The 139,116-nt window shown below is 59.4% G+C and overlaps 3 protein-coding genes across 5 annotated transcripts; 2 read left to right on the top strand and 1 right to left on the bottom strand.

Annotated features, from left to right (window-relative positions):
* The first annotated feature begins 30,256 nt into the window (after positions 1–30,256).
* On the top strand, positions 30,257–37,990 carry GGT6 (gamma-glutamyltransferase 6). Its single transcript, XM_048834692.2, has 4 exons — positions 30,257–30,588; positions 32,921–33,189; positions 34,671–34,784; positions 36,253–37,990. Exons 1-4 carry the CDS (start codon positions 30,371–30,373, stop codon positions 37,440–37,442), a joined length of 1,791 nt encoding a protein of 596 aa, XP_048690649.2. The 5' UTR covers positions 30,257–30,370; the 3' UTR covers positions 37,443–37,990.
* Positions 37,991–41,510: 3,520 nt separating this feature from the next.
* On the bottom strand, positions 41,511–87,908 carry TMEM8B (transmembrane protein 8B). Of its 2 annotated transcripts, none has more exons than XM_075128307.1 (13): positions 87,803–87,908; positions 82,647–82,836; positions 81,931–82,138; positions 75,510–75,643; positions 74,774–75,045; positions 73,863–74,209; positions 73,449–73,545; positions 72,787–72,910; positions 45,992–46,134; positions 45,220–45,398; positions 43,696–43,842; positions 42,871–42,987; positions 41,511–42,218 (listed from the first exon to the last, which is right to left on the bottom strand). In XM_075128307.1, the coding sequence occupies exons 1-13, from the start codon at positions 87,906–87,908 to the stop codon at positions 41,883–41,885; spliced, it is 2,400 nt and encodes a 799-aa protein (XP_074984408.1). In that variant the 3' UTR covers positions 41,511–41,882. The 2 variants fall into 2 exon arrangements, with proteins under 2 accessions (XP_074984408.1, XP_074984407.1); XM_075128306.1 differs by having other exon boundaries at positions 45,220–45,342.
* Positions 87,909–102,370: 14,462 nt separating this feature from the next.
* Positions 102,371–132,147, top strand: FAM221B (family with sequence similarity 221 member B). 2 transcript variants are annotated; one of them, XM_048834701.2, is made up of 6 exons: positions 102,371–102,758; positions 103,826–103,969; positions 104,184–104,294; positions 105,317–105,520; positions 106,719–106,838; positions 131,919–132,147. In XM_048834701.2, exons 1-6 carry the CDS (start codon positions 102,440–102,442, stop codon positions 132,101–132,103), a joined length of 1,083 nt encoding a protein of 360 aa, XP_048690658.2. In that variant the 5' UTR covers positions 102,371–102,439; the 3' UTR covers positions 132,104–132,147. The 2 variants fall into 2 exon arrangements, with proteins under 2 accessions (XP_048690658.2, XP_074984337.1); XM_075128236.1 differs by lacking the exon at positions 105,317–105,520.
* The last annotated feature ends 6,969 nt before the right edge of the window (positions 132,148–139,116 follow it).

The raw sequence follows: 139,116 nt of genomic DNA, 5'->3' as shown, positions 1-139,116 counted from the left end.
ACTTCCCCCGATCGCCATGAGTTTTCAAAGATAATGGCCAATGGCTCTGCAATCACATCCGCCAACTCCTTTAGCACTCTCGGATGCAGCGTATCCGGCCCCATGGACTTGTGCTCGTCCAGCTTTTCTAAATAGTCCCGAACCACTTCTTTCTCCACAGAGGGCTGGTCACCTCCTCCCCATGCTGTGCTGCCCAGTGCAGTAGTCTGGGAGCTGACCTTGTTTGTGAAGACACAAGCAAAAAAAGCATTGAGTACATTAGCTTTTTCCACATCCTCTGTCACTAGGTTGCCTCCCTCATTCAGTAAGGGGCCCACACTATCCTTGACTTTCTTCTTGTTGCTAACATACCTGAAGAAACCCTTCTTGTTACTCTTAACATCTCATTCTAGCTGTAACTCCAGATGTGATTTGGCCTTCCTGATTTCACTCCTGCATCCCCGAGCAATATTTTTATACTCCTCCCTGGTCATTTGTCCAATCCTCCACTTCTTGTAAGCTTCTTTTTTGTGATTAAGATCAGCAAGGATTTCACTGTTAAGCCAAGCTGGTCGCTTGCCATTATCTTTACTATTCTTTCTACACATCGTGATGGTTTGTCCCTGTAACCTCAATAAGGATTCTTTAAAATACAGCCAGCTCTCCTGGACTCCTTTCCCCCTCATGTTATTCTCCCAGGGGTTCTTGCCCATCAGTTCCCTGATAGGCTCCTCTGTCAAGCGGGGGGGCTGATTATTTCTTCCTGATGATGTTGCTTATATGATTCAGTCCCACTCTCCCTTTCACATTCTTCCTCAGAGCTCCCTTCAGAATCACTATTGTCATATTTCAGAGTAGCAGCCGTGTTAGTCTGTATTCACAAAAAGAAAAGGAGTACTTGTGGCACCTTAGAGACTAACAAATTTATTTGAGCATAAGCTTTTGTGAGCTACAGCTCACTTCATCGGATGCATTCAGTGGAAAATCAGAGTGGGGAGTGCTCACTTCCTCAAGCTGAGCAGAACGCTGCCCTTGAGCACCACCTACTGGCCCTTTCACGGTACATGAAATGGCACCAAACCCAGCCAGACCCCAAGCTTGTGCCCCAGAGAAACCCTTCCCTGGTTCCGTATACTCGGACTCTTATCCCTGAGGTCCCACTACAAGACAGGCCACCTTAGAGTGTTCAACTGTGAGTAGCTAATCCGCCAGTTGCCTCCCTAATCGACCCTCCCCTTCTGGGCCTGAGCCCAGCTGAGAGTATGGGACACTGACAGTTCCCTAAATGGCACCTTGCACCAGAGCTGTCCTGGAGTCGTTACAGCAACAGCCCTCGGCGGACTGCCCGTATGAGGTCTCAACAACCCAGTCTGCTTCCCTAGGCTGATCAGCTCCAAAACTCCTTCTGGTAACTGATCCCTACAAGCCTGTTTCTCTGGTTGCCAGACACCTTGGCCTGCCCTCGTGGAACAAACAATGTCTGATTGCCGGCTGCCTACCGCCTCCACTAACAGTCTGAACCCACACAGGTAGTCTGGGGTTGACACACTGCAGACACACTCCACTCATTCTAATCTGTTGGGATTTACTGTTCAGTATAACGTAACCATAAAAGGGTAACTTAAATACTAGAAGGGGAGGGAAATCTTATCATGGCTTAATTATTAACCTGAGGGTCCTGCTGCGGTTGGTCGCCAGTACTGTTAGTTTATTAGTCTTTATTATTTCAGGATTTCAGGACCCTATTTCCGCAAGACTGCGGGGAGCTAACAGAAGTCTCCCAAGATTCCCTCAGTATAGCCCATCTATCAGAGTTTATCCGAACTAATCACAGAGACCACAACTTAAACAATCGATTCTTTATTAACTAGGGAATTAGGAATAGGACAGGCAAGAAGGGAACAGGGAGGGAGGATTAATAATACTGAACAGATGTTATAACCCTGCACTCTTTCACACAGGGATTACAAAAGGGTAAATGATGGCTGCTCTATACCGTGTCCAGACACTGCTGCTGAGACCAGGATTCAATGGATGACTCTGTGACGAAGTGGGACTGTTCTTAATGTTTCCTCTAAATAGTGTGGGGGTGCCTCAGTTTCCCCTATACAGTTCTTGAGTGTCTGGGTGGTGGGGTAAGGGTGTATGATCACTGCAGAGCCCTAGAGGGCAGGTATGTGCAGGAGTCTGGACACAGAGAATGGCCGACACCCTGTTTTCTGGACCCTGATGGCCTGGGGCCTTCGCTCCTGCAAGGTGAGAGCTAAAGGGTTGGAGAACAGAGGAATCAGATGACCTCCTGGCCCGGGAAAGGAACAAAGCCCAGAGGAGGAGGAGCTGGAGGGAGTTTCAGTTTGGGGCTGGCTGGGACATGGAGTGAAGTACAGACTTGGTTGTCTGGCTCACTGCCCCCCAAAATGGACCCAGCTGAGGGGTCCTGTTCTCTGCACCTGCAAGCTCTGTGTTAGACCATGTTCCTGTTGTCTAATAAACCTCTGTTTTACTGGCTGGCTGAGAGTCACATCTGACTGCGGAGTTGGGGGGCAGGACCCTCTGGCTGCCCCAGGACCCCGCCTGAGTGGACTCGCTGTGGGAAGCGCACAGAGGGGCAGAGGAGGCTGAATGCTCTGAGGTCAGACCCAGGAAGGTGGAAGCCGGGTGAGCTGTGTGTCCTGAAGACAGGCTGCTCACAGAAAGGAGCCTTCCCCAGAGTCCTGCCTGGCTTTGTAGGGAGCAGTTCCAGAGCATTGCCCGGGGACTCCGTGACACTGAATAAAGCTGAAGAAAAGCACAGCGTCTTCCGCTGGGAAACGAAGCACGATGACATTGCATGGACACGTACCTGTGCCACATGAACCTGCTTTGCTGCAAAGGGCAGGTGGGGGAGGGACTAGCCACCATAACAAACAGGTTGAACATTAAGGCTGTACTAAGCAAGGTCTGTCGCTGTGTTTGCAGGTTTGCTGTGGAAAAATAACGGCCCTTTGAAGCTTTTCTGGCTACCTCTGCGCACCCCTGCCCTTCCGTGGCTTCTGTGCTCCCCCAACCCCCCATGGCCTCTGCGCCCCCGATGCCCCCCCATGGCCTCTGCTGCTTCCCCCCCCAGGGATTGCAGCCTACAGGCTGGAGAATGCTGGCGCTGCTTTTGTTCCAGTTCACGGGGATCCCCTTGGGAGGAGCTGGGGGATCTGCCTGGGGGGACCTCTGGCTGCAGAGGAAATCCCAGCCGAGGGGATGCTGTTTGCCTTCAGCAGAAGAGAGACTTTCATTCGTTAGTGAGGAGAAATACTTTCACACTCGTTTGAGATGTATATGGAAGCCAGCAGCAGCCGTTAGTGTCTATAGGCAGGCGTCTGGGTCCCCAAAGCGCTCCCCTGATAACAATATGGCACTGTTTCAGAGGAACAGCCGTGTTAGTCTGTATTCGCAAAAAGAAAAGGAGGACTTGTGGCACCTTAGAGACTAACCAATTTATTTGAGCATGAGCTTTCGTGAGCCACAGCTCACTTCATCAGATGTGTACCGTGATCATCACATCTGATGAAGTGAGCTGTGGCTCACGAAAGCTCATGCTCAAATAAATTGGTTAGTCTCTAAGGTGCCACAAGTACTCCTTTTCTTTTTGCGAATATCACATCTGATGAAGTGAGCTGTGGCTCACGAAAGCTCATGCTCAAATAAATTGGTTAGTCTCTAAGGTGCCACAAGTACTCCTTTTCTTTTTGCGAATATGGCACTGGTTATAATTACTTATGTAACAGGCTGCTACCTCCCTCCTTCCTTTGGTCATACGAAGCTGGTCCCTGTCCCCTCTGGTTCTCTCTGGCATTTGGCGAGTGATTTAGCATCTTATCCACCATTCTGTGCAGGGTTTGACCTGCTCTTTCTGAAATGGATCCATTTCTTGCCAATAACTTGCCAATAACCCCAGCTGTCCTAATGCCACTCTTGTGTTTTCTCTTTTATAGCCTCATGCAGGCTGACACTCCAGGGCCAAATGTGAAGATTTCCATCATGGACACTTCAGACTGAGATATGTTCGCTCTCCCCCGCTTCCTCTCTTGGAACAGCTGAGGAGTTAACATTCTTAACACAAAGGTATTGGGCAAGTGTGTTGAGATCAACCTCCTCGCCTGGAAAAAGTGGTGTATAAACTGCTAATCACCCCATGAGAGCAAGGACAACAACCGCCTGCTTCACAGTATTTTTAAAAATAGCTTCCTTATTTAATATGATTGACAAAACTAACCCGAACATTAACTAATCGGGTGTTGTCACTGTGCCGCAGTTGCTCTCAGGCCTTTGGCCATGACGTCTCTCAGGGTGGGAACCTCTCCCTCCAGACCAGAGTTGTAGGGCTGCAACCCCCTGCAAAGCACTGTGCTTATCCCAGCAGGTCTGAGGTTAGGTCAGCACTGCAATTCTGCTCTCTGTTGGGGACAGTGACCAGCCAGTTGTCACAGAGCACAATACATTTATTTAGAACCAAAGCCTTACAGAGAAAGCCGATAATACAACAGTACATCTGCACCCCTGCCAGACTGACCAGGTTCTGTCCATCCCGGGTCGGGCATCCTGGTAGGTGTGTGTATGGACTTGTCAGCTCTTTGTGCCAGGGTGAGGCTTTATACAGTTTTTGGGGCTGTTGTCTCCTAGGCCTTCTGAGCTAGGTAAAACCATGATGCCATTTCCCAGGGGGTGAAGCTTCAAGGGGCTGGGTATCTGCCTGGCCCCCTGTCATAACCATAACGGTAGCCTAAAATTCCTCCTTACCTGTAAGGGGTTAAGAAGCTCAAATAACCTGGTTGGCACCTGACCAAAGGAACCAAAGGGGACAAAAGATACTTTCAAATCTGGGGGTGGGGGGTGGGGAGAGGGTTTATTTTGGGTTCTTTGTTTCTGGGGCCGTTCTCTCTTGGGACTGAGAGGGGCCAGACAGAAATCCATCTTCTCCAAACCATCCTAATCCAAGTCTCCAATATTGCAACCAGTATAGGTAAAACAGGCAAGGCGGATTAGTTTATCTTTTGTTTTGCTTGTGAATTTTCCCTGTGCTAAGAGGGAGGTTTATTCCTGTTTTCTGTAACTTTAAGGTTTTGCCCAGAGGGGGATCCTCTGTGTTTTGAATCTGAATACCCTGTAAAGTATTTTCCATCCTGATTTTACAGAGATGATTTTTACTTTTCTTTTTTTTCTTTTTAATAAAATCTTTCTTTTAAGAACCTGACTGATTTTTCCATTGTTCCAAAACCCAGGGGTTTGGGTCTTTGATCATTTTGTAAGCAATTGGTTAGGATATTATTCTCAAGCCTCCCCAGGAAAGGCTTGGGGGGATTGCTGCGGGAAGAGGAACTCCAAGTGGTCCAAGGACAAATAGAGATTTGTGCCTTGGGGAAGTTTTTAACCTAAGCTGGCAGAAATAAGCTCAGGGGGTCTTTCATGTGGGTCCCCACGTCTGTACCCTAGAGTTCAGAGTGGGGAAAGAACCCTGACACCCCCATTGGGACTTTGCACTGATTGCCCCCAGAGGTTCCACATTTCACAGGAAGCCCCCACCAGTGAGCCGGGGACACAGATACCTACCCTGCTTACTGCTACAATAGCCTATGAATATCCTGTGTGCCCATAGTGTCTGGCACAGCTCATTGGCATAATGGTGGAAATTTCCAGGCTTCCAGATGCTTGGCCTCTGCTTAGTCCTTATGTGATCGTTGATGTATTAGTTCATTGTTGTGGCTGTTACTGCACTCGACTCAGTCTCTCCTTGTCCCTACAGTAATTCCTGTAATGGATATTGTTCTCAGTTGGCAGAAGCCTGAGGATTTTGTTTCCTGGCATTGACTTTCTCCCTGCCCCCTCCCCATGACACCCACCCCTTTATTCTAATTACGACAAAAATAAAAAGCTTTCAGAACTGAGCTGCTGTCAGTGCTTGCTAATAGGAGCACTTCTGGGAGAGAAGCAGCATGACAGAAGCCTCTGATGCCAAAGATTTTATTTAGCTAATAGCCTAGTAAGGAGGAATGACAGGCCATGGTTGTGTGGAGCCCTCGGTTCTCATTCTATTTCTAGTACTGACTCACTGCGTGACCTTGGGTGGCTCATTAGCATTCTGTGCCTCAATTTCCCCCGTCGTAGAATATGTATGTATCTCACCAAGGATTTAACCTGGGGACTGCCATAGCGGATCAGACAGCTGTTCAGCATCCTGTCTCTGACAGTGGCCTGCATGAGATGGTGTAAGAGCCCTGCAGAAGGCAGATTACAGTGTAATCTTCCCTATATAGGTCTCATCTTGTTCTCTAATGGAGATTGTTTTAAATCCTTCATTGCCATTAATTATAACAACTCTGGAATATTGATAATAGCCTTATGTCATGGCGTGAGGGGGACTCAGGGCCCTGCACCCCCACTTCCTGCGATTCACCGTGACTCTCAGCCAGCCAGTAGAACAGAAGGTTTATTGGAGACGACAGGAACACAGTTCAAACCAGAGTTTGCAGGCATAAACAGGATCCCTTAGTCAGGCCCTTCTGGGGGGCAGGGAGATTAGACCCCAGCCTTGGGCTCCCTCCTCTTCCCCAGCCAACTCCCCCAAAACTGGAAACCCCTCCAGCCATCTCCCCCAGCCTCCCCACAGCTCCTCCTCAAGCCTTTGTCCAGTTTCCCAGGCAGAAGATGTCACTTCACCCCAACCCTTCTCCTGGCTCAGGTTACAGGCTCAGGTATCTTCCCTCAAGGGAAGTCTCCCATCGCCAATGAAACTCCTCTGCAACATTCCCAGGTCAAATCTGCCCCACTCCCTGCTCCCCACACCTTATAAATGGCCAATCCCTTTTTGAATCTTGTTACTTTTTTGGCCTCAATGGCTTCCTGTGGCAATGAGTTCCACAGCTCCATTATATGTGTAAAAAAGTATTTCCTTTTATTGGTGTGTAATTTTCAACTTTTTAATTTGATTGACCGTCCCCTTGTTCTGGTGCTAGGAAACAGGGGAACACCACCTTTAACTTTTGTATCAAGATTTGTATCATGTCCCCTAGTTCCTAAGGTAATAAACCCAGTCTGTTCAATCTCTGTTCATCTGAGAGTTTTTCCAGGCTTTTGATCATTCTTGTTGCTTGTCCCTGAGCCACCTTCCAGTCCTGAAATATCCTTTTTGAGGTGGGGTTGTGCTGCACACTGTTTTCCTGGGGAGTTTGCCCCACTGATTTATATAAAAGCATTAGAATATCTTAGTTATTGTTCTTCAGCTCATTCCTTATGCATCCTAACATCATGTTAGCTTCGAGTACAGCCGTGCAGTGAGCAGAGGTCTCCATTGAACGGTCTACAGTGATGTTGAGGTCTCTTTCCTGGATCAATACAGTTCATTGAGAACCCTGTCAGGTGTAAGAGCAGTTTAAATTTTTCTCTTCATGAGCATTGAGACTCCTTAGTGCAGCAATCTAGTGAGAGTGTCTGAATAGCTTGAAGGCGACAGGGGAGATGTCCCGGCACTTTGTGGACTATAAATGACACCCCAAGAGTAGTAAAGCCTGATAGCTGTGATTCACGAGACAACACACTTGGTCAGACCTGAGACTTCCGCCTGCCATCTGAGCTAACCACCCGTCACCAACCACCCCAGGACCCGAACTGGGAACAAAAGCCTTGCAGCACAGGCTAGAGATGGAGTTTTCACACAGCCGTATGCACGTGGCGCTTGCAAACATTTAAGAAATGTGCCTAGCTGAAGCTTTTATGCTGTTAAGCCCTAAAACATTAGCATTGAAACTGCTGACATTGGCCACCTGTCTTTTAGAGGAGCAGACGCCTGCCAGCTGAGGTTAACAGCCAGAGAAGGTGATTATGTATCTCTTGGGGGACGACTGAATACCCTCAACTAAACTAAAAAGCACTTCAATATCAAAACCATGGCCAAGGCTTTTAATCATTTATAAACATGATGCTGGACTGGGAGTATATCATTCCCTGACAACCCATGTTTGGAAAAGATAAGGAAGTGTTTCTATTAAAGAGGCCAGTGAACCCCATAACTCCCCTATTCAAACAAAACCGAAAGGTTACTGACTCATTTAGGCTGGTGTACATGATACACACATACTGAACTGCGACACAGAACTAAACTGATGAAAAATTGCTGAATGATAAAAATAAGGGTTTGTTAGTTGACTAGTTTATAATTATGGACACTGCATGAATTTGGCGGGGTAATGCTTATGCCAGCGTCTTGGCCTGGCTTTTGCCTGACGTGAGCGTTGTCTCGTCAATCTCTTCCTTTTATGTAGGCTTGTTTGGATAATGCTTACAGCTTACAGGACAAAGGTGACTTTGTTGTTGCGTGGGAGGACTGAGAGAAGAGGAAGTTAATCAGTATAATAAAATACACAAAATGTTATGCTAAAAGTCCCTCTGTTGGGAAAAGGAGGGATGAAGACACAATGACATGAAAATAGTGTAGTCAGCAAAAGTTGTGCAAATTGAAGTGTGTATTGTATGGGTTACATAAGATACAAAGCTTAATGCTGATTGAAGGAAAGCTAATGAATATGGAACGTGAAAAGGTATAAGAAACCAAGGGAATAAGGGCCCAAGCTGGAGAAATTCCAGACCAGAAACTGATAAAACGAGACTGAAGGAACAAAGACTGAGACAACCATGGAGTGCAGGATTGCTCCCTGGTACCCAGAGCTTGGTAATTTGGGAACCTAATTGTTCCACCTTATCTGCTTATTCTCTATCATAAATAGATGATCAGAAGCTTGTACCATCCACCAACAGATGGTGGATATTATCTCACCTCTTTAAAAAGATAATGACACCTAATTCTTTACTCACTATAAACCATGAAGTTACGGGTGAGGATGACATGGACACACCAACTCAAAGCAGCACCAGACCCTGCCAGAACAACAGATGCAAAACCTGCAGCCATATCTCCACTGCTACAATGATCAACACCCTCCACATCACAACTTACAGGATCCATGCGTCCTACACATGCCTATCACAACACGTGGTGTACCTCATCCCATGCACCAAATGCCCCAACAACAACTATGTGGGTGAAACCATATACTCACTATGCTCTTGAATGAATTCACATGGAAAAGTGATAAAACACAAATACACTATATAACCTGTGGGTCGACAATTTTCACAACACGATTTCTCCATATCATAGAATCACTGAATATCAGCGTTGGAAGGGACCTCAGGAGGTCATCTAATCCAAACCCATGCTCAAAGCAGGACCAATCCCCAACTAAATCATCCCAGCCAGGGCTTTGTCAAGCCTGACCTTAAAAACTTCTAAGGAAGGAGATTCCACCACCTCCCTAGGTAACCCATTCCAGTGCTTCAGCACCCTCCGAATGAAAAAGTTTTTCCTAATATCCAATCTAATCCTCCCCCAATGCAACTTGAGACCATTACTCCTCGTTCTGTCATCTGCTACCACTGAGAACAGTCTAGATCCATCCTCTTTGGAACCCCCTTTCAGGTAGTTGAAAGCAGCTATCAAATCCCCCCTCATTCTTCTCTTCCGTGGACTAGATAATCCCAGTTCCCTCAGCCTCGCCTCATAAATCATGTGCTCCAGCCCGCTAATAATTTTTGTTGCCCTCCACTGGACTCTTTCTAATTTTTCCAAGTTAAACCAGAACATCTGGGGGGGGGGTAGGAAAAAACAAGAGGAAACAGGCTACCTTGCATAATGACTTAGCCACTCCCAGTCTCTTGGATTTAAACTTGGAGAGTGGTCAGTTTGGATGAGCTATTACCAGCAGGAGAGTGAGTTTGTGTGTGTATGGGGGTGGGGGGGATGTGAGAAAACCTGGATTTGTGCAGGAAATAGCCCGACTTGATTATGTAAAGAGTTGTCACTTTGGATGGGCTAGCACCAGCAGGAGAGTGAATTTGTGTGGGGGGGTGGAGGGTGAGAAAACCTGGATTTGTGCTGGAAATGGCCCACCTGATGATCACTTTAGATAAGCTATTACCAGCAGGACAGTGGGGTGGGAGGAGGTATTGTTTCATATTCTCTGTGTATATATAAAGTCTGCTGCAGTTTCCACGGTATGCATCCGATGAAGTGAGCTGTAGCTCATGAAAGCTCATGCTCAAATAAATTGGTTAGTCTCTAAGGTGCCACAAGTACTCCTTTTCTTTTTGCGAATACAGACTAACACGGCTGTTACTCTGAAACCTTTCCCCCTCATGTTATTCTCCCAGGGGATCCTGCCCATCAGTTCCCTGAGGGAGTCAAAGTCTGCTTTTCTGAAGTCCAGGGTCCGTATTCTGCTGCTCTCCTTTCTTCCTTTTGTCAGGATCCTGAACTCGAACATCTCATGGTGTGAGGATGTGATGCAGCAGGGAGGGGGGAGTGTTGACCTGGGAATGTGCCCTGGGGATGGGAGACCTGAGAGCCTGTCACCTGAGCCAGGAGGGGGAGGGGGAGGTAACACCTCTACCCGGGAATGTGGACGGAGGCTGCAGCAGGGAACCTGCTGGGTGGGTTTAGTTTCAGTTTGGGGCTGGGTGGAGGAATGCAGGGAACCCCAGGGCTGGGGTCTAAGCTCCCTGCTCCCCTAGAAGGACTTGACTGAGGGGTCCTGGGTGCACCCACAAGCTCTGTTTTGGACTGTGTTCCTGTTGTCCAATAAACCTTCTGTTTTACTGGCTGGCTGAGAGTCTCATCTTTAAAAAAGGGAAGAAGGAGGATCCTAGGAACTACAGGCCAGTCAGCCTCACCTCAGTCCCTGGAAAAATCATGGAGCAGGTCCTCAAAGAATTAATCCTGAAGCACTTGCATGAGAGGAAAGTGATCAGGAACAGCCAGCATGGATTCACCAAGGGAAGGTCATGCCTGACTAATCTAATCGCCTTTTATGATGAGATTACTGGTTCTGTGGATGAAGGGAAAGCAGTGGATGTATTGTTTCTTGACTTTAGCAAAGCTTTTGACACGGTCTCCCACAGTATTCTTGTCAGCAAGTTAAGGAAGTATGGGCTGGATGAATGCACTATAAGGTGGGTAGAAAGCTGGCTAGATTGTCGGGCTCAACGGGTAGTGATCAATGGCTCCATGTCTAGTTGGCAGCCGGTATCAAGTGGAGTGCCCCAAGGGTCGGTCCTGGGGCCGGTTTTGTTCAATATCTTCATAAATGATCTGGAGGATGGTGTGGATTGCACTCTCAGCAAATTTGCGGATGATACTAAACTGGGAGGAGTGGTAGATACGCTGGAGGGGAGGGATAGGATCCAGAAGGACCTAGACAAATTGGAGGATTGGGCCAAAAGAAATCTGATGACGTTCAATAAGGATAAGTGCAGGGTCCTGCACTTAGGACGGAAGAACCCAATGCACAGCTACAGACTAGGGACCGAATGGCTAGGCAGCAGTTCTGCGGAAAAGGACCTAGGGGTGACAGTGGACGAGAAGCTGGATATGAGTCAGCAGTGTGCCCTTGTTGCCAAGAAGGCCAATGGCATTTTGGGATGTATAAGTAGGGGCATAGCGAGCAGATCGAGGGACGTGATCGTTCCCCTCTATTCGACATTGGTGAGGCCTCATCTGGAGTACTGTGTCCAGTTTTGGGCCCCACACTTCAAGAAGGATGTGGATAAATTGGAGAGAGTCCAGCGAAGGGCAACAAAAATGATTAGGGGTCTGGAACACATGAGTTATGAGGAGAGGCTGAGGGAGCTGGGATTGTTTAGCCTGCAGAAGAGAAGAATGAGGGGGGATTTGATAGCTGCTTTCAACTACCTGAAAGGGGGTTCCAAAGAGGATGGCTCTAGACTGTTCTTAATGGTAGCAGATGACAGAACGAGGAGTAATGGTCTCAAGCTGCAGTGGGGGAGGTTTAGATTGGATATTAGGAAAAACTTTTTCACTAAGAGGGTGGTGAAACACTGGAATGCGTTACCTAGGGAGGTGGTAGAATCTCCTTCCTTGGAGGTTTTTAAGGTCAGGCTTGACAAAGCCCTGGCTGGGATGATTTAACTGGGAATTGGTCCTGCTTCGAGCAGGGGGTTGGATTAGATGACCTTCTGGGGTCCCTTCCAACCCTTATATTCTATGATTCTATGATTCAGTGAATCCCAGGAAGAGGGGTGCAGGACCTGGACTCCCCCACACTCCGTGACAACTGGTGGTAGCGGTGGGATGTATTGTACCCCGTGAACGGCGCTTCCTGCAGTAAGTGACTGGGGAGCAGTAAAACGAAGGGGGATTGACAGGGACCAGGCGTGCTGAAGATTCAGAGAGAGACAGTTCCAGGGGGCCGGGCTGACTGTAAAAGCGGAGAAGTGCAAGGTGGGGATGGCTGAAGTATCTTACCTGGGCCATCGGGTGGGGAGCGGCCGCCTAAAGCTGGAACCAGCCAAGGTGGAGGTGATCAGAGACTGGCCCGCTCCCCACACCAAAAAGCAGGTCCAAGCCTTTATTGGGATGGCAGGATACTACCGAAGATTTGTGCCCCACTTTAGCGCCATAGCCACCCCCATCACGGAGCTATGCAAGAAGGGGAAGCCAGACAAGGTGGTCTGGACCAAGCAGTGCCAGGAGGCTTTCCGGGCGCTGAAGGAGGCTCTGGTCAATGGCCCAGTTCTGGCAAACCCAGACTTTGACAAGCCCTTTGTGGTGTTCACCGACGCCTCAGACACGGGACTGGGGGCGGTGTTAATGCAGGAGGATGAAAAGGGGGAGAGACACCCCATCGTGTACCTGAGCAAGAAGTTGCTACCCCGGGAGCAACACTACGCGGCCATCAAGAAGGAGTGCCTGGCCATGGTGTGGGCCCTCAAGAAGGATGATCCTCAAGGGGGAGTGTTGACCTGGGAATGTGCCCTGGGGATGGGAGACCTGAGAGCCTGTCACCTGAGCCAGGAGGGGGAGAGGGAGGTAACACTGTCATTCTGCCCAGGAATGTGAAGACAGGCTGCAGGAGAGAGCCTGCTGGGTGGGTTTAGTTTCAGTTTGGGGCTGGGTGGAAGAACTCAGGGAACCCCAGGGCTGGGGTCTAAGCTCTCTGCTCCCCCAGAAGGAGTTGACTGAGGGGTCCTGCTTGTACCCACAAGCTCTGTCTTGGACTGTGACTAGAGCCCCATCTCTTCGGGCGACACTTCACCGTCTACACCGACCACTCTCCCCTGACCTGGCTGCACCAGATGAAAGGAGCCAACGCCAAGCTCCTGAGATGGAGCCTGCTCCTGCAGGATTACGACATGGACGTGGTCCACGTGAAGGGAAGTGCCAACCTGATAGCGGATGCGCTGTCCCGGAGAGGGGGCCCCGAACTTCCCCAGGTCACCGGTCACAGTGACCCCGCTCAGTTCAGTCTCGAAGGGGGGAGAGATGTGACGATGTGACTCAGCAGGGAGGGGGGAGTGTTGACCTGGGAATGTGCCCTGGGGATGGGAGACCTGAGAGCCTGTCACCTGAGCCGGGAGGGGGAGAGGGAGGTAACACTTCTGCCCAGGAATGTGAAGACAGGCTGCAGGAGAGAGCCTGCTGGGTGGGTTTAGTTTCAGTTTGGGGCTGGGTGGAAGAACTCAGGGAACCCCAGGGCTGGGGTCTAAGCTCTCTGCTCCCCCAGAAGGAGTTGACTGAGGGGTCCTGGGTGTACCCACAAGCTCTGTCTTGGACTGTGTTCCTGTTGTCCAATAAACCTTCTGTTTTACTGGCTGGCTGAGAGTCTCAGTGAATCCCAGGAAGAGGGGTGCAGGACTCCCCCACACTCCGTGACACATGGTCACTGCCTCCCAGGTTCCCATCCACTTTTGCTTCCCCTACTAATTCTTCCCAGTTTGTGAGCAGCAGGTCAAGAAGAGCTCTGCCCCTAGTTGGTTCCTGCAGCACTTGCACCAGGAAATTGTCCCCTACACTTTCCAAAAGTTTCCTGGATTGTCTATGCACCGCTGTATTGCTCTCCCAGGAGATATCGAGGTCATTGAAGTCTCCCATGAGAACCAGGGTCTGTGATCTAGTAACTTTTGTTAGTTGCCTGAAGAAAGCCTCATCCACCTCATCCCTCTGGTCTGGTGGTCTATAGCAGACTCCCACCACGACATCACCCGTGTTACTCACACTTCTAAACTTAATCCAGAGACTCTCAGGTTTTTCCATAGGTTCATACCGGAGCTCTGAGCAGTCCTACTGCTTTCTTACATACAGTTCAACTCCCCCACCTTTTCTGCCCTGCCTGTCCTTCCTGAACAGTTTATAACCATCCATGACAGTACTCCAGTCATGTGAGTTATCCCACCAAGTCTCTGTTATTCCAATCATGTCATAATTCCTTGACATCACCAGGACCTCCAGTTCTCCCTGCTTTTTTCCCAGGCTTCTTGCATTTGTGTATAGACACTTAAGATAACTCACTGATGTCCTGCTTTCTCACAGGAGTCCTCCCCTCTCACGCGCTCCTGCTCATGCTTCCTCCTGCTATCTCACTTTCCCACTTACCTCAGGGCTTTGGTCTCCTTCCCCCGGTGAACCTAGTTTAAAGCCCTCCTCACTAGGTTAGCCAGCCTGCTTGCGAAGATGCCCTTCCCTCTCTTCGTTAGGTGGAGCCCGTCTCTTCCTAGCAATCCTTCTTCTTGGAACACCATCCCATGGTCAAAGAATCCAAAGCCTTCTCTCCAACACCACCTGTGTAGCCATTCGTTGACTTCCACGATTCGACGGTCTATACCTGGGCCTTTTCCTTCCACAGGGAGGATCTGACCTCTCAGTCCTCATCCTCAAAGGAAACCTGCACAACTGCTTCAAAAGACGAGCTTAGGAACTTAAATTCATAACTCTGCTGGACACAACTGTGACGATGTGACTCAGCAGGGAGGGGGGAGTGTTGACCTGGGAATGTGCCCTGGGGATGGGAGACCTGAGAGCCTGTCACCTGAGCCAGGAGGGGGAGGGGGAGGTAACACCTCTGCCCAGGAATGTGAACAGAGGCTGCAGCAGGGAACCTGCTGGGTGGGTTGAGTTGGCAGTTTGGAGGCTGGGGAGAGGAACACAGGGAACCCCAGGGCTGGGGTCTAAGCTCCCTGCTCCCCCAGAAGGACGTGATTGAGGGGTCCTGGTTGTACCCACAAGCTCTGTTGTGGACTGTGTTCCTGTTGTCCAATAAACCTTCTGTTTTACTGGCTGGCTGAGAGTCTCAGTGGATCCCAGGAAGAGGGGTGCAGGGCCTGGACTCCCCCACACTCCGCGACAACTGGTGGCAGCGGTGGGATCTACTGCACCCCGTGAACGGCGCTTCCTGCAGTAAGTGACTGGGGAACAGTAAAACGAAGGGGAATTGACGGGGACCAGGCGTGCTGAAGATTCAGAGAGAGACGGTTTCGGGGGGCGGCTAACCCCTGGGAATGTGTGACCAGAGAGAAAGACTTTTGCAGTAACAGGGTCCCCCGGGGGATTGCAGCGAGTGGTCCCAGGGGCGGAGGAGTCTGCAGCTCGACCCTGGCAAAGAGGTGGTGACCTCAAGAAGGACTGGCACACTAAGGGCTTTTCCTGGAAACCGTGGGAAGCTGCCCGGCCTGCGAGTGGCCAGCAGGGAGATGTACGCTAAACGCCTTAAGAGTGACCTGGTGGAGCTGTGCAGGCAGAGGGGGCTGCGCATCGGGAGGTCCACCAAGGAACAACTGATTGCCCAGTTGGAGGAGAGGGATCGCTTGGATGACCCGATCCCTGTCCCTGAGGGGAGCCGCCCGGCAGACGCAGCGTGGGCCCCGGGGCCTGACCGGGCTGGGAGGGGTCAGACTGCTGCCGAGGACATCCCGAGACCCTTACTACCTATGCCTGGGGGAGGGGTTGGGGGAAGCCCAGCGAATACCGAGGGCACCCTGACCCCAGCACCCAGCAGGGGATCCTCCCGGCGGAGCGCCCCATCCCTGGAGCAGAGGCGGCTCGAATGGGAGAGGGAGATGAAAATGAGGGAGCTGGAGGATCATGAAAAACAACGTCAACATGAGGAGAAACAACGTCAACATGAGCAGGAGGAGAAGGAGAAACAACGTCAACATGAGCAGGAGGAGAAGGAGAGGGAGCGTCAGGAGAAGGAGAGGGAGCGTCAGGAGAAGGAGAGGGAGCGTCAGGAGAAGGAGAAACAAAGACAGCATGAACTGGAGCTGGCCAGGCTGAAGAGCAGTGGGGCCCCGGCTGTGGTGAGTGAGGGGGGACCCAAGACTGCAAGGAACTTTGATAAGTGCTTCCTGGCCCAGCGGAAGGAGGGGGAGGACATAGATAGCTTCCTGACGGCCTTTGAGAATGCCTGTGAGCTGCACAGGGTTGACCCTGCAGACAGGCTCCAGTTTCTCACCCCCTTACTGGATCCCAAAGCCGTGGAGGTGTACAGCCGGATGACAGGGTTGGAGGCAGGGGACTATGAACTGTTCAAACAGGCCCTGCTCCGTGAGTTTGGGCTGACCCCCGAGATGTACCGGAGAAGGTTCCGGAGTCAGCGTAAAACGCCTGAGGTCACCTACCTACAACTGGCCAACCGGATGCAGGGGTATGCCCGCAAGTGGACAGCTGGGGCCCGAGCTAAAGAGGACCTGCTTGACCTAATTGTACTGGAGCAACTGTATGAACAGTGCCCTTCCGACCTGAGGCTGTGGTTGGTGGACAAAAAGCTCGAGAACCCCCAGCACGCAGGGCAGCTGGCCGACGAGTTTGTGAACAGTCGGTCAGGGGGTAGCCGGGAGGAGTCCCAAAAGAACAGGCCCCCCCCGATGCAGAGAGAGAGTCACCAGGGGGCCTCCCAGCGGGGAAATAGGGAGAACCCCCTCCCAAGGGGAACGCCTGGCGTCGGGCCCCTCCGACCTGCTCGAGGGGACCAACGTGACCTGAGCTGCTATCACTGTGGCCAGAGAGGCCACATACGGTCCCAGTGCCCTGGGCTCAGGGACAAACTGAGCAGACCCAACCTACCCAGGGTTAATTGGGTAGGGACCCAGCTGGACGAGGGGCAGACGACCCAGGAAAGGGGGCCTACCAGTTTACCACCTGCTCAGGAGGGAAGAGTACCCCAGGCCAGCTCCAACAGAGGGCTGGAGGCTCTGGACTCAGGGTGCTCAGTTTACAGGGTGGGCGCGGGGCTGTCCCTCCGGAGAGAGTGCCTTGTTCCCCTGGAGGTGGATGGGAGGAAGGTCAATGGATACTGGGATACGGGCGCGGAGGTGACGCTGGCCCGGCCCGAGGTGGTGGCCCCAGATCGGGTGGTGCCCAACACCTACCTGACCCTGACAGGGGTGGGCGGGACCTCATTTAAGGTGCCCGTGGCAAGGGTACACCTGAAATGGGGGGCCAAGGAGGGCCACAAGGATGTGGGGGTACACCACCATTTGCCCACTGAAGTTTTGATGGGGGGAGACCTAGAGGACTGGCCAAGCAAGCCCCAGACCGCCCTGGTTGTGACCCGTAGCCAGAGCCGGCGAGGGCCACTGCTCCCTGACCTCGGGGAGGGTACCGCACCGGAGGCGCAGGACCCTACCCTGGTGGGAAGGGAGGGCTAAGGGGCACGGCTCAGAGAGGCTGAGGCCTCAGACCTGGCCACTGAGGGGGAACCGGTCCCCATCCCTTCCCCAGCCGCTGAGTTCCAGGCCGAGTTGAGGAAAGATCCCTCCTTGCGGAAGCTCAGGGACCTGGCCGACCTCGGTGTGGTACGGACCATGAGGAGAGGCTGCCAGGAGAGGTTCCTGTGGGAGAAAGGGTTCCTATACCGAGAATGGGCTCCCACAAGGGAAGTAGAGTCCTGTGGGATCAGGAGGCAGCTGGTGGTCCCCCAGAAGTATCGCCGCAAGCTCCTGTACCTGGCCCATGACATCCCCCTCGCAGGGCACCAGGGAATCCGGCGCACCCGGCAGAGGTTGCTACAGAACTTTTACTGGCCCGGGGTCTTTACCACGGTCCGGCAGTATTGCCGATCCTGTGACCCCTGTCAGAGGGTGGGGAAGGCCCGGGACAAGGGGAAAGCGGCTTTGAGACCTTTGCCCATCATAGAGGAGCCTTTCCAGAAGGTGGCCATGGACATCGTGGGGCCTCTCAGCAAGACGACCCGGTCGGGGAAGAAATACATTCTGGTCGTGGTAGATTTTGCCACCCGCTACCCCGAGGCAGTGCCCTTAGCTTCCATTGAAGCAGACACCGTGGCCGATGCGCTCCTGACCATTTTCAGCCGAGTGGGGTTCCCCAAGGAAGTCTTGACAGACCAAGGCTCCAACTTCATGTCGGCCCTGCTCCGGTGCTTGTGGGAGAAATGTGGGGTCCGGCACGACTGGGCCTCAGCTTATCACCCCCAGTCCAACGGGCTGGTGGAGAGGTTTAACGGGACGCTAAAGATGATGCTGAAAACCTTTATGAACCAGCACCCGCAGGATTGGGACAAGTACTTACCTCACCTGCTGTTCGCGTACAGGGAGGTGCCCCAGGAGTCGACCGGATTTTCGCCTTTCGAACTGTTATATGGCAGGAGGGTGAGGGGCCCCCTGGACCTGATGAGAGACGAGTGGGAGGGGAAGGCCACTCCCGATGGAGAGTCAGTGGTGGAGTATGTCCTGATCTTCCGAGAGAGACTGGCTGAACTCATGGGCCTGGCCAGGGAGAATCTGGCCAGAGCCCAGAAGAAGCAGAAGGTCTGGTATGACCGCACGGCAAGGGCCCGTGCCTACGCCACCGGGGATCCGGTGATGGTTCTCATCCCAGTGAGAAAGAACAAACTACAGGCCGCCTGGGAGGGCCCTTTCAAGGTCGTCAAGCAGCTCAATGAGGTAAACTATGTGGTGGAGCTGTCGAACCGGGCGCACCACCGCCGGGTGTACCATGTGAATATGATGAAGCCATATTATGCCAGGGGGAATGTGGTGTTGGCCGTGTGTGGACAGTGGCAAGAGCAGGGAGATGACCCTTTAGTAGAGCTATTCCCTGGGACCAGAGCTGGTTCCCCCCTGGAAACAATCCCCCTCTCGGATCAGCTAACCCCTGCCCAGCAAGCTGAGGTCAGGGAGGTGCTGCATCCGTACCGACAGCTGTTTTCCAACCAGCCTGGACGCACTAATCTGACTGTCCACCGGGTGCAGACAGGGTCGCACCCGCCGATAAGATGCTCCCCCTTCCGAGTCACAGGGAAAACTGCTCAGGACCTGGAAAGAGAGGTCCGGGACATGCTGGCTTTGGGGGTGATCCAGCCATCTGCCAGCCCTTGGGCCTCGCCGGTGGTGCTGGTCCCCAAAAAGGACGGGTCGGTCCGGTTCTGCGTGGACTATCGGAAGCTCAATGCCATCACTGTATCTGATGCCTACCCCATGCCCAGGCCGGACGAGCTCCTAGACAAGCTGGGAGGAGCTCGGTACCTTACCACCATGGACCTTACAAAGGGCTACTGGCAAGTGCCGCTGGATGCAGATGCCCGACTGAAATCGGCCTTTATCACCCCTCTGGGGTTCTATGAGTTCCTGACCCTGCCTTTCGGCCTCAAGGGAGCGCCGGCCACCTTCCAGCGCCTGGTGGACCAGCTCCTGAGGGGGATGGAGAGTTTTGCCGTGGCGTATATTGATGACATCTGTGTCTGTAGCCAGACCTGGGAGGACCACGTGTCCCAGGTTAGACAAGTGCTGGACCGACTCCAGGGGGCTGGGCTGACTGTAAAAGCGGAGAAGTGCAAGGTGGGGATGGCGGAAGTGTCTTACCTGGGTCATCGGGTGGGGAGCGGCCGCCTAAAGCCGGAACCAGCCAAGGTGGAGGTGATCAGAGACTGGCCCGCTCCCCACACCAAAAAGCAGGTCCAAGCCTTTATTGGGATGGCAGGATACTACCGAAGATTTGTGCCCCACTTTAGCGCCATAGCCACCCCCATCACGGAGCTATGCAAGAAGGGGAAGCCAGACAAGGTGGTCTGGACCGAGCAGTGCCAGGTGGCTTTCCGGGCGCTGAAGGAGGCTCTGGTCAGTGGCCCAGTTCTGGCGAACCCGGACTTTGACAAGGCCTTTGTGGTGTTCACCGACGCCTCCGACACGGGACTGGGGGCGGTGTTAATGCAGGAGGATGAAAAGGGGGAGAGACACCCCATCGTGTACCTGAGCAAGAAGTTGCTACCCCGGGAGCAACACTACGCGGCCATCGAGAAGGAGTGCCTGGCCATGGTGTGGGCCCTCAAGAAACTAGAGTCCTATCTCTTCGGTCTCGAAAGGGGGAGAGATGTGACGATGTGACTCAGCAGGGAGGGGGGAGTGTTGACCTGGGAATGTGCCCTGGGGATGGGAGACCTGAGAGCCTGTCACCTGAGCCAGGAGGGGGAGGGGGAGGTAACACCTCTGCCCAGGAATGTGAACAGAGGCTGCAGCAGGGAACCTGCTGGGTGGGTTGAGTTGGCAGTTTGGAGGCTGGGGAGAGGAACACAGGGAACCCCAGGGCTGGGGTCTAAGCTCCCTGCTCCCCCAGAAGGACATGATTGAGGGGTCCTGGTTGTACCCACAAGCTCTGTTGTGGACTGTGTTCCTGTTGTCCAATAAACCTTCTGTTTTACTGGCTGGCTGAGAGTCTCAGTGGATCCCAGGAAGAGGGGTGCAGGGCCTGGACTCCCCCACACTCCGCGACAACAACAAAACCAGGGACTAAACAGACACCAGTTTTATGGCTCATTAATAATTGTAACACTGCCTGCTAACTCTTAATTGTCTTCTTCTCAAATGGTCTCCTACAACCTGTGTGAACCCCTTATGCTTAACAATCTGTCCCCCCTTGTATTTACCTCAGACTCACGCATTTCACCACCTCTCAGTGGGAAAGTGGAGTAGAGACCCCAGCTTGGCAACAAAGGGCTGGAAGGTGTGAGGTGGGGGGTAAGTGTTGGTGCCTGGAGGATGCTGGAGGGCTGTCACCTGGAAACTGGCTAAGGAGGTCAGACTGGAAATGGAGTTACTGCAGCTTGGCTGGGCTCTGCCCTGACCAGAATGGGCGACACTTTAACCATCAGTTCTCTCTGCTAACCTAAGGGCTTCCTGTGCTGTGTGCCCCGTGACTAATAGACCCCACTGTTCTGGCAGCACTGCCTGAGTGTCACTGTAAATATTGGTGAGGTGCCTCTGAAGAGCGTACGAGTCTCTACCCAGAGGCTGTCTGTCGGACTTGCTGAACAGTGAAGCAGGAGAGCTGAAGCCCCAGAGGTTCTGTCTCAGGAGGCATTGAGACGGTGTGGCCTGCCCTGTAGGAAGAGAGAAACCCCTTGAGCGTCTGGCACATCAAAGCGATTTCCCCAAAGAGGCTGTTTCAAAGCTGGGGGCGTAGCGCTGATCCTCTGGATCCATGACACTGGTTCACTGGCGATACGCAGTTCTGTGAATTCTTGAGTGCAGAATGATGGACGAGCACAAGTCCATGGAGCCGGATGCGTTGCATCCGAGAGTGCTAAAGGAGTTGGCGGATGTGATTGCAGAGCCATTGGCCATTATCTTTGAAAACTCATGGCGATCGGGGGAAGTCCCGGACGACTGGAAAAAGGCTAATGTAGTGCCCATCTTTAAAAAAGGGAAGAAGGAGGATCCTGGGAACTACAGGCCAGTCAGCCTCACCTCAGTCCCTGGAAAAATCCATCCACTATGTCCTGCACATTGCTGCGAGTCACAGTCCTGAGTAGGAGGCCATGATTGATGGCCCTGACCGCTGGCATGACAACAGCCCCCACTGTGGATTGGCCAGCTCCAGAATGATTTCCCACCGATCTGAACAGCACCTGGGCCGTGAGACATGGGTACCTACCCTCACCCCTCCCTGGTGTGTCACTTTCCTTCCCCACCTTATTCCTCCTCTTTCCTCTCTCTCTCCTGTCATCCGTCTGGTAAGAGTCTGGCTGAGCCACCAAGCTGATGCCATTGTTTGTAACGCTGTGTGGAGCGCTTGGCCAGCGAGACAGCTAAAAGCTATGCCTCAAACAGCCCAGCGCTGGGCCAAGATCACCAGCCTTGGAGTGGCCGATCAGGCTGTGCTGGGCCTGTGTCTCTCCGGCAGCGAGGCTGCATGTGACAGGCAGCCCCAGCGTCACCAGCTGCATGCCCCCTTTTCTCTCCCCTTGCAGGTGCAACTCGTTTTGTGTTACAGACAACAGGGTCGGACTTTAACAGCAGCAACCAGCCCCTCTCGGCTCACTTCTCTCCCCTCAGCAGGGCAGTTCCGAACCCATTTCGTGCCAGCGAAAAGACTGTCACGTGCACTGTCCACCAAACAGCCCAGGGTACGAAGGCCATTGAACCGCACCGCAGACTTCACATTGCAAAGGCTTTCACTGCTCTTTGTCTTTTTCTGCATCCTCAATGAAAGGTGAAGGCAATGTTAGGTGTCCAGCTGCCAGTCCGGGCTGCACCCTGTCCCGTGGGCCCAGTGCCCCTGTGCGGGCCGCATCCTGTCCCGCGGGCCCAGCGCCCAGACCCAGCTTCCCGCTTTCCCTTCTGCTAGGAGGCCTGCGTACAGTTAGTCAATCCTGCAAACTGCCTCCTGTTGGCCAAGATGCTCACAACTGTCCCCCCCTCGCCAAGAAGAGAGGCTGTGGGAGTTTCCAGGCAGGGACAGGGTGTGACGAAGTGACTCAGCAGGGAGGGGGGAGTGTTGACCTGGGAATGTGCCCTGGGGATGGGAGACCTGAGAGCCTGTCACCTGAGCCAGGAGGGGGAGGGGGAGGTGACACCTCTGCCCAGGAATGTGAACAGAGGCTGCAGCAGGGAACCTGCTGGGTGGGTTTAGTTGGCAGTTTGGGAGGCTGGGGAGAGGAACACAGGGAACCCCAGGGCTGGGGTCTAAGCTCCCTGCTCCCCCAGAAGGACGTGATTGAGGGGTCCTGGTTGTACCCACAAGCTCTGTTGTGGACTGTGTTCCTGTTGTCCAATAAACCTTCTGTTTTACTGGCTGGCTGAGAGTCTCAGTGGATCCCAGGAAGAGGGGTGCAGGGCCTGGACTCCCCCACACTCCGTGACAACTGGTGGCAGCGGTGGGATCTACTGCACCCCGTGAACGGCGCTTCCTGCAGTAAGTGACTGGGGAACAGTAAAACGAAGGGGAATTGACGGGGACCAGGCGTGCTGAAGATTCAGAGAGAGACGGTTTCGGGGGGCGGCTAACCCCTGGGAATGTGTGACCAGAGAGAAAGACTTTTGCAGTAACAGGGTCCCCCGGGGGATTGCAGCGAGCGGTCCCAGGGGCGGAGGAGTCTGCAGCTCGACCCTGGCAAAGAGGTGGTGACCTCAAGAAGGACTGGCACACTAAGGGCTTTTCCTGGAAACCGTGGGAAGCTGCCCGGCCTGCGAGTGGCCAGCAGGGAGATGTACGCTAAACGCCTTAAGAGTGACCTGGTGGAGCTGTGCAGGCAGAGGGGGCTGCGCATCGGGAGGTCCACCAAGGAACAACTGATTGCCCAGTTGGAGGAGAGGGATCGCTTGGATGACCCGATCCCTGTCCCTGAGGGGAGCCGCCCGGCAGACGCAGCGTGGGCCCCGGGGCCTGACCGGGCTGGGAGGGGTCAGACTGCTGCCGAGGACATCCCGAGACCCTTCCTACCTATGCCTGGGGGAGGGGTTGGGGGAAGCCCAGCGAATACCGAGGGCACCCTGACCCCAGCACCCAGCAGGGGATCCTCCCGGCGGAGCTCCCCATCCCTGGAGCGGAGGCGGCTGGAATGGGAGAGGGAGATGAAAATGAGGGAGCTGGAGGATCATGAAAAACAACGTCAACATGAGGAGAAACAACGTCAACATGAGCAGGAGGAGAAGGAGAAACAACGTCAACATGAGCAGGAGGAGAAGGAGAAACAACGTCAACATGAGCAGGAGGAGAAGGAGAAACAACGTCAACATGAGCAGGAGGAGAAGGAGAGGGAGCGTCAGGAGAAGGAGAGGGAGCGTCAGGAGAAGGAGAGGGAACGTCAGGAGAAGGAGAAACAAAGACAGCATGAACTGGAGCTGGCCAGGCTGAAGAGCAGTGGGGCCCCGGCTGTGGTGAATGAGGGGGGACCCAAGACTGCAAGGAACTTTGATAAGTGCTTCCTGGCCCAGCGTAAGGAGGGGGAGGACATAGATAGCTTCCTGACGGCCTTTGAGAATGCCTGTGAGCTGCACAGGGTTGACCCTGCAGACAGGCTCCAGTTTCTCACCCCCTTACTGGACCCCAAAGCCGTGGAGGTGTACAGCCGGATGACAGGGCCGGAGGCAGGGGACTATGAACTGTTCAAACAGGCCCTGCTCCGTGAGTTTGGGCTGACCCCCGAGATGTACCGGAGAAGGTTCCGGAGTCAGCGTAAAACGCCTGAGGTCACCTACCTACAACTGGCCAACCGGATGCAGGGGTATGCCCGCAAGTGGACAGCTGGGGCCCGAGCTAAAGAGGACCTGCTTGACCTAATTGTACTGGAGCAACTGTATGAACAGTGCCCTTCCGACCTGAGGCTGTGGTTGGTGGACAAAAAGCTCGAGAACCCCCAGCACGCAGGGCAGTTGGCCGACGAGTTTGTGAACAGTCGGTCAGGGGGTAGCCGGGAGGAGTCCCAAAAGAACAGGCCCCCCCCGATGCAGAGAGAGAGTCACCAGGGGGCCTCCCAGCAGGGAAATAGGGAGAACCCCCTCCCAAGGGGAACGCCTGGCGTCGGGCCCCTCCGACCCGCTCGAGGGGACCAACGTGACCTGAGCTGCTATCACTGTGGCCAGAGAGGCCACATACGGTCCCAGTGCCCTGGGCTCAGGGACAAACTGAGCAGACCCAACCTACCCAGGGTTAATTGGGTAGGGACCCAGCTGGACGAGGGGCAGACGACCCAGGAAAGGGGGCCTACCAGTTTACCACCTGCTCAGGAGGGAAGAGTACCCCAGGCCAGCTCCACCAGAGGGCTGGAGGCTCTGGACTCAGGGCGCTCAGTTTACAGGGTGGGCGCGGGGCTGTCCCTCCGGAGAGAGTGCCTTGTTCCCCTGGAGGTGGATGGGAGGAAGGTCAATGGATACTGGGATACGGGCGCGGAGGTGACGCTGGCCCGGCCCGAGGTGGTGGCCCCAGATCGGGTGGTGCCCAACACCTACCTGACCCTGACAGGGGTGGGCGGGACCCCATTTAAGGTGCCCGTGGCAAGGGTACACCTGAAATGGGGGGCCAAGGAGGGCCCCAAGGATGTGGGGGTACACCACCATTTGCCCACTGAAGTTTTGATGGGGGGAGACCTAGAGGACTGGCCAAGCAAGCCCCAGACCGCCCTGGTTGTGACCCGTAGCCAGAGCCGGCGAGGGCCACTGCTCCCTGACCTCGGGGAGGGTACCGCACCGGAGGCGCAGGACCCTACCCTGGTGGGAAGGGAGGGCCGAGGGGCACGGCTCAGAGAGGCTGAGGCCTCAGACCTGGCCACTGAGGGGGAACCGGTCCCCATCCCTTCCCCAGCTGCTGAGTTCCAGGCCGAGTTGAGGAAAGATCCCTCCTTGCGGAAGCTCAGGGACCTGGCCGACCTCAGGGTGGTACGGACCATGAGGAGAGGCTGCCAGGAGAGGTTCCTGTGGGAGAAGGGGTTCCTGTACCGAGAATGGGCTCCCCCAAGGGAAGTAGAGTCCTGTGGGATCAGGAGGCAGCTGGGGGTCCCCCAGAAGTATCGCCGCAAGCTCCTGTACCTGGCCCATGACATCCCCCTCGCAGGGCACCAGGGAATCCGGCGCACCCGGCAGAGGTTGCTACAGAACTTTTACTGGCCCGGGGTCTTTACCACGGTCCGGCAGTATTGCCGATCCTGTGACCCCTGTCAGAGGGTGGGGAAGGCCCGGGACAAGGGGAAAGCGGCTTTGAGACCTTTGCCCATCATAGAGGAGCCTTTCCAGAAGGTGGCCATGGACATCGTGGGGCCTCTCAGCAAGACGACCCGGTCGGGGAAGAAATACATTCTGGTCGTGGTAGATTTTGCCACCCGCTACCCCGAGGCAGTGCCCTTAGCTTCCATTGAAGCAGACACCGTGGCCGATGCGCTCCTGACCATTTTCAGCCGAGTGGGGTTCCCCAAGGAAGTCTTGACAGACCAAGGCTCCAACTTCATGTCGGCCCTGCTCCGGTGCTTGTGGGAGAAATGTGGGGTCCGGCACGACTGGGCCTCAGCTTATCACCCCCAGTCCAACGGGCTGGTGGAGAGGTTTAACGGGACGCTAAAGATGATGCTGAAAACCTTTATGAACCAGCACCCGCAGGATTGGGACAAGTACTTACCTCACCTGCTGTTCGCGTACAGGGAGGTGCCCCAGGAGTCTACCGGATTTTCGCCTTTCGAACTGTTATATGGAAGGAGGGTGAGGGGCCCCCTGGACCTGATGAGAGACGAGTGGGAGGGGAAGGCCACTCCCGATGGAGAGTCAGTGGTGGAGTATGTCCTGATCTTCCGAGAGAGACTGGCTGAACTCATGGGCCTGGCCAGGGAGAATCTGGCCAGAGCCCAGAAGAAGCAGAAGGTCTGGTATGACCGCACGGCAAGGGCCCGTGCCTACGCCACCGGGGATCCGGTGATGGTTCTCATCCCTGTGAGAAAGAACAAACTACAGGCCGCCTGGGAGGGCCCTTTCAAGGTCGTCAAGCAGCTCAATGAGGTAAACTATGTGGTGGAGCTGTCGAACCGGGCGCACCACCGCCGGGTGTACCATGTGAATATGATGAAGCCATATTATGCCAGGGGGAATGTGGTGTTGGCCGTGTGTGGACAGTGGGAAGAGCAGGGAGATGACCCTTTAGTAGATCTATTCCCTGGGACCAGAGCTGGTTCCCCCCTGGAAACAATCCCCCTCTCGGATCAGCTAACCCCTGCCCAGCAAGCTGAGGTCAGGGGGGTGCTGCATCCGTACCGACAGCTGTTTTCCAACCAGCCTGGACGCACTAATCTGACTGTCCACCGGGTGCAGACAGGGTCGCACCCGCCGATAAGATGCTCCCCCTTCCGAGTCACAGGGAAAACTGCTCAGGACCTGGAAAGAGAGGTCCGGGACATGCTGGCTTTGGGGGTGATCCAGCCATCGGCCAGCCCTTGGGCCTCGCCGGTGGTGCTGGTCCCCAAAAAGGACGGGTCGGTCCGGTTCTGCGTGGACTATCGGAAGCTCAATGCCATCACTGTATCTGATGCCTACCCCATGCCCAGGCCGGACGAGCTCCTAGACAAACTGGGAGGAGCTCGGTACCTTACCACCATGGACCTTACAAAGGGCTACTGGCAAGTGCCGCTGGATGCAGATGCCCGGCTGAAATCGGCCTTTATCACCCCTCTGGGGCTCTATGAGTTCCTGACCCTGCCTTTCGGCCTCAAGGGAGCGCCGGCCACCTTCCAGCGCCTGGTGGACCAGCTCCTGAGGGGGATGGAGAGTTTTGCCGTGGCGTATATTGATGACATCTGTGTCTTTAGCCAGACCTGGGAGGACCACGTGTCCCAGGTTAGACAAGTGCTGGACCGACTCCAGGGGGCTGGGCTGACTGTAAAAGCGGAGAAGTGCAAGGTGGGGATGGCGGAAGTGTCTTACCTGGGCCATCGGGTGGGGAGCGGCCGCCTAAAGCCGGAACCAGCCAAGGTGGAGGTGATCAGAGACTGGCCCGCTCCCCACACCAAAAAGCAGGTCCAAGCCTTTATTGGGATGGCAGGATACTACCGAAGATTTGTGCCCCACTTTAGCGCCATAGCCACCCCCATCACTGAGCTATGCAAGAAGGGGAAGCCAGACAAGGTGGTCTGGACCGAGCAGTGCCAGGTGGCTTTCCGGGCGCTGAAGGAGGCTCTGGTCAGTGGCCCAGTTCTGGCGAACCCGGACTTTGACAAGGCCTTTGTGGTGTTCACCGACGCCTCCGACACGGGACTGGGGGCAGTGTTAATGCAGGAGGATGAAAAGGGGGAGAGACACCCCATCGTGTACCTGAGCAAGAAGTTGCTACCCCGGGAGCAACACTACGCGGCCATCGAGAAGGAGTGCCTGGCCATGGTGTGGGCCCTCAAGAAACTAGAGCCCTATCTCTTCGGGCGACACTTCACCGTCTACACCGACCACTCTTCCCTGACCTGGCTGCACCAGATGAAAGGAGCCAACGCCAAGCTCCTGAGATGGAGCCTGCTCCTGCAGGATTACGACATGGACGTGGTCCACGTGAAGGGAAGTGCCAACCTGATAGCGGATGCGCTGTCCCGGAGAGGGGGCCCCGAACTTCCCCAGGTCACTGGTCACAGTGACCCCGCTCAGTTCAGTCTCGAAGGGGGGAGAGATGTGACGAAGTGACTCAGCAGGGAGGGGGGAGTGTTGACCTGGGAATGTGCCCTGGGGATGGGAGACCTGAGAGCCTGTCACCTGAGCCAGGAGGGGGAGGGGGAGGTGACACCTCTGCCCAGGAATGTGAACAGAGGCTGCAGCAGGGAACCTGCTGGGTGGGTTTAGTTGGCAGTTTGGGAGGCTGGGGAGAGGAACACAGGGAACCCCAGGGCTGGGGTCTAAGCTCCCTGCTCCCCCAGAAGGACGTGATTGAGGGGTCCTGGTTGTACCCACAAGCTCTGTTGTGGACTGTGTTCCTGTTGTCCAATAAACCTTCTGTTTTACTGGCTGGCTGAGAGTCTCAGTGGATCCCAGGAAGAGGGGTGCAGGGCCTGGACTCCCCCACACTCCGTGACACAGGGAGATCCTCAGGGAAGCGGGGCTAGAGCGCCCTGCCCTGCCGCAGGGCCAGGGGAGCAGCCTGGTGGAAGGGCTGGCTCCAGAGGGGGGCAGATGTCTGCAGCACATGGTGGGTGCCAGCCCCAAGGACGGATGGAGGCTGGGAGCTCTGCAGCAGCCACCTCCCCTTGCTGCCCCACTGCTAAGCCGTGCCCCAGCCAAGCTGTAGGGCCAGGTGGCTAAAGAACGGCGGAGCAGGGCAGGCAGCTGCCAGGAGTGGCCAGGAGCCCATCAGAGTGGGGCTTCTGCCCCTCGCGTGGCTGCACGCCCCCGCGGCACACTGCCCCAGGCTCCTGCCCATGGCCAGGCTCAGCCCTAGGAATGACCCTGGATGCAGCCCCCTCTCTGGAGCCCAGGGATGGACGCAGGACTCAAAGCCAGGGGGAAGGGGTGACTGGCTCCCAGGCTGTAGGTACCTGCAAGGGGAACAGCTATTCCGTACTGGGCTTGCCAGCCTCGCAGAGGAAGGGCTAACGCTGTCCCCTGGCTGGGAGCTGAGGCCCGGACATGAACTGACGGTGAGCCGTGACCCTTTGTGCCATTTGCACGAGGTCACACCAAAGGGGTGGGTGTGTGTGTCTCTGTGAACCAGCCAGTCGTCCTGGTCATTGTGAGACGTTTGTGGGGGGAGTCTGTGCCCGGCAGCTGCTGTGTGCCACGCCGGTCGGAGTGGAGCCCACGGTCTGGGAGGGGGAGGCGGAGCTGACCCCCCCTCCCCCCAACGTGAGAACGGTGGGCGTCCCGCCACGGAGCCTGTCTGTGCTCACTGCCTGGACCAGCAGCAGGCTCCAGCACTTCCAGAGCCAACGAACCCCAGGAAAGTCACTGGGCAGCACCTGTCCCTGTGCGAGGGGGGGGACTCTCCGGCGGGGCCAGGCGCAGGGGGGGGAATCTCATGAAAAGTGGATCCCAGTTCCTTGGACCGGACAGGTGCTGCAAGGAGCAACCAGCGGGTGAGAAAGGCCTTGCTGGGACAGGAACCTGTTCACACGGGCCGGCTCTGCACGGTGTGGTTTGTTCTTTTGCCCGTAACCTGGTGATTCCAGATCCTCTGACTTGCTTCCGTTTGACTCGTTACCTTGAGCTCTGGTCAAGAAACATCCCCTTGGTTTTACTCTGACGGGCCTACGAGCCTGGCGCTCAGGAGAGCGGGCCAGAGGGGAGAGCGGTGACCTGGGGGGCACTGCTTCCCGGAGGCAGGGGATCTGTGCATGGCAGGTGTGCGGAAGACGAGGGGCTAGGCACTGGTGTGACAAAGGAGTGTGCAAACCGCTAGCCTGGAGAGGGCGAGAGCGGGGTTCCCAGACCCGGAGAGCAGAGCGTCTGAGCCGCCGGCAGCTGGCACCTGGGCAGCGTTTCCCTGGTGGGCACAGCCAGGGCTGCCTCCCCCCCGGAGCGACTCGCCCGGACACCCCGGTACCCCACGCTGTGTCAGCCCCCTCCAGGCCCCTGCCCCTGGGACAGCGCCCAGCACCCGCCGAGCCTGCAGGGCCAGGGCAGGAGCCAGGCAGGATTTAGGGCTAATAGCCACGGGGCCTTTAATGCCAGCCCCACCCCCCACGCTGTGGCTGAGGCCCTGATCCCTCCCCCCGGAAAATCCCCTCTCTGCCCCGGGGGGCGGCGGCTGCTCCCCCCTGCCCCGGCTCCCCAGACGCGGGCACCTCCGGCAGCCCGGCCGCTCCCGGTCACCGAGGCGTCGGGGCGGCTGATGCGGGGCGGGGTATCCCCGCTCCCCGACGGGTCGGCTCGGCCCTGGCGCTTCCCCGGGCGGGGCCGGGGCGGGGGCGGACCCGGAAGGCCGCGGCAGGTGCTGGTCCCGGCCGGCATGGAGGCAGCCCCGGCCCGGTACCAGGCCCGGTACCAGCGGCTGCGGGGCAGCGACAGCGACGGGGAGGAGGCGGTGGAGCTGCGGGGCGGGCCGGGCCGGTGAGTGCGGGGCGGGGCGGACCGGACCGGACCGGAGCAGAGACCTGCCCCGCCCGCAGATCCCTTGGCAGCCGGACCCCCCCAACCCCGTCTAGCCCCAGCGTGGCCCCATAACCAGCGCGTAGCTCCCCCGCGTGCCCCCCACGAGCTCTGCCCCCCGCGGCCCGGGCAGGGCTGTGCACATGCCAGCTGCAGCGGGGGGCTGCGCCCTACACAGGGCCGGGCACCTGGTGGGGGGCCAGGCTGGCCAGGCAGGGTGCCCCCGTTTGCAGGCTGCCCCCCACCCCCGTCAGAGATCAGCTCCGAGCCGGGTCAAGGCCATGCGTCCCGCCTGGGCAGCTGGGGCGGGGGACCGGGAGGGGCCCCCCTTGGCCAAGGAGGGTTGTGGGGAGCAGGGGGGCAGCACCAGCGTTAACAGGGGGCTGCCGCCACCCCAGCACTCAGCGACTGACCACGTGCCGAAGACGAGTCAGCGATGGGGGGCACCAGTGGGCACAGCCTGTGCCAGGCCCCTCCGCCCTGCCCCCCACGCCAGGCTCCTGGCTTGCCTGCATTGCCCCTCAGGGGCCCACAGGCTCCTGGGACCCCCTGGGGCCAGGGCTCCCCTCCAGCATGGGGACTCTGGGCCCCGGGTGGTGCGGCTCGCCAGACACGGGTGGAGCCCAGGACCCGCCGTGGTGTGTGAGGAGGAGTGAGGGCTCAGATCTGAGAAGAACGGCGAGCCCTTTGCCAGCTGGCACCAATGGGCCCACGTCCCAGACGGGCTACGAGGCTTTGCCTGAGGCCGGGCACTGCTGGGGAGGGACCAGACGGGCGGCCCAGGGAGCTGCTGGGTCTGGGCCACCGTGTCTGCCCCAGCGAGGTGCTGGCTGCTGGGAGCTCTGGGCCCCATGGCTGGGGAGGGGAACGTGTAACACACAACGACCCGGGCCCCGTTAGGATCAGGCCCTTGGCCTCAGGGGAGGGGCCTAGTCCGTGGGGGATGGGGACATTGGCTCAGCTGGCCCCTCCCCGGGCTGGCTGCCTGGCCTGCTACCCCATTGGTGCCAGGCCCCGGGGGCAGTCGCAGCCCAGCTCCCCCTTCCCAGACTGCACCAGGCGCGAGCCCAGAGCGAGGCACCTGTGTGGGTCCAGGCACGGCTGGGTGCAGATTGAGTGGCCTGCTCCAGCCCCTGCCCCACCCCTTGTCTCTTCCTCCCTGCCCCTCTTGGCACCGGGAGCCCCCTCCCGCTGAGCCCCTCTGAGCTCTGTAAGCCGCTGGCCGTGGCTGCAGCTCAGCTCCTGGTGGGGGGCCCAGACCCCAGCAGGTTGGTGAATTTGGCTGTAATCCTATTACGGGAGCTGAATGCAGCCTCACTAATCCCATCAGGCAGCAGCAAATCTCCCCCCTTCCTTCCAGCCCTCCTGGGGCCGGGGATCAGGCTGGCGGCTTTGCTGGTTACTGTCGGGAGCTGGTGCCCTGGCCGGGTGTCCTCCCGCGCTAGTCGTGTCGGGAGGGGCTGGGGTCCCTGTGCCGCACCAGGGACAGGCCCCTGGATGGGGGCAGGTGGAGCCCATGTGGAGTGTCCCAGCCGCGGTGACCTATGGCAGCGGGCACACGGCAAGGCCCCCCAGCCCAGGGTATCTAGCTGGGCCCTGGGCGCCTGGGGCATTGCGTGTGGCACTGAAGGTCTCACCAGCCTGGCCTGCCCCGGTGAAAGGGGTGCTGGGCGCCCCATCCTAGCCATGCTGGGTGGAGTTTGGGGGGCGTTTGGAGCCATAGGGAGGCTGCTCGACCTGCATGGCTCCTGCCAGGCCAAGCCGAGGCCTCTCTCTGGTCAGCTGCATGCACCTGACCGTGAGCAGAGCGTGCCTGGGCGGGGCCAGCGTTGGCCCTGGGGGGAGCGAAGCATGGCCTGGCCTGGGCTGAGTGGGGATGGCACCCTCGCCCCACAGACCCCGGAGCCTCAGAGCCAGGGCCATGTCGCTCTGGTGCCCAGAGAGAGCCCCAGGCTGAGGGGCTGGCAGTGGGTACTCTAGTGCCCCGGAAGTCTGCCAGCACCTCAGTCCCATCCCATACCTCCAGCGCTGCCAGTGCCCCTCAGTCCTGACCCCCACCCCTGCTCCCCCAGCCTGGCACCTCTAGCTCTGCTGATGCCCCTGAGTCCTGATCCACAGCCCCCCGGTTGTTCACCCCTGGACTCCTGCCCGTACACCCAGCATTCTGCTGCTGCCTCCTCCCTGCTCTCCAGCGCCCCCCGCAGGCTGTGGGGAGCGTCCCTCCCGGGCGTGCACCTGGCTGGCTGGGGCGGCAGGGAGTTGCCATGTGGGCTGATCTCTGTTCTCTCTGCAGATCCTCGCTGCAGGTCCTGCTTCACCAGCACCACTGGGAGACCTGCGCCCGCATCTCCTCGGCCCTGGTGCTGCTGGCACTGGCCTTGGCCTTGGCCTTTTCCCAGATGACCTCCGGGGGCTCCTTGCGGCTGGGCGGCACCCAGGCTCACAGGCAGGATGATGGCGCTGGGCAGATGGGGGCGCAGGAGGAGCCCGGCGACATCCCATCTGCGGCTCACATGCATGCCCCGGGCGTTTACCATCACGCCGCCCTCATCACCAGCTCAAGTGAGCATCGCGCAGCATGGGGTGCAGGCCTGGGCCCCCAGTGGGCACCGCTTCCTCCTGCCGTGTTCGGGCTGGGTACCCCTCGGGTCGCTGTGACGGGCTCCCCGGGGTGGAACTGGACTGGGGTAGTGCTGAGCCCTCTGTCTTACCAAACCTGGGCTCCCTCTCACACTGGGATGCTGTGAGAAGCTGCAGACCCCTCCAGGTCCCACACTCACACAGCTATTTACAGACAGGGACACACCCAGCTGAGTTACATTCTTACTTTCACCAGCCACTCATGAACCAACAGGAGAGACGCTCCAGCCAGCTCCCCCCAGCCTAGGACCCCAGAGCTGAACCGTCTCGCCCTGGTCAGAAGCCTGACCAGTGTAAGTTATTACCCAGTCTGCCCTCCTGCAGTGTGGAGAGGACAGCTCACTAGCCCCTGTTCCTGAGCAGATTTCCCTTTGCACTTTAAACAACACTGTTTTAGGTAAAAAATATCAAACAGATTTATGAATTACAGAAAGAGAGATTGTAAGTGATTATAAGTATTAGCGAACAGATCAACAACAACACAGTCTGGGTTCTATCCACTAAACGGGATTTGATTTCAGCAGCGTCTCGCCCTGATAGTCCAGGCACTTCACAGATCTGCCATACGCAGGCTGGAAATCCTCCTTTCCAGCCTGGGACCCCCTCCCACGTTCCAAGTCTTTTGCCTCCAGCCGTGGTTCCAGGTGTTGAGTTGTGGGGGGAGTGAGGCCAAGTGATGATGTTGCTTCCCCCTTTTATAGCTTCTCTCATGTGGAGGGAACCTCATTGTCCCAAACAAAAGCCCCCAGCCCAGTTTGTGGAAAGGTGCCGGCCCAAGATGGAGTCCAGTGTCACGTGATCTAGCCACCTGGCCTCCCGTGGTTCCGTGAGTCACAGCGGCCATTCTCCAGACACTGGCTGAAGCGTCCCCGGGAAGGCCCCCCCGGGGGGGATAAGCTTCTTCTCTTGTGTTTCTTAATGGCCCATCACCTTGTATGGTTCATCCACAACCCGGCTGGGTGTGGACCACCGGGGGGTGTTACCCCGGAGCAAAGACCTCTGAAATATCCGCACATAGTCAGTATTCACCACTTTAGATAGAAGAATGAGACCTGCGCACAACCAGGGTAATCATACTCAGCAAACCCGAACTTTTCCATTGATCCCTTCCATGACGTACTCCGTGTAAAACACACCGTGCTCATATCACCCTGGTAAATGCTGGGGTGCCAGGGCATTGCTTTGGGGTACAGAATGTCCCAGCTGCCCTGTGCTCCTGGCTGGGCTGCAGAAGGGCCTGAGGGGCAGGGGGGCTGTGCCCAGGGCAATAGGCCCATGCTGCCCCCTGCAGGAGGGCGCTGGGAGTGCAGGGCTGGGGTTGGCACAAGCTCTGCCATGCCAGACTGGCCCCACGGTGCCCGCACCACCCGCCCCTGACGCCGGGGCCTGTCGGTGCCTTGCAGAGACCTGCTCACGCCTGGGGAAGGACCTGCTGGTGGCCGGAGGGAACGTGGTGGATGCTGGGATTGCGGCTGCGCTCTGCCTGGGGCTGGTCCACCCGCACGCCGGGGGGCTGGGTGAGTGTGGGGCTCGAGCGAAGGGGTGGAACTGCCCCCAGGCCGGTGCAGCTAGGGTCACCGCTCCCTGCATGGGGAGCTGTCAGCCCCCGGGTCCCCCTCACCCCACCATAGCCAGAGCTGCGGGATGTGATGTCAGGCCAGGGAGCGCGGGGGGGATGGACATGGCCTGGGCGAGCTCTCAGAGAGGGGCCTGGGAAGGGCTGCCCCAGCCCCCCAGGCCCCCCAGCCGTAGCCAGTGGGTGCCGAACGGGACCCGCCTGTAATGCCCAGAACCCTCTGCCGTGCATGCTGGGGGGGCGGGTTGTGGGGGGGGGGGCGGTGTGGAGGGAATGGGGGAAGGGAAGGCTGTGGTACATAGGGGACCCTAATGGGGTCTGGGGGGGTAAGGTGTCCAGGAGCCCTCATGGGGACTGGGAGGCAGTGTCTGGGGGGCCCTGACAGGATCTGAGGGGCTGCAGTGGGCGGGTATCTCGGAGGTGCTGGTGGGGGTGCAGTGGTGGGGTGTCTCAGAGGCTGCTGGTGGGGGTGCAGTAGGGGGGTGTCTCAGGAGGTGCTGGTGGGGGGGCACAGGGTGGGGGGTGTCTTGGGGGTCCTGGCGGGGAGGTATGGTGTGGGGGTATCTCAGAAGCTCTGTTGGGGGGGTACAGTGGGGGGGTGTCTCGGGGGGTGCTGGCAGGGGGTACAGTGGGGGGGTGTCTCGGGGGTGCAGTGGGGAGGTGTATAGAGGGGTGCAGTGGGGAGGTGTATAGAGGGGTGCAGTGGGGGGTGCTGGTGGCGGGTATAGTGGGGGGTGTCTCAGAGGCGCTGGCGGAGGATACAGTGGGGGGTATCTTGCGGTGTTGGTGGGCAGGTGCAGTGGGGGGTGTCTCGGGGGTTTTGGTGGGGGTGCTGTGGGGGGGTGTCTCGGGGATTTTGGTGGGGGTGCAATGGGGGGTGTCTCAAGGGTGCTGACGGGGGGCTTACAGTGGGGGGTGTCTCGGGGGTGTTGGTGGGGGTGCAGTGGGGGGTGTCTCAGAGGTGCTAATGGGGTGCAGTGGGGAGGGTGTCTCGGGTGCTGGTGGGGCAGTATGGGGGGGTGTCTTGGGGGTGTTGGGGGTGCAGTGGGGGGTGTCTCGGGGGCGTCGGTGGGGGCGCAGTGGGGGGTGTCTCGGGGGCGTTGGTGGGGGTGCAGTGGGGGGCGTCGGTGGGGGTGCAGTGGGGGGTGTCTCGGGGGCGTTGGTGGGGGCGCAGTGGGGGGTGTCTCGGGGGCGTTGGTGGGGGCGCAGTGGGGGGTGTCTCGGGGGCGCAGTGGAGGGCATTGGTGGGGGCGCAGTGGGGGGGTCTCGGGTGTTGGGGATGCAGTGAGGGGCGTTGGTGGGGGCACAGTGGGGGTGTCTCGGGGGCGCGGTGGGGGTGCAGTGGGGGGCGTTGGTGGGGGCGCAGCGGGGGGTGTCTCGGGGGCGCTGACGGGGTCTGTCTCTTGCAGGCGGCGTGTTCTCAGCCCTGCTGCACAACGCCTCGTCGGGCCGCACCGTGGCGCTGAACGCCATCCCGCGCCGTGGCTTCTCCCAGCGCTACGGGCTCCCCGTGGCCCTGCCGGGCCTGCGCCTGCTGCACCGGCATTACGGGCGCCTGGCCTGGCCGCGCCTGCTGGAGGGGCCGGCGACGCTCGCGCAGCGAGGCGTCCGCGTGGGCCGGGAGCTGGCTGCGGCCCTGCGGGAGAGCGCGGGCGCCGTGAAGGCCTCAGGGCTCTGCAGCCTCTTCTGCAACGGGGCCGGCGAGCTGAAGGGCCAGGGCGCGCTGGTCACCCACCCCCGGCTGGCGGCCCTGCTCCGGGCGGTGGCATCGGGGGACGACGCCCTGCCCCGGGCCCTGGCCCCGGACCTGCCCCCGGCCGAGCGGGAGCCCTTCCTGCAGGCCATGGGGGACTTGGGCCTGGAGCTGCAGAGCCCCCTTGCCATGCGGCTGGGCAACACTTGGCTCCACGGAGCCCCGGCCCCCACCGCCGGCAGCCTGCTGGCCAGCGTCCTCGAGGAGGTGCGGGCAGCCAGGCCCGGGGACGCGCCTGATCCCTGCCTGAGGGCCCTGAGCGCAGCCCGGCGCGGCTTTTCCCGGGGGCTTGCGGGGGCGGGCCCCTCACCCCGGCCCCCTCGCCCTGGCAGGGGCCCCTCGCCCGTGGGCAGCCACCTGGCAGTGGCAGACAGCCAAGGGAACGTCCTGCTGCTCTCGGCCTCTCTCAACAGCTCCTTCGGCTCCAAATTCCTGGCGCCTGCCTCGGGCATCGTGCTGAGTGACCTGACAGCGCCCGCGGGGCCCGGCCTGCTCTCCTGGGCCTGCCCCGTGGTACTGAGCCTGGGGGAAGAGGGGACAGTGGTGGGGCTGGGGGCCACAGGGGGCAGTGCGGCCCCACTGGCCCTTGCCCAGGCCATTATAAACCAGGTGTACCTGGGGCAGCCCCTGCAGGAGGCGCTGGAGAGCCCGTGGCTGCAGCTCCGGGGCGGGGGGGATGGGGCCTCCCAGGGCTGTGGGCCGGGCACCCCGTCAAATCGGTCCAGTGGTGAGTGGGCTGGGGGGGCCCCGCAGGCAGGCCCCTGGGTGCTGCAGGTGGCATCACAGGGTGAGCACGCACGTGCCCTCGCCGCCCCGGCTGCGTGCTGCCATCACGAGGGGTATTAGCCCCAGGGGCCCGGCTCAGAGCCCAGGGCGCTGGCGTGGGCAGGGCTGGCGTGCCCGGTGAGCCGGCCCTGACCACTTAGTGCCGACGCAGGGTGAGTGGCTGGTTCCGGCAGCCCCGGTTGGACTCCCCCGCCCAGGGGCCGGTGCTGACCCCACTCCTGGCTGGCCCCCTTCCCCTCCTTGCCGGCATGGCAGGGCTATGTAGGGCCCCCCCGTCACGGAGGGGTCGGGCTACTGCCCTGTCCCTCAGGCCAGCCCAGGTTCCCTGGGGCTTGGGGCACGCCAGGGGCTGGTTCCTCCCTGCTCTCCACTGCGGGGCCCCGCTGCCGCCTGGCACCGCTCTGGAGGTTTCCGAAGGGCTGGGCGGGGGGCGGCAGGGCTCTGGGCTGGAGAGCTGGGCTGCACTGGGGGAGAAGTGGCAGGAGCTCCCCCTCCCCCCGGTCCTGGAGAGGTGGGTTGGCTGCCGGGCACAGGCTTGGAGCGGGGGGCTTGTGGGCTCTCTGTTGTGTGTGTCTGTAAAGGGAGAAATAAACCCTCTGGGTGCCGTGCGGCCTGGTTTGTCACTCGTGGCGCGTCGGCCCTGGGCCACTGGCCCCAGCCCAGGGGCCTGGTGATCCAGCCAGGGAGGGGGGCAGGAGCCCCTGGGGTGAGTCCCCCACCCGACCAGGAGCTCTCGGGCAGGTTGGAAAGGAGGCTCCTAGCCCGGGAGAGCCTGGGCCGTCTCAGGGGTCCTTGGCCGGGGGGTTAATGTGAGGACACAAGGGAAGGGGCCCGCCCCGGTTGCCTGGCCACCTGCCCCCAAGTTGCTGTAACCCAAACCCCTCCCTGGCTGGGGCGGTGCCCGCTGCTCTGGGATTTAGACATGCCCAGTGGGTACGGGGAGTGGGGCAGGGAGCCCGGACTCCTGGGTTCCATTCCCACCAACTCTCTCTGAGACCTTTGGCAGGGTCCTTCCCTCTGCCTCAGTCTCCCCCACATGATGTTGCCAAGGGGGCGCTGGGGGACAGGGCTGCACTAGGCTCTTGGGCCAGGCCCTGCTGCACCGTGGGGGTCTGCTGACGGGGCGGCTGCCCCCAGCTGCTCCTTGGCACCTCCTGCCCTGGCGCGTGGCCATCCCCATGAGCCCAGGGGGTCTGGGTGGGACGCAGGGTCTGGGCGGGAGGGCTGGGAACAGGTTGCTAGGGAAGGGGGGTTACCATGGCTGTGACTGAGGCCATGGGCCCCTCCCCACCAGTCTCTGGGCCCGCGGAGGGCGGGTGGCAGCGAGCCAGTTAGCCGTGGCTGAGTGTGGAAACCCTTGTGCTACCAGGGCACAAGCCTGGGGGGCAGCACGGTGAGGGTGGGGGCACTGGGAGCTAAGAGCATGCAGTGGTGTGGAGACAGGCCTGTGCCCAGTGCTAGGGCTCCCGGGCCCCCCTCAGGCCCTGCGGCCGAGAGCCACAGACGTACACAGGGCCTGGGTCCGCAGAACTCCCGCCCCACACACCCAGTGCCAATGGCTTCAGGGTAAACGTGTCTGGGTGCCCGGTCCTGCCTTGGCATCAGGGCACCTCACGCCCGCCTGTGCCCCAGAGCATGCCCCGAAGCAGGGGGAGATGGTGTTTGGCCCCTGACGCGTGTGCAGGGCCCAGTAGCTGCCTGCCCCAGAGCAAGTGTCGCTCCAGCCAGAGTGGGAGGCACTGGGGTGGTGCTAGCCCAGGGGTAGAGCGTGGGGCGGGGAGCCCCAGGTTCAACCCCCCCGCCTCTGTGGGGGTCATTGGGTCAGCAAGCGAGAGTGGCTCCAGTTTTTTGGGCTGGCTCGGGGTAGTGGGGCTGAGCCCCCGTCTGGGCGGCATCTCCCTTGGACTGGCTTCGTGGAGCACGTTCGTAGGCACCCGTCTCTGCCCCGTCGTACGGGGGCCCAGATGCCCAGCACAGCTCTGTGTGCATCACAGCCTGGGCCTGTGATGGTCCAGGTGTTGGGCCACTCAGGCTCACACCTACGGCCTTCACAGCGCCCACCCTGAGTTTGTGACCTTGGGCAAGGCATCAACCTTGTGATTGCAGAGCCATTGGCCATTATCTTTGAAAACTCATGGCGATCCGGGGAAGACCCGGACGACTGGAAAAAGGCAAATGTAGTGCCCATCTTTAAAAAAGGGAAGAAGGAGGATCCTGGGAACTACAGGCCAGTCAGCCTCACCTCAGTCCCCAGAAAAATCATGGAGCAGGTCCTCAAGGAATCAGTTCTGAAGCACTTAGAGGAGAGGAAAGTGATCAGGAACAGTCAGCATGGATTCACCAAGGGCAAGTCATGCCTGACTAATCTAATCGCCTTCTATGAGGAGATAACTGGTTCTGTGGATGAAGGGAAAGCAGTGGACGTGTTGTTCCTTGACTTTAGCAAAGCTTTTGACACGGTCTCCCACAGTATTCTTGTCAGCAAGTTAAAGAAGTATGGGCTGGATGAATGGACTATAAGGTGGATAGAAAGTTGGCTAGATTGTCGGGCTCAACGGGGAGTGATCAATGGCTCCATGTCTAGTTGGCAGCCGGTATCAAGTGGAGTGCCCCAAGGGTCGGTCCTCGGGCTGGTTTTGTTCAATATCTTCATTAATGATCTGGAGGATGGTGTGGATTGCACCCTCGGGAAGTTTGCGGATGACACTAAACTGGGAGGAGAGGTAGATACGCTGGAGGGTGGGGATAGGATACAGAGGGACCTAGACAAATTAGAGGATTGGGCCAAAAGAAATCTGATGAGGTTCAACAAGGACAAGTGCAGAGTCCTGCACTTAGGACGAAAGAACCCCATGCACCGCTACAGACTAGGGACCGAATGGCTAGGCAGCAGTTCTGCGGAAAAGGACCTAGGGGTGACAGTGGACGAGAAGCTGGATATGAGTCAGCAGTGTGCCCTTGTTGCCAAGAAGGCCAATGGCATTTTGGGATGTATAAGTAGGGGCACTGCCAGAAGACCGAGGAACGTGATCGTTCCCCTCTATTCGACATTGGTGAGGCCTCATCTGGAGTACTGTGTCCAGTTTTGGGCCCCACACTACAAGAAGGATGTGGAAAAACTGGATAGAGTCCAGCGAAGGGCAACAAAAATGATTAGGGGACTGGAACACATGAGTTATGAGGAGAGGCTGAGGGAGCTGGGATTGTTTAGTCTGCGGAAGAGAAGAATGAGGGGGGATTTGATAGCTGCTTTCAACTACCTGAAAGGGGGTTCCAGAGAGGATGGCTCTAGACTGTTCTCAGTGGTAGCAGATGACAGAACAAGGAGTAATGGTCTCAAGTTGCAGTGGGGGAGGTTTAGGTTGGATATTAGGAAAAACTTTTTCACTAAGAGGGTGGTGAAACACTGGAATGCGTTACCTAGGGAGGTGGTAGAATCTCCTTCCTTAGAGGTTTTTAAGGTCAGGCTTGACAAAGCCCTGGCTGGGATGATTTAGTTGGGGATTGGTCCTGCTTTGAGCAGGGGGTTAGACTAGATGACCTCCTGAGGTCCCTTCCAACCCTGATAGTCCATGATTCTATGAACCTCCCTGTGCCTCAGTTTCCCTCTGGCACGGCCCCCTCGCAGGGCTACAAACCCCCCCTTACTGCGTTGAACTTTGGGAGCACCTGCCTGGGGCCACCTGTGCCTGACACGGACACGACTGGGCCCCACTGGGGCCTGCCCAAGGCCTTTGGAAGCCCAAGGTCCCCGGGGCCCTGGCGTGCTGCCGGATCAGGGTGATGGGGTTGCCCGTGGCTCGGTGCCACCCAGAGCCCAGCCTGGCAGGATCATCGGGCTGCTCGGTCGCTGTATCTGCCGGTCTCGTTCCAGCCCCTGCCCTCGGGCTCCCAGCCCTGCCCGCGTCCAGGGGGCCCTCATGCAGCTGGGAGCCAACGCTCCACGCAGGAGCCGCACAGCTCCGGCCCCGGCCCAGGCTGGGGCCGCGCTGCCTGCCTGTGGATCCAGTTTCCCAGCCCCTCCCACCCCTCAGGCCCCGGCAGCGCCCCCCCCCCCGAGCCGCGGGCACCTCCCAGCGTCCTTGGCTGCCCTGCCCGGCGGAATGGAGCGGCACCGACACCATGGGCCCAAGTTCCAGGGGGATGTAATTGCAGTTACACAGCAGAGCCGCCCGGCCGGGGAGGCAGGGGCCGTGGCACGGGAGGGAGCCGGGCTGGGCTGGGCGTGGCGTTGCGGCCCTGTGTTGCCCCGCGGCAGCCCCATATCTGCCCCAAGCAGGGGATTCGCAGCCCCGTCACCGTGAGCGGAGGGCTGAGCCAGTCCTTGGGGCAGCAGCAGGCAGAGACCACCCGGGGGTGCCACAGGGCTCAGGCCCTCCCCGGAGGCTGGTGACTATGGCAGTGGGGGGGGACGCCCCTCGCTGTGGGTCCATCGCCCTGGGGCTGCTCTGTCCCATGCCCCCAGCGTGGTGCCCGCAAAGGCCAGGGGGCCTGGCGCTGTCAGCTGGCACAGACGCTGCTGACGGAGGCCGTGGCGGGGCCCACCAGCCCCAGCTCCTCCAGCTCGTTGACGCAGAGCCGGTAGCCGCAGCCCTTGCGGCGGGGCAGGGGGCCCAGGTGCCCGGCGGCCTTGGGGCGCGGGGGCAGCAGGAAGCCCACGCTGCCGGCGATCAGCATGTGCCAGATGCTGTGGATGTAGAAGTAGTTCTCCTCCGTCTCCACGCAGGCGTAGAGCAGCACGGCGCCCGCCGCGATCAGCGCGCCCGGGCCCAGGTAGAAGGCCCAGCGCTGCCATGTGGGGGGGTAGCAGTGACGCCGGCGGATGCTGCGCGCCGTCTGGGGGGGCAAGAGACAGGGTGAGACGCGCAGGGCATGGACCCCGGGGGGGGGCACAGGATGGATGGGGGAGGAGTGGGGGGATGCGGCAAGGCAGGGACCCGGGGGTGGGGGGGCACAGGATGGATGGGGGGAGGAGTGGGGGGGATGCGGCAGGGCACGGACCCTGGGGGTGGGGGGGGCACAGGATGGATGGGGGGAGGAGTGGGGGGGATGCGGCAGGGCACGGACCCCGGGGGGGGAGGCACAGGATGGATGGGGGAGGAGTGGGGGGATGCGGCAGGGCAGGGACCCCGGGGGTGGGGGGGGGCACAGGATGGATGGGGGAGGAGTGGGGGGATGCGGCAAGGCAGGGACCTGGGGGGGGCACAGGATGGATGGGGGAGGAGTGGGGGGATGCGGCAGGGCAGGGACCCGGGGGGGGCACAGGATGGATGGGGGGAGGAGTGGGGGGATGCGGCAGGGCAGGGACCCCGGGGGTGGGGGGGGCACAGGATGGATGGGGGGAGGAGTGGGGGGGATGCGGCAGGGCAGGGACCCGGGGGGGGGCACAGGATGGAGCTGAGGGGGGCAGGGGACACAGTCAGGGGCTGGGGGACAGCAGCCCCTGTAGCTCCCACGTGCCCCCCCCGCTCCAGCTCAGGGGCCTCACCCAGGCGATAGCCATGATCCCCACGGCGAAGAGACTGGGCCCGAGGAGGTTCCAGAGCCCGTGGCGGTCCAGCTGCAGGGCCATGGAGAGCAGCATGGCGCCCAGCAGGTACAGCACCTGGCGCGGAGAGCAGGCAGGGTTAGCGAGGGGGGCCAGCGCCATATGATCCTCCCCACCCCAACGCAGGCTCTGGGGTGGGGCAGGGTGGGACTGAGGGCGAGCGGTCTGGGTCACGCAGCCCCGGCTGGCTGGGCTGGAATGGCAGAGTCCGGGCAGCCTGGCCCGCCAGTGCCCGCAGGGCAGAGCCCGAGGCTGCCGCGCACCGGCCAGGGTGCCAGCACCGGGGTCCTAGGGCTGCGGCTGGGGACAGAGGGATGAGGGGAAAATGGGGGGCTACGGAGAGCAGGGATGGGGGGGCCCGGTTCCCACCACCTGGCCCTGTGTCTGGGGTTCACCCCCCCCCCCGAGCTGAGCTAAGCCCCGTCTGACGCTGGCCTCCAGGGGCCAGTCCCTCCTGCGTCTCCCCAGGGCTCCCCAGGAGCGAACAACCAGCCAGCCGCGGGTGTCATGAGGGTGCCCTGGAGGAGGGCAGGGGTCCGGGGGGGGCAGGGGTCCGGGGGGGGCAGCGTGCCCTGGAGGAGGGCAGGGGTCCGGGGGGGGCAGCGTGCCCTGGAGGAGGGCAGAGGTCCGGGGGGGGCAGCGTGCCCTGGAGGAGGGCAGGGGTCGGGGGGGGCAGCATGCCCTGGAGGAGGGCAGAGGTCCGGGGGGGGGGCAGCGGTCCGGGGGGGGCAGCGTGCCCTGGAGGCAGAGCCGCGCCCTGTTCACCTGCTTGGCGAGGGGCTGGAGCCGCGCCATGGCGATGACGGTGACCCAGACGGACATAAGAGAGCCCAGGAAGTCGCAGAACTGCAGCACGTCGTACTCCATGATGCAGAACACGGCGATGCCCGGCTGGTCGCAGGCGTGATAGAACTGGGGAGAGATCGCGGCTCAGCCCCCCCGGCGGGCAGCCCCCATCGCCTCCCCCGGGCCAGACCCCTGCTCAGCCCCCGAGTGCACCACCTTCACCCCCGGCGCCCCTGCCCGGCTCTGCCTGCAGCAGGTCCCCGCGCCCACATCCGGCTCTGCCTGCAGCCGGTCCCCGCGCCCACGCCCGGCTCTGCCTGCAGCCCATCCCCGCGCCCACGCCCGGCTCTGCCTGCAGCCCGTCCCCACGCCCGGCTCTGCCTGCAGCCGGTCCCCGCGCCCACGCCCGGCTCTGCCTGCAGCCCGTCCCCGCGCCCGGCTCTGCCTGCAGCCCGTCCCCGCGCCCGGCTCTGCCTGCAGCCGGTCCCTGCGCCCACGCCCGGCTCTGCCTGCAGCCGGTCCCTGCGCCCACGTCCGGCTCTGCCTGCAGCCCGTCTCCATGCCCATGCCCGGCTCTGCCTGCAGCAGGTCCCCGCGCCCACATCCGGCTCTGCCTGCAGCCCGTCTCCACGCCCATGCCCGGCTCTGCCTGCAGCCCGTCCCCGTGCCCGGCTCTGCCTGCAGCCCGTCCCCGCGCCCACACCCGGCTCTGCCTGCAGCCCGTCTCTGCGCCCATGCCCGGCTCTGCCTGCAGCCCATCCCCGCGCCCACGCCCGGCTCTGCCTGCAGCCGGTCCCCGCGCCCACGCCCGGCTCTGCCTGCAGCCGGTCCCCGCGCCCACGCCCGGCTCTGCCTGCAGCCGGTCCCCGCGCCCACGCCCGGCTCTGCCTGCAGCCGGTCCCCACGCCCGGCTCTGCCTGCAGCCCGTGCCCACGCCCACGCCCGGCTCTGCCTGCATCCGGTCCCCACGCCCACGCCCGGCTCTGCCTGCATCCGGTCCCCACGCCCACGCCCGGCTCTGCCTGCAGCAGGTCCCCGCGCCCACATCCGGCTCTGCCTGCAGCCCGTCTCCACGCCCATGCCCGGCTCTGCCTGCAGCCCGTCCCCACGCCCGGCTCTGCCTGCAGCCCGTCCCCGCGCCCACACCCGGCTCTGCCTGCAGCCCGTCTCTGCGCCCACGCCCGGCTCTGCCTGCAGCCCATCCCCGCGCCCACGCCCGGCTCTGCCTGCAGCCCGTCTCCGCGCCCACGCCCGGCTCTGCCTGCAGCCGGTCCCCGCGCCCACGCCCGGCTCTGCCTGCAGCCGGTCCCCACGCCCGGCTCTGCCTGCAGCCCGTGCCCACGCCCACGCCCGGCTCTGCCTGCATCCGGTCCCCACGCCCACGCCCGGCTCTGCCTGCAGCCGGTCCCCGCGCCCACGCCCGGCTCTGCCTGCAGCCGGTCCCCGCGCCCACGCCCGGCTCTCCCCGCGCAGGGGAGCCGCGGCGGTGCTGCCCCGACTCACGGTGGAGAAGAACATGGTGAAGACGTAGACCGAGGCCTCGAGCAGGTAGCGGCTCCGCAGGGCGATGGCCACGGGCGGCAGGAACATCAGGTTGCTGAGGCACAGAAGCAGCGTGGCCAGGAGCTGGAAGCCGTAGGAGAAGGCCTCGGCGCTGTCCGTGCAGCCCCAGCCGTTCCAGCCTGCGGCGAGGGCCCGTCAGCCGGGCAGGGCTGCCAGTGCCCAGGGAGCCCGGGGCCGGCGGGGGGGACGGGGGGGCGTGCAGCGGGGCTGGGGACCAGGCCGAACGTGGCAGCCCTGGGGCTTAGAGAAAGGGGCTGCCAGGCTGGGGGGTCCTGGGACCACATGGGGGTAGCGGGGCCGGGTGTGACGGACGCTCCAGCCACATGGCTCAGTCTAGGGGGGCAAGGAGGGGCCCCGTCCTGGCTTCCAGGAGATGGCCCGGAGCAGGCTTTGCCAGCCATAATGTGAGGGGGCAACGTGCTGCCGGGGGCCGATTCCAGACTCTGTGGAGCTCCCCCGGGAGGCTGCCCCCTCACCTGCCCCCCCTCCTCCCTCACCTGCCCCACCCCCTCACCTGCCCTCACATGCCCCCTCCTCCCTCACCTGTCCCGCCCCCTCACTCACCACCCCTCCTCCCTCACCTGTCCCGCCCCCTCACCCGCCCCCACTTCCCTCACCTGCCCCACCCCCTCACCTGCCCTCACCCGCCCCCCACCTCCCTCACCTGCCCCGCCCCCTCACCCACCCCCTCCTCCCTCACCCGCCCCCTCACCTGCTTTGCACTCGCAGGCCGCGTACAGATAGTTGTTGGTGCTCAGGAGCTTGCACTGGCCGTAGGGGCCGCAGTCCTCGATGCAGGGGGAGAGGTAGGTCCGTAAATACACCTCCGCTGTCACGTTAGCGCAGGGCTCGAACCTGCCACACACAGCCTGGCGTCAGCGCGGGGAGGGGACAGGAGCCGTACCCGCGACAGAGCCTGCCACTCGCCCGCCCCCCGTGCCCGGCCCCACAACCTGCCGCGTGGCGGGCGCCGGTGCGGCTCCAGGCCCCACACTCATAGCCAGGGCCAGGCCTCGGGCGTCACGCCAGCACCCAGCACCGGCTGGAGGTGCCGAGCCAACGAGTCGCCCACCACCAGCCGGCAGGGCCCTGACCCCACGCTGACGCCGCCTGGCTCCGGCACTGACAGACAGACGGAGACATGGACCCAGGGACCTACACGCAGAGCTCTGGTCTTTCCTGGAAGGAAAGGATTTCTCCAGCCCTGTGTGACGTTATTAATATGAACTGGGACCGTATAGATCATTGTTGCAACCAAGGTCCTGCAGTGGCACCAAATCTTGTATAAAGGGGGTCAAATGAGGTGTCTCAGACGCGGTTATGCTTTGCTGGTTAGGATGATGCTGTCTATACGCGTGTATCTTTTTTGCATTTACAGATATAAGTATTAGCTCTACACTGTCTGTAGTTCAAACTTGTGCTGTGCTTCTGGGGGACACCTGTCACGGAGTGTGGGGGAGTCCGGGCCCTGCACCCCTCTTCCTGGGATTCACTGAGACTCTCAGCCAGCCAGTAAAACGGAAGGTTTATTGGACAACAGGAACACTGGAAAAAGGCTAATGTAGTGCCCATCTTTAAAAAAGGGAAGAAGGAGGATCCTGGGAACTACAGGCCAGTCAGCCTCACCTCAGTCCCTGGAAAAATCATGGAGCAGGTCCTCAAAGAATCAATCCTGAAGCACTTGCATGAGAGGAAAGTGATCAGGAACAGCCAGCATGGATTCACCAAGGGAAGGTCATGCCTGACTAATCTAATCGCCTTCTATGATGAGATTACTGGTTCTGTGGATGAAGGGAAAGCAGTGGATGTATTGTTTCTTGACTTTAGCAAAGCTTTTGACACGGTCTCCCACAGTATTCTTGTCAGCAAGTTAAGGAAGTATGGGCTGGATGAATGCACTATAAGGTGGGTAGAAAGCTGGCTAGATTGTCGGGCTCAATGGGGAGTGATCAATGGCTCCATGTCCAGTTGGCAGTCAGTATTAAGTGGAGTGCCCCAAGGGTCGGTCCTGGGGCTGGTTTTGTTCAATATCTTCATAAATGATCTGGAGGATGGTGTGGATTGCACTCTCAACAAATTTGCGGATGATACTAAACTGGGAGGAGTGGTAGATACGCTGGAGGGGAGGGATAGGATCCAGAAGGACCTAGACAAATTGGAGGATTGGGCCAAAAGAAATCTGATGAGGTTCAATAAGGATAAGTGCAGGGTCCTGCACTTAGGACGGAAGAACCCAATGCACCGCTACAGACTAGGGACCGAATGGCTAGGCAGCAGTTCTGCGGAAAAGGACCTAGGGGTGACAGTGGACGAGAAGCTGGATATGAGTCAGCAGTGTGCCCTTGTTGCCAAGAAGGCCAATGGCATTTTGGGATGTATAAGTAGGGGCATAGCGAGCAGATCGAGGGACGTGATCGTTCCCCTCTATTCGACATTGGTGAGGCCTCATCTGGAGTACTGTGTCCAGTTTTGGGCCCCAGACGACAAGAAGGATGTGGATAAATTGGAGAGAGTCCAGCGAAGGGCAACAAAAATGATTAGGGGTCTGGAACACATGAGTTATGAGGAGAGGCTGAGGGAGCTGGGATTGTTTAGCCTGCAGAAGAGAAGAATGAGGGGGGATTTGATAGCTGCTTTCAACTACCTGAAAGGGGGTTCCAAAGAGGATGGCTCTAGACTGTTCTCAATGGTATCAGATGACAGAACGAGGAGTAATGGTCTCAAGCTGCAGTGGGGGAGGTTTAGATTGGATATTAGGAAAAACTTTTTCACTAAGAGGGTGGTGAAACACTGGAATGCGTTACCTAGGGAGGTGGTGGAATCTCCTTCCTTAGAGGTTTTTAAGGTCAGGCTTGACAAAGCCCTGGCTGGGATGATTTAACTGGGAATTGGTCCTGCTTCGAGCAGGGGGTTGGACTAGATGACCTTCTGGGGTCCCTTCCAACCCTGATATTCTGTGATTCTATGATTCTATGAACACAGCCCAAAACAGAGCTTGTGGGTACACCCAGGACCCCTTAGTCAAGTCCTTCTGGGGGAGCAGGGAGCTTAGACCCCAGCCCTGGGGTTCCCTGTGTTCCTCCACGCAGCTCCAAACTGAAAACTAAACCCCCCCAGCAGGTTCCCTGCTGCAGTCTCCATTCACATTCCCGGGCAGAGGTGTTACCTCCCCCTACCCCTCCCGGCTCAGGTGACAGGCTCTCAGGTCTCCCATCCCCAGGGCACATTCCCAGGTCAACACTCCCCCCTCCCTGCTGCGTCACATCGTCACATCTCTCCCCCCTTCGAGACTGAACTGAGCGGGGTCACTGTGACCGGTGACCTGGGGAAGTTCAGGGCCCCCTCTCCGGGACAGCGCGTCCGCTATCAGGTTGGCACTTCCCTTCACGTGGACCACGTCCATGTCGTAATCCTGCAGGAGCAGGCTCCATCTCAGGAGCTTGGCGTTGGCTCCTTTCATCTGGTGCAGCCAGGTCAGGGGAGAGTGGTCGGTGTACACGGTGAAGTGTCGCCCGAAGAGATAGGGCCCTAGTTTCTTGAGGGCCCACACCATGGCCAGGCACTCCTTCTCGACGGCCGCGTAGTGTTGCTCCCGGGGTAGGAACTTCTTGCTTAGGTACACGATGCGGTGTCTCTCCCCCTTTTCATCCTCCTGCATTAACACTGCCCCCAGTCCCATGTCTGAGGCGTCGGTGAACACCACAAAGGGCTTGTCAAAGTCTGGGTTTGCCAGAACTGGGCCACTGACCAGAGCCTCCTTCAGCGCCCGGAAAGCCTCCTGGCACTGCTCGTCCAGACCACCTTGTCTGGCTTCCCCTTCTTGCATAGCTCCGTGATGGGGGTGGCTATGGCGCTAAAGTGGGGCACAAATCTTCAGTAGTATCCTGCCATCCCAATAAAGGCTTGGACCTGCTTTTTGGTGTGGGGAGCGGGCCAGTCTCTGATCACCTCCACCTTGGCTGGCTCTGGCTTTAGGCGGCCGCTCCCCACCCGCTCGCCCAGGTAAGATACTTGAGCCATCCCCACCTTGCACTTCTCCGCTTTTACAGTCAGCCCAGCCCCCTGGAGTCGGTCCAGCACTTGTCTAACCTGGGACACGTGGTCCTCCCAGGTCTGGCTAAAGACACAGATGTCATCAATATACGCCACGGCAAAACTCTCCATCCCCCTCAGGAGCTGGTCCACTAGGCGCTGGAAGGTGGCCGGCGCTCCCTTGAGGCCGAAAGGCAGGGTCAGAAACTCATAGAGCCCCAGAAGGGTGATAACGGCCGATTTCAGCCGTTTCTGCATCCAGCGGCACTTGCCAGTAGCCCTTTGTAAGGTCCATGGTGGTAAGGTACCGAGCTCCTCCCAGCTTGTCTAGGAGTTCGTCTGGCCTGGACATGGGGTAGGCATCAGATACAGTGATGGCATTGAGCTTCCGATAGTCCACACAGAACCGGACCGACCCGTCCTTTTTGGGGACCAGCACCACCGGCGAGGCTCAAGGGCTGGCGGATGGCTGGATCACCCCCAAAGCCAGCATGTCCCGGACCTCTCTTTCCAGGTCCTGAGCAGTTTTCCCTGTGACTCGGAAGGGGGAGCATCTTATCGGCGGGTGCGACCCTGTCTGCACCCGGTGGACAGTCAGATTAGTGCGTCCAGGCTGGTTGGAAAACAGCTGTCGGTATGGATGCAGCACCTCCCTGACCTCAGCTTGCTGGGCAGGGGTTAGCTGATCCGAGAGGGGAATTGTTTCCAGGGGGGAACCAGCTCTGGTCCCAGGGAATAGATCTACTAAAGGGTCATCTCCCTGCTCCTCCCACTGTCCACACACGGCCAAAACCACATTCCCCCTGGCATAATATGGCTTCATCATATTCACATGGTACACCCGGCGGTGGTGCGCCCGGTTCGACAGCTCTACCACATAGTTTACCTCATTGAGCTGCTTGACGACCTTGAAAGGGCCCTCCCAGGCGGCCTGTAGTTTGTTCTTTCTCACTGGGATGAGAACCATCACCGGATCCCCCGTGGCGTAGGCACGGGCCCGCGCTGTGCGGTCATACCAGACCTTCTGCTTCTTCTGGGCTCTGGCCAGATTCTCCCTGGCCAGGCCCATGAGTTCAGCCAGTCTCTCTCGGAAGATCAGGACATACTCCACCACTGACTCTCCCATCGGGAGTGGCCTTCCCCTCCCATTCGTCTCTCATCAGGTCCAGGGGGCCCCTCACCCTCCTGCCATATAACAGTTCGACAGGCGAAAATCCGGTAGACTCCTGGGGCACCTCCCTGTACGCGAACAGCAGGTGAGGTAAGTACTTGTCCCAATCCTGCGGGTGCTGGTTCATAAAGGTTTTCAGCATCATCTTTAGCGTCCCGTTACATCTCTCCACCAGCCCATTGGACTGGGGGTGATAAGCTGAGGCCCAGTCGTGCCGGACCCCACATTTCTCCCACAAGCACCGGAGCAGGGCCAACATGAAGTTGGAGCCTTGGTCTGTCAAGACTTCCTTGGGGAACCCCACTCGGCTGAAAATGGTCAGGAGCGCATCGGCCATGGTGTCGGCTTCAAAGGAAGCTAAGGGCACTGCCTCGGGGTAGCGGGTGGTGAAATCTACCACCACCAGAATGTATTTCTTCCCTGACCGGGTCGTCTTGCTGAGAGGCCCCACGATGTCCATGGCCACCTCCTGGAAAGGCTCCTCTATGATGGGCAAAGGTCTCAAAGCCGCTTTCCCCTTGTCCCGGGCCTTCCCCACCCTCTGACGGGGTCACAGGATCGGCAATACTGCCGGACCGTGGTAAAGACCCCGGGCCAGTAAAAGTTCTGTAGCAACCTCTGCCGGGTGCGCCGGATTCCCTGGTGCCCTGCGAGGGGGATGTCATGGGCCAGGTACAGTAGCTTGCGGCGATACTTCTGGGGGACCACCAGCTGCCTCCTGATCCCACAGGACTCTACTTCCCTTGTGGGAGCCCATTCTCGGTACAGGAACCCCTTCTCCCACAGGAACCTCTCCTGGCAGCCTCTCCTCATGGTCCGTACCACCCTGAGGTCGGCCAGGTCCCTGAGCTTCCGCAAGGAGGGATCTTTCCTCAACTCGGCCTGGAACTCAGCGGCTGGGGAAGGGATGGGGACCGGTTCCCTCTCACTGGCCGGGTCTGAGTCCACAGCCTCTCCGAGCCGTGCCCCTCGGCGCTCCCTCCCCACCAGGGTAGGGTCCTGCGCCTCCGGTGTGGTACCCTCCCCGAGGTCAGGGTGCAGTGCCCCTCGCCGGCTCTGGCTACGGGTCACAACCTGGGCGCTCTGGGGGTTGCTTGGCCAGTCCTCTAGGTCTCCCCCCATCAAAACCTCAGTGGGCAAATGGAGGTGCACCCCCACGTCCTTGGGGCCCTCCATGGCCCCCCCATTTCAGGTGTACCCTTGCCACGGGCACCTTAAATGGGGTCCCGCCCACCCCTGTCAGGGTCAGGTAGGTGTTGGGCACCACCCGATTTGGGGCCACCACCTCGGGCCGGGCCAGCGTCACCTCCGCGCCCGTATCCCAGTATCCATTGACCTTCCTCCCATCCACCTCCAGGGGAACAAGGCACTCTCTCCGGAGGGACAGCCCCGCGCCCACCCTGTAAACCGAGCACCCTGAGTCCAGAGCCTCCAGCCCTCTGGCGGAGCTGGCCTGAGGTACTCTTCTCTCCTGAGCAGGTGGTAAGCTGGTAGCCCCCCTTTCCTGGGTCGTCTGCCCCTCGTCCAGCTGGATCCCTACCCAGTTAACCCTGGGTAGGTTGGGTCTGCTCAGTCTGTCCCTGAGCCTGGGGCACTGGGTCCGTATGTGGTCTCTCTGGCCACAGGGATAGCAGCTCAGGTCACGTTGGTCCCCTCGAGCGGGTCGGACGGTCCTGACGCCAGGAGTTCCCCTTGGAAGGGGGTTCTCCCTATTTCCCCACTGGGAGGTCCCATGGTGACCCTCTCTCTGCATCGGGGGGGGCCTGTTCTTTTGGGACTCCTCCCTGCTACCCCCTGACCGACTGTTCACAAACTCGTCGGCCAGCTGCCCTGCGTGCTGGGTGTTCTCTAGCTTTTTGTCCACCAGCCACAGCCTCAGGTCGGAAGGGCACTGTTCACACAGTTGCTCCAGTACGATTAGGTCAAGCAGGTCCTCTTTAGCTCGGGCCCCAGCTGTCCACTTGCGGGCATACCCCTGCATCCGGTTGACCAGTTGTAGGTAGGTGACCTCAGGCGTTTTACGCTGACTCCGGAACCTTCTCCGGTACATCTCGGGGGTCAGCCCAAACTCACGGAGCAGGGCCTGTTTGAACAGTTCGTAGTCCCCTGCCTCTGCCCCTGTCATTCGGCTGTACACCTCCACGGCTTTGGGGTCCAATAAGGGGGTGAGGAACTGGAGCCTGTCTGTGGGGTCAACCCTGTGCATCTCGCAGGCATTCTCAAAGGCCGTCAGGAAGCTATCTATGTCCTCCCCCTCCTTACGCTGGGCCAGGAAGCACTTGTCAAAGCTCCTTGCAGCCTTGGGTCCCCCCTCACTCACCACAGCCGGGGCCCCACTGCTCCTCAGCCTGGCCAGCTCCAGTTCATGCTGTCTTTGTTTCTCCTTCTCCTCCTGCTCATGCCTACGTTTCCTCTCCTTCTCCTGACATTCCCGCTCCTTCTCCTCCTGCTCATGCTTACATCGTTTCTCCTTCTCTTCCCGCTCATGCTGACGGTGCTTTTCATGATCCTCCAGCTCCCTCATTTTCAACTCCCTCTCCCATTACAGCCACATCCGCTCCAGGGATGGGGAGCTCCGCTGGGATGATCCCCTGCTGGCTGCTGGGGTCAGGGTGCCCTCAGTATTTGCCGGGCTTCCCCCAACCCCTCCCGCCGGGCCTAGGTAGGAAGGGTCTCGGGATGTCCTCGGCAGCAGTCTGACCCTTCCCAGCCCGGTCAGGCCCCAGGGCCCGCGCTGCGTCCGCCGGGCGGCTTCCCTCCGGGACAGGGATCGGGTCATCCAAGCGATCCCTCTCCTCCAACTGGGCAATCAGCTGTTCCTTGGTGGACCTCCCAATGCAGTGGGGGAGGTTTAGGTTGGATATTAGGAAAAACTTTTTCACTAGGAGGGTGGTGAAACACTGGAATGCGTTACCTAGGGAGGTGGTGGAATCACCTTCCTTAGAAGTTTTTAAGGTCAGGCTTGACAAAGCCCTGGCTGGGATGATTTAATTGGGGATGGGTCCTGCTTTTGAGCAGGGGGTTGGACTAGATGACCTCCTGAGGTCCCTTCCAACCCTGATATTCTATGATTCTATGCGCAGCCCCCTCTCCCTGCACAGCTCCACCAGGTCACTCTTAAGGTGTTTAGCGTACATCTCCCTGCTGGCCACTCGCAGGCCGGGCAGCTTTCCACGGTTTCCAGGAAACCGTCTCTCTCTGAATCTTCAGCACCCCTGGTCCCCATGAATCCCCCTTCATTTTACTGCTCCCCAGTCACTTACTGCAGGAAGCGCCGTTCACGGGGTGCAGTACATCCCACCTCTGCCACCAGTTGTCACGGAGTGTGGGGGAGTCCAGGCCCTGCACCCCCCTTCCTGGGATTCACTGAGTCTCTCAGCCAGCCAGTAAAATAGAAGGTTTATTGGACAACAGGAACACAGCCCAAAACAGAGCTTGTGGGTACAACCAGGACCCCTCCGTCACGTCCTTCTGGGGGAGCAGGGAGCGTAGACCCCAGCCCTGGGGTTCCCTGCGTTCCACCACCCAGCCCCAAACTGAAACTAACCCCCCCCCCCCCACAAGCAGGCTCCCTCCTGCAGCCTCCGTCCACATTCCCGGGTAGAGGTGTTACCTCCCCCTCCCCCTCCTGGCTCAGGTGACAGGCTCTCAGGTCTCCCATCCCCAGGGCACATTCCCAGGTCAACACTCCCCCCTCCCTGCTGCCTCACACAAGGTGTGCAGGGACCTGCCTATGGAGAGAACTCTGAGGTGTTTCCAGGCCAGGTGATGGGCAGCTTGTCCTTGGGACAAAGGAAGAAAGACCACATGGCAAGAGACTATAAACAGCTGCTGCAGCTCCGCCATCTTGTCTTCAGTCCTGCTTCTTTCCTCTGGAGGGACTTTGCTACACTGAAGCTTTGAACCAAGGGCTGAAGGACCCATCCCAGCTGTGGATGTTCTCCAGAGACTTGATTTGAACCTGCCGTTTATTCCGTCACTGCTGCGAGCCTGAACCAAGAACTTTGCCATTATTGTCTGTCATTGATTCCATTGAACCCATTCTAGCTCTCGTCTCTATCTTTTATGAATAACCCTTTAGATTTCAGATTCTAAGGGATTGGCAACAGCGTGATCTGTGGGTAAGAGCTGATTTGTATATTGACCTGGGTCTGGGGCTTGGTCCTTTGGGATCGAGGGAACCTTTTTTCTTTTACTGGGGTGTTGGTTTTCATAACCATTTGTCCCCATAACGAGTGGCACTGGTGGAGATCCTGGGAAACTGGAGTGTCTGAGGGAATTGCTTGTGTGACTTGTGGTTAGCCAGAGGAGTGAGACCAAAGTCCTCTCTGGCTGGCTGGTTTGGTTTGCCTTAGAGGTGGAAAAACCCCAGCCTTCGGCTGTGACTGCCCTGCTTGAAGCAATTTGTCTTGAATTGGTGTGACGCAGCAGGGAGTGGGGAGTGGTGACCTGGGAATCTGGCAGGGGAGTTTCACTGGGGATGGGATACCTGAGAGCACGTCCCTCGATCTGCTGGCAATGCCCCTACTTATACATCCCAAAATGCCATTGGCCTTCTTGGCAACAAGGGCACACTGCTGACTCCTATCCAGCTTCTCGTCCAGTGTCACCCCTAGGTCCTTTTCCGCAGAACTGCTGCCTAGCCATTCGGTCCCTAGTCTGTAGCGGTGCATTGGATTCTTCCGTCCAAAGTGCAGGACCCTGCACTTATCCTTATTGAACCTCATCAGATTTCTTTTGGCCCAATCCTCCAATTTGTCTAGGTCCTTCTATATCCTATCCCTCCCCTCCAGCGTATCTACCACTCCTCCCAGTTTAGTATCATCCGCAAATTTGCTGAGAGTGCAATCTACACCATCCTCCAGATCATTTATGAAGATATTGAACAAAACCGGCCCCAGGACCGACCCCTGGGGCACTCCACTTGATACTGGCTGCCAACTAGACATGGAGCCATTGATCACTACCCATTGAGCCCGACAACCTAGCCAGCTTTCTACCCACCTTATAGTGCATTCATCCAGCCCATACTTCTTTAACTTGCTGGCAAGAATACTGTGGGAGACCGTGTCAAAAGCTTTGCTAAAGTCAAGGAACAACACGTCCACTGCTTTCCCCTCATTCACAGAGCCAGTTATCTCATCATAGAAGGCAATTAGATTAGTCAGGCATGACTTGCCCTTGGTGAATCCATGCTGACTGTTCCTGATCACTTTCCTCTCCTCTAAGTGCTTCAGAATTGATTCCTTGAGGACCTGCTCCATGATTTTTCCAGGGACTGAGGTGAGGCTGACTGGCCTGTAGTTCCCAGGATCCTCCTTCTTCCTTTTTTTAAAGATGGGCACTACATTAGTCTTTTTCCAGTTGTCCGGGACTTCCCCCGGATCACCATGAGTTTTCAAGATAATGGCCAATGGCTCTGCAATCACATCCGCCAACTCCTTTAGCACTCTCGGATGCAGCGCATCCGGCCCCATGGACTTGTGCTCGTCCAGCTTTTCTAAATAGTCCCGAACCACTTCTCTCTCCACAGAGAGCTGGTCACCTCCTCCCCATGCTGCGCTGCCCAGTGCAGCAGTCTGGGAGCTGACCTTGTTAGCGAAGACAGAGGCAAAAAAGCATTGAGTACATTAGCTTTTTCCACATCCTCTGTCACTAGGTTGCCTCCCTCATTCAGTAAGGGGCCCACACTTTCCTTGACTTTCTTCTTGTTGCTAACATACCTGAAGAAACTCTTCTTGTTACTGTTAACATCTCTTGCTAGCTGCAACTCCAGGTGTGATTTAGCCTTCCTGATTTCATTCCTACATGACCGAGCAATATTTATATACTCATCCCTGGTCATTTGTCCAATCTTCCACTTCTTGTAAGCTTCTTTTTTGTGTTTAAGATCAGCAAGGATTTCACTGTTAAGCCAAGCTGGTCGCCTGCCATATTTACTATTCTTTCTACACATCGGGATGGTTTGTCCCTGTAACCTCAATAAGGATTCTTTAAAATACAGCCAGCTCTCCTGGACTCCTTTCCCCCTCATGGTATTCTCCCAGGGGATCGCTGCCCATGGTAGCGGTGGGATCTATTGCTCCCCGCGGACAGCGCTTCCTGCAGTAAGTGACTGGGGAGCAGTAAAACGAAGGTGGGAGTTAACGAGGACAAGGCGTGCTGAAGAGTCAGAGAGGAGCGGTTTTGGGGTGGCGGAGGAGCTACGCTTAACCCCTGGGAGTGTGTGACCAGTGAGAAGGACTGTTGCAATAACAGGGTCCCCCTGGGGACTGCGGCGAGCAGGCTCAGGGGCGACTGAGTCTGCGGCTTGACCCTGGGAGAGAGGTGGTGACCTGGAGAAGGGCTGGCACACTAGGGGTTCCTCCTGGAAACCGTGGGGAGCTGTGAGCACACAGGTCCGCGAGTGGCCAGCAGGGAGACGTACGCTAAACGCCTTAAGAGCGACCTGGTGGAGCTGTGCAGGCAGAGGGGGCTGCGCATCGGGAGGTCCACCAAGGAACAGCTGATTGCCCAGCTGGAAGAGGAGGATCGCTCGGATGGACCTATCCCTGTCTCTGAGGGAAGCAGCCCAGCAGATGCAGTGTGGGCCCTGGTGCCTTACCCGGATGGGAGGGGTCAGACTGCTGCCGAGGGCATCCCAGAACCCCTCTTACCTATGCCAAGGGGAGGGGCTGGGAGGAGCCCAGCAAATACCGAGGGCATCCTGACCCCCGCGGCCACCAGGGGATCCTTCTGGCGGAGCTCCCCATCCCTGGAGTGGAGGCAGCTGGAATGGGAGAGGGAGATGAAACTGAGAGAATTGGAAGATTGAGAGAAGGAGCAACAGGACCGCGAAAGGCAGCGTCAGGATGAGGAAAAGCAGCGTCAGCACGAGCTGGAGCTGGCCAAGCTGAGGACCAGCGAGCCTCCGGCTGCAGTGAGTGCTGGGGGACCCAAGACTGCAAGGAGCTTTGATAAGTACTTCCTGGCCCAGCGGAAGGAGGGGGAGGACATAGATAGCTTCCTGACGGCCTTTGAGAATGCCTGCGAGATGCACAGGTTTGACCCTGCAGACAGGCTCCAGTTTCTCACCCCCTTATTGGACCCCAAAGCCGTGGAGGTGAACAGCCGAATGACAGGGGCGGAGGCAGAGAACTATGAACGGTTCAAAAGGGCCCTGCTACACGAGTTTGGGCTGACCCCCGAGATGTACCGGAGAAGGTTCCGGAGTCAGTGTAAAACCCCTGAGGGCACATATCTACAACTGACCCTCCGGATGCAGGGATATGCCCTCAAGTGGGTGGATGGGGCCCAAGCTAAAGAGGACCTGCTCGACCTAATCGTACTGGAGCAAATGTATGAACAGTGCCCATCCAACCTGAGGCTATGGTTGGTGGACAAAAAGCCAGAGAACCCGCAACACGCAGGGCAGCTGGCCGACGAGTTTCTGAACAGCCGGTTAGGGGGTGGCAGGGAGGAGTCCCAAAAGAAGAGGCCCCCCCACGATGCAGAGAGAAAGTCACCCTGGGACCTCCCAAAGGGGGAACATGGAAAACCCCCTCCCAAGGGGAACATTTGGCATCAGGTCCAACCGCCCGACTTGAGGGGACCAACGGGACATGAGCTGCTATCACTTTGGCCAGAGAGGCCACATCTGGACCCAGTGCCCCAGGTACAGGGACAGACTGAGCAGATCGAACCCGCACAGGGTTAACTGGGTAGGGACCCAGCTGGATGAGGGGCAGATGGCCCAGGCAAGGGGGGCTGGCAGCTTACCATCTGCTCAGGAGGGAGGAGTTTCCCAGGCCAGCTTCTCTGGGGGGCTGGATGCTCTGGACTCAAGGTTCTCAGTTTACAGGGTGAGCGCGGGGCTGTCCCTGCGGAGCTAGTGCCTTGTTCCCCTGGAAGTGGATGGGAGGAAGGTCAATGGATACTGGGATACGGGCGCAGAGGTGACGCTGGCCCGGCCCGAGGTGGTGGCCCCAGATCGGGTGGTGCCCAACACCTACCTGACCCTGACAGGGGTGGGCGGGACCCCATTCAAGGTGCCAGTGGCAAGGGTACATCTGAAATGGGGGGCCAAGGAGGGCCCCAAGGACATGGGGGTACACCACCACTTGCCCACTGAGGTGTTGCTGTGGGGGGGACTTAGGGGACTGGCCAAGCAACCCCCAGGGTGCCCTGGTCATGACCCATAGCCAGAGCCGGGGAGGGGCACTGTGCCCTGACCTCGGAGAGGGTACCTTGCCAGAGGCGTGGGCCCTTCCTTGGTGGGTAGGGAACACCAAGGGGCACAGCTCAGAGAGGCTGAGGCCTCAGACCCGGCCACCAAGAGGGAACCGGTCCCCATCCCTTCCCCAGCCGCTGAGTTCCAGGCCGAGTTGCAGAAAGATCCCTCCTTGCGGAAGCTCAGGGACCTGGCCGAACTCAGTGTGGGACGGACCATGAGGAGAGGCTGCCAGGAGAGGCTCCTGTGGGAGAAGGGGTTCCTGTACCGAGAATGGGCTCCCACAAGGGAAGTAGAGTCCTGTGAGATCAGGAGGCAGCTGGTGGTCCCCCAGAAGTATCGCCCCAAGCTCCTGTACCTGGCCCACGACATCCCCCTCGCAGGGCACCAGAGAATCCGGCGCACCCGGCAGAGGTTGCTACAGAACTTTTACTGGCCCGGGGTCTTTACCACGGTCCGGCAGTATTGCCGATCCTGTGACCCCGTCAGAGGGTGGGGAAGGCCCGGGACAAGGGGAAAGCAGCTTTGAGACCTTTGCCCATCATAGAGGAGCCTTTCCAGAAGGTGGCCATGGACATCGTGGGGCCTCTTAGCAAGACGACCTGGTCGGGGAAGAAATACATTCTGGTGGTGGTAGATTTTGCCACCCGCTACCCCCAGGCAGTGCCCTTAGCTTCCATTGAAGCCGACACCGTGGCCGATGCGCTCCTGACCATTTTCAGCTCATGGGGTTCCCCAAGGAAGTCTTGACAGACCAAGGCTCCAACTTCATGTTGGCCCTGCTCCGGTGCTTGTGGGAGAAATGTGGGGTCCGGCACGACTGGGCCTCAGCTTATCACCCCCAGTCCAATGGGCTGGTGGAGAGGTTTAACGGGACTCTAAAGATGATGCTGTGTGACGATGTGACTCAGCAGGGAGGGGGGAGTGTTGACCTGGGAATGTGCCCTGGGGATGGGAGACCTGAGAGCCTGTCACCTGAGCCAGGAGGGGGAGGGGGAGGTAACACCTCTGCCCAGGAATGTGAACAGAGGCTGCAGCAGGGAACCTGCGGGGTGAGTTGAGTTGGCAGTTGGAGGCTGGGGAGAGGAACACAGGGAACCCCAGGGCTGGGGTCTAAGCTCCCTGCTCCCCCAGAAGGACGTGATTGAGGGGTCCGGGTTGTACCCACAAGCTCTGTTGTGGACTGTGTTCCTGTTGTCCACTTCTGTTTTACTGGCTGGCTGAGAGTCTCAGTGGATCCCAGGAAGAGGGGTGCAGGGCCTGGACTCCCCCACACTCCGTGACAACTGGTGGCAGCGGTGGGATCTACTGCACCCCGTGAACGGCGCTTCCTGCAGTAAGTGACTGGGGAACAGTAAAACGAAGGGGGATTGACGGGGACCAGGCGTGCTGAAGATTCAGAGAGAGACGGTTTCGGGGGGTGGTTAACCCCTGGGAATGTGTGACCAGAGAGAAAGACTTTTGCAGTAACAGGGTCCCCCCGGGGGATTGCAGCGAGCGGTCCCAGGGGCGGAGGAGTCTGCAGCTCGACCCTGGCAAAGAGGTGGTGACCTCAAGAAGGACTGGCACACTAAGGGCTTTTCCTGGAAACCGTGGGAAGCTGCCTGGCCTGCGAGTGGCCAGCAGGGAGATGTACGCTAAACGCCTTAAGAGTGACCTGGTGGAGCTGTGCAGGCAGAGGGGGCTGCGCATCGGGAGGTCCACCAAGGAACAGCTGATTGCCCAGTTGGAGGAGAGGGATCGATTGGATGACCCGATCCCTGTCCCTGAGGGGAGCCGCCCGGCAGACGCAGGTGGGCCCCGGGGCCTGACCGGGCTGGGAGGGGTCAGACTGCTGCCGAGGACATCCCGAGACCCTTCCTACCTAGGCCCGGCGGGAGGGGTTGGGGGAAGCCCAGCGAATACCGAGGGCACCCTGACCCCAGCACCCAGCAGGGGATCCTCCCGGCGGAGCTCCCCATCCCTGGAGCAGAGGCGGCTGGAATGGGAGAGGGAGATGAAAATGAGGGAGCTGGAGGATCATGAAAAACAACGTCAACATGAGGAGAAACAACGTCAACATGAGCAGGAGGAGAAGGAGAAACAACGTCAACATGAGCAGGAGGAGAAGGAGAGGGAACGTCAGGAGAAGGAGAAACAAAGACAGCATGAACTGGAGCTGGCCAGGCTGAGGAGCAGTGGGGCCCCGGCTGTGGTGAGTGCGGGGGGACCCAAGACTGCAAGGAGCTTTGATAAGTGCTTCCTGGCCCAGCGGAAGGAGGGGGAGGACATAGATAGCTTCCTGACGGCCTTTGAGAATGCCTGTGAGCTGCACAGGGTTGACCCCTGCAGACCGGCTCCAGTTCCTCACCCCCTTACTGGACCCCAAAGCCGTGGAGGTGTACAGCCGGATGACAGGGCCGGAGGCAGGGGACTATGAACTGTTCAAACAGGCCCTGCTACATGAGTTCGGGCTGACCCCCGAGATGTACCGGAGGAGGTTCCGGAGTCAGCGTAAAACGCCTGAGGTCACCTACCTACAACTGGTCAACCGGATGCAGGGGTATGCCCGCAAGTGGACAGCAGGGGCCCAAGCTAAAGAGGACCTGCTTGACCTAATCGTACTGCAGCAACTGTATGAACAGTGCCCTTCCGACCTGAGGCTGTGGTTGGTGGACAAAAAGCTCGAGAACCCCCAGCACGCAGGGCAGCTGGCCGACGAGTTTGTGAACAGTCGGTCAGGGGGTAGCCGGGAGGAACCCCAAAAGAACAGGCCCCCCCCAATGCAGAGAGAGAGAGTCACCAGGGGGCCTCCCAGCGGGGAAATAGGGAGAACCCCCTCCAAAGGGAAACGCCTGGCGTCGGGCCCCTCCGACCTGCTCGAGGGGACCAACGTGACCTGAGCTGCTATCACTGTGGCCAGAGAGGCCACGTACGGTCCCAGTGCCCTGGGCTCAGGGACAAACTGAGCAGACCCAACCTCCCCAGGGTTAACTGGGTAGGGACCCAGCTGGACGAGGGGCAGACGATCCAGGAAAGGGGGGCTACCAGTTTACCACCTGCTCAGGAGGGAAGAGTACCCCAGGCCAGCTCCAACAGAGGGCTGGAGGCTCTGGACTCAGGGTGCTCAGTTTACAGGGTGGGCGCAGGGCTGTCCCTCCGGAGAGAGTGCCTTGTTCCCCTGGAGGTGGATGGGAGGAAGGTCAATGGATACTGGGATATGGGCGCGGAGGTGAGGCTGGCCCGGCCCGAGGTGGTGGCCCCAGATTGGGTGGTGCCCAACACCTACCTGACCCTGACGGGGTGGGCGGGACCCCATTTAAGGTGCCCGTGGCAAGGGTACACCTGAAATGGGGGGCCAAGGAGGGCCCCAAGGATGTGGGGGTGCACCACCATTTGCCCACTGAAGTTTTGATGGGGGGAGACCTAGAGGACTGGCCAAGCAAGCCCCAGACCGCCCTGGTTGTGACCCGTAGCCAGAGCCGGCGAGGGCCACTGCTCCCTGACCTCGGGGAGGGTACCGCACCGGAGGCGCAGGACCCTACCCTGGTGGGAAGGGAGGGCCGAGGGGCACGGCTCAGAGAGGCTGAGGCCTCAGACCTGGCCACTGAGGGGGAACCGGTCCCCATCCCTTCCCCAGCCGCTGAGTTCCAGGCCGAGTTGAGGAAAGATCCCTCCTTGCGGAAGCTCAGGGACCTGGCCGACCTCAGGGTGGTACGGACCATGAGGAGAGGCTGCCAGGAGAGGTTCCTGTGGGAGAAGGGGTTCCTGTACCGAGAATGGGCTCCCACAAGGGAAGTAGAGTCCTGTGGGATCAGGAGGCAGCTGGTGGTCCCCCAGAAGTATCGCCGCAAGCTCCTGTACCTGGCCCATGACATCCCCCTCGCAGGGCACCAGGGAATCCGGCGCACCCGGCAGAGGTTGCTACAGAACTTTTACTGGCCCGGGGTCTTTACCACGGTCCGGCAGTATTGCCGATCCTGTGACCCCTGTCAGAGGGTGGGGAAGGCCCGGGACAAGGGGAAAGCGGCTTTGAGACCTTTGCCCATCATAGAGGAGCCTTTCCAGAAGGTGGCCATGGACATCGTGGGGCCTCTCAGCAAGACGACCCGGTCGGGGAAGAAATACATTCTGGTCGTGGTAGATTTTGCCACCCGCTACCCCGAGGCAGTGCCCTTAGCTTCCATTGAAGCAGACACCGTGGCCGATGCGCTCCTGACCATTTTCAGCCGAGTGGGGTTCCCCAAGGAAGTCTTGACAGACCAAGGCTCCAACTTCATGTCGGCCCTGCTCCGGTGCTTGTGGGAGAAATGTGGGGTCCGGCACGACTGGGCCTCAGCTTATCACCCCCAGTCCAACGGGCTGGTGGAGAGGTTTAACGGGACGCTAAAGATGATGCTGAAAACCTTTATGAACCAGCACCCGCAGGATTGGGACAAGTACTTACCTCACCTGCTGTTCGCGTACAGGGAGGTGCCACAGGAGTCTACCGGATTTTCGCCTTTCGAACTGTTATATGGCAGGAGGGTGAGGGGCCCCCTGGACCTGATGAGAGACGAGTGGGAGGGGAAGGCCACTCCCGATGGAGAGTCAGTGGTGGAGTATGTCCTGATCTTCCGAGAGAGACTGGCTGAACTCATGGGCCTGGCCAGGGAGAATCTGGCCAGAGCCCAGAAGAAGCAGAAGGTCTGGTATGACCGCACGGCAAGGGCCCGTGCCTACGCCACCGGGGATCCGGTGATGGTTCTCATCCCAGTGAGAAAGAACAAACTACAGGCCGCCTGGGAGGGCCCTTTCAAGGTCGTCAAGCAGCTCAATGAGGTAAACTATGTGGTAGAGCTGTCGAACCGGGCGCACCACCGCCGGGTGTACCATGTGAATATGATGAAGCCATATTATGCCAGGGGGAATGTGGTGTTTGCCGTGTGTGGACAGTGGGAAGAGCAGGGAGATGACCCTTTAGTAGATCTATTCCCTGGGACCAGAGCTGGTTCCCCCCTGGAAACAATTCCCCTCTCGGATCAGCTAACCCCTGCCCAGCAAGCTGAGGTCAGGGAGGTGCTGCATCCGTACCGACAGCTGTTTTCCAACCAGCCTGGACGCACTAATCTGACTGTCCACCGGGTGCAGACAGGGTCGCACCCGCCGATAAGATGCTCCCCCTTCCGAGTCACAGGGAAAACTGCTCAGGACCTGGAAAGAGAGGTCCGGGACATGCTGGCTTTGGGGGTGATCCAGCCATCTGCCAGCCCTTGGGCCTCGCCGGTGGTGCTGGTCCCCAAAAAGGATGGGTCGGTCCGGTTCTGCGTGGACTATCGGAAGCTCAATGCCATCACAGTATCTGATGCCTACCCCATGCCCAGGCCAGACGAGCTCCTAGACAAGCTGGGAGGAGCTCGGTACCTCACCACCATGGACCTTACAAAGGGCTACTGGCAAGTGCCGCTGGATGCAGATGCCCGGCTGAAATCGGCCTTTATCACCCCTCTGGGGCTCTATGAGTTCCTGACCCTGCCTTTCGGCCTCAAGGGAGCGCCGGCCACCTTCCAGCGCCTAGTGGACCAGCTCCTGAGGGGGATGGAGAGTTTTGCCGTGGCATATATTGATGACATCTGTGTCTTTAGCCAGACCTGGGAGGACCATGTGTCCCAGGTTAGACAAGTGCTGGACCGACTCCAGGGGGCTGGGCTGACTGTAAAAGCGGAGAAGTGCAAGGTGGGGATGGCGGAAGTGTCTTACCTGGGCCATCGGGTGGGGAGCGGCCGCCTAAAGCCGGAACCAGCCAAGGTGGAGGTGATCAGAGACTGGCCCGCTCCCCACACCAAAAAGCAGGTCCAAGCCTTTATTGGGATGGCAGGATACTACCGAAGATTTGTGCCCCACTTTAGCGCCATAGCCACCCCCATCACTGAGCTATGCAAGAAGGGGAAGCCAGACAAGGTGGTCTGGACCAAGCAGTGCCAGGAGGCTTTCCGGGCGCTGAAGGAGGCTCTGGTCAATGGCCCAGTTCTGGCAAACCCAGACTTTGACAAGCCCTTTGTGGTGTTCACCGACGCCTCCGACACGGGACTGGGGGCGGTGTTAATGCAGGAGGATGAAAAGGGGGAGAGACACCCCATCGTGTACCTGAGCAAGAAGTTGCTACCCCGGGAGCAACACTACGCGGCCATCGAGAAGGAGTGCCTGGCCATGGTGTGGGCCCTCAAGAAACTAGAGCCCTATCTCTTCGGGCGGCACTTCACCGTGTACACCGACCACTCGCCCCTGACCTGGCTGCACCAGATGAAAGGAGCCAACGCCAAGCTCCTGAGATGGAGCCTGCTCCTGCAGGATTACGACATGGACGTGGTCCACGTGAAGGGAAGTGCCAACCTGATAGCGGATGCGCTGTCCCGGAGAGGGGGCCCCGAACTTCCCCAGGTCACTGGTCACAGTGACCCCGCTCAGTTCAGTCTCGAAGGGGGGAGAGATGTGACGATGTGACTCAGCAGGGAGGGGGGAGTGTTGACCTGGGAATGTGCCCTGGGGATGGGAGACCTGAGAGCCTGTCACCTGAGCCAGGAGGGGGAGGGGGAGGTAACACCTCTGCCCAGGAATGTGAACAGAGGCTGCAGCAGGGAACCTGCGGGGTGAGTTTAGTTGGCAGTTTGGAGGCTGGGGGGAGGAACACAGGGAACCCCAGGGCTGGGGTCTAAGCTCCCTGCTCCCCCAGAAGGATGTGATTGAGGGGTCCTGGTTGTACCCACAAGCTCTGTTGTGGACTGTGTTCCTGTTGTCCAATAAACCTTCTGTTTTACTGGCTGGCTGAGAGTCTCAGTGGATCCCAGGAAGAGGGGTGCAGGGCCTGGACTCCCCCACACTCCGTGACATGGGGTTCCCCAAGGAAGTCTTGACAGACCAAGGCTCCAACTTCATGTCGGCCCTGCTCCGGTGCTTGTGGGAGAAATGTGGGGTCCGGCACGACTGGGCCTCAGCTTATCACCCCCAGTCCAATGGGCTGGTGGAGAGGTTTAACGGGACGCTAAAGATGATGCTGAAAACCTTTATGAACCAGCACCCGCAGGACTGGGACAAGTACTTACCTCACCTGCTGTTTGCGTACAGGGAGGTGCCACAGGAGTCTACCGGATTTTCGCCTGTCGAACTATTATATGGAAGGAGGGTGAGGGGCCCCCTGGACCTGATGTGAGACGAGTGGGAGGGGAAGGCCACTCCCGATGGAGAGTCAGTGGTGGAGTATGTCCTGATCTTCCGAGAGAGACTGGCTGAACTCATGGGCCTGGCCAGGGAGAATCTGGCCAGAGCCCGGACGAAGCAGAAGGTCTGGTATGACCGCACGGCGCGGGCCCGTGCCTACGCCACCGGGGATCAGGTGATGGTTCTCATCCCCGTGAGAAAGAACAAACTACAGGCCGCCTGGGAGGGCCCTTTCAAGGTCGTCAAGCAGCTCAATGAGGTAAACTATGTGGTGGAGCTGTCGAACCAGGCGCACCACCGCCGGGTGTACCATGTGAATATGATGAAGCCATATTATGCCAGGGGGAATGTGGTGTTGGCCGTGTGTGGACAGTGGGAAGAGCAGGGAGATGACCCTTTAGTAGATCTATTCCCTAGGACCAGAGCTGGTTCCCCCCTGGAAACAATTCCCCTCTCGGATCAGCTAACCCCTGCCCAGCAAGCTGAGGTCAGGGGGGTGCTGCATCCGTACCGACAGCTGTTTTCCAACCAGCCTGGACGCACTAATCTGACTGTCCACCGGGTGCAGACAGGGTCGCACCCGCCGATAAGATGCTCCCCCTTCCGAGTCACAGGGAAAACTGCTCAGGACCTGGAAAGAGAGGTCCGGGACATGCTGGCTTTGGGGGTGATCCAGCCATCTGCCAGCCCTTGGGCCTCGCCGGTGGTGCTGGTCCCCAAAAAGGACGGGTCGGTCCGGTTCTGTGTGGACTATCGGAAGCTCAATGCCATCACTGTATCTGATGCCTACCCCATGCCCAGGCCGGATGAGCTCCTAGACAAGCTGGGAGGAGCTCGGTACCTTACCACCATGGACCTTACAAAGGGCTACTGGCAAGTGCCGCTGGATGCAGAAACGGCTGAAATCGGCCTTTATCACCCCTCTGGGGCTCTATGAGTTCCTGACCCTGCCTTTCGGCCTCAAGGGAGCGCCGGCCACCTTCCAGCGCCTGGTGGACCAGCTCCTGAGGGGGATGGAGAGTTTTGCCGTGGCGTATATTGATGACATCTGTGTCTTTAGCCAGACCTGGGAGGACCACGTGTCCCAGGTTAGACAAGTGCTGGACCGACTCCAGGGGGCTGGGCTGACTGTAAAAGCGGAGAAGTGCAAGGTGGGGATGGCGGAAGTGTCTTACCTGGGCCATCGGGTGGGGAGCGGCCGCCTAAAGCCGGAACCAGCCAAGGTGGAGGTGATCAGAGACTGGCCCACTCCCCACACCAAAAAGCAGGTCCAAGCCTTTATTGGGATGGCAGGATACTACCGAAGGTTTGTGCCCCACTTTCGCGCCATAGCCACCCCCATCACGGAGCTATGCAAGAAGGGGAAGCCAGACAAGGTGGTCTGGACCGAGCAGTGCCAGGTGGCTTTCCGGGCGCTGAAGGAGGCTCTGGTCAGTGGCCCAGTTCTGGCGAACCCAGACTTTGACAAGCCCTTTGTGGTGTTCACCGACGCCTCCGACACGGGACTGGGGGCGGTGTTAATGCAGGAGGATGAAAAGGGGGAGAGACACCCCATCGTGTACCTGAGCAAGAAGTTGCTACCCCGGGAGCAACACTATGCGGCCATCGAGAAGGAGTGCCTGGCCATGGTGTGGGCCCTCAAGAAACTAGAGCCCTATCTCTTCGGGCGGCACTTCACCGTGTACACCGACCACTCGCCCCTGACCTGGCTGCACCAGATGAAAGGAGCCAACGCCAAACTCCTGAGATGGAGCCTGCTCCTGCAGGATTACGACATGGACGTGGTCCACGTGAAGGGAAGTGCCAACCTGATAGCGGATGCGCTGTCCCGGAGAGGGGGCCCCGAACTTCCCCAGGTCACCGGTCACAGTGACCCCGCTCAGTTCAGTCTCGAAGGAGGGAGAGATGTGACGATGTGACTCAGCAGGGAAGGGGGAGTGTTGACCTGGGAATGTGCCCTGGGGATGGGAGACCTGAGAGCCTGTCACCTGAGCCGGGAGGGGGAGGGGGAGGTGACACCTCTGCCCAGGAATGTGGACGGAGGCTGCAGCAGGGAACCTGCTGGGTGGGTTGAGTTGGCAGTTTGGAGGCTGGGGAGAGGAACACAGGGAACCCCAGGGCTGGGGTCTAAGCTCCCTGCTCCCCCAGAAGGACGTGATTGAGGGGTCCGGGTTGTACCCACAAGCTCTGTTTTGGACTGTGTTCCTGTTGTCCAATAAACCTTCTGTTTTACTGGCTGGCTGAGAGTCTCAGTGGATCCCAGGAAGAGGGGTGCAGGGCCTGGACTCCCCCACACTCCGTGACATGCTGAAAACCTTTATGAACCAGCACCCGCAGGATTGGGACAAGTACTTACCTCACCTGCTGTTCGCATACAGGGAGGTGCCCCAGAAGTCGACTGGATTTTCGCCTTTCGAACTGTTATATGGCAGGAGGGTGAGGGGCCCCCTGGACCTGATGAGAGACGAGTGGGAGGGGAAGGCCACTCCCGATGGAGAGTCAGTGGTGGAGTATGTCCTGATCTTCCGAGAGAGACTGGCTGAACTCATGGGCCTGGCCAGGGAGAATCTGGCCAGAGCCCAGAAGAAGCAGAAGGTCTGGTATGACCGCACGGCGCGGGCCCGTGCCTACGCCACCGGGGATCCGGTGATGGTTCTCATCCCCGTGAGAAAGAACAAACTACAGGCCGCCTGGGAGGGCCCTTTCAAGGTCGTCAAGCAGCTCAATGAGGTAAACTATGTGGTGGAGCTGTCGAACCGGGCGCACCACCGCCGGGTGTACCATGTGAATATGATGAAGCCATATTATGCCAGGGGGAATGTGGTGTTGGCCGTGTGTGGACAGTGGGAGGAGCAGGGAGACGACCCTTTAGTAGATCTATTCCCTGGGACCAGAGCTGGTTCCCCCCTGGAAACAATTCCCCTCTCGGATCAGCTAACCCCTGCCCAGCAAGCTGAGATCAGGGGGGTGCTGCATCCATACCGACAGCTGTTTTCCAACCAGCCTGGACGCACTAATCTGACTGTCCACCGGGTGCAGACGGGGTCGCACCTGCCGATAAGATGCTCCCCCTTCCGAGTCACAGGGAAAACTGCTCAGGACCTGGAAAGAGAGGTCCGGGACATGCTGGCTTTGGGGGTGATCCAGCCATCTGCCAGCCCTTGGGCCTCGCCGGTGGTGCTGGTCCCCAAAAAGGACGGGTCGGTCCGGTTCTGCGTGGACTATCGGAAGCTCAATGCCATCACTGTATCTGATGCCTACCCCATGCCCAGGCCTGATGAACTCCTAGACAAGCTGGGAGGAGCTCGGTACCTTACCACCATGGGCCTTACAAAGGGCTACTGGCAAGTGCCGCTGGATGCAGATGCCCGGCTGAAATCGGCCTTTATCACCCCTCTGGGGCTCTATGAGTTCCTAACCCTGCCTTTCAGCCTCAAGGGAGCGCCGGCCACCTTCCAGCGCCTAGTGGACCAGCTCCTGAGGGGGATGGAGAGTTTTGCTGTGGCGTATATTGATGACATCTGTGTCTTTAGCCAGACCTGGGAGGACCACGTGTCCCAGGTTAGACAAGTGCTGGACCAACTCCAGGGGCCTGGGCTGACTGTAAAAGCGGAGAAGTGCAAGGTGGGGATGGCTGAAGTATCTTACCTGGGCCATCGGGTGGGGAGCGGCTGCCTAAAGCCGGAACCAGCTAAGGTGGAGGTGATCAGAGACTGGCCTGCTCCCCACACCAAAAAGCGGGGTGTGACAAAGCGGGACTGTTCTTAATGTTTCCTCTGAATATTGTGGGGGTGCCTCAGTTTCCCCTCTGCAGTTCTTAAGTATCTAGGTGGTGGGGTAAGGGTGTATGATCATTGCAGAGCCCTAGAGGGCAGGTGTGTGCAGGGGTCTGGACACAGACAATGGCCAACACCCTGCTTCCTGGCCACTGGTGGCCTGGGCCCTTCCCCCCTGCAAGGTGAGAGCTAAAGGGTTGGAGAACAAAGGGATCAGGTGACCTCCTGGCCCGGGAAAGGGACAAAGCCCAGAGGAGGAGGGGCTGGAGAGAGTTTCAGTTTGGGGCTGGCTGGGGACGAGTAGTGAAGGGCAGACGTGGTTGTCAGGCTCACTGCCCCCCAAAATGGACCCAGCTGAGGGGTCCTGTTCTCTGTACCTACAAGCTCTGTTTTAGACCGTGTTCATGTCGTCTAATAAACCTTCTGTTTTACTGGTTGGCTGAGAGTCCCGTCTGACTGCGGAGTTGGGGGGCAGGACCCTCTGGCTTCCCCAGGACCCCGCCTGGGTGGACTGGCTGTGGGAAGCGCACGGAGGGGCAGAGGAGGCTGAATGCTCCGAGGTCAGACCCAGGAAGGTGGAAGCTGTGTAAGCTTTTTGCCCTGCAGACAGGCTGCTCCCAGAGAGGAGACTTCCCCAGAGTCCTGACTGGCTTCGTAGGGAGCAGTTCCAGAGTATCGCCCTGGGACTCCGTGACACAGGGTACTATCTTAAGATTTGTGCCCCACTTTAGCACCATCGCCACCCCCATCACTGAGCTATGCAAGAACGGGAAGCCAGACAAGGTGGTCTGAACTGAGCAGTTCCAGGAGGCTTTCCAGGCGCTGAAGGAGGGTCTGGTCAGTGGCCCGGTTCTGGCAAACCCAGACTTTGACAAGCCCTTTGTGGTGTTCACCGACACCTCCGACACGGGACTGGGGGCGGTGTTAATGCAGGAGGATGAAAAATTACAACTTCTGGTTAGCCAGTGGGGTGGGACCAAAGTTCTCTCTGTTTGGCTGGTTTGGTGCCTTAGTAGTGAAGGACCCCCAGCCTTGGGCTGTGACTGCCCGGCTCTGAGCAATTTGTCCTGAATTGACACTCTCAGTTGGGTCCCGCCAAAGCCCGCTTCGTTGCACCCTGCCATGTGCCCAGTGCCCCGCAGTGTGTGGCCGAGTCAGCGGAGGTCTGGCCTGGGTTAGCTGGGGGGGTGATCCCTGGCCCTCCAGGTCCCCAGGCCGGCACACACAGGCTGGCCGTGGGGTTGCTCTGCAGTGATGGCTCTGTGGACCCGTCGCTCTAGCTGGTGGGGACTCCAAGGAAGAGCAGGCACCAAGTGGGACAACTAAGCCAAGAGATGCCCCGACCTGGGGGCAGGGGTTACCAGAGTGGGGAGGAGGAGTTGGCCTCTTGTGGGGGGCCTGTCGGGCGGGGGGGACGACCCTGGGAGCCTACACTCAGGACTCCAGCCAGAGGGGATTCCTGCAGAGGGGGGCCTGTCGGGGGGGTGTGACGTTCGGAGTGTAATATAATATCTCATTGAAAGGTGACAGGGCCAGAAAGAGTTAATTACCTCCCAGACTGACCTGACCCAGGGCCGGACTTTAGGAACTGGTTAGGAAGAGATGGAAATGGAGAGAGCTGTGCAATGCACCCGGCATTGTGAGAGAGAGAAGGGGAGCTGTGTGCTCAGGGCTTGTGATGTCCACAAACAAGTCTTGTCTATGGCTGTAGTTTTAATTCAAAGAGGAATATTAACATTTAGGAAGACACTTGAGTGAAATAGAATTGTCTATGTCTCTTTGAAGGTTGTGGTAACCTGTGTCTGAAATGTTAATGGATAAGTTACCCTGTGCTAACGGCCAGGATGTTTGGAAGAAGGAAAGTTAAACCTATTGTTTTCTCAGGCCAAAAGGCTGCAGGAAATGTACAAAAACCTTGGGACACGATCCTTCTTCATCTCAGATCTGCTCTGGGTTTCAAGAGGGGGAAACCTTAAGCCATAAGGACTGAGACCCCCAGTCACTGACTGGAGTCACCCTGAATATGAACTTTGGACTATAACCTCTGGACTATTTCTAAAAGGACTTTTGGCAAATACAAGCTCAGTTCTGCTCTGTATCTGAACCTGAAGAATTGAATTCAAGTCTGTCTGTATATTGATCTTTTAACCAACACACTCTCTCTTTTCTTTTTTAATAAACTTTAGTTTAGTTAATAAGGATTGACTGTAAGTGTGTATCTGGGGTAAGATCTCAGTTATCATTTAACCTGGGTCTGGGGCTTGGTCCTTTGGGTCAGGGGAACCTTTTCTTTTATATGATGAAATAAGATTTTCAGAGTTTATCATCCTATGTTTGACGTGTGTGTCTGGATGGAGGCCGGAGGCTGGTACTTTAAGGGCACTGCATTGTTTGGACGTCTGAGTACCCAGGGAGGGGCTGAAGAGCTGGCTGGGTAAAGCTGTTTTGGGCTGGCTGGGTAAATCTCAGTATTGGAATATCCACCAGCGTTCGGGGTTTGTCTGCCCCGCTCTGTTTGCAGATCACCCTGATTGAGTGACCTCAGCTGGCTCCCACGGGCAGCCCCGTCACAGGGGGGCTGCTTGGGGATCCAGCCTGGCACAGGCCCCACGATGCTGCTGAAGCCAGGCCGGGCTGGTGCCCCTGGGGTGGCTGGGAAGTCACTGGCAGACCCAGCTGGTTTCCCCATTGTTCAGAGTAAGCAGCGCTGGGGGGTCGGACAGCCAGGCAGCGCACCCCCATCTCCCAGCCCACGACGGGGAACCACGGACCCAGCCCTGTCAGACCTGCAGGCTCAGCACCGCGCCCGGAGCCCAGGCCTGCCCTGGCAGAGGGAGAGGGGCAGGGCTCCCCACGGGGCGGCCTGGCATGGGAAGGGGTGCACTGGATGCAGGCATAGCCAGCCCTGAGCTGCCACTTGGCTCCATTGGCCAGGTACAAAATGGCCCAGGGAGCCCCTCAGCCCCCCTCCTGCCAGGGCCGCCCCCAAATGCCCCCTCCACATGGGCCATCCCCCGCTGTGAGCCAAGGGGCAGCAGGTCCCACCCCACCCTCAGCCGCAGCTCACACCCCTGAGCTCCACCCCCTGACCCTCTGCATGCACCAGCCGCCCCCGGTGCGGCCCCGGCACGGCGCTCCCTTACCCGTGCTCCGTGGCACAGAGCGAGCGCAGGCTCAGGTACCAGCTGCCCGTCTGGGGGTACGGGATCCGTAAGCGGGCCAGGCTGGCCGTGCTGTTGACAGACAGCAGGAACCCAGCCAGGGACCCTGCGGGGAGGCAAGCGGCAGTGAGCAGGGGCCGGGCTGCAGGACCTCCCCGCTCTGCGCTGGCAGCCCCATGGGGCCATGGGGGCAATGCTGTCTGGGGGGAGAGTCCCCCACTCCCTGTTATGGTCGCGTCTCCCATCCCCAGGCTCCTGCTGCAGCATGCCGGGGACTGAGCTGCCGGGGCAGGAACCCCTTTCCCAGCCCCCTCCCTGCACTGTAGGGGGTGTGGGGCAGCCCATGCTGCAGTGATGGGACCCAGAGCCGCTCCGAGCTCTCCCCGCATGCGGCATGCAGGGGTCGGGGTGTTGCGCGGCCGGCTGGGAACAGCTTTCACTGAACCCAGAGCCGCTGGCTGCAGCTGGATCTGCGTCCTCATGGGGCTGCTCCGGGTTAGCCGGCCTGGTCTAAGCCAGTGACCCGCTCCTGCTCCAGCCCCCTCACCTGCAGCGCCCCCTGCTGGGCGCGCCGATAGCCCCAGGCCCACGCCTCTGGCGCCACCTACCGGGGAGCGCGGAGGTGGGCGCAGGCCAGCCCTCACCTGTCTCACAGGTGACAGACGCGTTGTCTCCTGCCATCAGCGGGACCTCGTGGGTCAGACACCCAAAGACCGTCACGTTCTCCCCCCGCAGGGACGACTGAAAGGGACAGAGCCCAACACTGAGTTCCTGACACTCCAGCCTGGACCCCCACAGCTCTGCCACTGTCCCCCCAACCCTGAGCCGCTGTCCCCCCCATCCCAGCCCTGGGCTCCCCACAACCCCACAGCTCTGCTGGTGCCCCCCAACCCGCAGCCTGCCCATCCCAGCCCTGGGCACCCACCAACCCCCACAGCTCTGCCAGTGCCCCCCAATCCTCAACCCCCGCCATCCCAGCCCCAGGCTCCCCACAGCCCTGCCAGTGCCCCAGCCCCTGAGCCATGGTGCCCTGCCCTCGCCATGGGGGGGTCTCTCACCACATTGAGTTTGAGCTCCAGGTTGAGCACCCCCCCGCTGTCCAGCACCGGCAGCAGGCTAATGCCGAAGACAGCGGGCCGGTTGGGCGGCACCGAGACGTTGGGCCCGAAGAAGATGTAGAAGTGGACAGAGAAGGTGTCGAGCTCGTTGCGCAGCGTGGGCCGGATGGGCCAGCAGCACTCGCCGGGGGGCGGCCCAGCTGGAGGCGGCTGGGTGCCCTTCGGCACGGCGGGGGGCAGGCTCTCCCCCAGCGACAGGCTGACTAAGGCACCGAAGGACTGAGGCATGTTCATGGCAGCAGCGGGGAGCAGGACAGGGGCCCGGGACAGACCGGGCCTGGAGCAGTCTGCAGGGAACGAGGGCAGTGCCGTCACCAGGTTTCCGGGCTGCCCTCCGGACCAGCCCCAGCACCCGGCCCCAGCCCTGCCCCCTGGCGGGTCTCTCTTCCCAGAGAGTCCCAGGCCAGAAGGCGCCGCTGTGACCAGTCTCCCCCAGCATCACCCAGGCCAGGGACCCACCCCGCCCCCGTGCTAACCGCTGGGCAGATCTCTCGGAAACCAGCCACTCTGGATTTCACAACTGCCAGGGATGGAGACACCACCCCAGCCCTTGTGAAGCTGGTTCTGCTGCCAGCAAAGACAGGCCTGGCGCTGCCCACAGCCGGTCTCAGAGGCACGGCCTGCCCTGCCCAAGTTCGGGGCGGCTCTGCCGCAGAGCTGGGGAGAGAACCCAGGCGTCCTGGCTTTCAGCCTCCACCCCCACACTCCTCCCAGAGCCCGGATGGGGCCCAGCCCCTGCCCCCCGGACTCCAGTGGGAACTGCACAGGGGCAGGTCCTGGGCTCTGGGGTGGTTACCCCGACAGCCAAGGTCCCCGCCAGCCACCCCGCGGCCCAGCCCCACGGCTCTCACCTGTGAGCTGCACAGTGAGCTGGAAGCGGATGGGGCCCGGCACGCCCAGGGCCTTCTCCAGCAGCACGTAGTACCAGTGGTGCCAGAGGGGCCGCTCCAGGGCCAGCTGGCAGGGCGCCCGCTCCCGGCAGTCCAGCGCGGTGGAGTTGTGCAGCGGGGGGGCCTTGGCTCGCACCTTCAGCCAGAGCGGGCAGCTCGCGGCGCTGCGGTCCCCCGCCCGGCAGCCCAGCACCTGCACCAGTACCCGCGACGTGTGGCTGGGCACAAAGACCCTGCCGGGGAGGGGAAGCGTGAGCCCTGCGGGGACCCCCATGGTGAGGCTGGTGCTGCCCCCCCCAAGACCATGTGCCCCATGCCAGGAGCCAGGCCCCCTCCTGTGGGCCACGCACAACCCAGGATGCTCCCCTCCCCCCTGGTCATGGGGGGCTGGTGCCCTGTGACCCCGGGGTCAGCGGGAGCTTGGACTGAGTCTGCCCGCGGGGGAACCGGCTTGGGGGACAGGTGTCCCCCTGAGAATGGGGGAGGGGGGCTGAATGATCGGCTGCTGCCATCCCCCCAAAGAGGGGGGCCACGTTCAGCCCTGGCTAGGCTCAGTTATTGGGGTGGGCAGGAAGTGGGGAGATCCCCTGCCACTGAAGGGGACCCCAGCCCCGAGAAGGGAGCTCGTCCCCACCGTTGAGCTGGGAGAGCCCCCGGCACAGAGCCGTGATGCCCCCGAGCAGGGCCCCCCACTCACTTGTAGAGGCTGGAGCGGTTGTGGGGCGCGATGCTCTGGGCGCTGATGTAGCCGGGGTACAGCACGGCGATCCCCACGAGGCGCTGCACGACGAGCTGGGGCTGGAACAAGTATTGGCACTCCTCGTACAGACCCTGCGGGTGGGGGGCAGTCAGAGCGGGGCTGAGCGCCGAGCCCCCCCGCCCCCTCACGGCCTGACCCGGGCACCCCCCGACCCCTCCCCCACCGGCCTGCCCACTCCCCTACAGCCCGATCTTGGCACACCCCCAACCTGCCCCCCGCCGAGCCTCCCCGCCCCCTCACGGCCTGACCCGGGCACCCCCCGACCCCTCCCCCACCAGCCTGCCCACTCCCTTACAGCCCGATCTTGGCACACCCCCAACCTGCCCCCCTCAGAGTCCCCCCACCCCCTCACGGCCTGACCCGGGCACCCCCCGACCCCTCCCCCACCGGCCTGCCCACTCCCCTACAGCCCGATCTTGGCACACCCCCAACCTGCCCCCCTCAGAGCCTCCCCGCCCCCTCACGGCCTGACCCGGGCACCCCCCGACCCCTCCCCCACCGGCCTGCCCACTCCCTTACAGCCCGATCTTGGCACACCCCCAACCTGCCCCCCGCCGAGCCTCCCCGCCCCCTCACGGCCTGACCCGGGCACCCCCCGACCCCTCCCCCACCGGCCTGCCCACTCCCCTACAGCCCGATCTTGGCACACCCCCAACCTGCCCCCCTCAGAGCCTCCCCGCCCCCTCACGGCCTGACCCGGGCACCCCCCGACCCCTCCCCCACCAGCCTGCCCACTCCCTTACAGCCCGATCTTGGCACACCCCCAACCTGCCCCCCTCAGAGTCCCCCCACCCCCTCACGGCCTGACCCGGGCACCCCCCGACCCCTCCCCCACCGGCCTGCCCACTCCCCTACAGCCCGATCTTGGCACACCCCCAACCTGCCCCCCTCAGAGCCTCCCCGCCCCCTCACGGCCTGACCCGGGCACCCCCCGACCCCTCCCCCACCAGCCTGCCCACTCCCTTACAGCCCGATCTTGGCACACCCCCAACCTGCCCCCCGCCGAGCCTCCCCGCCCCCTCACGGCCTGACCCGGGCACCCCCCGACCCCTCCCCCACCGGCCTGCCCACTCCCTTACAGCCCGATCTTGGCACACCCCCAACCTGCCCCCCGCCGAGCCTCCCCGCCCCCTCACGGCCTGACCCGGGCACCCCCCGACCCCTCCCCCACCGGCCTGCCCACTCCCTTACAGCCCGATCTTGGCACACCCCCAACCTGCCCCCCGCCGAGCCTCCCCGCCCCCTCACGGCCTGACCCGGGCACCCCCCGACCCCTCCCCCACCAGCCTGCCCACTCCCTTACAGCCCGATCTTGGCACACCCCCAACCTGCCCCCCTCAGAGCCTCCCCGCCCCCTCACGGCCTGACCCGGGCACCCCCCGACCCCTCCCCCACCGGCCTGCCCACTCCCTTACAGCCCGATCTTGGCACACCCCCAACCTGCCCCCCTCAGAGCCTCCCCGCCCCCTCACGGCCTGATCCGGGCACCCCCTGACCCCTCCCCCACCGGCCTGCCCACTCCCTTACAGCCCGATCTTGGCACACCCCCAACCTGCCCCCCTCAGAGTCCCCCCACCCCCTCACAGCAAGATCTGGGCTCCCCCAACCCTTCCACCACTGGCCTTCCCGCCCCCTCATGAGCATATCCTGGCACCCCCCTCTCCCTGCCCCACAGAGCCACCCCACCCCCTCACAGCCAGATCTGGGCACCTCCGACCCCTCCCCCTTAGCGCCCCCCACACCCCCATGGCCAGATCTGGGCACTGAGCTTCCCAACCCATCACAGCCAGATCCAGGCACCCCCCCAACCCCTCCCCCACCGGCCTCTCAACCCCATCACGGCCAGATCCGGGCACCCCTCAACCCCTTCCCCAACAGTCCCCCTACCCCCTCACAGCCAGAGCCGGGCAACAAGCACCCACGCACACACAATGGCCAGATCCGGGCACCTCTCCCCCTCCTCGATTGGCCTCCCCACCCCCCACAACCAGATCCGGGCACTGAGTACCCCCACCACATAACAGCCAGATTTGGGCACTGAGCACGTCCCGTCCCCCACCCCCGCAGCCAGAGGAGCCCCAGGCTGCCAGATTGCCACCAGCCCCAGCCCTGGGTCACCAGCCAGGTGGACTGCTGGCCCAGTGCCAAACTGCCCTGTGCCCGGTCACTCACTGACCCCAGCTACCTGTTGGCCTCCGGCCGGAGCTGAGCTGCCCCTCGGCCCCTCCTGGCCTCTACCTGTGACACGTCACTGCCTGGTCTCCTGCTCCCAGTCCGGCTGGGGGGCTAGTGGGCGGCTGGGCCTGTGCTGCACAGCAGGTAGGACTGGGTGATCTGGGGCCCCTACTGGCCGTGCATTCTGACTCTACCCACTCCGCCCCCCGGTGCACATGTGGGCCCTGCCCTGCAGCCTGCTGTAACGAAGAAAGGGAAGAAAGGAGAGCAGCAGAATACGGACCCTGGACTTCAGAAAACCAGACTTTGACTCCCTCAAAAACTGATGGGCAGGATCCCCTGGGAGAATAACATGAGGGGGGAAGGAGTCCAGGAGAGCTGGCTGTATTTTAAAGAAGCCTTATTGAGGTTACAGGGGCAAATCATCCCGATGTGTAGAAAGAATAGTAAATATGGCAAGCGACCAGCTTGGCTTAACAGTGAAATCCTTGCTAATCTTAAACACAAAAAAGAAGCTTACAAGAAGTGGAAGATTGGACAAATGACCAGGGAGGAGTATAAAAATATTGCTTGGGCATGCAGGAGTGAAATCAGGAAGGCCAAATCACACCTAGAGTTGCAGCTAGCAAGAGATGTTAACAGTAACAAGAAGGGTTTCTTCAGGTATGTTAGCCTGTGGGATAGTGTGGGCCCCTTACTGAATGAGGGAGGCAACCTAGTGACAGAGGATGTGGAAAAAGCTAATGTACTCAATGCTTTTTTTGCCTCTGTCTTTACGAACAAGGTCAGCTCCCAGACTACTGCACTGGGCAGCACAGCATGGGGAGGAGGAGACCAGCCCTCTGTGAAGGAAGAAGTGGTTCGGGACTATTTAGAAAAGCTGGACATGCACAAGTCCATGGGGCCGGATGCGCTGCATCCGAGAGTGCTAAAGGAGTTGGCGGCTGTGATTGCAGAGCCATTGGCCATTATCTTTGAAAACTCATGGCGATCCGGGGGAAGTCCCGGACGACTGGAAAAAGACTAATGTAGTGCTCATCTTTAAAAAAGGGAAGAAGGAGGATCCTGGGAACTACAGGCCAGTCAGCCTCACCTCAGTCCCTGGAAAAATCATGGAGCAGGTCCTCAAGGAATCAGTTCTGAAGCACTTAGAGGAGAGGAAAGTGATCAGGAACAGTCAGCATGGATTCACCAAGGGCAAGTCATGCCTGACTAATCTAATTGCCTTCTATGACGAGATAACTGGCTCTGTGGATGAGGGGAAAGCAGTGGACGTGTTGTTCCTTGACTTTAGCAAAGCTTTTAACACGGTCTCCCACAGTATTCTTGCCAGCAAGTTAAAGAAGTATGGGCTGGATGAATGGACTATAAGGTGGATAGAAAGTTGGCTAGATTGTCGGGCTCAACGGGGAGTGATCAATGGCTCCATGTCTAGTTGGCAGTCAGTATCAAGTGGAGTGCCCCAAGGGTCGGTCCTGGGGCTGGTTTTGTTCAATATCTTCATAAATGATCTGGAGGATGGTGTGGATTGCACCCTCAGCAAGTTTACAGATGACACTAAGCTTGCGGGGGAGAGGTAGATACGCTGGAGGGTAGGGATGGGATCCAGAGGGCCCTAGACAAATTAGAGGATTGGGCCAAAAGAAATCTGATGAGGTTCAACAAGGACAAGTGCAGAGTCCTGCACTTAGGACGGAAGAATCCCATGCACTGCTACAGACTAGGGACCGAATGGCTAGGCAGCAGTTCTGCGGAAAAGGATCTAGGGGTGACAGTGGACGAGAAGCAGGATATGAGTCAAGTGTGCCCTTGTTGCCAAGAAGGCCAATGGCATTTTTGGATTTATAGGTAGGGGCATTGCCAGCAAATTGAGGAACGTGATCGTTCCCCTCTATTCGACATCGGTGAGGCCTCATCTGGAGTACTGTGTCCAGTTTTGGGCCCCACACTACAAGAAGGATGTGGATAAATTGGAGAGAGTCCAGCGGAGGGCAACAAAAATGATGAGGGGGCTAGAACACATGACTTATGAGGAGAGGCTGAGGGAACTAGGATTGTTTAGTATGCGGAAAAGAAGAATGAGGGGGGATTTGATAGCTGCTTTCAAGCACCTGAAAGGGGGTTCCAAAGAGGATGGAGCTTGGCTGTTCTCAGTGGTACCAAATGACAGAACGAGGAGCAATGGTCTCAAGTTGCAGTGGGGGAGGTCTAGGTTGGCTATTAGGAAACACTATTTCACTAGGAGGGTGGTGAAACACTGGAATGCGTTACCTAGGGAGGTGGTGGAATCTCCTTCCTTAGAAGTTTTTAAGGTCAGGCTTGACAAAGCCCTGGCTGGGATGATTTAATTGGGGATCGGTCCTGCTTTGAGCAGGGGGTTGGGTTAGATGACCTCCTGAGGTCCCTTCCAACCGTGATATTCTATGATTCTATGATTCTATGATAAGTGGGAATTCTGCATGTTGTGCATGAATTCGAGGTGTGCCTCAGTTTCCCCTCTGTGCTGCATGTGTAACTAGGTGGTGGCAAAAGGTGGTTTATTCTTGGTAGAGGCCCAGGTGTGGCTGCCGCCTGGCTCAGACAATGGTCTGGACATTTTGTTACCTAGCCACTGCCGGCTCTGGGGCCCACCCTCTGCAAGAGGCCAGGCGCCTGCAACCAGCAGGAGAACAAAGACCTGAGGGGGAAGCCAGGTGACCTGATATGCCTAGAAAACAGACCACGGGATGGCAGAGGGGCCCGGTGGGGATCAGTGCGTGGGCCGCGGGAAGCAGGACACACACTCCTGCCTGGGGACTTGAGGGGGGTCAGGAGAGCTTGGGGCTCGGCACGGTCTGTGCTTGTCCCACACAGCCAGGAACCCTCCTGCTGCTGCCCTGCTGGCTGGGAGTCACTGAGAGTCAGGAACTCGGGGGGCACCACTCCCTTTGGGGGTGCAGCCTCTCCGAGGGGTCTGGTTGAGGGGACTCGCTGCAGGGAGCTCCCAGCTTGACCCAGGCGTGCTGGAGGCTCCGAGGGTTGGTCCCAGGAGGCAGGGACACTGAGGGGCTGACCCCAGTGAGAGTGTGACCCTCAGGGAGCTGAGGCACAGAGAGGTCCCCTGGCCTGCAGCTCTGTGACCCCTGGCCTCTCTGCAGGGTCCTTCCCACGGGGCTCGCCTGCTCTCACCAGGCCTTCCGCGACCAGCAGGCCTTCCTGGCCCTTCTCCTGGGGCCAGGCCTCCGGCCGCATTCCCAGGCCACCAGCATCTGGGCTCCACAGAGCTCCTGGACCCACACGTCAGCCCCTTGGTTCTGGGGCCCCAGCCCCGCACCTGGGGCTGTGACTAAGGCAGGCCACCCCAGCCCAGGGAGCCTCTCTGAAGGCTTGCTGCTCCCTCAGCTGGTCACCCTCCTGGGGGTACCCCTGCAGCTGGCTTTTCAGGAGGTGGCTCCAGATTTACACTTGGCCCCATTTCCCCAGCAGATCTGCTGCTCCCCTGAACATCTGTTTCCTTAAAGGGGCCATGTCCCAGATCAGGGCTTGGCTGGCCCCGGGGCCACTACCCCTGAAAGGGGACAGACCCCCGGTACAGCACTCCTCTGCCCACAGGCTCACCTGTCACAGCTTGGCAGCCTCTGCCACAGAAATTGATGGGGAGCCCCCTGCCCCTCCCCCAGACAGAGCCATGGGCAGCCCCCTGCCCCTCCCCTAGACACAGCCATGGGGAGCCCCCTGCCCCTCCCCCAGACACAGCCATGGGGAGCCCCCTGCCCCTCCCCCAGACAGAGCCATGGGGAGCCCCCTGCCCCTCCCCTAGACACAGCAATGGGGAATCCTCCTCCCCTCCCGCAGACAGAGCCATGGGGAACTCCCCTCTCCCCTCCTTCAGACAGAACAATGGGGAACCCCCTTCTCCTCCCCCAGACACAGCAATAGGGAATCCCCCCTCCTGTCCTCCAGATAGAACAATGGGGAACCCCTCTCCCCTCCCCCAGACAGAACAATGGGGACTCCCCCTTCTGTCCCCCGATAGAACAATGGGGAACCCCCCTCTCCTCCCCCAGACACAGCCATGGGGAATCCCCCTCCCTCAGTCAGAGCAATAGGGGCCTTGCCCTCCACCGGCCCAGCCTGGGGCAGCTCTAGTGCCCCAGAGGGCATTGGGGACACGGCCATTAACCTTCCCCTGCTGGCCCCTCACCTTGACAGAGATCTTGCCCTCATCCTTGGGCAGGTGGGCGGCCAGGAACCAGTCTCCGGGCAGCGGGCTGGTGATGTTGAACACCCCGGTGGTGCGGTTCGGCAGGCTCCAGGTGAGGGTGAGCGTGAAGGAGCCGGGGACGGCTGTGTCCCGGGGGAAGTGGGTGTGGAGGGGGGCGATGATGGGGGGAGCCCCGGAGCGGAAATACCTGCAGGGCAGAGAGCGCGTGAGCGGGCGAAGGGAGGGCAGAGAGCAGCCCAGCAGCTGGCGGGCAGGGAGGGTGGCGCCGGCAGCAGGAACCTGGCACCATCTGCCCCCAGGGACACTGCACCTGGACAGGTACGTCCCCTCGCTGGCACCTGCCCACCCTCGCTGTGCCAAGGCCCTGCTATCCCGACCCACAATGCCCTGGGAAGGGTGATCCCGGGAGGTGGCAGGGAGAGACCCCGTGGTCCCAGTGTGGGGCAAGGCCCCCCTCGCCGTGTGTTGTGTCGCCCCGGCAGGCGGGTTTACAGCCCAGGCTCCTTTGCCCTAAGGGCAGGTGGGAGCGAGGGGCCTTGCAGCCCTGGGGGAGAGTCACATGTCCCCAGAAGGGGGCCGATGCCTGCACGACACTCCCTATGTGCCAGCCCACCTGGGCCCCGCCCCAGAGGAATCCAGGCACCGGAGTCCTGGGCCCGCACCAAGCCCCCGGCCTCCCCCACCCCGACACCCACACGGTGACGCTGCGGTCCGGGCACCGGTCCCCGAAGGTGCCGCCCTGCTCCTTGAAGGTGATGAGGTTCCAGACGGCGACCAGGGTGTCCTCAGGGATGCGGAAGTGGAAGAGCTCGATGCTGGCAAAGGAGCGGAAGGGGCTCAGCTTGCGCGGCGTGCGGGTGAAGTAATCAGTCACAAAGAGCCCGTCTGCAAGAGGGCATGGAGGGGGGAGAGGAAGGAAGAGGGGCCATGAGCCAGAATGGCCTGGGATGTAGGAATTCCCAGCCAGCTGCCCATGGGCCCATCAAGCCTGGTCTCCTGGCGCTGACAGGGCCCAGCACCAGCTGCCTCAGAGGGAGGGGCAGGAAACCCCCTGGTGGCCAGCTGCAGAACAGCTTGTCCATGGGGGAGTTCCCCCAACCCCCTCAGCTGCAGCTGGCTCATCCTATGTCCCTTCCATTCTCCTCCTCTCTGATGTGCCTGGCTGCCCTCCTGCTCCCCAGGAGTGGCTGATCCTTGCTGGAGCCCTGTGGCAGTGAGTTCCGCAGGCCCATGGTGCACCATGTGCAGAAAGCTTTTCCGTTGCCCCTTACGAATTTGCTGCCCTTCAGTTCCTGGAGTGCACCCTCGCCTGGTGTCAGGAGGGCGGGTGAAGGGCAGCCCCAGCCTCCCGTCTCTAACCACTCGCTACCCTGTGCCCCTGTCACATCCCAGCCCTGATTCCTCCCAGCACTCCTAGACGCTTCAGATGGGAGGGGGGGGGTTCTCGTGGCCCCACTCTGAGCCTGTCTCTGAGCCCCTTGAATTTCCAGCCTCCTTGATAGAGGTGACCTGCACTCGGGTCCATCACGCCCCTGTGACTCCTCAGCATCGCTCATGTCCCTGTCCCTTGCCCAGCTGCTGCGTCACACCCTGTCCTGCCCCAATCTCTCCACCCATCGACCCGGCTCCCCCACAAGCCAGGACACACGGCCCCCACCCCCCGCACAGCTGGCTCAGTGCTTCAAACTGACAGGGGTTTGGAAAGTCCAGATCAGCAGAGTCAGAGGGGTCTCCCCCCTCCCCCAGCCCTCCCCCGGCGCTGAGCAAGCAGGTGTAGGGCTCAGCGCTGGCCGGACCCCAGCCTGGCGGGGCTATCTGTCTGGCTGCTTTCAGGCTCCCAGTTCGGCTCTCCTCTGGGTCGCCCTTGGGGGTGCCTGTCCCGGCACTCTGGGGCTGATCCCCTTTATATCCAGTGTCTCCCGAAGGGGGTGGGGGCAGGGCAAGCCACGCAGGGAGCGCTGCCTGATGGCAGGTGGGAGACACTAACGCACAGGCTGCGGCGACACCAGCCAGGTACTTGCACCCTGCACCCGCAGCAGCCCTAGGGCGAACGGGGGCTGGGCACCAAACCCTTCTGTGCCCCTGCACGGAGTCAGGGCAGGCCTCTGACCCAGGCCAGGATCGCTGTGACCCCTACAGCAGCTCTGGCATCAGATTCCGAGGAAGGGGACACGTGTGCCATGCACCTGGTGCCACGCAAGGCCGTGAACGCTGTGTGCCATGTGCCAGGCCGCGCCATGCATGCCCTGTGCCACGCGGGGACATGCATGCCGTGCTATCCAGGCACGCAGAGCCACGCTGGACTGTGTTGGGCCACGAAGGCCAAGCTCCTGGTAGCTGGGGCAAGGTGTGTTTGGAATGAAGCCTTCACTTCCAGCTGCCTGCCTGCTCCATGCAGCGAATGGACCCAGCGGTCCCCGCGGCGCCCGGCAGCTGGTGCCGTGTGGGATCTGCCCGGGGTGAGATGTGTCCCCCGGCCCCTCATCCTGCCCCAGCAGGGGTTCTGCTGCTCCATCGCTGAGGGGCAGCACCTCTCCCCAGCCGCAGGAGCATGCTCCTTTGAACGTTTCAGGGGGGCCCTGGGGGCCTCATGCTGGGCCCCTGCAAGGAGGATTCTGCCCTGCAGCCCTGTTGAAAAGGCAGCCTTGTCCTCACTGCCCCATAGGAGCACATGCTGCCAGGTACCCACAGGGCCTCTGCCCCACGGCACCCACGTGGGAGCCCTCTGACAGCTCCGTGCCATCTGCTGCACCATGGAGGGACCTGGAGATCCTCCCTGTCCAGCACACGCCATGCCAACGGTGACCTCCTGCTCCCACCACCTCAGGCTGGGTCCGGTCCCGGCTCTGGCTGGCCCAGGGGCAAGCTCGCCTTTCCCCAAGCACCAGTCCCTTCCCGGGGCAGCGGGCATGGCCTGCTGGGGCTGCTTTGCCACAGCACAGAGAAGAGGAATGAGACCATGATAAAATGGAAGCAGAGCCAAGGGAGGCACCTCAGTACGCCCAGCCCCATCCAGAGGCAGAGCCGGCCTGGTGCAGGACGAGCACAGGGCAAACCACACGGGCCACGTTCTCTGAGGTGGGTGAGAAACAGACCGTCACACATGGGGGTGTTTGGGGGCCGGGGACACCAGGCTGTGAGCCAACCTCTCCGTATTCCCCCATCTCGGTGGTGGGACTGGGCTGTGCCTCGCCGGCTCAGCTGACCTGCGCTGGGAACATTGCTGTAGCAGGCCCAGGAGTTCTCCGCCAGTCAGGGCAGAGGCTGCTCTGCCAGCCCCTGGCCCGGATGATGCTGCCTGGGGAGCAGACACGCCGTGTCTCCTGCCCTCGGCCTGGGGGAGGTGGGATCTGGCTCCCACTGGCTGGGTTGCCATGGGCCTGGCAGCGATCGCATCAAAGCAGGAGGCTGGTGATGGGAGCTGAGCTGAGCGTCACTGTCCCTGGTGGGACTGAGCTTCCTGCGCAACCATCACAAGAGCCGGAATGATCGTGGCCAAGTGTTCCTCCCCGGGAACTCGCCAGGCAATTGCCGAGCATCCCCGGCAGCACTCACACCCGGGCGTGTACACTAGGGCTCCGGGGGGACGAACAGGAGAGATATTAATTACAGCCCCCGCCAGCCAGCCTGCGAGCCACAGTGACGGGAAACCCCAGCAGGAGCCAGTCCCGGGCAGGGACCTCAGGCCTGGTGCTGGGGCTGTGGCCTGGGCGTCTGCTCAGCACAGTTCATCGCCGCGGGAGCAGGGTGGCCCGAGCAGCGTCTGGGCACTGAACCCGCCGCTCCTCGTGTGCGTGCGTGTGGGCTGGGGCGCGTGTGTAGATAGGTGTGGCAGACACAGCCAGCCGTACCCTGACAGACATCCCCCTTTGCCTGGAGCAAGGGCCGTGTCTCCGATTGCCCTCACCATCAGTACACGTGCTGTCAAGCTGAGCCATAGCTCAAGGGAACCCACCCAATCTCCCCCTCCGCCCCCCTTCCCACGGAAATGCGCCCGTCATGTGCCCAAAGCCAGCCATTCTGCATTAACCCCACGCCCTGGGTGCTGGTGGAAATATCTCTACTTCCACCCTGAGAATAAACCCAGCTCCTGCTGCATGGCAGCTGCCCCCTGCCCAGGTGCGTCGGTGACCCTCGCAGGTGGGGTCAGTGATCCCACGCAGCCAGGCAGGGTGACTCCCCAGCCCTGAGTCTCACCCTCCCCATCACAGGGCTGGCTGGGGGCACAGGAACCTGGCCCAGACCCCCACGGGCGGGGATCCCCAATGGATGGAGACTGAGCAACTCCCCCGGCAGCAGCAGGGGGGAGGCAGGGACCTAGCTGCTGGCAAGGGCCATGAGGCTGGGTGGTGACACCATCCAGGGAGCGGGTGGGGTGCAGGGGGTGTCACTATGGGAGGGTGGCAGGGTGTGTGGGGATGACACGGGGTCAGAGCGGGGTAGGGTGGCATGCTGGGGGTAGGTACTGGGATGTAATGGGAGGAGGGGGTTCTCAGAATGGGGGAGGGGAGATGGCAGAGCGATTGCTTTGAAGCCTATGAGTGATTGGGGACTATGGTCAACCGTACCCATCACCCCAGCGTCTGACCACCCAGTGCCAGGCCGTGAGCACCCAGCACTGCCACACCATGGGGCTCAGCACGGGGCAAAGAGACAGCTCCCCCTGGCCCCCCGGGGATCAGCACTGGGACAGGACAGCTCCCCCCGGCCCCCCCGTGCCGGGGATCAGCACCAGGACAGGACAGCTCCCCCTGCCCCCCCCCCCGGGGATCAGCACCGGGACAGGACAGCTCCCCCTGACCCCCTCCCCGGGGATCAGCACCGGGACAGGACAGCTCCCCCCGGCCCCCCTCCCCGGGGATCAGCACGAGGACAGGGACAGCTCCCCCTGCCCCACCCCCCCGCCGGGGATCAGCACGGGGCAAAGAGACAGCTCCCCCTGCCCCCCCCCCCTGTCGGGGATCAGCACTGGGAAAGGACAGCTCCCCCTGACCCCCTCCCCGGGGATCAGCACCGGGACAGGACAGCTCCCCCTGGCCCCCCTCCCCGGGGATCAGCACCAGGACAGGGACAGCTCCCCCTGCCCCCCCCCCCCCCCAGGGATCAGCACCGGGACAGGACAGCTCCCCCTGCCCCACCCCCCCAGGGATCAGCACCGGGACAGGACAGCTCCCCCTGCCCCACCCCCCCGCTGGGGATCAGCACGGGGCAAAGAGACAGCTCCCCCTGCCCTCCCCCCCCCCCCCGTCGGGGATCAGCACCGGGACAGGACAGCTCCCCCCGGCCCCCTCCCCGGGGATCAGCACCGGGACAGGACAGCTCCCCTTGCCCCCCCCCCCCCGCCGGGGATCAACACTGGGACAGGACAGCTCCCCCGGACCCCCCTGGGGATCAGCACAGGGGCAGGGACCCCCGCAACCTCCCCCCGGGGATCAGCACCGGGACAGGACAGCTCCCCCCGGCCCCCCACCGGGAATCAGCACCAGGAGAGGACAGCTCCCCCCGGCCCCCCACCGGGGATCAGCACCGGGACAGGACAGCTCCCCCGGACCCCCCCGGGGATCAGCACAGGGGCAGGGACCCCCCCAACCTCCCCCCGGGGATCAGCACCGGGACAGGACAGCTCCCACAGGATCCTCCCCCGGCCCCGCAACCCCCCTCCCCGGCCCCGCAGGCTCCCCCCCGGCCCCGCAACCCCCCACCCGGCCCCGCAGGGCCCCCCTCACCGGCCCCACAGGCTCCCCCCCGGCCCCGCAGGCTCCCCCCCGGCCCCGCAACCCCCCACCCGGCCCCGCAGGCTCCCCCCCGGCCCCGCAGGGCCCCCCCCCGGCCCCGCAGGGCCCCCCCTCACCGGCCAGGGGCCCCGCGCCGAGCAGCAGCAGCAGCAGCAGCCGCCGGGCCATGCCTCGCGCCGCGCTCCCCGGCCCCGCACCATCCCCGCAGCCGCCCGCAGCCATGACGTCAGGCCCCGCGCCTGCCCATTGGCCCGGCGCACGCCGATCGCCCTGCAGACCGCCGACGATTGGCCAAGCCGCTGCCACTCACCGCGTCGGCCCGCCCCTGCTGCTGCTCCAGGGGCCGCTGCTTCCCCGCTGCCCGGCGGCCGGGGCGGGAATGGGGTGGAGGCGGGGCGGGGGTGGGGGGAGGGAATGGGGTGAGATGGGGGTGGAGGTGGGGCAGAGCAGGGGAATGGAGGTGGGTTGGGGTGGGATGGGGCGGAGCAGGGGCGGGGGGAGGGAATGGGGTGGAGGTGGGGCAGAGCAGGGGAATGGAGGCGGGTTGGGGTGGGATGGGGCAGAGCAGGGGCGGGGGGAGGGAATGGGGTGAGATGGGGGTGGAGGTGGGGCGGAGCAGGGGAATGGAGGTGGGTTGGGGTGGGATGGGGCGGAGCAGGGGCGGGGGGAGGGAATGGGGTGCAGTGGGGTGGAGGTGGGACGGAGCAGGGGAGTGGAGGCGGGTTGGGGTGGGATGGGGCAGAGCAGGGGCGGGGGGAGGGAATGGGGTGAGATGGGGGTGGAGGTGGGGCAGAGCAGGGGAATGGAGGTGGGTTGGGGTGGGATGGGGCGGAGCGGGGGTGGGGGGAGGGAATGGGGTGAGATGGGGGTGGAGGTGGGGCGGAGCAGGGGAGTGGAGGTGGGTTGGGGTGGGATGGGGCGGAGCAGGGGCGGGGGGAGGGAATGGGGTGGAGTGGGGTGGAGGTGGGGCAGAGCAGGGGAGTGGAGGTGGGTTGGGGTGGGATGGGGCGGAGCAGGGGCGGGGGGAGGGAATGGGGTGGAGTGGGGTGGAGGTGGGGCAGAGCAGGGGAATGGAGGCGGGTTGGGGTGGGATGGGGTGGAGTGGGGCTGGGGGGAGGGAATGGGGTGGAGTGGGGTGGAGGTGGGGCAGAGCAGGGGAATGGAGGCGGTTTGGGGTGGGATGGGGCAGAGCGGGGCTGGGGGGAGGGAATGGGGTGGAGTGGGGTGGAGGTGGGGCAGAGCAGGGGAATGGAGGTGGGTTGGGGTGGGATGGGGCGGAGCAGGGGTGGGGGGAGGGAATGGGGTGAGATGGGGTGGAGGTGGGGCAGAGCAGGGGAATGGAGGCGGGTTGGGGTGGGATGGGGCGGAGCGGGGGTGGGGGGAGGGAATGGGGTGGAGTGGGGTGGAGGTGGGGCAGAGCAGGGGAATGGAGGCGGTTTGGGGTGGGATGGGGCAGAGCGGAGGTGGGGGGAGGGAATGGGGTGGAGTGGGGTGGAGGTGGGGCAGAGCAGGGGAATGGAGGCGGGTTGGGGTGGGATGGGGCGGAGTGGGGCTGGGGGGAGGGAGTGGGGTGGAGGTGGGGCAGAGCAGGGGAATGGAGGCGGGGCTGGGTGACACCTGGCACCTGACGTGGGATCAGGGCCTGTCGCAGCCCTGTGGAGCGTGCAGGGCACCGGGCCTCATGCTCCTGCCGGGAGATTTGCTCTTCGGGACGGTCCGTGCCGGGAGCTGAGTGGGTCCGGAAGGGGAGGCTGCGGCACGTGGTTCTCCACGGCTGGGATCTGGCACAACGATGTCCCATGAGCTCCCACAAAGGAGGCAGCCGGGGGTGCGTCTGGGCTCCCGCGTTCGTGTCAGAACGTGGGCTCCAGTGTTCAGCCTGCATTCACACTCGGCCCATGGAGGGAGGTTACGGCTCTGCCATTACTGGGAGAGGCCCAGTGGTGGGACCTAGCTGGGACGCCGTAGCCTGGGGTCTATCCCCTGCGCTGCCCCAGAGCCCAGCCTGCTCCCCTTAAAGTCAGTGGGAGGGAAAGGAGGAGTTGAGGGGTGAGTGTGAGGTCCTGGGCCCTGGGCTGATGTCATAGAGCCCGGGGGTGAGGTCATGGGGCCCGGGGGTGAGGTCATAGTGCCTTGGGGTGATGCCCTGGGGCCCTGGGTGTGCGCGCACTGGGTGTGTTTGTCCCTCAGTCAGTAACGTCCACCAGTCTTGCTGGCCTGGGGGCGAAGCCCTCCAGGCTCCCCGCACCATGACGCTGGCCCCAGGGGAAGCTGTGCTGGCTGGCGCACGGAATGACCCTGGGGCTCTGGTCGCCTGAGGAGATGCCCTCCCTCGCCAGCCCTTCTCACTGCTCTCGGACCGTGCCCGCGGCTGCGCAGCTGCAGAGGGAGGCTCTGGGCCCATGAGTGTGAACACACAGCTGCCCACGGCCTGCCCCGAGGCCCTTCCTCAGCAGCAGCTGCAGCCTCTGGCGTGGGGGCCTGGCGGGGTGGCCCGTGGTCCTGGGATTTCACAGCAGCCCACACTGGAGCGGGGGCTCGGGTGGCCAGGCCAGGCAGGGGAGGTGCCCGCCAGGCCCTGCTGTGCAGCCAGAGGGGCTGAAGAGCCCCTGGGGGCAGTGCAAGAGGCTGGGGCTGGGCATGCTGCAAACACGCCACAGAGAGCTGGGCCAGAGCGGGGCATCGGCACTCGGGGGGCACAATGGGCCCAATCGCTGTGGGAGAAGGTCCTTGGGCACGTGCAGTGGGCCCCATGGAGCCGGGCCCGGGTCACATAGTCACTGTCAGAGACTGGAGACCCAGCTCTATGGGGACACTTACCCCTGTCTGGCCATTGACAGTTTGCAGCCCCTGCTCCATCAGCCCAGGGCCCTTCCTGTTGGCCCCAGTCCCAATGGCCCATTCCCACCAACCCCATGAGCCCCAGCCCCGGGACCCTGATCCCTGTTGGGGCCTGTGAGGCACCCAGCTTGATGGGCCCCTGATCCCTCTTGGGCTGTGTAGGGCCCCAGGCCCGATGGGGCCCTGATCCCAGCTGGGAATCGAGAGGCATTAGCAATACCAAGGATGATGGCTCTGGTTTCGCTCTGGTAACCCTGCGACTGATTAGCCACACTGGTCGCCAGCGGGCCCTACGGCTGGCGGGGGGTGGGGCGGCTGTGGGGCTTCAGCTGCAGGGCAGGGAGGGAGGTGTGGGGCAGGGGTATGCAGATCCCACAGTCCCTGGTTAGCTGGTTTGCCTAGTATTTCCCCCAGAGACCCGGCCTCATGGTCGAGCGCAGGATCCCCGGGCAGGCAGTGCTCCCTGATGGGGAAACAGCACAGAGCTGGCCAGGATGCACCGACCTCTTCCGCCAGCCGCGAAACAGACGGTCCCTCTCACCGCGAATCACGGCACTATTCCGCTTACTGCCAGGGCCAAAGGCCGCGTTGCGGCCCCCAGGTCAATTGCGCCACAGAATGGGGACATGTGACCTCGTTAGAGCCCCCAGAGAGGGGGATGTGTGACCCCGTTAGAGCCCCCCGAAAACCCGGTGGAACGGGAACGTGACCTCGTTAGAGCCCCCGGGAGCCCGGTGGAACGGGGGAGTGTGACCTCGTCAGTGCGGTCAAGCTGTCCTGCATTCGGAGCCGTCGCTAGGCACAAGCATACTAAGCAATTGCTTAGGGCCCCAAGCTCAAGGGGGCCCGTGTGCTGTGTGGGTGGGGGGACCCCACCAAAAGATTCCTGCTTCCCGAGCATGGAACCAGCCTCAGGACAGCCCGCTGGGAACCAAGGGCACCCCCCAAACCGACTGTGAGGCCGGTTCTTAGAAGTCACTAACCAAGTATCACGTGTGAACCCTCAGGCACCGCTGGAGTCCCAGACAGTCCCCGTGGGCGTGCCGCGCTGTCATCAGCTCCCTGGGACGGATGGTGTCACGGAGTGTGGGGGAGTCCGGGGCCTGCACCCCTCTTCCTGGGATCACTGTGACTCTCAGCCAGCCAGTAAAACAGAAGGTTTATTGGACAACAGGAACACAGTCCCAAACAGAGCTTGTGGGTACCCCCAGGACCCCTCAGTCAAGTCCTTCTGGGGGGCAGGGAGCTTAGACCCCAGCCCTGGGGTTCCCTGCGTTCCTCCACCCAGCCCCAAACTGAAACCAACACCCCCCCCCCCCCCCAGGCTCCCTCCTGCAGCCTTTGTCCAGTTTCCTGGGGAAAAGGTGTCACCTCCCCCTCCCCCTCCTGGCTCAGGTGACAGGCTCTCAGGTCTCCCATCCCCAGTGAAACCCCCCTGCCACATTCCCAGGTCAACACTCCCCCATCCCTGCTGTGTCACAGATGGTCCCTCTCACCACGAATCACAGCACTATTCCGGTTACTGCCAGGGCCAAGGGCCCCATCATGGCCCCTAGATCCCTCCCCAAAGCTAGCGGCTGCAGCCAGTTATGTAATGAACTCTGGCCAGGCTGATGGCTAGGAAAGGGAAATAAAAGAGGCATTGACAAGGTTAAAGACAAACAAACACACAAACCAGTCCCAGTTGTAGGTTTCAAAGAGTAATAGAAGTGTCTATAAAAGCCAGCTCTGTGTGTCCTTAGGCCTAAGCCACGTGGAGCAGGGGGGATCTCTTGCCATGCCCCCCAGAGTGCAAGCAGCAGTGAGATACCGGCCCCCTTTGTAGCGGGATTTGTTCCCTTTTCCTTTGAGCATGCGCCAGGGGTCCCATCATGCTGCCTGTCACACTGCGCTTTCCGAGACGCCTTTCAAGGTCGGATGCACTAAGTCCATCCTAGCCTTTAACTTCTCTTTAAAATGAGGGACGGACTCCCCTCCCAGCTCCTGCCTCCTCTGTCCTGCCCTGCCAGAAGCCTCACATCACAGCTAGGAGGTCCTGTCATGGACTCCCAGGACTCGTGCTCTCTCCTGACCCCGTACGGTCCCTGAGGGGAACCCCCTTCAGTGTGACAGCTCTTCTTGGGGGTCCACTCACTCTCGGGGGTTAAGCCCCTCTGCCTCCTGGAACCGCACCTCTCTGAGCCTTATCCCGCTTGTCTCTGCCATGGGCCCCCTTGGGGAGCCCCCTCGCTCTGGACCCCCAGGGCCTCCACGGCCAGAGGAATAATCCCCCTGATCTCTAGGCTGGAGCGACTCTCAGACAGCATAACACAGGAGGGTTTATTGAACGTCTGTACGCAACACAGGAAACTCTCTGGCCTCAGGCCTGGCCTCCCTCAGCCCAGCACATCTAGGGCCGTCCCACATCCAGGGGGGCTCTGGCTGCTCTCCCCTCCCAGCCCAGAGACGCCTCCTTCCAGCCAAGGCATCCTGTATCATCTCTCCCAACAGCTCCTCCCCTGCCCTTTGTCTTCTGTCCCAGGTAAACAGGTCACTGGGGCCCTCTCTCTTCCGTCCTTTGTTCCCCTCTGGCCAGAACCCCTGGCTCCCAAGCGGGGGTGGGCCTCTTAGTCACCAGGGCAGCAGTTGTTGGGGTTCCCCATCTCCAGGCCGTTGTCTGGGGGTCCCAGCTGCTTGGCGAGGTCACACCTGGTCCTCTACAACAACAAACCCCTTTCCCGCCACATTCTTAAACATGCAGCACACAGGGAAACTGAGGCGTGCACACGTTATTCACGTAGAACACTACAAACATCCCCACCTTTGGCACATCTCTCCCCCGTTCGAGTCTGAACTGAGCGGGGTCACTCCAGCCAGTAGCCTGGGGAAGTTCAGGGCCCCCTCTCTTCGGGACAACGAATCACCTATAACATTCATGCTCCTCCTAACATGGACCACCCCCATATGATCATCCTGGCAGATCAGACTCCACCCTAGGAGTTTGGCATCGGCCCCTTTCAGCCGGTGCAGCCACGTCAGGGCGAGTGGTCAGTGTACACCACAAAATGCCACTCAAATAGACAGGGCTGCAGCTTTTTAAGAGACCAACCCAGGGCCCGACGTTCCTTCTCGATGGCCCCGTAGTTCTGCTCCCAGAGAAGCAGCTTCTTGCTCAGGTGCACAATGGGGTGTCGCTCCCCCTTTGCATCAGCCTACATCAGCCCCGCGCCCAGCCCTGCGCCTGAGGTGTGTCTGTGAACACCCTAAAGGGCTTGTCCAAGTCTGGGTTTACCAGCCCCAGCCCCTGGGTTATAGCCTCCTTCGGTGCTCAGAGAGCCCCCCTGGCACTGCTCGGTCCAGACCCCCTCGTCTGGCTTGCCCAACTTACCAATCTTTGTAATGGGAGCTTGTCACAGTGTCCCCAGGCGATGCTCTGGAACTGCTCCCTGTGAAGCCAAGCAGGACTCTGGGGCAGTCGCCTTCCTGTGAGCAGCCTGTCTGCAGGACACACAGCTCACCCAGCTTCCACCTTCCTGGGTCTGACCTCGAGCATTCAGCATCCTCTGCCCCTCCGTGCGCTTCCCACAGCCAGTCCACCCAGGCGGGCTCCTGAGGAAGCCAGAGGGTCCTGCCCCCCAACTCCGCAGTCAGACGTGACTCTCAGTCAGCCGGGGAAACAGAAGGTTTATTGAGCATCTGAACCACGGGTGGTGGATATCATAGGCAAGGGTAGGCTGTGCCCTCCCAAACAGCCTAGAGTGGCCCCACCCACACCCACACTCCGCCCCTGGGCCAGGCAGGTCCCTTCCTCCTGTGGTTCCCTTCCCAGAGCGCTCTGCCTTGGCTGGCTGGGGCTGGCTGGCCTGACTCCCACAGAGACTCAGCGTGGTTCATAGAATCACAGAATATCAGGGTTGGAAGGGACCTCAGGAGGTCATCTAGTCCAACCCCCTGCTCAAAGCAGGACCAATCCCCAACTAAATCATCCCAGCCAGGGCTTTGTCAAGCCTGACCTTAAAAACCTCTAAGGAAGGAGATTCCACCACCTCCCTAGGTAACCCATTCCAGTGTTTCACCACCCTCCTAGTGAAAAAGTTTTTCCTAATATCCAACCTAAACCTCCCCCACTGCAACTTGAGACCATTACTCCTCGTTCTATCATCTGCCACCACTGAGAACAGTCTAGAGCCATCCTCTTTGGAACCCCCTTTCAGGTAGTTGAAAGCAGCTATCAAATCCCCCCTCTTTCTTCTCTTCCATAGACTAAACAATCCCAGCTCCCTCAGCCTCTCCTCATAAGTCATGTGTTCCAGTCCCCTAATCAGTTTTGTTGCCCTCCACTGGATGTTTTCCAAATTTTCCACATCCCCGGAGCACAGGGGCCTGAAGCGTCTGGTGCTTACAATGAGGGACACAGATGTTATTGGAGAAACTAACACCAACTCACCAGCATGCAATAAAGTCCAAACCGTAACACATCCCTTGTAACAATGCTGCCTTTGGTGGGACACTTCTGAGAGTGTCAATTCAGGACAAATTGCTTAGAGCAGGGCAGTTACAGACTGTCACGGAGTCCATGGGCGATGCTCTGAAACTGCTCCCCATGAAGCCAGTCAGGACTCTGGGGCAGTCGCCTTTCTGTGAGCAGCCTGTCTTCAGGACACGCAGCTCACACAGCTTCCACCTTCCTGGGTCTGACCTCGGAGCATTCAGCATCCTCTGCCCCTCCGTGCACTTCCCACAGCGAGTCCGCTCAGGCGGGGCTCCTGGGGAAGCCAGAGGGTCCTGCACCCCAACTTCGCAGTCAGACGTGACTCTCAGCCAGCCAGTAAAACAGAAGGTTTATTAGACGACAGGAACATGGTCTAAAACAGAGCTTGCAGGTGCAGAGAACGGGACCCCTCAGCTGGGTCCATTTTGGGGGGCAGTGAGCCAGACAACCACGTCTGCACTTCACTCCATGTCCCAGCCAGCCCCAAACTGAAAAAACCCCTCCAGCCCCTCCTCCTCTGGGCTTTGTTCCTTTCCCGGGCCAGGTGGTCACCTGATTCCTTTGTTCTCCAACCCTTCAGCTCTCACCTTGCAGGGGGGGAAGGGCCCAGGCCATTAGTTGCCAGGAAACAGGGTGTCGGCCATTCTCTGTGTCCAGACTCCTGCACACACATGCCCTCTAGGGCTCTGCAATGATCATACACCCTTACTCCACCCCCTAGATACTTAAGAACTGCCTAGGGGAAACTGAGGCACCCCCACACTATTCAGAGGAAACATTAAGAACAGTCCCACTTCGTCACATAGACCCAGGCTGAGTTTTCTCCACGTATAAGGCACCAAACCAGCCAGACAGAGAGGACTTTTGGTTTTACCCCACCGGCTAACCATAAGTCACACAAGCAATTCTCTTAGACACTACCGTTTCCCAGTATCACCACCAGTGCCCCTCGTTATGGGGATGAACGGTTATGAAAACCAATACCCCAGTAAAAGAAAAAAGGTTCTCTCGATCCCAAAGGACCAAGCCCCAGACCCAGGTCAATATACAAATCAGATCTTACCCACAAATCACCCTGTTGCCAATCCCTTAGAATCTAAAATCTAAAGGTGTATTCATAAAAGGAAAGAAATACAGATGAGAGCTAGAATTGGTTACATGGAATCAATGACATACAGTCATGGCAAAGCTCTTGGTTCAGCCTTGCAGCAAGGATGGAATAAACTTCCAGTTCAAATCAAGTCTCTGGAGAACATCCACAGCTGGGATGGGTCTTTCAGTCCTTTGTTCAGAGCTTCAGTTTGTAGCAAAGTCCCTCCAGATGTCAGAAGCAGGATTGAAGACAAGATGGAGGAGTTTTCAGGGTCTTTTATATCCTCTGCCCATGGAAGGACACCACAGCAGCAAGATGGAGTCTGGTGTCCCATGGGCAAGTCACATGTCCATGCATGACTCAGTTCTTTGCAGGCGGATGCCATGTTTACATGTTAGTTTTAACGTTCCCAGGAAAGCTCAGATGTGGATTGGCATCTCCCAAAGTCCATTGTCAGTTAATTGTTTCTTGATTGGGCCCTTACTGAGAATAGTCCTTTCTCGAGAAGCTGACCAAATGCTTCACTGAGGCTACTTGGAATCAAATACATTTGAGATACAAGTACAGAGCCTATATTCATAACTTCAACTACAAAAATGATACACCCAGACAGACAGCATCATCCTAACCAGCAAATCATAAGCTTTTCAGAGACACCTCACATGACAACCTTTGTACAATATTTGTTGCAAATATATAATAGTGGTTGCAACAATGATCTATACGGTCATAGTTTATGTCAATAACGTCACATCCCTATAACTCTAACACCTATTTTAACAACCTATTTTAATGACACTAACACCCAGGTGAGTCAGACTTGGGCCATCCAAGTACTTGTCAGTGTTCAGCTGAGACCTGGGGACCTTGGCATGAGCTGGCATCTGGCTTGCTAGTGTCATGGGGCTGTTCCATCTCCACACTGCACTGTGGCTCTGAGCTCCATGGGCACAGGCTGCAAGGGCGAACGGGGTCAGAGGATCAATTAGAGAATCTTTAACACCATCCTGCAGCCAGACTTGGCCCGAGACCCATCAAGAAGGGGCTGAAATACCCACCACCCAGAGCGCAGGGCAGGGGGTGCAGCTAAGCACTTGGAATATCGGCTTCTAAGACGTCAGAGCTGCTGCGGCCCCATGCTGTAGTGGTCCCTCGCTCTCAAGTGGGGCGGAAGGCCAGTCAGCCTCACTGCACATCCCCACCAGAGTGCCCTGGGACAGCCTGGATCCCTGCCCCTCTGTAACTGCCTCTGGGCACTGGGTTGTCTATACAGGGACCCCTCGCTTGGGTCTGAGATGCCGTCACCTCTGGGGTGGGGCACAGGGTTGTTCATGAAGGGACCCTTTGCCCAGTGCTGAGATGTGGCCCCTCTGGGGTAGGGCAAGGAGTTGTTTATACAGGGACCCTTTGTGATGAAGGGGGAATGGTTTGTAATATTTTTATGAAGCCTGTGTGTGTCTCAGTTTCCCCAATGCGCTGCAATGTTATCCAGTGGGTGGAAAAGGATTATTTGCTCTCAGGGCAGGGTAAGGGCAAGTCTACACTACAAAATTAAGTTGACCTAAGTTACACTGACGTACGGCCACTGCATCAGTGAATCAGTTTTACACATCCACACTACACTCCTTGTGTTGGTGGTGTGCGTTCTCACCAGGAGCGCATGTGCCAATTTAGCTGTCAGTGGCGGGCATTGTGGGATGGCTTCTGAAAGGCAGCAACAGTCAATGCAAGTGTAAGCAGGGGCTGAATCACTGCTTCCCTGACGGCTAGCTGGGAGGGGGAGACTTGGCTGTGTTTATGTTCCTACTCTGCTTACATATGCAGCAAAAAGTGATCAACTGTGGCTGATGTTGGGTACAAATCACCTTAGTGCTGAACTCCGGGGTAGTGAAATATGGTTACCAACACTGTAATTATTGTAGGAATACAGGAAACCAGGAGTGTGCTCAACCTGTCCCCCTCAGTTGCAAGAACCTGATTAAGTCGGGAGCTTGAATGTCAGAGTCCTCTGACAGTAACAGGGGTGGAAGCAGGTTTCCCCAGCTTGGAGGCTGCGTACACTGCAGGGGCCTCCCTGGTCTGCTCCCTCCACTGCTCAAAGAATAGAGCTAAATAGGCTTCCTTAGGCGCCTCTTTGTTCTGTTAAATGCCCAGTCAGAGCTGGAACGGGTTGCAGTAGGACTGTGTTTCTGCCCTGCCTGCTAAGAGCTAAAACCACTGAGAGCTGGAATCCCTTGAGATGGGGCAGCCTGCACAGAGCTGGCAATCACTCAGAGACGGATGTGCCAAGGTCACAGCCGAGAGGCAGAAGGCGACTGACAGTCGGCTGGTGACCGAGTGGCTGGTGCAGCGGTGAGCAGGTGGCCAGTGGAAGCAGCGAGCGAGTGCCCAAGCAGCGGAGCGAGTAAGGTGCCTCTTTACCCCACGCAGGGGAGAGGTGAACTCTGGGTCTGCACTGACCGAGGACAGCAACTGTGAGGGGGGTGCAGAGAAGGGTCGGGCCTGGCATGTGAAAGGGACTTTTGGGTTGCTGGAGCTAAGACCCTGAGGGGAAAAGGGCACTGCCAGACCTACTTGGGGGTGGGTCTTTACTCATGGTTTAGGTTTATGAACCCTGTGTGTGGTGTTTTCCCAAATTCACTCCGAGTTACTTCCCTCCTTTTATTACAAGTTTCTTTTCTACCCTCGGACTCTGTGCTTGTGAGGGGGGAAGTTTTGCCTCTCAGAGGTGTGACGAAGTGGGACTGTTCTTAATGTTTCCTCTGAATAGTGTGGGGGTGCCTCAGTTTCCCCTAGGCAGTTCTTAAGTATCTAGGGGGTGGAGTAAGGGTGTATGATCATTGCAGAGCCCTAGAGGGCAGGTGTGTGCAGGAGTCTGGACACAGAGAATAGCCGACACCCTGTTTCCTGGCAACTGATGGCCTGGGCCCTTCCCCCCCTGCAAGTTGAGAGCTGAAGGGTTGGAGAACAAAGGAATCAGGTGACCACCTGGCCCGGGAAAGGAACAAAGCCCAGAGGAGGAGGGGCTGGAGGGGGTTTCAGTTTGGGGCTGGCTGGGACATGGAGTGAAGTGCAGACGTGGTTGTCTGGCTCACTGCCCCCCAAAATGGACCCAGCTGAGGGGTCCCGTTCTCTGCACCTGCAAGCTCTGTGTTAGACCATGTTCCTGTCGTCTAATAAACCTTCTGTTTTACTGGCTGGTTGAGAGTCACGTCTGACTGCGAAGTTGGGGTGCAGGACCCTCTGGCTTCCCCAGGAGCCCCGCCTGAGCGGACTCGCTGTGGGAAGCGCACGGAGGGGCAGAGGATGCTGAATGCTCCGAGGTCAGACCCAGGAAGGTGGAAGCTGAGTGAGCTGCGTGTCCTGAAGACAGGCTGCTCACAGAAAGGCGACTGCCCCAGAGTCCTGACTGGCTTCATGGGGAGCAGTTCCAGAGCATCGCCCAGGGACTCCGTGACAACTGGTGGTAGCGGTGGGATGTACTGCACCCCGTGGATGGTGCTTCCTGCAGTAAGTGACTGGGGAGCAGTAACACGAAGGGGGATTGCCGAGGACCAGGCCTGCTGAAGGCTCAGAGAGGAGCGGTTTCGGGGGGCGGTTAACCCCTGGGAGTGTGTGACCAGCGAGGACTGTGCAGTAACAGGGTTCCCCTGGGGATTGCAGCGAGCAGTCCAAGGGGCGGAGGAGTCTGCAGCTCGACCCTGGCAAAGAGGTGGTGACCTCGAGAAGGGCTGGCACACTAGGGGTTCTCCCTGGAAACCGTGGGGAGCTGAGAACACACGGGCCTGTGAGTCCACAACAACTTGGGAGGAGCGGAGTGATGGCCTGTCACCGTCTCCTTAAGAAGGACATTGTAACCCTGTGCAAAAAGAGAGGGTTGAGCGTTGGAAAGTTCACCAAAGCAGAGTTAATCGTGCAGCTGGAGGAGGATGACCGCTCTAAGGAACAGATTCCTGACCCCAACTGGGGCTATAGCAGGATCTGGGAGCAGCTGGAGCGGGAGCCAGGCATCGCCAAGACTCCTGTCCCCGACCAGACGAGGGTCTTCACGATCGGGTTCCCCATCGGGGGATCGAGACGGACGGGATTGGAGCGGAGTCTGAGAGAGCAAGAGGACCGTGGGAGACAGCGAGAGCCCGAGAAAGAGCTGCAGAAGCAGCAGCAGGATGAACTGGCGGTGGGGGAGTGGAGAGGCCTAGGGGACCTCCCAGGGGTGAGTGGGGATAGATCCCGGGGGGCCAGTTCCGCAGGGAACCTCGAGACTAAATTGCTGCCCCTGGTTAAGGGGGGGGGTGTGTGGATGCCCACCTCACTGCCTTTGAGCAGGCTGGCGATTTGAACCAAGGGGACCCTGCGGAAAAGCCCCGGTGTCTGGCTCCCTTGCTGGGTCCCAAGGCCATAGACTCCGTCAGCCAGATGGTTGGGGATGTGGACGGGCTCCCACTCCTGACCCCAACCTATATGTCTGTGTGGAGTTTCCTGGGGCCAGGCCCCCCGGACCTCCAGTGGGAGCAGAAGGTGATGGTCAATGTGGAGACATTCTTGGGGTGGCCAAAGGGCATGGGCTGCATAAACCTTCCCACATGCGGCCTGCGAGTGCTATCGACCACCCCTGACCTAAGGGAGGGCGTGAAACTGGAAGGGCCTGGTGTAACTCCTACCAAGGAATGGGAGAGATGCTGGGGCATCCATGGGAACGTTGGTGGCTTCGAACTTCCCCAGGTCACCGGCTAAAGTGACCCCGCTCAGTTTGATCTCGAAGGGGGGGAGAGATGTGACGAAGTGGGACTGTTCTTAATGTTTCCTCTGAATAGTGTGGGGGTGCCTCAGTTTCCCCTAGGCAGTTCTTAAGTCTCTAGGGGGTGGGGTAAGGGTGTATGATCATTGCAGAGCCCTAGAGGGCAGGTGTGTGCAGGAGTCTGGACACAGAGAATGGCCGACACCCTGTTTCCTGGCAACTGATGGCCTGGGCCCTTCCCCCCCTGCAAGTTGAGAGCTGAAGGGTTGGAGAACAAAGGAATCAGGTGACCACCTGGCCCGGGAAAGGAACAAAGCCCAGAGGAGGAGGGGCTGGAGGGGGTTTCAGTTTGGGGCTGGCTGGGACATGGAGTGAAGTGCAGACGTGGTTGTCTGGCTCACTGCCCCCCAAAATGGACCCAGCTGAGGGGTCCCGTTCTCTGCACCTGCAAGCTCTGTGTTAGACCATGTTCCTGTCGTCTAATAAACCTTCTGTTTTACTGGCTGGCTGAGAGTCACGTCTGACTGCGAAGTTGGGGTGCAGGACCCTCTGGCTTCCCCAGGAGCCCCACCTGAGCGGACTCGCTGTGGGAAGCGCACGGAGGGGCAGAGGATGCTGAATGCTCCGAGGTCAGACCCAGGAAGGTGGAAGCTGAGTGAGCTGCGTGTCCTGAAGACAGGCTGCTCACAGAAAGGCGACTGCCCCAGAGTCCTGACTGGCTTCATGGGGAGCAGTTCCAGAGCATCGCCCAGGGACTCCGTGACAAGAGGTGCCCAGAGCTGGGGTGTAATTGTCCCAGGTCACTGGGTGGGGGCTCGAGCCGGTTCTGTGTTGGATGGATGGAAAGGAACCTCTAGACATGGAACCCGGCCCTGGTTGCTGCCGGCTCCACCTGGCGGAAAGGTTACATAAGCAACACGGTGTCTACACTAACACTGCATCAACCCAAGTACGTTGACCTCAGCACTACCCTGAGCCTACCCCTGCCTGATCCTCCTTCCCATTGTTCCTGTTGCTTTGGGGATGGCCCCCCTTCCTGTTGTTGTGGGAACGGGGCCTCCTTGCTGTGCTGTAGAGTGCTCTGCTGGGGCACCGCACACCCGCCCCCCCCCCAGTAGATTAGCATCCCTGTGTAACCTAGACGGAGCCTGGGAACAGAACGCAGGAGTCCTGGCCCCAGCCCCCTGCTCTAACCACTTCCCCATACTGCCCCTCCTAATTAAAACATCACTCTGCTCCCCAGTAACCCCCGGCCCCTCTGACCCCACACCTGCCTCCCCCGCCTGTCAGTCTCCTGCACCCATCACCCTGGTATCTGATTCCCCCTTGGGCAATCATGAAACCAGCACTGTGACCCCACATCCCTGCAGGGACCTGGGGTGCTGCCCCTGTGACCCCGCAGCCCTGTCCCCCAGGGGGCTATCAGAGCTGGGCCAGTCAGGGGGTATCACGCAGCCCAGTTCTCTCCCTGGCCAATCCCTGGGCTGCTCCCAGAGTCACCACGGCCACCGCAGTTACCTAGCAACAGACAACAGCCGTAACCTAGCATCCAACAACAGCTGGCCCCAGGCCCCAGGCTTGGCCCACCCTTTGTCTGGGCAGAACCAGCCATGGAGGGCGAGGAGTCCAGCATGGAGGGCAAGGGGGGCTGGTCGCCCCCACCAGCCGAGGAGCCCTCGGATCCGTCCCCCCCGCCAGGCCAGGAGCCCTTGGGCCCGTCCCCCCTGCCGGCCGAGGAGCCCTCGGATCCGTCCCCCCCGCCAGGCCAGGAGCCCTCGGGCCCGTCCCACGAGGAGCCGGCTGGGGCTGGGGTGGAGGCCGACGAGGAGGAGGACCAGGAGGAGGTGGAAGTGACCGACATCCACACCCAGACGAAGCACAAGCCCCTGGGGGGCACGAAGAAGAAAGCAGCGAAGACAGCGGTTGTGGGTAGGTCACCCCCACCCCCGGGAGTAACCCAGAGCTGGCGCTGGGGCCGGCAATGCCAAGGGCCGAATGGGCCACGGGGCCCCATCTCCCCTCGATGGGGTGAGCTGAGGCCTCGGGATCCAGGGCTGCGAAGCCGCCTCCAGCACCAGCGCGACCTCCCGGCTCTGACCCAGCCGATCTCCCCCCAACCCTGAGCCCCACGCCCTGCCAGGTAAAAGGCTGGGGGAGGGGCATGGCTAGGAGAAGAGGGTGTAAACGTGCCCCAGCACCCAAGGCGATGAATGGGGATTGAGGGGTCCAGGAGTAGGGGAACCCCCTAGCTTGGGTAGCAGAGGCTGCAGATCAGGGTTGAGGGCTCCGGCAGGGCTATGTTTGGGAAGCCCAGGGCTGGGCTAGCAGGGGGGTGTGGGTCAGGAGTGAGGGGCATCAGCAGTGCTGTGGAGTGAAGGGCGCCCAGGGCTGGGCTAGCAGTGGGGTGTGGGTTGGGATTGAGGGCCACCGGCAGGACTATGGGGCGCCCAGGGCTGTGCTAGCAGGGGGATGTGGGTTGGAAGTGAGGGGCACTGGCAGGACTGTGGGGAGCCCAGGGCTGGGCTAGCAGCGGGGTGTGGGTCAGGAGTGAGGGGCATCAGCGGTGTTGTGGGGTGAAGGGCCCCCAGGGCTGGGCTAGCAGGGGGGTGTGGGTTGGGATTGAGGGGCACCGGCAGGACTGTGGGGAGCCCAGGGCTGGGCTAGCAGCGGGGTGTGGGTTGGGATTGAGGGCCACCGGCAGGACTATGGGGTGCCCAGGGCTGGGCTAGCAGGGGGATGTGGGTTGGAAGTGAGGGCCACCGGCAGGACTACGGGGCGCCCAGGGCGGCTAGCAGTGGGGTGTGGGTTGGAAGTGAGGGGCACCGGCAGAGCCAGGGTGGGCTGGCTGCCAGCTCTGCTACCCTGAGTGGGGGCTCCGGGCAGTCAGTCCCATGCAGAGCCTGGGCTCAGAGAGCCGGGCCAGGCCCCATGGGTCGGGGAGGGTCCCAGGTGGGGAGGCTGCCCCTGCCCACTCACCCCGCCCCGTCTCTGCCCAGGCTATTCGGTGCGGCCCATCGTCCCGGCCAGGAGGGCCGAGCTGGTGGCGGTGGCCAAGGCCATGCACCGGGAGCAGTTCGGCAGGGAGGTGCAGGAGCTGTTCCACCTGGAGAGGGAGGCGGCCCTCAAGGCCATGCAGACAGGTAGGGCCCTTCGCGGGGGGCGCAGGACCCCTCTGCTCGCTGGGGAATGGTGCCGAGCCCCGCGGGCTGGAGCTGGGGGGCTCAGGAGAGGCCAGGGAGCCTAGCCTGGGACTAAGGGGGCGCAGCATGTAACTCGGGAGCCCAGGACCTGGCTGGGGCCACCAGCGCAGGAGATGGAGGATCCTGGACAGGTCTGACCCCCTCCTGCCCACAGGTCTCTACATCGGCTGGCGCTGCCCCGAGTATCTGTGGGACTGCTTCCGCGTGGGTGACCTCTCCAAGTGCTTCTGCGGGCACCTCCTGCGGGAGCACCAGGTCTATGTCGGTAGGTGCGGGGCGGCCAGGTGCTCTGGGGCAGGGCTGGCGGGGTCTGGGGGGGTGCCAGGCCCGTGTTGGTGAGTACGGGGCAGCCGGGTGCTCTGGGGCAGGGCTGGTGGGGCCTGGGGGGGTGCCAGGCCTGTGTCAGGGGGTACGGGGTGCCCGGGTGTCATGCAGAAGGGCTGGCAGGCCCATGTTGGTGAGTACCGTATGCCCGGGGGTGCCATTGGGCAGGGCTGGCAGGGCCTGGTGGGGCACTAGGGGGTACGGGGTCCCTGGGTGTCGAGGGGCAGGGCTGGTGGGGTCTGGGGAGCACCAGGCCCGTGTTGGTGAGTATGGGGTAGTGAGGCGCCATGGGGTAGGGCTGGTGGAGGCGGGGGAGCACCAGGCCTGTGTCGGGGGTCTGGGCTGCCCGGGTTCAGTGGGGAAGGGCTGGCAGGAACTAGGGGTAGTGTGTGAGCTCTCCAGGCACCAGTTCCCCTCTTGGCCCTGCTCCCCGCCAGCCTCGTGCACTCTAGGCTGGCAGTGATGGGTCAGCCCCACTCTATCCCATGGAGCCCGTGTGCCCATCCCCCAGGGCCAGGGCAGGGGTCCCTCATTGCACACCCAGCTCCAATCCCCTCCTGCTGCCTCTGAGCTTGTCTGCTGCTCGGTCCCCTCCTCTGTTGGCCCCAGGCTGTGGGGCAGGGGGTGCTGGGGTGGGGCCCTTCATAGAGCAGGCAGGTCTCCTTAGCAGCAGCCTGGCAGTGTTCAAAGGCTGGGCTTTCTCTGGGGCAGAGCGGGGATCCTAGAGACAGCCAAGCCCCGAAGAGACTCTCCCCCTTCCCACACCCAGACTGCCAGCTCAGAGCCTGCCCCCCCCCCAGCCTGGGGGGCTCTATGGGGCAGTGCCCCCAGCTCAGCACCCGTGCACCCCAGCCTGCAGGGCTCTATGGGGCAGTGCCCCCCGGACAGTTCCTGGGGCTCTCCCCGGGGGTGGGGAGGGCTTGCTGTGTGTGGCCCAAGGGGTGACGGGCACTTGCTCTGCAGAGACGCGGGCGCGGATGCCCTGCATCGTGCCCAGCTGCAAATGTCAGAGCTTCATCTTCATCCCCTCCCGGCCCGAGGACGTGGGCGAGTTCTGGCTGAGGAGGAGAGCTGGCTTCGACCCCTCCACCTGGCGGGCCACATGCCGCTGCCAGCACAGCCACGAGGAGCACGCGCCCAGCGCCCGCCGCGCCTGTCGAGCCGCAGGTGGGGGCAGCTACGGGCCGGGAGTGCGGCCGCGGGGCAGAGAGCGTGTGCGTGCCTGCCGGGGGGGTGGACATGTGGGCTGTCACTGCGAGTGCGTGTGCGTGTGTGTGGGTAGTATGCACACGGGCTGTGTCACGGCGTCCCCGGGCCATGCTCTGGAACTGCTCCCCACGAAGCCAGGCAGGACTCTGGGGAAGTCTCCTCTCCGGGAGCAGCCTGTCTGCAGGACACACAGCTCACCCGGCTTCCCCCTTCCTGGGTCTGACCTCGGAGCATTCAGCCTCCTCTGCCCCTCCGTGTGCTTCCCACAGCGAGTCCGCCCAGGCGGGGTCCTGGGGAAACCGGAGGGTCCTGCCCCCCAACTCCGCAGTCAGACGGGACTCTCAGCCAGCCAGTAAAACAGAAGGTTTATTAGATGACAGGAACATGGTCTAACACAGAGCTTGTAGGTGCAGAGAACAGGACCCCTCAGCTGGGTCCATTTTGGGGGGCCGGGAGCCAGACCTCGTCCCCAGCCAGCCCCAAACTGAAACTCCCTCCAGCCCCTCCTGCTCTGGGCTTTGTTCCTTTCCCGGGCCAGGAGGGCACCTGATTCCTTTGTTCTCCAACCCTTTAGCTCTCACCTTGCAGGCGGGACGGGCCCAGGCCATCAGTTGCCAGGAAACAGGGTGTCGGCCATTCTCTGTGTCCAGACCCCTGCACACACCTGCCCTCCAGGGCTCTGCAATGATCATACACCCTTACTCCACCCCCTAGATACTTAAGAACTGCCTAGGGGAAACTGAGGCACCCCCACACTATTCAGAGGAAACATTAAGAACAGTCCTGCTTCATCACAGGCTGTCACTGTGTGTGTACATGTGGGGGTGGGGGTGCGTGTGGGCTGTCACTCTGTGTGAATGTGTGTGTGTGTGTCTGTGGGGTGTCTGTGTGTGCGTGTGTGCATGTATATGTGGCCTGTCACCGTGTGCACGTGCGTGTGTGCACGTGAGCTGTCACTGCATGTCCCCTGGGCATTTCCTGCCAACCGTGTGGCACAGAAAGTGTCTCCCTGGTGCCTGTGGCTGGGTGTGCTCTGGCTGGAGGCTGCCAGTGCTAGGGGGAGGGTGAGGGAGGGTGCTGGGGACTCTCGGATGCTCTGGCCAAAACCCAGGGGCCCTGAATCCCCACCGGGCTGAGCCCTGCCCTCCCCACACAGGCTGTTGGTGCGTCTGCTTTGAGTCCAACTTCCTGTGTGCAGCCTGCGACCGGCGCTGGGAGGAGCACGAGACCTTCTTCGAGACGGCCGAGACTCGCAGAAAAGGGGGCCGGCCCTTTGGTATGCGCAGCGTGGGGGGTGCACATGCCTGGCCTCTCCCCCCCTCGCTCCCATGGCAGCACATAGGGTCTGGCCCATGGCAGTGCGACCCCCAGCTCAGTCACCCCTGGAGCCCCAGGGCTTATCACCCTGGGGAGAACCCCCACTGCCCTGCCCCATGGCAGCGCTGTCACCCCCGGCGTAGCCCCAGGGACACGCCTGTCCTGGGACAAAGTAGCTGGCACGGAGCCCCAGGCATGTCTGGCCCCCGCCCCCCCGCAACATTCTCCCTGCACAGCCTGTCACGGGGTCCCCGGGCGATGCTCTGGAACTGCACCCTACGAAGACAGGCAGGACTCTGGGGAAGTCTCCTCTCTGGGAGCAGCCTGTCTGCAGGACACACAGCTCCCCCGGCTTCCCCCTTCCTGGGTCTGACCTCGGAGCATTCAGCCTCCTCTGCCCCTCCATGCGCTTCCCACAGTGAGTCCGCCCAGGCGGGGTCCTGGGGAAACCAGAGGGTCCTGCCCCCCAACTCCGCAGTCAGATGGGACTCTCAGCCGCCAATAAAAGAGAAGGTTTATTAGACAACAGGAACATGGTCTAACACAGAGCTTGTAGGTGCAGAGAACAGGACTCCTCAGCTGGGTCCATTTTGGGGGGCCAGGAGCCAGACAACCCCGTCTGCACTTCACTCCATGTCCCCAGCCAGCCCCAAACTGAAACTCTCTCCAGACCCTCCTCCTCTGGGCTTTCCCCTTTCCTGGGCCAGGAGGTCACCTGATTCCTTTCTTCTCCAACCCTTTATCTCTCACCTTGCAGGGGGGAAGGGCCCAGGCCACCAGTTGCCAGGAAACAGGATGTCGGCCATTCTCTGTGTCCAGACCACTGCACATACCTGCCCTCTAGGGCTCTGCAATGATCATACACCCTTACCCGATCCCTGAGATACTTAAGAACTGCCTAGGGGAAACTGAGGCACCCCCACACTATTCAGAGGAAACATTAAGAAAAGTCCCACTTCATCACACAGCCCCCTCCAGCACTAGGCACTGGGCCTGCTCTTTGTACATGGGGAGGCGGTGTGGCCCCCCCATGCTGAGCCCCGTGTCACGGAGTGTGGGGGAGTCCAGGCCCTGCACCCCTCTTCCTGGGATTCACTGAGACTCTCAGCCAGCCAGTAAAACAGAAGGTTTATTGCACAACAGGAACACAGTCTAAAACAGAGCTTGTGGGTACACCCAGGACCCCTCAGTCAAGTCCTTCTGGGTCAGCAGGGAGCTTAGACCCCAGCCCTGGGGTTCCCTGTGTTCCTCCACCCAGCTCCAAACTGAAAACTAAACCCCCCCAGCAGGCTCCCTTCTGCAGCCTGTCTTCACATTCCCGGGCAGAGGTGTTACCTCCCCCTCCCCCTCCTGGCTCAGGTGACAGGCTCTCAGGTCTCCCATCCCCAGGGCACATTCCCAGGTCAACACTCCCCCCTCCCTGCTGCGTCACATCCTCACATCTCTCCCCCTTTCGAGACCGAACAGATAGGGTTGTAGTTTCTTGAGGGCCCACACCATGGCCAGGCACTCCTTCTCGATGGCCGCGTAGTGTTGCTCCCGGGGTAGGAACTTCTTGCTCGGGTACACGATGGGGTGTCTCTCCCCCTTTTCATCCTCCTGCATTAACACCGCCCCCAGTCCCGTGTCTGAGGCGTCGGTGAACACCACAAAGGTCTTGTCAAAGTCTGGGTTTGCCAGAACTGGGCCACTGACCAGAGCCTCCTTCAGCGCCCGGAAAGCCTCCTGGCACTGCTCGGTCCAGACCACCTTGTCTGGCTTCCCCTTCTTGCATAGCTCCGTGATGGGGGTGGCTATGGCGCTAAAGTGGGGCACAAATCTTCGGTAGTATCCTGCCATCCCAATAAAGGCTTGGACCTGCTTTTTGGTGTGGGGAGCGGGCCAGTCTCTGATCACCTCCACCTTAGCTGGTTCCGGCTTTAGGCGGCCGCTCCCCACCCGATGGCCCAGGTAAGATACTTCCGCCATCCCCACCTTGCACTTCTCCGCTTTTACAGTCAGCCCAGCCCCCTGGAGTCGGTCCAGCACTTGTCTAACCTGGGACACGTGGTCCTCCCAGGTCTGGCTAAAGACACAGATGTCATCAATATACGCCACGGCAAAACTCTCCATCCCCCTCAGGAGCTGGTCCACCAGGCGCTGGAAGGTGGCCGGCGCTCCCTTGAGGCCGAAAGGCAGGGTCAGGAACTCATAGAGCCCCAGAGGGGTGATAAAGGCCGATTTCAGCCGGGCATCTGCATCCAGCGGCACTTGCCAGTAGCCCTTTGTAAGGTCCATGGTGGTGAGGTACCGAGCTCCTCCCAGCTTGTCTAGGAGTTCGTCCGGCCTGGGCATGGGGTAGGCATCCGATACAGTGATGGCATTGAGCTTCCGATAGTCCACACAGAACCGGACCGACCCGTCCTTTTTGGGGACCAGCACCACCGGCGAGGCCCAAGGGCTGGCAGATGGCTGGATCACCCCCAAAGCCAGCATGTCCCGGACCTCTCTTTCCAGGTCCTGAGCAGTTTTCCCTGTGACTCGGAAGGGGGAGCATCTTATCGGCGGGTGCGACCCTGTCTGCACCCGGTGGACAGTCAGATTAGGGCGTCCTGTCAAAGTTTGACTCAGACTCACAATTTATCAGACCACTCTGTTTTATTAGCAAAGCTGCTCTGCTAATACATTTAGAAGTGAGCCCCCCGAGTGGGGCTTGTGTCTCTTAATTTATACAGTTTTTTGGAGAACGAGTTACAGAGAAGTTACAGAGAAAAGAAGAAAAAGATTTTAGTCACCACCCTTCGAGATCCCTGAGACCAGTCACATATCTTCAATTACCTGCCACCCTTAACAATCTCCTTTAACAGCTTCCAGTTAACTTAACTAATTGCCCTTCACACCTTCCATTCTGATGCCTGCTTCTTCCACGTGCTGGCTCTATCTTAATTGCTTCTCCATTCAAAAGCTAACTGTCCCTACGTGTGCTCCCTCAGATACTTTGTAACATGTTTTGGCATGCCCTCTCATATACAATGTATCCAGCATGTCCCCTTATACAATGTTATACTTCCACAATCCCCCCTTTTGGTCAAGGCTACGCCCATGACCAATGACTTACTGGATTCCATACATCAATCGTTCTTTTTCATTACTTTCACTGGTGACATTTAACAACATTAGATTAGCACTCTGGATTCCCCAGACCCTCAGGACACAGTAGCTGAGGATTAAGCTTCTCAAAGGACACATGTTGGAAGCAGGACCCTTTCTGGTTCCGACAACCCCTTTCGAGGGAACTGCAGTCATGTTTTTACGTCCACCAGGCAGCAGGCCCTAGGCTCACTACTGCTTCTTGTTTGTTGGGTCCTGCTGTCTGCCTACCCTCTGCTTCTGGCAACCCTTATGAGAGCGCAGATTGTAAGGTATTGCAGGCTGTTCCTCTTTGTCTTCTGGGGTTGAAGCTGGTTCGGCGTGGTCTTGCAGAGGTGCTTGGTCCCCTTGAGGTGGCGCTGGCTTACACTGTGAGGCGTGGCTCCATGCAGCGATGCCGGATAACTTCACTGCTGTCTGGGTGGTGAGCAGTACCTGGTATGGAGCCTTCCACCGGGGATCCAAGGCGTGCTTCCGAAGGTGGTGCCGCAGGCAGACCCACTCACCAGGCTCAGGAGTGTGACAGGCAGCAGAGGTGGGTTCCCTCGGCCAAGCTGCTCGCACCTGCGAATGGAAGGAGCTCACAGCTTGCATTAACCCTTTGCAGTACTGGAGGAGCGTGCTGTGAGTTAGGTTTAGGTCTGGGGCTGGGGTAATAGTAGCCATTGTTCGCATAGGGCGTCCCATGATGATTTCAAATGGACTCAATTTGTGTCTCTGGGACGGGGATGACCGAATTTCCATAAGGGCCAGTGGTAAAGCAGCTGGCCAGTTTAACCCTGTGGAGCTACAGATTTTTGCCAGCTTATTTTTAAGCACACCATTTCGCCTTTCAACTGCCCCTGCACTCTGTGGATGGTAAGGGCAGTGCAACAGGTGGGTGACCTGGTTTAGATGTTGAACAATTTTTCCAGTAAAATGTGTTCGCCGGTCACTAGACAAAGTGGCAGGAATTCCCTTGGTAGGGATAATGTGGTTTAACAGACATTTTGCAACAGACAATGAATCAGCTTTGCGACAGGGAAAGGCTTCAATCCAACCCGAAAACAGACATAACTAAAATGAATTCATATTTCTGACACTTTGGCATTTGTATAAAATCAAGTTGCCAGTGTAGGAAAGGTGCTTGAGGCAAACCCCGGAACCCTTGTGTTACTTTTACAGATTTGCCTACATTGTGGCTTTGACAAGTAACACAAGCGGCACAGTGGCGGGTTGCAAAGGAGCTGAAATGGGGAGCCCACCACCCCGCCTTACTCATAGCAGAGACCATCCCCTCCTTGTCGACATGCGAAACACCATGTAGCAGGGCGGCTAGAGACGGGTAGAGTGAGGGGGGGCTACAAAGGTACCGGTGGGCGATGGCCAAAGGGAATCAGATTGCAAACAGGTTTCAGAGGAACAGCCGTGTTAGTCTGTATTCGCAAAAAGAAAAGGAGTACTTGTGGCACCTTAGAGACTAACCAATTTATTTGAGCATGAGCTTTCGTGAGCTACACGAAAGCTCATGCTCAAATAAATTGGTTAGTCTCTAAGGTGCCACAAGTACTCCTTTTCAGATTGCAAACAGCAACCCAAAGCACTCCAGGAGTCTCTCTGTGTTTCTGGGGCAGAATCCTGGAGCTGAGCGAGATGAGACAGGGATGGTGGCGTTACAGAGACAGAGAGGGGACCAAGAAACGCTTCTGGTGAAGGTTTTATAGTGGCAGCATGTTTTGCAGCAGCATCAGCAAGTGCATTACCTTTTGCCACCTCGGTGTCTTAACAATTGCCAAGGCAGACGGTAGTAAAACTGCCTACAGGAGGGCGGCAATGTAGGGGCCATTCTTGATGGGGTACCAGTAGAGGTAAGAAAACCTTGAGCCTGCCAAAGGGTGCCAAAGTCATGCACAACCCCAAAGGCATACCGAGAATCAGTAAAAATAGTGGCAGAGAGCCCCTCGGGTAGAAAGCAGGCACGGGTGAGGGCAATCAGTTCAGCCACCTGGGCAGAGGTCACAGAGGGTAAGGGCGCAGCTTCTATGGTCTCAGAGAGAGAGACCACAGCGTACCCTGCAAGAAGGTGGCCTTGGTCATTTCTATAACAGGACCCATCAGTGAATAATACTAGGTCAGAGTTAGGGAGAGGTATATCTGAAAGGGCGGGGCGTGGGACAGTGATAGCGGAGACAGTTGCAAGGCAGTCATGGGATTCACCATCACTAGGTAAAGGAAGGAGGGTAGCAGGGTTTAACCGGGAGCAGCGCTTACTAGTGATATGTGAGGCTGAAAGCAGCAAAAGTTCATACCTAGTGAGGCGAGCAGAGGAGAGGTGAGCAGTAAATAGAACAGCCAAGTTTGCATAGCAAGTCCCGTCCCAGAAGGTTTGCAGGGGTGGAATCAGAGAGGAGGAATGCATGCTCCTCAGAGAGGGGACCGACCTGAACAGACAAAGGTTTTGAGAGGGGAAAAGAGGTAGGGATCCCTGTAATGCCAACAGCAGACACAGATTTTCCAGATCGGGGAACCTCAGGCAAGTCAGTGGTGCGGATTGTAGAAAGAGAAGCTCCAGTATCAACAAGGAAAGGGAGAGAGAGATCATTTACAGTCAGGACACATTCTCCAGTAGGGGACAGAGGTAATAAGGGAGCTAAAACTTTGTGAGGTTCCCCAGCATCCCGTCATTGTTGGGGTGAAAAATAGGGTTGGGGATCAGCTGGAGGAACCAGCGGGGGTTCACTTGATTTCCCATACAATTATTAGGTCGTCTTGGACACTCTTTTTTCCAGTGTCCAGGCTGTTTACAGTAGTTACAAACCGCAGTTAATCCAGCCCCCCGCCCCCTTCCGCAACCCCGTCCCTGTCCCCGGTGTGGTCTGCTTAGTCCTGAATAATGCTGTATCTGCAGAGCCATTAACTTTTGGGAGGACTGTTCCTCCTTTCCTTTTAAAGTGCGGTGGCAATGCTCTGCTACTGCCAGCAATTTGTCCATGGTTTCAGTCTCCCATCCCACACTTATTCGTTTTAACATGCTGCCTGTGGCAGGGAGAAGACCATCAACAAATGCGTGTGCCAAGGCCCCCTGCCCATTTACATCGGGCTCTTGTATTCCTGAATGTTGTAGGAAAATATCAGTTAGCCGGGACCTATAGTCGCCTGGGCTTTCTCCTTGCCCTTGCTTACAGCAACGTATTGCTGTCCAGTTTGTTTTAGGAGACCACACTTTGGGAATGGCTTGATGCAGGCGCTTCCAAAGAGCCATACACCGGTCTCTGTATGCCGAATCTGGGCCAGTACTTTTTGTGGTTGAGTGGCGTGCCTCAGCTGGCCAGTCTCCTGGGGAAGCCAGAGGGTCCTGCACCCCAACTTCGCAGTCAGACGTGACTCTCAGCCAGCCAGTAAAACAGAAGGTTTATTAGACGACAGGAACATGGTCTAAAACAGAGCTTGCAGGTGCAGAGAACGGGACCCCTCAGCTGGGTCCATTTTGGGGGGCAGTGAGCCAGACAACCACGTCTGCGATGTGACGAAGTGACTCAGCAGGGAGGGGGGAGTGTTGACCTGGGAATGTGCCCTGGGGATGGGAGACCTGAGAGCCTGTCACCTGAGCCAGGAGGGGGAGGGGGAGGTAACACCTCTGCCCAGGAAGGTGAACAGAGGCTGCAGCAGGGAACCTGCTGGGTGGGTTTGGTTGGCAGTTTGGGAGGCTGGGGAGAGGAACACAGGGAACCCCAGGGCTGGGGTCTAAGCTCCCTGCTCCCCCAGAAGGACGTGATTGAGGGGTCCTGGTTGTACCCACAAGCTCTGTTGTGGACTGTGTTCCTGTTGTCCAATAAACCTTCTGTTTTACTGGCTGGCTGAGAGTCTCAGTGGATCCCAGGAAGAGGGGTGCAGGGCCTGGACTCCCCCACACTCCGCGACAACTGGTGGCAGCGGTGGGATCTACTGCACCCCGTGAACGGCGCTTCCTGCAGTAAGTGACTGGGGAACAGTAAAACGAAGGGGAATTGACGGGGACCAGGCGTGCTGAAGATTCAGAGAGAGACGGTTTCGGGGGGCGGCTAACCCCTGGGAATGTGTGACCAGAGAGAAAGACTTTTGCAGTAACAGGGTCCCCCGGGGGATTGCAGCGAGCGGTCCCAGGGGCGGAGGAGTCTGCAGCTCGACCCTGGCAAAGAGGTGGTGACCTCAAGAAGGACTGGCACACTAAGGGCTTTTCCTGGAAACCGTGGGAAGCTGCCCGGCCTGCGAGTGGCCAGCAGGGAGATGTACGCTAAACGCCTTAAGAGTGACCTGGTGGAGCTGTGCAGGCAGAGGGGGCTGCGCATCGGGAGGTCCACCAAGGAACAACTGATTGCCCAGTTGGAGGAGAGGGATCGCTTGGATGACCCGATCCCTGTCCCTGAGGGGAGCCGCCCGGCAGACGCAGCGTGGGCCCCGGGGCCTGACCGGGCTGGGAGGGGTCAGACTGCTGCCGAGGACATCCCGAGACCCTTCCTACCTATGCCTGGGGGAGGGGTTGGGGGAAGCCCAGCGAATACCGAGGGCACCCTGACCCCAGCACCCAGCAGGGGATCCTCCCGGCGGAGCTCCCCATCCCTGGAGCGGAGGCGGCTGGAATGGGAGAGGGAGATGAAAATGAGGGAGCTGGAGGATCATGAAAAACAACGTCAACATGAGGAGAAACAACGTCAACATGAGCAGGAGGAGAAGGAGAGGGAACGTCAGGAGAAGGAGAAACAAAGACAGCATGAACTGGAGCTGGCCAGGCTGAAGAGCAGTGGGGCCCCGGCTGTGGTGAATGAGGGGGGACCCAAGACTGCAAGGAACTTTGATAAGTGCTTCCTGGCCCAGCGTAAGGAGGGGGAGGACATAGATAGCTTCCTGACGGCCTTTGAGAATGCCTGTGAGCTGCACAGGGTTGACCCTGCAGACAGGCTCCAGTTTCTCACCCCCTTACTGGACCCCAAAGCCGTGGAGGTGTACAGCCAGATGACAGGGCCGGAGGCAGGGGACTATGAACTGTTCAAACAGGCCCTGCTCCGTGAGTTTGGGCTGACCCCCGAGATGTACCGGAGAAGGTTCCGGAGTCAGCGTAAAACGCCTGAGGTCACCTACCTACAATTGGCCAACCGGATGCAGGGGTATGCCCGCAAGTGGACAGCTGGGGCCCGAGCTAAAGAGGACCTGCTTGACCTAATTGTACTGGAGCAACTGTATGAACAGTGCCCTTCCGACCTGAGGCTGTGGTTGGTGGACAAAAAGCTCGAGAACCCCCAGCACGCAGGGCAGCTGGCCGACGAGTTTGTGAACAGTCGGTCAGGGGGTAGCCGGGAGGAGTCCCAAAAGAACAGGCCCCCCCCGATGCAGAGAGAGAGTCACCAGGGGGCCTCCCAGCGGGGAAATAGGGAGAACCCCCTCCCAAGGGGAACGCCTGGCGTCGGGCCCCTCCGACCCGCTCGAGGGGACCAACGTGACCTGAGCTGCTATCACTGTGGCCAGAGAGGCCACATACGGTCCCAGTGCCCTGGGCTCAGGGACAAACTGAGCAGACCCAACCTACCCAGGGTTAATTGGGTAGGGACCCAGCTGGACGAGGGGCAGACGACCCAGGAAAGGGGGCCTACCAGTTTACCACCTGCTCAGGAGGGAAGAGTACCCCAGGCCAGCTCCACCAGAGGGCTGGAGGCTCTGGACTCAGGGCGCTCAGTTTACAGGGTGGGCGCGGGGCTGTCCCTCCGGAGAGAGTGCCTTGTTCCCCTGGAGGTGGATGGGAGGAAGGTCAATGGATACTGGGATACGGGCGCGGAGGTGACGCTGGCCCGGCCCGAGGTGGTGGCCCCAGATCGGGTGGTGCCCAACACCTACCTGACCCTGACAGGGGTGGGCGGGACCCCATTTAAGGTGCCCGTGGCAAGGGTACACCTGAAATGGGGGGCCAAGGAGGGCCCCAAGGATGTGGGGGTACACCACCATTTGCCCACTGAAGTTTTGATGGGGGGAGACCTAGAGGACTGGCCAAGCAAGCCCCAGACCGCCCTGGTTGTGACCCGTAGCCATAGCCGGCGAGGGCCACTGCTCCCTGACCTCGGGGAGGGTACCGCACCGGAGGCGCAGGACCCTACCCTGGTGGGAAGGGAGGGCCGAGGGGCACGGCTCAGAGAGGCTGAGGCCTCAGACCTGGCCACTGAGGGGGAACCGGTCCCCATCCCTTCCCCAGCTGCTGAGTTCCAGGCCGAGTTGAGGAAAGATCCCTCCTTGCGGAAGCTCAGGGACCTGGCCGACCTCAGTGTGGTACGGACCATGAGGAGAGGCTGCCAGGAGAGGTTCCTGTGGGAGAAGGGGTTCCTATACCGAGAATGGGCTCCCACAAGGGAAGTAGAGTCCTGTGGGATCAGGAGGCAGCTGGTGGTCCCCCAGAAGTATCGCCGCAAGCTCCTGTCCCTGGCCCATGACATCCCCCTCGCAGGGCACCAGGGAATCCGGCGCACCCGGCAGAGGTTGCTACAGAACTTTTACTGGCCCGGGGTCTTTACCACGGTCCGGCAGTATTGCCGATCCTGTGACCCCTGTCAGAGGGTGGGGAAGGCCCGGGACAAGGGGAAAGCGGCTTTGAGACCTTTGCCCATCATAGAGGAGCCTTTCCAGAAGGTGGCCATGGACATCGTGGGGCCTCTCAGCAAGACGACCCGGTCGGGGAAGAAATACATTCTGGTGGTGGTAGATTTTGCCACCCGCTACCCCGAGGCAGTGCCCTTAGCTTCCATTGAAGCAGACACCGTGGCCGATGCGCTCATGACCATTTTCAGCCGAGTGGGGTTCCCCAAGGAAGTCTTGACAGACCAAGGCTCCAACTTCATGTCGGCCCTGCTCCGGTGCTTGTGGGAGAAATGTGGGGTCCGGCACGACTGGGCCTCAGCTTATCACCCCCAGTCCAACGGGCTGGTGGAGAGGTTTAACGGGACGCTAAAGATGATGCTGAAAACCTTTATGAACCAGCACCCGCAGGATTGGGACAAGTACTTACCTCACCTGCTGTTCGCGTACAGGGAGGTGCCCCAGGAGTCTACCGGATTTTCGCCTTTCGAACTGTTATATGGAAGGAGGGTGAGGGGCCCCCTGGACCTGATGAGAGACGAGTGGGAGGGGAAGGCCACTCCCGATGGAGAGTCAGTGGTGGAGTATGTCCTGATCTTCCGAGAGAGACTGGCTGAACTCATGGGCCTGGCCAGGGAGAATCTGGCCAGAGCCCAGAAGAAGCAGAAGGTCTGGTATGACCGCACGGCAAGGGCCCGTGCCTACGCCACCGGGGATCCGGTGATGGTTCTCATCCCTGTGAGAAAGAACAAACTACAGGCCGCCTGGGAGGGCCCTTTCAAGGTCGTCAAGCAGCTCAATGAGGTAAACTATGTGGTGGAGCTGTCGAACCGGGCGCACCACCGCCGGGTGTACCATGTGAATATGATGAAGCCATATTATGCCAGGGGGAATGTGGTGTTGGCCGTGTGTGGACAGTGGGAAGAGCAGGGAGATGACCCTTTAGTAGATCTATTCCCTGGGACCAGAGCTGGTTCCCCCCTGGAAACAATCCCCCTCTCGGATCAGCTAACCCCTGCCCAGCAAGCTGAGGTCAGGGGGGTGCTGCATCCGTACCGACAGCTGTTTTCCAACCAGCCTGGACGCACTAATCTGACTGTCCACCGGGTGCAGACAGGGTCGCACCCGCCGATAAGATGCTCCCCCTTCCGAGTCACAGGGAAAACTGCTCAGGACCTGGAAAGAGAGGTCCGGGACATGCTGGCTTTGGGGGTGATCCAGCCATCGGCCAGCCCTTGGGCCTCGCCGGTGGTGCTGGTCCCCAAAAAGGACGGGTCGGTCCGGTTCTGCGTGGACTATCGGAAGCTCAATGCCATCACTGTATCTGATGCCTACCCCATGCCCAGGCCGGACGAGCTCCTAGACAAACTGGGAGGAGCTCGGTACCTTACCACCATGGACCTTACAAAGGGCTACTGGCAAGTGCCGCTGGATGCAGATGCCCGGCTGAAATCGGCCTTTATCACCCCTCTGGGGCTCTATGAGTTCCTGACCCTGCCTTTCGGCCTCAAGGGAGCGCCGGCCACCTTCCAGCGCCTGGTGGACCAGCTCCTGAGGGGGATGGAGAGTTTTGCCGTGGCGTATATTGATGACATCTGTGTCTTTAGCCAGACCTGGGAGGACCACGTGTCCCAGGTTAGACAAGTGCTGGACCGACTCCAGGGGGCTGGGCTGACTGTAAAAGCGGAGAAGTGCAAGGTGGGGATGGCGGAAGTGTCTTACCTGGGCCATCGGGTGGGGAGCGGCCGCCTAAAGCCGGAACCAGCCAAGGTGGAGGTGATCAGAGACTGGCCCGCTCCCCACACCAAAAAGCAGGTCCAAGCCTTTATTGGGATGGCAGGATACTACCGAAGATTTGTGCCCCACTTTAGCGCCATAGCCACCCCCATCACTGAGCTATGCAAGAAGGGGAAGCCAGACAAGGTGGTCTGGACCGAGCAGTGCCAGGTGGCTTTCCGGGCGCTGAAGGAGGCTCTGGTCAGTGGCCCAGTTCTGGCGAACCCGGACTTTGACAAGGCCTTTGTGGTGTTCACCGACGCCTCCGACACGGGACTGGGGGCGGTGTTAATGCAGGAGGATGAAAAGGGGGAGAGACACCCCATCGTGTACCTGAGCAAGAAGTTGCTACCCCGGGAGCAACACTACGCGGCCATCGAGAAGGAGTGCCTGGCCATGGTGTGGGCCCTCAAGAAACTAGAGCCCTATCTCTTCGGGCGGCACTTCACCGTGTACACCGACCACTCGCCCCTGACCTGGCTGCACCAGATGAAAGGAGCCAACGCCAAGCTCCTGAGATGGAGCCTGCTCCTGCAGGATTACGACATGGACGTGGTCCACGTGAAGGGAAGTGCCAACCTGATAGCGGATGCGCTGTCCCGGAGAGGGGGCCCCGAACTTCCCCAGGTCACTGGTCACAGTGACCCCGCTCAGTTCAGTCTCGAAGGGGGGAGAGATGTGACGAAGTGACTCAGCAGGGAGGGGGGAGTGTTGACCTGGGAATGTGCCCTGGGGATGGGAGACCTGAGAGCCTGTCACCTGAGCCAGGAGGGGGAGGGGGAGGTGACACCTCTGCCCAGGAATGTGAACAGAGGCTGCAGCAGGGAACCTGCTGGGTGGGTTTAGTTGGCAGTTTGGGAGGCTGGGGAGAGGAACACAGGGAACCCCAGGGCTGGGGTCTAAGCTCCCTGCTCCCCCAGAAGGACGTGATTGAGGGGTCCTGGTTGTACCCACAAGCTCTGTTGTGGACTGTGTTCCTGTTGTCCAATAAACCTTCTGTTTTACTGGCTGGCTGAGAGTCTCAGTGGATCCCAGGAAGAGGGGTGCAGGGCCTGGACTCCCCCACACTCCGCGACAGGCCAGTCTGCGGCAGCCAACCATTTTTCATAATAACTGGCAGGAGCTAACAATTTACAGAGTTGGAGGAGATCTGTCTCAGAGGGTTCATAGGTTTCACAGATTAACAGAAACTCCTCAGCAAATTTGACAGAGTTTTCCTGTGGTTTGGGAAAACTTTTAACTATAGATAAAAGTTCCGTATGAGTCCAGGCTTATAATCCCATATGGACTCACTTTCTCCCATCTTAAGGACTCGTAAGGGTGCCACAACAGTTTGATCAGAGTCTCTCATTAACCTCCCATCAGGTTCTCTTTTCCATGAAGAGATGTCAGGAGAATCTTTGCAGTCTGCTTTGGATTTCTTCTTCATAATATTTTGCAGAGCTACGAGGCCAATGAGGGTATCTTCTTCACTTTCATTATCTGTAGTCACTGAAGATTTTTCCTTTTCTGATTTCTTATTTGCGCAGGAGTATGGTGGGGGTCGGGTTTGACCCGGATCATTGCACAGGACTGGGCAAAGGAGAGCGCTCGGACTAGTGGTGGGAGAGACTGCATCCAATTGAACTGTTAGTTTTTTGATAGAATTTTTAAGAGAGGTGAGTTTTGACTCAGTCCATCTACGATTTGCCTCTTCCCACCACTGCATGAAGCAGTCTACTTCTCCTCTCTCCAATTTGGTTTTTGGGAGGACGAGTTTGCTTTTTAAAGCATCCACTCGATCCTTGTCCCAAGAACCTAACAGTGGCCACTGTAATTTGGGGTTCTCTAGAGCTAATTTGGACCATTTTTCAAGAAACCTACAAGAGTCCGGACCCCTCCTAAAATACATAAAATAAGCTGGAGTTCCCTGAGGGAACTGTTCTACCTTAGACATCTGATTACCCATCCAGGAGGACTTCACACAGCACTCACACAAGAAGGAAATTCGGGCTCAGCAGAGCGGTGCCCGGTGCAACACACAGAAAGGAGCCCACAGGCTACTGCCTCAACTGCCCTTGCTTTCACACCAGGGGTTATACCCAAGGCGTGGTGCGGCTGCAGCTGTGCAGATTCCACTTATTCAGACCGTGGGGACGGGGACCCCTTGGTCAGCCAGTCTCCGGACAGAGATGGCTCCCAGATTCACACACACACCACGGGGAAGACGGATAGACACAAAGACGAAACTGCAGAAAAACCTGAGTGTCTCTGGATTAAGTTTAGAAGTGTGTGCAACAAGAGTGATGTAGTGGTGGGAGTCTGCTATAGACCACCGGACCAGGGGGATGAGGTAGACGAGGCTTTCTTCCGGCAGCTCACGGAAGCTACTGGATCGCATGCCCTGATTCTCATGGGTGACTTTAATTTTCCTGATATCTGCTGGGAGAGCAATACAGCGGTGCATAGACAATCCAGGAAGTTTTTGGAAAGCGTAGGGGACAATTTCCTGGTGCAAGTGCTAGAGGAGCCAACTAGGGGGGGGCGCTTTTCTTGACCTGCTGCTCACAAACCGGGTAGAATTAGTGGGGGAAGCAAAAGTGGATGGGAATCTGGGAGGCAGTGACCATGAGTTGGTTGAGTTCAGGATCCTGACACAGGGAAGAAAGGTAAGCAGCACGATACGGACCCTGGACTTCAGGAAAGCAGACTTCGACTCCCTCAGGGAACGGATGGCCAGGATCCCCTGGGGGACTAACTTGAAGGGGAAAGGAGTCCAGGAGAGCTGGCTGTATTTCAAGGAATCCCTGTTGAGGTTACAGGGACAAACCATCCCAATGAGTCGAAAGAATAGTAAATATGGCAGGCGACCAGCTTGGCTTAATGGTGAAATCTTAGCGGATCTTAAACATAAAAAAGAAGCTTACAAGAAGTGGAAGGTTGGACATATGACCAGGGAAGAGTATAAAAATATTGCTCGGGCATGTAGGAATGTTATCAGGAGGGCCAAATCGCACCTGGAGCTGCAGCTAGCCAGAGATGTCAAGAGTAACAAGAAGGGTTTCTTCAGGTATGTTGGCAACAAGAAGAAAGCCAAGGAATGTGTGGGCCCCTTACTGAATGAGGGAGGCAAACTAGTGACAGAGGATGTGAAAAAAGCTAATGTACTCAATGCTTTTTTTGCCTCTGTTTTCACTAACAAGGTCAGCTCCCAGACTGCTACGCTGGGCATCACAAAATGGGGAAGAGATGGACAGCCCTCTGTGGAGATAGAGGTGGTTAGGGACTATTTAGAAAAGCTGGACGTGCACAAGACCATGGGGCCGGACGAGTTGCATCCGAGAGTGCTGAAGGAACTGGCGGCTGTGATTGCAGAGCCATTGGCCATTATCTTTGAAAACTCGTGGCGAACCGGGGAAGTCCCGGATGACTGGAAAAAGGCTAATGTAGTGCCAATCTTTAAAAAAGGGAAGAAGGAGGATCCTGGGAACTACAGGCCAGTCAGCCTCACCTCAGTCCCTGGAAAAATCATGGAGCAGGTCCTCAAAGAATCAATCCTGAAGCACTTGCATGAGAGGAAAGTGATCAGGAACAATCAGCATGGATTCACCAAGGGAAGGTCATGCCTGACTAATCTAATCGCCTTCTATGATGAGATTACTGGTTCTGTGGATGAAGGGAAAGCAGTGGATGTATTGTTTCTTGACTTTAGCAAAGCATTTGACACGGTCTCCCACAGTATTCTTGTCAGCAAGTTAAGGAAGTATGGGCTGGATGAATGCACTACAAGGTGGGTAGAAAGCTGGCTAGACTGTCGGGCTCAACGGGTAGTTATCAATGGCTCCATGTCTAGTTGGCAGCCGGTATCAAGTGGAGTGCCCCAAGGGTCGGTGCTGGGGCCGGTTTTCTTCAATATCTTCATAAATGATCTGGAGGATGGTGTGGATTGCACTCTCAGCAAATTTGCGGATGATACTAAACTGGGAGGAGTGGTAGATACGCTGGAGGGGAGGGATAGGATACAGAAGGACCTAGACAAATTGGAGGATTGGGCCAAAAGAAATCTGATGAGGTTCAATAAGGATAAGTGCATGGTCCTGCACTTAGGACGGAAGAACCCAATGCACAGCTACAGACTAGGGACCGAATGGCTAGGCAGCAGTTCTGCGGAAAAGGACCTAGGGGTGACAGTGGACGAGAAGCTGGATATGAGTCAGCAGTGTGCCCTTGTTGCCAAGAAGGCCAATGGCATTTTGGGATGTATAAGTAGGGGCATAGCGAGCAGATCGAGGGACGTGATCGTTCCCCTCTATTCGACATTGGTGAGGCCTCATCTGGAGTACTGTGTCCAGTTTTGGGCCCCACACTTCAAGAAGGATGTGGATAAATTGGAGAGAGTCCAGCGAAGGGCAACAAAAATGATTAGGGGTCTGGAACACATGAGTTATGAGGAGAGGCTGAGGGAGCTGGGATTGTTTAGCCTGCAGAAGAGAAGAATGAGGGGGGATTTGATAGCTGCTTTCAACTACCTGAAAGGGGGTTCCAAAGAGGATGGCTCTAGACTGTTCTCAATGGTAGCAGATGACAGAATGAGGAGTAATGGTCTCAAGCTGCAGTGGGGGAGGTTTAGATTGGATATTAGGAAAAACTTTTTCACTAAGAGGATGGTGAAACACTGGAATGCGTTTCCTAGGGAGGTGGTAGAATCTCCTTCCTTAGAGGTTTTTAAGGTCAGGCTTGACAAAGCCCTGGCTGGGATGATTTAACTGGGAATTGGTCCTGCTTTGAGCAGGGGGTTGGACTAGATGACCTTCTGGGGTCCCTTCCAACCCTTATATTCTATGATTTTATGATTCTATGACAAGATAGTCCTCAAACCGGTTAAAGCACAAAAATAATAATTACCTGAGACGTCTGATTCCAGAAGCTGGATCCAAGGACCCCTACCCGAACAGAGTGGGAACCAACAAGTTCAATGGCGTAGACTGCGCTGCTGCTGTGTACCTTTCTGTCTTGTGGAGGATCGCTTGGACTAAGTGTCCAGGCGCCGGCTGCCACGATCGTCCTGCAAGGCAGTCAGGGATCACACAGCCTCAGTGAAGCCGCTTGCCATCTCACTGGGGCCTCCCAATTGTCAAAGTTTGACTCAGACTCACAATTTATCAGACCACTCTGTTTTATTAGCAAAGCTGCTCTGCTAATACATTTAGAAGTGAGCCCCCCGAGTGGGGCTTGTGTCTCTTAATTTATACAGTTTTTGGAGAACAAGTTACAGAGAAGTTACAGAGAAAAGAAGAAAAAGATTTTAGTCTCCACCCTTCGAGATCCCTGAGACCAGTCACGTATCTTCAATTACCTGCCACCCTTAACAATCTCCTTTAACAGCTTCCAGTTAACTTAACTAATTGCCCTTCACACCTTCCATTCTGATGCCTGCTTCTTCCACGTGCTGGCTCTATCTTAATTGCTTCTCCATTCAAAAGCTAACTGTCCCTACGTGTGCTCCCTCAGATACTTTGTAACATGTTTTGGCATGCCCTCTCATATACAATGTATCCAGCATGTCCCCTTATACAATGTTATACTTATACAGTGTTATACTTCCACAGTCCAGGCTGGTTGGAAAACAGCTGTCGGTACGGATGCAGCACCCCCCTGACCTCAGTTTGCTGGGCAGGGGTTAGCTGATCCGAGAGGGGAATTGTTTCCAGGGGGGAACCAGCTCTGGTCCCAGGGAATAGATCTACTAAAGGGTCATCTCCCTGCTCCTCCCACTGTCCACACACGGCCAACACCACCTTCCCCCTGGCATAATATGGCTTCATCATATTCACATGGTACACCCGGCGGTGGTGCGCCCGGTTCGACAGCTCCACCACATAGTTTACTTCATTGAGCTGCTTGACGACCTTGAAAGGGCCCTCCCAGGCGGCCTGTAGTTTGTTCTTTCTCACGGGGATGAGAACCATCACCTGATCCCCGGTGGCATAGGCCCGGGCCCGCGCCGTGTGGTCATACCAGACCTTCTGCTTCCTCTGGGCTCTGGCCAGATTCTCCCTGGCCAGGCCCATGAGTTCAGCCAGTCTCTCTCGGAAGATCAGGACATACTCCACCACTGACTCTCCATCGGGAGTGGCCTTCCCCTCCCACTCGTCTCTCATCAGGTCCAGGGGGCCCCTCACCCTCCTGCCATATAACAGTTCGAAAGGCGAAAATCCGGTAGACTCCTGGGGCACCTCCCTGTACGCGAACAGCAGGTGAGGTAAGTACTTGTCCCAATCCTGCGGGTGCTGGTTCATAAAGGTTTTCAGCATCATCTTTAGCGTCCCGTTAAACCTCTCCACCATCCCATTGGACTGGGGGTGATAAGCTGAGGCCCAGTCGTGCCGGACCCCACATTTCTCCCACAAGCACCGGAGCAGGGCCGACATGAAGTTGGAGCCTTGGTCTGTCAAGACTTCCTTGGGGAACCCCACTCGGCTGAAAATGGTCAGGAGCGCATCTGCCACTGTGTCTGCTTCAATGGAAGCTAAGGGCACTGCCTCGGGGTAGCGGGTGGCAAAATCTACCACCACCAGAATGTATTTCTTCCCCGACCGGGTCGTCTTGCTGAGAGGCCCAACAATGTCCATGGCCACCTTCTGGAAAGGCTCCTCTATGATGGGCAAAGGTCTCAAAGCCGCTTTCCCCTTGTCCCGGGCCTTCCCCACCCTCTGACAGGGGTCAGAGGATCGGCAATACTGCCGGACCGTGGTAAAGACCCCGGGCCAGTAAAAGTTCTGTAGCAACCTCTGCCGGGTGCGCCGGATTCCCTGGTGCCCTGCGAGGGGGATGTCATGGGCCAGGTACAGGAGCTTGCGGCGATACTTCTGGGGGACCCCCAGCTGCCTCCGGATCCCACAGGACTCCACTTCCCCTGGGGGAGCCCATTCTCGGTACAGGAACCCCTTCTCCCACAGGAACCTCTCCTGGCAGCCTCTCCTCATGGTCCGTACCACACTGAGGTCGGCCAGGTCCCTGAGCTTCCGCAAGGAGGGATCTTTCCTCAACTCGGCCTGGAACTCAGCGGCTGGGGAAGGGATGGGGCCCGGTTCCCCCTCAGTGGCCAGGTCTGAGGCCTCCGCCTCTCTGAGCCGTGCCCCTCAGTGCTCCCTCCCCACCAGGGTAGGGTCCTGCGCCTCCGGTGTGGTACCCTCCCCGAGGTCAGGGAGCAGTGCCCCTCGCCGGATCTGGCTACGGGTCACAACCAGGGCGGTCTGGGGCTTGCTTGGCCAGTCCTCTAGGTCTCCCCCCATCAAAACTTCAGTGGGCAAATGGTGGTGCACGCCCATGTCCTTGGGGCCCTCCTTGGCCCCCCATTTCAGGTGTACCCTTGCCACAGGCACCTTAAATGGGGTCCCGCCCACCCCTGTCAGGGTCAGATAGGTGTTGGGCACCACCCGATCTGGGGCCACCACCTCGGGCCGGGCCAGCGTCACCTCCGCGCCCGTATCCCAGTATCCATTGACCTTCCTCCCATCCACCTCCAGGGGAACAAGGCACTCTCTCCGGAGGGACAGCCCCGCGCCCACCCTGTAAACCGAGCACCCTGAGTCCAGAGCCTCCAGCCTCTGCCTGGGGTACTCTTCCCTCCTGAGCAGGTGGTAAGCTGTCAGCCCCCCTGTGACGATGTGACGCAGCAGGGAGGGGGGAGTGTTGACCTGGGAATGTGCCCTGGGGATGGGAGACCTGAGAGCCTGTCACCTGAGCCAGGAGGGGGAGGGGGAGGTAACACCTCTGCCCGGGAATGTGGACGGAGGCTGCAGCAGGGAACCTGCTGGGGGGGTTTAGTTTTCAGTTTGGGGCTGGGTGGAGGAACACAGGGAACCCCAGGACTGGGGTCTAAGCTCCCTGCTCCCCCAGAAGGACTTGACTGAGGGGTCCTGGGTGTACCCACAAGCTCTGTTTTGGACTGTGTTCCTGTTGTCCAATAAACCTTCTGTTTTACTGGCTGGCTGAGAGTCTCAGTGAATCCCAGGAAGAGGGGTGCAGGGCCTGGACTCCCCCACACTCCGTGACACCCCCTTGCCTGGGTCGTCTGCCCCTCGTCCAGCTGGGTCCCTACCCAGTTAACCCTGGGTAGGTTGGGTCTGCTCAGTTTGTCCCTGAGCCCGGGGCACTGGGTCCGTACGTGGCCCCTCTGGCCACAGTGATAGCAGCTCAGGTCACGTTGGTCCCATCGAGCGGGTCGGAGGGGCCCGACGCCAGGCGTTCCCCTTGGGAGGGGGTTTTCCCTATTTCCCCGCTGGGAGGCCTCATGGTGACTCTCTCTCTGCATTGGGGGGGGGCCTGTTGTTTTGGGACTCCTCCTAGCTACCCCCTGACCGACTGTTCACAAACTCGTCGGCCAGCTGCCCTGCGTGCTGGGGGTTCTCGAGCTTTTTGTCCACCAACCACAGCCTCAGGTCGGAAGGGCACTGTTCATACAGTTGCTCCAGTACGATTAGGTCAAGCAGGTCCTCTTTAGCTTGCGCCCCAGCTGTCCACTTGCGGGCATATCCCTGCATCCGGTTGACCAGTTGTAGGTAGGTGACCTCAGCCGTTTTACTCTGACTCCGGAACCTTCTCCGGTACATCTCGGGGGTCAGCCCAAACTCACGGAGCAGGGCCTGTTTGAACAGTTCATAGTCCCCTGCCTCCGCCCCTGTCATCCGGCTGTACACCTCCACGGCTTTGGGGTCCAGTAAGGGGGTGAGGAACTGGAGCCGGTCTGCAGGGTCAACGCTGTGTATCTCGCAGGCATTCTCAAAGGCCGTCAGGAAGCTATCTATGTCCTCCCCCTCCTTCCGCTGGGCCAGGAAGCACTTATCAAAGCTCCTTGCAGTCTTGGGTCCCCCCGCACTCACCACAGCCGGGGCCCCACTGCTCCTCAGCCTGGCCAGCTCCAGTTCATGCTGTCTTTGTTTCTCCTTCTCCTGACGCTCCCTCTCCTTCTCCTCCTGCTCATGTTGACGTTGTTTCTCTTCATGTTGACGTTGTTTTTCATGATCCTCCAGCTCCCTCATTTTCATCTCCCTCTCCCATTCCAGCCGCATCCGCTCTGGGGATGGGGAGCTCTGCCGGGAGGATCCCCTGCTGGCTGCCGGGGTCAGGGAGCCCTCGGTATTCACTGGGCTTCCCCCAACCCCTCCCCCAGGCCTAGGTAGGAAGGGTCTCGGGATGGACCAGGAGCAGGTCCTCAAAGAATCAATCCTGAAGCACTTGCATGAGAGGAAAGTGATCAGGAACAATCAGCATGGATTCACCAAGGGAAGGTCATGCCTGACTAATCTAATCGCCCTTTATGATGAGATTACTGGTTCTGTGGATGAAGGGAAAGCAGTGGATGTATTGTTTCTTGACTTTAGCAAAGCTTTTGACACTGTCTCCCACAGTATTCTTGTCAGCAAGTTAAGGAAGTATGGGCTGGATGAATGCACTATAAGGTGGGTAGAAAGCTGGCTAGATTGTCGGGCTCAACAGGTAGTGATCAATGGCTCCATGTCTAGTTGGCAGCCGGTATCAAGTGGAGTGCCCCAAGGTTCGGTCCTGGGGCCAGTTTTGTTCAATATCTTCATAAATGATCTGGAGGATGGTGTGGATTGCACTCTCAGCAAATTTGCAGATGATACTAAACTGGGAGGAGTGGTAGATACGCTGGAGGGGAGGGATAGGATACAGAAGGACCTAGACAAATTGGAGGATTGGGCCAAAAGAAATCTGATGAGGTTCAATAAGGATAAGTGCAGGGTCCTGCACTTAGGACGGAAGAATCCAATGCACCGCTACAGACTAGGGGCCGAATGGCTAGGCAGCAGTTCTGCGGAAAAGGACCTAGGGGTGACAGTGGACGAGAAGCTGGATAGGAGTCAGCAGTGTGCCCTTGTTGCCAAGAAGGCCAATAGCATTTTGGGATGTATAAGTAGGGGCATTGCCAGCAGATCGAGGGACGTGATCGTTCCCCTCTATTCGACATTGGTGAGGCCTCATCTGGAGTACTGTGTCCAGTTTTGGGCCCCACACTTCAAGAAGGATGTGGATAAATTGGAGAGAGTCCAGCGAAGGGCAACAAAAATGATTAGGGGTCTGGAACACATGACTTATGAGGAGAGGCTGAGGGAGCTGGGATTGTTTAGTCTGCAGAAGAGAAGAATGAGGGGGGATTTGATAGCTGCTTTCAACTACCTGAAAGTGGGTTCCAAAGAGGATGGCTCTCGACTGTTCTCAATGGTAGCAGATGACAGAACGAGGAGTAATGGTCTCAAGTTGCAGTGGGGGAGGTTTAGATTGGATATTAGGAAAAACTTTTTCATTAGGAGGGTGGTGAAACACTGGAATGCGTTACCTAGGGAGGTGGTAGAATCTCCTTCCTTAGAGGTTTTTAAGGTCAGGCTTGACAAAGCCCTAGCTGGGATGATTTAACTGGGAATTGGTCCTGCTTCGAGCAGGGGGTTGGACTAGATGACCTTCTGGGGTCCCTTCCAACCCTGATGTTCTATGATTCTATGATTCTATGTCCTCGGCAGCAGTCTGACCCCTCCCAGCCCGGTCAGGCCCCAGGGCCCACGCTGCGTCCACCGGGCGGCTTCCCTCGGGGACAGGGATCGGGTCATCCAAGCGATCCCTCTCCTCCAACTGGGCAATCAGCTGTTCCTTGGTGGACCTCCCGATGCGCAGCCCCCTCTGCCTGCACAGCTCCACCAGGTCGCTCTTAAGGCGTTTAGCGTACGTCTCCCTGCTGGCCACTCGCAGGCCGGGCAGCTTTCCACGGTTTCCAGGAAAAGCCCCTAGTGTGCCAGTCCTTCTTGAGGTCACCACCTCTTTGCTAGGGTCGAGCTGCAGACTCCTCCGCCCCTGGGACCGCTTGCTGCAATTCCCTGGGGGACCCTGTTACTGCAAAAGTCCTTCTCTCTGGTCACACACTCCCAGGGGTTAACCGCCCCCTGAAACTGTCTCTCTCTGAATCTTCAGCACACCTGCTCCCTGTCAATCCCCCTTTGTTTTACTGTTCCCCAGTCACTTACTGCAGGAAGCGTCGTTCACGGGGTGCAGTACATCCCACCACTGCCACCAGTTGTCACGGAGTGTGGGGGAGTCCAGGCCCTGCACCCCCCCTTCCTGGCATTCACCGTGACTCTCAGCCAGCCAGTAAAACAGAAGGTTTATTGCACAACAGGAACACAGTCCAAAACAGAGCTTGTGGGTACACCCACGACCCCTCAGTCAAATCCTTCTGGGGGAGCAGGGAGCTTAGACCCCAGCCCTGGGGTTCCCTGTGTTCCTCCACTCAGCCCCAAACTGAAAACTAAACCTCCGCAGCAGGCTCTCTCCTGCAGCCTCTGTTCACATTCCTGGGCAGAGGTGTCACCTCCCTCTCCCCCTCCTGGCTCAGGTGACAGGCTCTCAGATCTCCCATCCCCAGGGCACATTCCCAGGTCAACACTTCCCCCTCCCTGCTGCGTCACATCGTCATACCAGCCGGTTCCGTAAGGACCCGATTCATTGCACCCCAACAGCAGGCGACCCCCCCGCCCCGTGTCCCCCGTGCTAGGCCAGGGGCAGCGTTAACCCTTTTATTCCCACTGAGTAACAATATAACGTAGAGAGGGAAACTGAGGCACACATTGGCTTCATAAAAATATTACCCAAAAATCCTGCTTCATCAGCCCTCCCATGGCATTGGAGTGTGCCACGCCCCAGGGCCACTGGCCACCAGGAGTTCCCAGCCAGTGAGGGGAATCCTTTCTGTCGTCAAGGAAACACCATTCCCCAACTCAGCTGGCCGACTGCCTCCTACCCTGTCCCTGTCCCAGGAAATAAATTTACCCCTTCACTCCCAGAGGGTTACAGTACAGAGTGAGTGGGGAAACTGAGGCACACTTATATTGTCCATAAAATTAATACAGCGTTTTCCTACATCCTCTGCCCTGGCTTTCTCTGATGTCCCTTTGGGAGGGATTGAAGCTAAGCCGGAAGAAGGCCACTCACGCCAGAGTCAGAGCGTCCACATGGGGCATTGTGTAGTTCTGTGGGGCACCATCCCCGTGTCACACACACTCTACAAAGCTCAGCTCCAGACTGGGGCCCCACCCCGTGTCCTCAGCCCCACACCACCCCCCACTCCCGCCACCTCCCACCTTCCCCTGAACCCCCCTGGCCAAGCTCAGAGAGCTGGGCGCCCCTCCTGTGGGGCCAGGATGGACCCATTGGGCTGTTTGGGGGGGTGGGAGAACACTGGGCTGGGTGGGACCATTGATCTGTTCTGGGGGTGGGAACCCCTGGGCTAGATGAGCCCATTGGTCTGATCTGGGGGGACCCTGGGCTGGAGGGGTGTCACGGAGTCCCTGGGCGATGTTCTGGAACTGCTCCCCATGAAGCCAGTCAGGACTCTGGGGCAGTCGCCTTTCTGTGAGCAGCCTGTCTTCAGGACACACAGCTCACACAGCTTCCACCTTCCTGGGTCTGACCTCGGAGCATTCAGCATCCTCTGCCCCTCCGTGCGCTTCCCTGCAGCGAGTCCGCTCAGGCGGGGCTCCTGGGGAAGCCAGAGGGTCCTGCCCCCCAACTCCGCAGTCAGACGGGACTCTCAGCCAGCCAGTAAAACAGAAGGTTTATTAGACGACAGGAACATGGTCTAAAACAGAGCTTGCAGGTGCAGAGAACGGGACCCCTCAGCTGGGTCCATTTTGGGGGGCAGTGAGTCAGACAACCATGTCTGCACTTCACTCCAGGACTCCAGCCAGCCCCAAACTGAAACTCCCTCCAGCCCCTCCTCCTCTGGGCTTTGTTCCTTTCCTGGGCCAGGTGGTCACCTGATTCCTTTGTTCTCCAACCCTTCAGCTCTCACCTTGCAGGGGGGGAAGGGCCCAGGCCATCAGTTGCCAGGAAACAGGGTGTCGGCCATTCTCTGTGTCCGGATCCCTGCACACACCTGCCCTCTAGGGCTCTGCAATGATCATACACCCTTACTCCACCCCCTAGATACTTAAGAACTGCCTAGGGGAAACTGAGGCACCCCCACACTATTCAGAGGAAACATTAAGAACAGTCCCACTTCGTCACAAGGGGCCCATTGGTCTGATCTGGGTGGGGGGGATGACCCTGGGCCGGACGGGCCCGTTGCTCTGATCTGAGGTGGTCCCGGCTGACAGGGGCTGGGGTGGGTTGATGACCTGGCTCCTCCCACACCAGCAGTAACTGGACTATTGGTGTCCGATCCGTACATCTGACCGGATACTGCTCGGGTCCCTTTTTGACCAGACACTGGGCACCTGGCAACCCTACCTGTTACCACCTCCCCCTCCCGAGTTACCCTGATGCCCCGTGGCCCCCGTCCCATGTCCCTGTCTTTCCCCTCCACGCCGTGCCTGCTGCCCCTCCCCATGACTCCCCATTCCTCCTCATGCTACCCCCACTGCCATGGCCCCCGCCCCTTGCTGTTACCCCCATGCCCTGTAGCCCCCATTCCATGCCTCTGGCCCTCTCCAGGGCCCCCATCCTCCCTGTGTTACCCCCAGCCTGTGGCCTCCGTCCCATGCCTGCCTCTCTCTTCTACCCCCAGGAGAAGCCTACTTGCCCTTTGCCGAGATGCCTGAGCTGCGGAACACCGTCCTGACGGGACACCCGGGGCACAGCTCTGCCCCCCAGGCCCTGCTGGGGGAGCTCCCTGCCCCGTCCTCACACGATCTGCCTTTTCCCTCCCCAGGACTGCGAAGCCCAGCCAAGCAGAGCGGCAAGAAGGCGTGAGGCCCGCCCCGGGGCAGCCACCAATAAAGGGACTTGGCTCTGCACGTGTGGAGGTCGGACGTGGGGCAGATCTCTGGGCTGGGGAGCACCACGCACGAGGGATGGAGGGGGGACAGAGCGAGCGAGCCAGGTGGGGGCAATACCCTGGGAGCAGCCCTGTGTGCTGCCAGCCTGGAGGCTGAGCACCGACTCCGGGCACAGCCCAACGGTCCAGCCCGGAGCTGCTCGGCGCCTGTGTGAGCTGCCGTGTGCTCCCAGCCTGGCCGTTAACCCCACGGCAAGGCTCCCCCGTGACGCACGGAGAGCTGGCCTAGGGGGAGTGTGACCCCCACAGCTTGTCAGAGAGCCCCAGCGCGGCCGGGACCCCTGGATGGGGGGGCCCACAGCAGCTCTCACTGCACCAGATGGCAGGATGAAAGGGCTTGCTGCCCCCAGCTCCACCCTGCTCGTCAGCTGTCATGGGGATGGTCAGGGCTGGGGCACTCTGGGCCTGGGGTCTCACTGGGGCCAGGATGGTCGGGGGGGTCTCAGGGCAGGGGCATTCTGGGGCTGGGGTCTTCCTGGGGCCCAGGGTGGTCGGGGGGGGTCTCAGGGCAGGGGCACTCTGGGGCTGGGGTCTTCCTGGGGCCCAGGATGGTCGGGACGGGGGGGGTCTCAGGGCTAGGGCTGTCTGTCTGCAGACCAAATCACAGGTGCTGATGCTGCGCAAATGCCCCAGCCGCAAGCGAGGGTACCTGGGACCCGCTCTAGTGCTGAGGCCGGGAGGCTGGCCTGCCCCACCCAGGGCTCACGGTGAAGAGGCAGCAGGGGGCACTCATTCACCCCACTAAGTGAGGGGACCCCACCAAGCTCTGCCTCAGGCCCCGCCTGACCAGCGACACCCACAAGCTGTGAAGCGCCCAGGCCAGGGAGGAGCTCAGGCTGCGCTGGGTAGCTGCGTGCGGGGCCCTGGGCTGTCACCTGGGTGAGCGAATGGGCCCTTCTGACCTCCCACCCCAAGGGCGACGCTGCCTCCCGCCGGGTCCCTGGGGGTGAAGCATGGCCGCAGGGCTCAGTACTGCCGGGTGGGAAGAGCTTGCAGGGCTGTCAAGGTTCCTTCCCCACTCTGAACTCTGGAGTACAGATGGGGGGACCGGCATAGAATCATAGAATCATAGAATATCAGGGTTGGAAGGGACCTCAGGAGGTCATCTAGTCCAACCCCCTGCTCAAAGCAGGCCCAATCCCCAATTTTTGCCCCATATCCCTAAACGGCCCCCTCAAGGATTGAACTCACAACCCGGGGTTTAGCAGGCCAAAGCTCAAACCACTGAGCTATCCACATGGCATGAAAGACCCCCCTAAGCTTATTCTTACCAGCTTTGGTTAAAAACTTCCCCAAGGTACAAACTTTGCCTTGGCCTTGAACCCTACGCTGCCACCACCAAGTATGTTAAACAAAGACCAGGGAAAGAGCCCACTTGGAGACGTCTTCCCCCAAAATGAAAAGGAGTACTTGTGGCACCTTAGAGACTAACCAATTTATTTGAGCATGAGCTTTCGTGAGCCACAGCTCACTTCATCAGAATATCCCCCCAAGCCCTACACCCCCTTTCCTGGGGAAGGCTTGATAAAAATCCTCACCAATTTGCCTCAGTGAACACAGACCCAAACCCTTGGATCTTCAGAACAATGAAAAAGCAATCAGGTTCTTAAAAGAAGAATTTTAATGAAAGAAAAAGATAAAAGAATCACCTCTGTAAACTCAGGATGGTAAATACCTTACAGGGTAATCAGATTCAAAACACAGAGAATCCCTCTAGGCAAAACCTTAAGTTACAAAAAGACACAAAAGCAGGAATCTACATTCCATCCAGCACCGCGTATTTTACCAGCCATTAAACAAAAGGAACTCTAACACATTTCTAGCTAGATTACTTACTAACTAACAGAAGTTTTGAGGCTGCATTCCTGATCTGTTCCCGGCAAAGGCATCACACAGACAGACAGACCCTTTGTTTCCCCCCCATTCCCGATTTGAAAGTAACTTGTCTCCTCATTGGTCATTTGGGTCGGGTGCCAGCTAGGTGACCTGAGCTTCTTAACCCTTTACAGGTGACAGGGTTTTGCCTCTGGCCAGGAGGGATTTTATAGCACTGTATACAGAAAGGTGGTTACCCTTCCCTTTATATTTATGACAGGGGCTGTGACCCTAGAAGTGCATGGCCCAGCCTGCTCCTGGCTCCAACGGGGTGGGCATGCTCCCCCGCCAGGCGGGGACTGATCCATACCAGACAGGCCAGCAGCAGCCAGGGCTCACCTGGGCTACCTCGGTGCTGGTGTCCTGGAGTCCTCGGGCGTTGCTCTGGAACTGCTCCCCATGAAGCCAGTCAGGACTCTGGGGAAGTCTCCTCTCTGGGAGCAGCCTGTCTGCAGGACACACAGCTCACCCGGCTTCCACCTTCCTGGGTCTGACCTCGGAGCCTTCAGCCTCCTCTGCCCCTCCGTGCACTTCCCACAGCGAGTCCGCAGAGGCAGAGTCCTGGGGCTGCCAGAGGGTCCTGCCCCCCAACTCCGCAGTCAGACGGGACTCTCAGCCAGCCAGTAAAACAGAAGGTTTATTAGACGACAGGAATGTGGTCTAACACAGAGCTTGCAGGTGCAGAGAACAGGACCCCTCAGCTGGGTCCATTTTGGGGGGCAGTGAGCCAGACAACCCTGTCTGCACTTCACTCCATGTCCCAGCCAGCCCCAAACTGAAACTCCCTCCAGCCCCTCCTCCTCCTCTGGGCTTTGTCCCTTTCCAGGCCAGGAGGGCACCAGATTCCTTTGTTCTCCAACCCTTTAACTCTCACCTTGCAGGGGGGAAGGCCCAGTCCATCAGATGCCTGGAAGCAGGGTGTCGGCCATTCTCTGTGTCCAGACCCCTGCACACACCTGCCCTCTAGGGCTCTGCAACCATCATACACCTTTACCCCACCCCCTAGATACTTAAGAACTGCCTAGGGGAAACTGAGGCACCCCCACACTATTCAGAGGAAACATTAAGAACTGTCATAGAATCATAGAATATCAGGGTTGGAAGGGACCCCAGAAGGTCATCTAGTCCAACCCCCTGCTCGAAGCAGGACCAATCCCCAATTAAACCATCCCAGCTAGGGCTTTGTCAAGCCTGACCTTAAAAACTTCTAAGGAAGGAGATTCTACCACCTCCCTAGGTAACGCATTCCAGTGTTTCACCACCCTCCTAGTGAAAAAGTTTTTCCTAATGTCCAACCTAAACCTCCCCCACTGCAACTTGAGACCATTACTCCTTGTTCTGTCATCTGCTACCACTGAGAACAGTCTAGAGCCATCCTCTTTGGAACCCCCCTTTCAGGTAGTTGAAAGCAGCTATCAAATCCCGCCTCATTCTTCTTTTCCGTAGACTAAACATCCCCAGTTCCCTCAGCCTCTCCTCATAAGTCATGTGTTCCAGTCCCCTAATCATTTTTGTTGCTCTCCGCTGGACTTTCCAATTTTTCCACATCCTTCTTGTAGTGTGGGGCCCAAAACTGGACACAGTACTCCAGATGAGGCCTCACCAATGTCGAATAGAGGGGAACGATCACGTCCCTCGATCTGCTGGCAATGCCCCTACTTATACATCCCAAAATGCTATTGGCCTTCTTGGCAACAAGGGCACACTGCTGACTCCTATCCAGCTTCTCGTCCAGTGTCACCCCTAGGTCCTTTTCCGCAGAACTGCTGCCTAGCCATTTGGTCCCTAGTCTGTAGCGGTGCATTGGGTTCTTCCGTCCTAAGTGCAGGACTCTGCACTTGTCCTTGTTGAACCTCATCAGATTTCTTTTGGCCCAATCCTCTAATTTGTCTAGGTCCCTCTGTATCCTATCCCTCCCCTCCAGCGTATCTACCACTCCTCCCAGTTTAGTGTCATCTGAAAACTTAATGAGGATGCAATCCACACCATCCTCCAGATCATTTATGAAGATATTGAACAAAACCGGCCCCAGCACCGACCCCTGGAGCACTCCACTTGATACCGGCTGCCAACTAGACATGGAGCCATTGATCACTACCCGTTGAGCCCGACAATCTAGCCAGCTTTCTATCCACCTTATAGTCCATTCATCCAGCCCATACTTCTTTAACTTGCTGGCAAGAATACTGTGGAAGACCGTGTGAAAAGCTTGGCTAAAGTCAAGGAACAACACATCCACCGCTTTCCCCTCATCCACAGAGCCAGTTATCTCGTCATAGAAGGCAATTAGATTAGTCAGGCATGATTTACCCTTGGTGAGTCCATTCTGACTGTTCCTGATCACTTTCCTCTCCTCAAAGTGCTTCAGAATTGATTCCTTGAGGACCTGCTCCATGATTTTTCCAGGGACTGAGGTGAGGCTGACTGGCCTGTAGTTCCCAGGATCCTCCTTCTTCCCTTTTTTAAAGATGGGAACTACATTAGTCTTTTTCCAGTCGTCCGGGACTTCCCCCGATCGCCATGAGTTTTCAAAGATAATGGCCAATGGCTCTGCAGTCACATCCGCCAACTCCTTTAGCACTCTCGGTCCCACTTCGTCACACTGGTCACAGGTCTGTGGCTAGCTGGCCGTCGCTGAGAGCTTGTCCAGAGCCGCAGGCTGGGGGTTGCAGCCTGGCAGTTAGTTCCTTGGAGGTGCCCATCTGTGGGCCAGATCCTCCCCCTTCAGGGTCTCCCTCTTCCTCCAAGGGAGGCCCTGCAGCCCCAGCACCCCTAGACAGAGCCCTTGGGCTCCAGCCTCCTGCTCCACCCCTGAGCCCTAGTCCAGCGAGTCCCACCCAGCCAGACTTTAGGCCGCAATGAGCCTTAGCCTGTGTCTGCGGTGACAGCAGCCGTTGGCTGGGCCCCAGCCAAGGGGAAGCCACCCAGCAGGCCAGCCAGCACTCGGGTCCACCCGCCCCACTGCATAGATACCACCCTGGCTTCCTTCCTCTTTCTCTGCTCTTTGCTCCAAGTCCCTGCTGAGAGGCCTGGTGTCTGAGTGAGCCCAGCCCCCATCGCTGCCTCCTGCCCCTCTGGCCATGCGTCGCTTAGCCCTTGTGTCCGCTGTCCTCTCGCTAGCCCACCTTGCCCTCTGGGATCTGGCAGGAAATATACAATCCCTGCTGACCAAACCTGCCGATGGGCCAGGCCGTGGAGCGGTAGCTAAGGGCAGCCCTGCAGAGCGGCTGGGTCCCTCGATGCACTCGGTCCCTTCCAGCCAAACGTGTTAATACAGCCAGGCTCAGGAGCCAGCACCCAGGAACCAGGAATGCGGCCAGCCCTAGAGCCGGGGGGGCTGTGCCCTGGGAAGCAGCAACTCTGAACAGGATGTACAGGCTGTCACAGCTCCCCAGGATCCAGCCTACCCCCCAACTTTGGAACAGTCACTTGGAGGAGCCTGTCAGTGGGCCAGACCCTCCTCCGTCCCAGGGGTCCTACCCACCCTTCAGGAGAGGTCATGAGGACTCAGCCCTCCCAGACGGAGCCCCTGGGCTCCAGCCTCCTGCTCCACCCCCGGAGCCCTGCCCAGCGAGTCCCACCCAGCCAGACCCTGGGCGAGACGTGTCCCCTCCGCAGGGACCGATGCCCCCTGCCCGGCAGCCTGTTCCAGCCAGAGCAGGGTTTGTCAGACACCTGGAGCCCCCATGGGCAGCCCTAAGCTCAGCCCAGAGACCTGCAGGCTGAAGCATCGTCCACCTGGCCGAGCAGAGCAGCTCCCCAGCCGGGCTGGCCTGGCCCCAGCTCAGGCCCTGGCCCTCACAGGAGCACTGAACACGAGCTCCCGGAGCGATGCTGTGGTGCCAAGAGCTGACGTGACCCTGGGGTGTTGGGATGGGGAAGGTAGAATCTCTCCCCATGACAGCAGCCCCTTGCAGACGGCCTGCCGCAGCTACCGCCAAGGGGGGAGCGTCCCCCTCTCCCTGCATATGGACTCCGAGGTCTGGTCATTCCCCTTGACTCTGTTGGGCTACCCCAGCAGGGGACGGCCCGTGGACTGCGCTGGCCCGGGAGGGCCGTACCGCGGGAGGGGGCAGCTACCGGTGAGAGAGGATGAGAGCTGCCCCGCTACCTGCAGCCACTGGAGATGGCCAGGGGTGACCAGACACCCTCACGCTCCTTCACCCGGGCGGCGACCTGGAGACGAGCGCGGGGGGATAGGAAGAGGCCGCGGAGGGCAGCTGTACGGAGCCCCGACTGTCAGAGCACTGGGGGGCCTGGATCAGAGTCCAGTGGAGCGGGAGGGCCCGGGCTCCCCTACCAACAACACCTCTGCAAGTCACGGGCCTAAGCCCTGACCACTAGGTGATGCTACCTGACCAAATTCCCCCCCGGCCCGAGTGAGGGAGCGGGGGTGGTGGTGGGCAGTTACCTGTGTACTCGGTGTTGGCAAGACCGATCCTGGACCCTGTGCCCAGGTCTGGTGCCTACGGATTAAACAGGGTGTTGAAAGGTTGGAGTGGGGACAGGAAAGAGCCACGAGGGTGCTTGGCCAGGCAGCGCGGGTGAGAGAGAGCTCTGCCCGGTTAGCTCTCACACAGCTGCTGGCGAGGTGATGTGCTCAGGGTGTGACCCGGCACAGCCAGAACCCCCGGCACTGCCCTGGGCGCTTGAACCTAGCCGGGAAAGGCAGCGCACGGCCCCATGGCCCAGGTCCGGTCAGCAATGAGGTGTCAATTGGCAGGAGGGAGGCTGATGAGCCCTGGGAACAGGCTGCTGGGGCAATGGTGGAGTCTCCGTCTCTTTGTACCTCCAGAGCCAGGCGCAGGGGGACCGCGGTAGGGGTCAAGGGCCTCAGCTACCAGCAGGCCAGACTAGGTGAGCTGCCGGCCCCTTCTGCCTCTGCTGGGGGAGCTGCCCTGGCCCCCAGGCTCTGCAGGGGTGGGGTGGGGGACCTGCCTAGGCTCTCTGGCCCTGATACAGGAAACAATTCACGCCTGGTCCCTGAGCGTGTGTTTCTGACAAGCAGCAAAGAGTGAAAAAGGGAAGCACCCTCCCTCTACATCCCCCTGGG

The sequence above is a fragment of the Caretta caretta genome, chromosome 5 (genome assembly GCF_965140235.1).
Source record: "Caretta caretta isolate rCarCar2 chromosome 5, rCarCar1.hap1, whole genome shotgun sequence".
Classification (NCBI taxonomy): domain Eukaryota; kingdom Metazoa; phylum Chordata; order Testudines; family Cheloniidae; genus Caretta; species Caretta caretta.
Note: the sequence above shows the minus strand (reverse complement) of the source record. Positions and strands in the feature narration are given on the sequence as shown.

Bases quoted from the DNA above. Each gene is read 5' to 3' on its own strand.
- TMEM8B (XM_075128306.1), bottom strand. From the start codon at position 87,908: ATGGCTGCGGGCGGCTGCGGGGATGGTGCGGGGCCGGGGAGCGCGGCG. The intron at 82,837-87,802 runs GTGAGGGGGGGC...GCCCTCTTGCAG, and splicing joins CGGCGCGGGGCCCCTGGCCG to ACGGGCTCTTTGTGACTGAT. The intron at 73,546-73,862 runs GTGAGAGACCCC...TGTCCCTTTCAG, and splicing joins TGGAGCTCAAACTCAATGTG to TCGTCCCTGCGGGGGGAGAA.
- FAM221B (XM_048834701.2), top strand. From the start codon at position 102,440: ATGGAGGGCGAGGAGTCCAGCATGGAGGGCAAGGGGGGCTGGTCGCCC. The intron at 103,970-104,183 runs GTAGGGCCCTTC...TCCTGCCCACAG, and splicing joins CCTCAAGGCCATGCAGACAG to GTCTCTACATCGGCTGGCGC. The intron at 104,295-105,316 runs GTAGGTGCGGGG...CTTGCTCTGCAG, and splicing joins GGAGCACCAGGTCTATGTCG to AGACGCGGGCGCGGATGCCC.
- GGT6 (XM_048834692.2), top strand. From the start codon at position 30,371: ATGCGGGGCGGGGTATCCCCGCTCCCCGACGGGTCGGCTCGGCCCTGG. The intron at 33,190-34,670 runs GTGAGCATCGCG...GGTGCCTTGCAG, and splicing joins CGCCCTCATCACCAGCTCAA to AGACCTGCTCACGCCTGGGG. The intron at 34,785-36,252 runs GTGAGTGTGGGG...TGTCTCTTGCAG, and splicing joins CCCGCACGCCGGGGGGCTGG to GCGGCGTGTTCTCAGCCCTG.